The following is a 144,179-nucleotide window of genomic DNA, read 5'->3' on the forward strand; positions in this document are numbered from 1 at the left end:
CTGAATAGGTTTAGTTTCATTATTACCTTCAACTTTTACTTTTACTCTCTAGTTGAAAGTAAGTGGCACTAATGAGGTTTTCAGCATTTTAATAGATCCAGTTTTAAACCTTTAACTTTTACCTCATATCCCTGCTTTAACCCTCTTTCAAGTTGAAGTCCAGTGCATAATGAATATCATCAAAATGTTGTTTCCCTGTTTATTCTTCTAGATATTATATTCATACATATTCTAAGCTAACTGTATTCTAATTCAATATTTTCTAAAATAACACATTGCCTTTTGATTTATTCTAAAGACTATGGTAAGTTCTGATGTTAAAGCCACAATCTTCACAATCTGATATCTTAATCTTATGTAGGCCTACATATAAAACAATATCATTAGCCCTAATTATAAGAAACGCGACATTATTCAACACCAACGACCTACATTGCACAACCATGTGTTCCAATCATGCCTGAGCACTCCCTTTTAAAGGGGCTGTTATTATACGGTGTGCAAAAGTACATACTTTTAATACAAAATAGGCATATTCCTTTCCGATAGCCAAAACCCATGATTAGCGTTAGGGTTAGTAGGCCTACATTTTCCTTCATTGGGGCATGCTTAACTCTATAAAATCTTACAAAGAAAACCACTGCACATGTATGCATTGTCATACCCAGGGAATCGATGGCTGATGGGCCAGTGACACCACCGTAGCTACAAGTGGGTGTCTAAGGTTCAATCCCAGGTTGCCAAGTGAAAAATTTGTTCATCTTCTCCTTTTTCATTCCTCTTCTCCTTTAATTTCTGATAGCCAAAAACCATATTTAGCATTAGGGTTTATATTCATAAATATGCCAATAGTATATGATGCAAAACTATACAGCACATCGGGCCACCATGCATGTATACTATCGCAATATACCAAGAATGAAGTTGATTGGTTGTTGCGATGTTGTGTTAAATCTGCAGAGTGGATTATTAATGAAAATGTGGGTAAAATATGCAATAAAAGCTGCTGAGTAGATTTATGAAAATGTAGGCAAAATATGCAAATTAGCTTATTAATATTCATAAATATGCAAATAAAACATGACATAGAACTATAATACAGCAGATTAGACCACTATGTCCTATCACCATACCAAGTTTGAAGTTTAAGCTGCAGAGTAGATTAATGGTTTTGCTTCCGCCGGACAAGCCAAAACAAACAACCATTTGGATGATAACACAAGCTCCACATATGTGTGGAGGCCAAAAATTCTAATATGGAGTCAACAGGTTTACAGAGAGAAACTCCTATCCTATAGCTAGGCAAATCAAACAGTCCGCTGCTGCTCAGAGATAAAATCAAACATGTATGAATATAGTTAAAGGCAAAAAAAAAATGAATGGAAGACTACAAACTGTGGATGGTAACATAAATATATGAGAAGTTCTTCTTCAACCTATTTTTTTTTTTTTTTTTTTTTTTTTTTTGCTAAATATGTGAAAGTAGATTACAACAAGAGTGCTGTAACAGTTGCAAAAATACTTTTCTGTTCTCTCTGCCGAACCCCACAAGAGCTGCAATCAGACAATGTTGTACATTTTACAGGTGTTTGGCTCAGGTAAGGTGTTCATCTAAACACCTCAAATAAAGAAAGTCCGCAGTCATGTAACCCGTCCTACACCAAACCCTAATCTTGTTATGACAATTTGATTGATAAGGTCGTGTGCAGAATCTTGTTAGCTGCAATTTGGTACCAAATTTGCTACCGAAATCTCTAAATTCATAGAGATTGATAGCAGTATATGAAATTTGGTGCATTTTCAAAAGTTGCAAATTAAAAACAGACCACGCGAACCTGTAGAGGTGAATGGCAGAGCACGACCATTGACATATTGACATAGCCAGAAACAACCGCTAGGTCATATCGATCGCATCGTGCTCTAGTATTCATCAGTAAATCACTGTAGCAATCCATGCGTTTTTAAATTGACAATTGAATAAAGCGCGCATTTGGGATAGTCGACAGGGGCCCATCGTGGGCAAGCAAGGTTGACCATATTGCCACGCTAAGCCATTTCGACCGCGTGCTTCGTTTTGATTTGCAACTTTTGAAAATGCACCAAATGCCATAAACTGGTATCAACCTTTGTCACTTTTGAGTGTTTGGTAGCAAATTGGGTATCAAATTGGAGCTAACAAGATTCTGCATACGACCGTATCAATCAAATTGTCATAACAAGATCAGGTTTTTGGTGTAGGATGGGTTGTATGACTCATGGACTTTCTTTATTTGAGCAGTTTAGCTCTATGAGCAGGGCTGCAAGCGGTCCTATATTTCCTATATTTTTAAGATTTTCCTATATTTCCCTAGAAAGTTTCAAAAAGCCCTATAATGACCATATTTGGTTATTCCTTCATGTAATTACATGAAGGATCGACCGGGATGTGGCACACACAAACTCTATGGGATTGATATTTTTAGTGCATAATCTGCTTCTGTAAAGACTGTAAATTGGATTTTTACTCTATTTAGTATCTAAAAGACTCATGAACTTACAGCTAAACAATTCTACTTATTGGTTTAGTCTAGAAAATGCAAACTTTTCCATACAAAACTACCCGTTTTCATATCAAACACTGTAGGGTGTCTTCAAAATCTAAAAGTTACTGTAAAATATTAATTACACGTAATGACGCGAGTATAGTCCCACCCCGTTTTTGGGGTGAACATTTTTCAAAATTGGGGGTGGGACTATACTCAATTTCAAAAAAATTTTAAGTTTTTATTTTTTCGGTTTTGTAGTGTCCCTGGACCTAGACCTAAATGGTAGGATCATTCATGGTTGACCTAAAAAAAAAAAAAAATGTTTTGTATTTTTAATATGAAAATTGATAATTTGTATTCATGTCATAGTCTATTAATGATTTCAAAATGCATTGAATTTGAATGCATTTTGAAATTAGAATTCAAATTAGAATATCTCCATAACTATCAACCCTAAACTAGCAAAAGTATACATTTTTGGAAAGCTGGAGGCAAAAGCAATTTAAATATACACATTTCAACTCATTGTACAGGGTGACCTTGAAGTTATACAGGGTGGAATAAAAAAAAAAATCCAAATAAAAAATGGGTCACTTAATAAGGGGGTACTACACCCATGCATTTTTTTTTTTGCATTTTTTTGCATTTTGTGAAGAAATGAGAAAAGAAATTGGACAAAGTGGTATGCAAAATGAAGGGGCAAATCTTCTCGTTCAATTGGTGGCATCAGTATCAATGAAGCGTACATGCTTCTAATGATATAAGCCAAAAGGTGGAACATCACTGATGTTTTAAATTCACTTCATTTTGGAAAGCTTACTATCAACGGATTTCGTTAAAATTTTGGATATGTGTTGCTAACACATTAGGGAAATAATGTTGATATGTAAAATGGGAATAAGCGGTCCCTGATCTCTTTTATGACTTCATGAACTTGGTGCTCCACAACTATCAAAAAACGAACCAGTTAAAATGCTTCTATTTTCAATGTTGAGCTATATTTTGTATTTTGAACTTCATGCGACACTATTTCACTGAAACTTAATTAAGCCATAGGTAACAGGTTATCACATCCACACTACAGCAATGTTGAAAAAGATTGTATTTTTTGTCACCCATACCACCATATTAGGTAGTTTTCCGTAAGCTTCATTTTTGTGATTTTGGTAACTATTTTATATTTATTTGCCCAATTCATCTCAACTAGGCAATCTAAATTGTACTCACCATTTACATCCCAAGGTATTTTAGTATATCCACCTCACATATTTCCATTATATATCCAATAACAAACAAAATATCAAAATTGATGCCTCATTATGACATGTATAATATCACAGACTACCACATGTTGATGCCTGAATTTGACCTGAACCAATTGACCTATAACCTGACCTTTGATGACCTTATAGCCTTTTTTAATCTCTTTCTTCCTAACACCACATTATAGAAGATAAATACATGGTGTACTATTAAATTGTCTATGTGGAAGAGATTAGGCCTATTTAATTTATTCAGTGTTATAATCAGTGAGTACATTTCTATAGATGGTATAACAAAGGATTTAATGTATTCTATTCATGCCCCCTACTTGAACATGTTGAAAAGAATAAATTATGGACAATTTATGGTTTGTTATGAAACACGCATCTGAGTTACCAGGATACATGTAAACAAAAAATATATAGGGCTAAAATGACTTACTATACAATGGTTTAAAAGCACCTTTTTTTATTATTATTTTATTTTTTTTCTTATTTTCACATGATCCGTGCATATATTGCCTAGCTATAAATGAAAAAATATTTTTTTAGACCAATCAAACCAATACATGGGTGTAGTACGCCCTTAATGTATTGCTTATTACTAACTTGCAGTTATAAACTGAAAGTAAACAACATTGATTTGGTTAGAGGTTAGGGGAGCCTACTGACTTTGGAAGAAAAAAATCACAGCTGTTTGGTAATCTTGGAATACAGGGTGTCCCAAAATATGTTCAAATTTTTTTACAATTCAACATATTTTGAACTGAAACATTTTACCCCTAACCCATACAAAAAAGTAAGTCCATAATTAGATTCCTCATCAAATTTCCTCTCAGAAAATGTAAACTATGACTATGATAGGATAAGTAATTAAAAATGCATACTGTGCAAAGTATTCAAAACTGCCTTATATCTGCATATTTTAGATTTTGAAGACATCCGCATTGCTTACTACAGTGTTTAGTATGAAAACAGGTAGTTTTGCACATAAAAGTTTGCATTTCATAGACTAAACCAATCATAAAGAGTTCAAAATGATTAAAACAATTAGCAGAATAAATAATTTTTCACAAGAGCTCTTAACCATGTCTGTAGCCCATATGGATGCAAAGATATGATCAGTTGATTCAACGCACACACAAAAAATCTTTATTTCCCATAGACTTTGCAAATACCGCCACCGCCTCATCCGCCACCGCCTCATCCCCCACCTCGGTCATTCTGAACTCAAACAACTCTAACTCCACTCTCTTAGCTGATAAACAATTCTCCTTTGGAGGTCTGTTAGGGCACACATTTAGCTACAACATGACACCAAACACACTTCAATACCTGTTTAAGCAGAGATATAACAATTTGAAGGAGTCTCAATTTGGAAAAGCGTAACAAAACCACCATTTTTGGGTGGCGAGTTCAAAAGCAGCGTATATATAAATACTATCATCTGCCAAATATGACAACTGTAACATGATTTGCACGATTGTAGTGCATGTAAACTGAAATCTCATTGCACTATTTCATGTCCTAAACCATAATCCCCCGAAGATGTAAATAAAGTTTTAGCTCATTTTGGACTTAGTGTACATTATTCTCTTCCAATTTATTTAATATGGATTCCCCGGAAGTAAATGACTGCCCAATTTACCCTTTACTAAACGTTTGTTTTATAGTTATTGTTATATGCAGTATTTTTAACTTTTTATGGCCCCACTGAGCCCACCATATGCATATGGGTGACCCTGCCCCGCTTCACAAATTTGTTTGTCTCCTTTACTATTGTAAGGCTTGCAGTCCTGAGATTAGGTTTGTATGTAGCCAAGACACATGGCTTTCATATGGCTCAGTCAGGTCCCTTCTAACCTTAAAATTGACATCCCTAGACTAGTCAGAAAAAGGGCAAACACTGCTCGGTCACCCCTATTGCACTATTTGAAGTTGCTTTGTCCAATAAAGCCTTGAAATTATTGTATTATTCTTATTCCAGTTATATTAGCAATTCTGTAAACAATATTATCCAGATACGCAACACAAATATTCTTATGCATGTCATTTTAAGTGTCCATGTGCCATTTTCGAAAAACTAGGTGAATGTAATACAAAAGCAACCCGGTTCCAAATGCTTTTGAACTATGTTTATTCAAACAAAAGAAAGGAATTCCACTATTGCTGGAGTGTGGCTAACATGCAGTACAAGCAGATCAGGAAATAAAGTTACATTAATTATAACTGTTCCAAAATGCTAATAACACATTCATGAGTATCCACAGTCAATTGTACAAATGTATGTATTTCTTACTATCTTCTCTTTCTGTGACTCTTTTTATCCATAGAATCATTTGATGCCCTCGTTGATGCTACAAGGGAACAAGTGACAACATCCGCAGCGACACAGTCAGTCATGTTAGCATAGGGGAAACTTTCTCAATCGTCAACATCCACAGATATGCGTATAAAAATGAATGATACAAGCTGCATAAATATGATGAACAAATACATTCACTTTATCTATTTAGAAATGAAAGGCTTTTAAGACCAGCACATTTACATGGATTTGTTTCAGTGAGTGGTCATTTCATATTACCAGTGTTAGCAGAACTCATTGTAAAGCTGACAATGTGGCTATAAATTCAAGTCAAATCCCTACCTTATTAGAATGAGAAGCATGTTCTTAAAACATATGGAAACTATATTTGGCAAATAATGTGAACTATAATATAACCTTTCTTAAGATTTTGTGAATGATTAGCAGTGTTCGAAATATGCCTCAAAAAGTTACAGGCCAGCCGGGCTTGACCTTAAAAAGTTACCGGCCAGCCGGGCCGGCAACTAGATGCCAGTCAGAAAAGTTACCGGCCAGGCCAAAAAGTTACAGGCCAATGGCCTGCTGACTGGCCCTATTTCGAATGCTGATGATTAGCCAAGTCAAGTCCAGACAAGTCAAGTAATACTTTATTATACTATTCAGCAAATTACTTCAGCGGTGTCGATGTCCTTCTGCTTTGTCTGATTATCACATAAAAAAACTACAATCTTAGAAATAATTATTCGAACACTTTTAAGGGCTTATTGGAAATGGTCGCCCTCTCTACCCCTGTATAATGTTTGCATGCCCAATATGCTCATCTTCACCATATCTTCTCCCAACATTGTTTGGTGGGGAAAGGGGAAGGGTACGTATGCTGAAGATGAACATTGAGATAACACTACTATAATCCTTAGTTTCCAGTGACTCGTATAGCGTGCGCACTGTACTAAGAAGAACAGGGCATTGGCTGTTCGAACACATTTTGTCCGGGATTGTAGGTCACACGTTGCTACGCAGTTTGACTAGCGAATGAGGTGCCAATGTGATTCTAGAGTTCAGTCTTTGATCAAGTAATCTCAGGGGCGTAGCAAGAGCATCAGGGGCCTATGGAAAAGGAGCAGTACGGGCCCTTTTAACCAGGGCGGATTTAGCCTACCTTATTGGGGCCCTGGACCAGGCCAAAATTTGGAGGCCCCGAACTCACATGCCGAGGAAGGTATATGCACTAAAGTCAGTGGCCAAGTTTTGGTTTAACTAAGGGGACTAACATATTTTGTTGAATTCAATTTCAGACTATCTTGGCCCCAGATCAACATAAATTTCTGAATTTGAATGAGCACGAAGTGCGGAAAATTTTACACTTTTGCCTTATTTTGACCAAAAAAGATGCTGTTATTGGGGTTACAAGAAAGATGCATAGGGCAATTTTGGGGCCCCCCATTTTTTTTTTTGGGGGGGCAAATTGCCCTGGACCCGGGCCCATCTGGCCCAATGCTATAAAAATCCGGCCCTGCTCTCCATTATCAGCCCTTATTTAATTTTCGCTTTTGTGCTCGGGTCCCCTGAACCCTCGGGGTCCTGTCCCCCCACTTGCTACACGCCTGAGTAATCTTCATGTGTATGCCAATTGAGTTTGTCATCAAAATAAATAAATAAATTTCAGAATTTATATAGCGCTTTTTCCAGAGGATTCAAAGCGCTGTAATTTCGCTGCGTGGTGAATCATCACAATCAGATCGCATCAACTAGGCTAGTTGCAGCCGAACCTGGCGCAAACCTATCCGCACTCAGATTGTAACATCCACCCATTTTCTGCAGCTTCCCAAATTCCATTGGGTGAAGGAAGTTTTTTTTGATAACGAAACAACTAATCACCGATTTTGAAAGCAGGAGGAAACCGGAGAAAACCTGCGAGAGCAAACATGGATCGGGATAAACCAAGTGCACATGAGTCCTTGGGCGCGCCGGGCTTGAACCCGGGACCTCAGTGGTGCAAAGCGAGGGAACTACCGCTGCGCTAACTCGCCCTCCCTTAATCATAGTGCCAAGATATTTATATGAGGACACATGCTCCACATTACTACCCTTCACCACTAGGGTTTGGAGTTGTACTTGATGTCCTAAAATCAATTATCATTTCCTTAGTTTTGGAAACGTCTCAAGCTATGCAATGTTATTTTGCATATGTATACAACATGTCACATTATCCAATTCATTCCAAGGCATAGGTTTTAAACCTTTAGACACATCTGCTTCTGCTTGAGAACATATTACTGTAGCACTGAGTAATTCAATTTGATCATTTATCTTACAATTTAAAGCTACTTCATGAAAGTTGGGAATTCCCTTTACCGTGTAATCACAGTAAACAAAGTCAGGACTATTTATGTACTCGGAATCCCCTAGAATGTAAAGTGGATATTACATCATTTTGGAAATTCGCCAGGAAGTGGTGTAATATGAAAGGTTAATGTTTAAAATTAGTCTTGGGAATTTCCAGATTACATCTTAATTTAAAAGAGTGCTATAGAACGGGACATTTATTTATGTTTATGTATCAGAAGATTATCATGTTTTACTTTTATTTATTCAGATACTGTTAACTTTTCAAACAGTGTGTTTTCTTGTGCACTCTGAAGTGAATTTGAAGTGAATTTGGGTGAAAGGTGTGTTTGGCCTTGACGACTCGGTAACAATATTTGACTCACGTTGCTGTTGAATCGCACCTGCTGTCCCAAATCTACAGAGTGTATACACATTATACACACATACAGATAATACAACTTCTTTTGAATAAATTAATGTAGTTTTAGCCGACAGAAAAAGCATAATATAAAAAACATGTTGTGCATCTTCAGTGTTTTAAGGAAATCCATTCAAGCTATTTTAAGTTAAGAGCAGTCCTTCTGATTTCATGCCATTGCAACTTTTCAAATTTTTGTTAACTGCTCTGAAACATGGGAAGCATCATTACATAAAGGGTTCACAAAAAATAACTCCCCCCCCCCCTTAAAATTACAAAACATTTCTTTGCTTAACTTGACATACATTTCGTTGATTTGAAAAATTTAAAACATGTGAATAAAGGAATTATTTTCCTACCCTCCCAAAGTTCTTTTTAATAAAAATCTGTTTGTTTTGGCCAAAAATAATCACATTTTCCAAAAATGATGCTTTCAGAAAAAGTTGCACTTTTCCACATCCTATACATGTAATGTACAAAAACATTCTCGATATCAATGTTTTGATTGATTTAATGGTGTTTTTGTGTTCTTTCATTATTATGTATACGATAACCCAGTCACCCATACAATCATCTTGCAATTTAAAACAATGATTTATTGACATGTATGGGGTATTTCTAGAAGCTTTTGAGCCGGTGTGTCAAAAATTGTAAAATCAATTACAAAACATTTCTTAGCATAACTTGACATTCATTTTGTTGATTTGAAAAATGTATAAATCTGTGAATAAAGCAATCTTTTTGCTACCCTACTAAAGTTATCCCTTCTCAAATTCCTTTTTTTTTTGGTAAAAATAATCACATTTTTCAAAAATAATGCTTTAAAAAATTGCACTTTTCAACATCCCATACATGTAATGTACAAAACTTTCTCGATTTCAATGTTTAATTGTTTTGATTTCCTTTACCTTTCTGTCTCTGATCCCTTAATCACCCATGTACCCATTGTTTAGTGCAAAGTAATGATTCGTTGAAGCTAATTTTGACATAAATGAGGATGTTGAAAAGTGCAACTTTTTCTAAAAGCATCATTTTTGGAAAATGTGATTATTTTTGGCCAAAACAAAAATAAAAAAAAAAAAAAAAACATTGGGAGGGTAGAAAAACGATTCCTTTATTCACAGGTTTTTAAATTTTTCAAATCAACGAAATACATGCCAAGTTATGCAAATAAGTGTTTTTTAATTTTAGGGGAGTTATTTTTTGTGAACCCTTTATTTAACACTGAATAGGCCCCACATGCCACAATTACCATGATTACATAATCGGTTGAAAAAACATTTATGAGGGAAACTGTTAAAAGTTGTGTTACCTGTATGTACAAGGGCACTTCGTGAATACACATAATCTTGGGCCATGTAAAATCACGGACGTCACTTCATTACCAAATACAAGGGGAAACAAAGTATTATTGTGATTTTTGTCACATTGTGTCGATCAACAGTGATTTGAGAAATAAAAGTTATTAAAACATAATGTTATTTGTGAAGTGTTTACTTGTGTGATTCAATGAGTAACATTACAGCAGAGCATACAAGCTACCAGTTCCTGGTTATTTGAATACTGTTCTACTTGTCAGTGCTTTGAAAGAAATGAATAATATAGCTGGCTTAAATCTTTCAAGTGGAAAAATGCACAAGGAACATAATTTGTGAGAAGTGCAACTATGGATTAGCTCACAGATTTATTTGGTGTTTGTTTAGGCTAAAAACGGCAAATTCATTTTTTAAACTTTTGCTTACACAAACGAATATATAAGACCCCATTTTTGCCAAAACCATGCAAAATTACATACTTTTCCAAAAGTGTGTGCTTTTGCTTATACAACTTAGTATATACTATATTAATAAACATATATAAGACCTAATGTCTTACAGTACATTATGCTTTCGGTGGTGGTTTATGCACCGCTTTTTACCCCCATTTTTGCCAAAACCACATACTTTTGCAGAATATGTCATTTTGCATGATTATGCAAAATTACATACTTTTCCAAAATTGTGTGCTTTTGCTTATGCAACTAAGTATATACTATATTAATAAACGTACAAGACCTAATGTCTTAGTACATTGTATTTCTGGCGGTTGTTTATGCCACCTCCCCCCAAAAAAAACAACAACTACATACTTTTTCAAAATATGTCATTTTGCAGGGTCATAATGGTTATACAAAATTACATACTTTTCCAAAAAGTGTGTGCATTTGCTTATGCAACTTAGTATATTCTATATTATTGAATGTATATAAGACCTAATGTCATATAGAACATTATACTTCTGGTGGTGGTTTATGCCCCCCCCGTTTTTGCCAAAACCACATACCTTTGCAAAATATGTCATTTTGCGTGGTTATACAAAATTACATACTTTTCCAAAAGTGAAAAGTGTGTGCTTTTGCTTATGCAACTTAATATATACCCCCATTTTTGCCAAAAACACATGGGCTACTTTTGCAAAATATGTCATTTTGCATGGTTATACAAAATTACATACTTTTCCAACAGTGTGTGCTTTTGCTAATGCAACTTAGTATATACTATATTAATAATAATAATAATAAACGTATTATAAGACCTTTCTTACACATTATATTTCTGTTGGGGTTTATACACCGATTTTACCCCCCGTTTTTTGCCCAAACCATGTACTTTTTGTAAAATATGTCATTTTGCATGAATATGCAAAATTACATACTTTTAAAGTGTGCTATCTGCATATATTATATGCAACTTAGAATATAATATATTAATAAATGTATAATAAGACCTATATGTCTTATAGTACATTACATTTCCGGTGGCTGTTTATGCAGCACTTTTACCCCTAATTATGCCAAAACTTAATATACCGTACTAAATTGCAAGATATGTCATTTTGCATGATTAGGTTTATGTAAATTTAACATATTTTTCCAAAAGTGTGCTTTGCATATGCAACTTGGTATAAAGGCCTACTTTATTAATAAACGTATCTTTGGCCTATAATAGTACATCATCGTGGTTTATGCACCCCCAACGTTTTTTTTTTTTTATTTTTTTACCCGTAGTCTTTCACACAGCGTGCCAAATCTAATTAGTAAAATTGGAATGAGAAAAGTATTACATGTGTAGCCAAATCTCAGTTCGGGAAGGGATATAAGCGAGAGATGAGACTGTTTTGAATCGTTTCAAACACCAAATTGCCTGGAATACCTCCAGCTACCTGCAAAAAGCTCCGTGAAATGAATGGTAACGGCGCATTATTAAGTGGTGTGCTCCCGCTTTGGTAGTATGCGCCCTGATTCCCTATAGCCAGCCCGTGTGCTTTCTATACAAAACATCTATTTTGTATACGTACTGTAAAGTACGGTAAAGTATGATGTTTTGCATATGCAAAACTACATGTTTTTCGTAAGTATGTGTTTTTGCATATGCAAAAGTACATACTTTTATAAAGTATGTAGTTTTGCATATGCAAAACATCATATTTTGCGTAAGTATCTGCTTTTGCACGCAGCACCGGTTAGATCTAGATAGCCTGTGAGTGGTTTAGTCGAGGCTTATTCAGTGATCCCAACGAAAGTGTAAAAAAAAATTGTGTATAGGCCTAGTGTATTTTTTGAAATGAATAATTGGCAAAAAACCGAGGAAAACAGCTGCAGTATTGACAAAGTTGAAGCCGCATTCGATAATACATGTTGCTAGTGGTGCCACAAAAAATGTTTTTCTATCCCCCCAGTTTGCCCTTTTTGCGGCAATTTGGGGCAAAATTTGTTGAGTTTGCACCCCTGAAATTCACTTTGCCCCCCCCGAAAATGTTCCTGGTGCCGCCACTGGCTAAGGGGCATTTCGTGATCCACAGCCTCATCCCCTACTTCTCTCAAAATATGTTAAGATTTTTATGCCACTGGAAAACTCTGGCTACATAATGTTCATGCAGTACAAAACATTTCGTACAGATTGATTTGTGTAGCAAAAATATCGTCAAATTTGAATTACGTTCTGGTATACCAACTACCGGCCAATGGTGACATCCCGCTATCTCTAAGGTCCGCTATCTCTAAGGTTCGCTATCTCTAAGGTTCGCTATCACTAACGTGTAAAGTCTATGGAGATCAGAATCCCGCTATCTCTAATAGAGAAAAAGGTTCGCTATACCTAAAAAAGGTCCGCTACTTCTAAGGTTCGATATCACTAATTTAGAATAAGGTTCGCTAGTTCTAAGGTTCGATATCACTAATTTAAAATAAGGTTCGCTATCACTAATTTAAAATAAGGTTCGCTATCACTAATTTTGAATAAGGTCCGTTATCACTAATTTATTGAAGGTTCGCTATCTCTAAGGTTCGTTATCACTAATTCCAATAAAGGTCCGCTATACCTAAGGTTCGCTATCACTAATTTTGTTTAATGTTCGCTATCCCTAATTAATTAAGGTTCGCTATCTCTAAGGTTCGTTATCACTAATTTCGATTAAGGTTCGCTATACCTAAGGTTCGTTATCACTAATCTTAAATAAGGTCCACTATCTCTAATTTTAAATAAGGTCCGCTATCTCTAATTTCAAATAAGGTCCGCTATCTCTAATTTTAGATAAGGACCGCTATAGCGAACCTTATTTGAAATTAGAGATAGCGAACCTTATTTAAAATTAGAGATAGCGAACCTTATTTAAAATTAGAGATAGCGAACCTTATTTGAAATTAGTGATAGCGAACCTTAGAGATAGCGAACCTTAGAGATAGCGGACCTTATTTTAAATTAGTGATAGCGAACCTTAGAGATAGCGAACCTTCAATAAATTAGTGATAGCGGACCTTATTTAAAATTAGAGATAGCGAACCTTATTTAAAATTAGTGATATCGAACCTTAGAAATACCGAACCTTTTTCAAAATTAGTGATATCGAACCTTAGGTAGGCCTATAGCGGACCTTTTTCGTAATTAGTGATAACGAACCTTAGAGATAGCGAACCTTAGAGATAGCGAACCGTAACCCCGGCCAATTAGCCTTCTCTCGCACACATAAACTCTTTACCAAAGTGATCACAAACAGATTGACCACTCAACTGGACGAAAATCAACCTGCAGAACAAGCTGGATTCAGGAGCAATTTCTCCACAATTGACCACTTACAGGCAGTGAATCAACTTGTTGAAAAGTCTAGGGAATACCAGCTGCCCTTATGCCTTGCTTTTGTGGATTATGAAAAAGCTTTTGATTCGGTGGAAACAAATGCAGTCATCCAAGCACTCAAAAACCAAGGCATAAACACAATCTACATAAAGACCATACAGGAAATATATACCAATGCCACAGCTACATTAACACTTCATATAAGGACAGTGAACAAATTTTCATCAGAAGGGGAGTTCGTCAGGGAGATACCATGTCACCCAAGCTGTTTGTGGCAACCCTAGAAGAAATCTTCAAAAGATTGAACTGGGCTGATAAAGGCATCAATGTAAATGGAAAATATTAAACCATCTAAGGTTTGCAGATGACATTGTAATCATATCTGGAGATGCAGCCGAGTTGGAAGAAATGTTAATTGATTTGAGCAATGAGAGTAGGAAAGTGGGGCTAAAAATGAACATGTCAAAAACAAAGGTCATGTTCAACATGTATGCAGATAATAAGGAAATCGAAATTTGGATTTATCTGAATGAGCATGGCAAAACGGGACATGTTATCTGAAAATTCATTTTCTCTACAAAGTAGAGAAATTATCCATAACATGAAAACGGGAAATGTCAAGCTAAGCAGCAAAAAAAAAAAAAAAGAAGAAGCTAAAAGGGAAATGTAAGAAAGGACAGATTTAGAAAGTAACGGGAAAGGGATTGAATAAAAAAACACCATTGCAATCTTAGCAGCAAATTTCTTTTTTTAAATGGAACAAAATTGGCCCATGTAGAAGAAACTAAAAAGAAAGAAAGAATTGCTAAAATAGAAACGTAGGCCTAAGGAGGGTCAGACTCGTACTCAGATAAATAAAATTCGCCTTTTCAATGATTCTACCTGTTCAGTAATTCCTCCTGTTTTAGTGAACGTTCCCATTCACTCATCTAGCGCATCTGTTTTTAAATTTCTCGTGAGCTTGAGACAAACCTTTTTTTTTTGGCCTTATGGTGTTATCAAAATTGCTTGAAATGGCAAACCCTTTGTATGTAGATGTTCATTTTTGGACCCTCATCCTGCAGGCTGCATATAGGCCTACACTTCAAAGTTGAGGAACTGCATTTATCATTTATATTTAAAGCAATTTCATTTGAGACCAAGGAAAAGTCATATAATAATTTATTTTATTAAAGTAAATGATTTCATTTTACTCATGATATGATGTGTTTTACCCTTTAATGATCCATTTCTGATGCAATGAAAAGCTGCTCTGTTAATTTATACAAACTTGAACTCCAACAGCGAATAATAAAGCATTTTATTTTATTTATATCACTAAACATTTTAGGCATATGCATCGTTTTGTGATCAACACTATTAAAGGAGGATTTCGTGATCCTAGCATCCTCTTTTTATGACATTTTTCAGTACATATCCACGAAAAAAACCTATTCCCAAAATTTCAGTTGATTCCGATTTTGCGTTCGCGAGTTATGCATGATTATGTGTATTACACTGCTCCATAGACAATGCGTTGTAATTTTGTTCTGGTGCACCAGAACGAAATTCAAATTTCACGATATCTTTGCAAAACGAATTAATCTGCAAGAAATATTTTGTACATAAACATTATGTAGCCAGAGGTTTCCAGTGATATAAAAATCTCAACTTTTTTGATAAAAGTGGGGGATGAGGCTGTAGATCACGAAATGCCCCTTTAATACACAATCTACATTAAAACAATGTCTATTATTGTAAGGGAGAGGAAGCCAATATTTTTGAGGAAATTAGTCAAACATTACACGTGATTTGATATATGCTTTAACAATATATTTTCAATAGTAGCTAAAGCTAGCGTATTTGCATAATAATGTGCAGGATATGCTCTGGTGAGCAAGGAGTGTATTGGGCGAATACATCCATGGGATGATTCGATCACTGACTAAGTTTGATAGCCAAAGACACGGGCGTGCAACTTTACAACCTATTTGAAAATAATCAGACGATTATTTGTAGAGATCCGATAAATGAGGCAAGTAATACTTCTTGTTGAGTAGAACCAATTGAACCTTCTGAACCTTCTGAAGTTGTAGTCAGCAGGGCGAAAACCGCAAATCGCTAACTATTTGGTGACCTGCAAGCTAGAGGTTTTTCTTGAATATGTCTAAAGATGGGGCTGATATAGTGGTTTGAGTGAGGGAATTCCATGCCCTTCCAGTTCTTGGGAAAAATGAGTTTTTATAGACGTCCTTCTTGATGAATGGAATTTCAACATGTAGGTGGTGGTTTCTTCTCAAACCCGCAGCAGAAGAAGTTTGAATATAGGCTTCTTTGTTGATTCCTACCAACTCATTTTGGATTTTGTAAAACATAGCTAAACGATTTCTCTCCTTCTGACAGCTAGAGTGTCCCATCCGAGATCTTCCAGCATTTGAGTGACACTACTTTCTCTTTGGTAATCCCTGTGCAAAATCTTGCAGCTTTTCTCTGCACACTTTCAATCTTCTTTATGAGTCCCGCCCTGTATGGGTCCCATGCACCCGCAGCATACTCTAAGACTGGACGCACTAACGTTAGATATGCAGTAGACTTCACTTCCCCTGGACAAAACCACAAGTTTCTCCTCAGGAAACCCAGAGTCCGGTTTGCTTTGTTAACTGTGTTTGTAACATGTTCTCCCCAATTCAGCTTGTTATCCAGCTGCACCCCTAAGTAAGGATTTGAGTTTGGCTGCTGTAAAACTTGCCCGCAGAAAATATAGTCTCTGTGTGGAGGGTTTCTCTTCAAGGAAATTTCCATGACCGTGCATTTGGAAGGGTTAAAGCTCATCTTCCAGGTCTCCTGCCATGTTTCAAGAGATTTTAGATCAGCTTGTAGAGAGTCCATGTCCCCTTCATTTGACACTGTAGAGTACACCAGGCAGTCGTCTGCGAAGAGTCTTACTTGGTTGCTCAACATGTCCGGGAGGTCGTTTATATAGGTTAAAAACAACAACGGCCCCAACACCGTCCCCTGTGGTACTCCAGAAAGGACCTCTTTGGGTGATGAAAAATTGCCCTCACATGCAACTCTCTGGGTCCTATTTGATAGGAAACTTCTGATCCATTGATGAAGGTTGTTTCTAATCCCGTAATGATGAAGCTTATTCAGAAGGCGTTCATGAGGAACCTTATCAAAGGCTTTGGAGAAGTCTAGAACTGCCATGTGCACTGAATCCCCTTGTTCCAAAGCTCTTGCAATATCATCAACAGTTAAAATGAGTTGAGTTTCAGTGGAGCGCTTAGATCTGAAGCCATGTTGTGAATCAACCAAAATATTATGCTGCTCCAAGTGATCCATAACATGTGAATGTATAATGTGCTCCAGAATCTTGCAGCTGACGCTTGTTAACGAAACGGGTCTATAATTTTCAGGCACGGCTTTGTCCCCCTTTTAAAGATGCCACAAATGTTTGCCTCCCTCCATTGATGGGGAGAGTCCCTTGATCAACAGAAGCTTGGAACAAGTCTGTAAATATCGGCGCAAGTTTCTCAGCAAACATTTTGAGAAACCATGGCGGTATCTCATCAGGTCCTGCTGCTTTATTCGGAGACAGTTCTTGGAGTTGCTTTAAAACCCCCTTTTCATGAATAATTAAATCTGGAATGTCTTGAATACTGCTACTGCCAAGTGTAGGAATCGCTTCCTTGTCTTCCCTTGTAAAGACACTAGCAAATTGTGCGTTCAATGCCTCTGCTTTTTCCTTCCCATCGCTAATGATATTATTGTTAACTTTGAGATCTGCGACACCGCTTTCACTTTTACCCAGTCTTTTCATGTATGACCAAAACTGCTTGGTGTTCTCTTTCATTGCAGTGGTAAGATTATTTGCAACAAACTCACGCTCGGATTCATTGAGAGATTTCTTAAGTTCTTTCTGGCAAGACAAAAATTTTTTCCAGTCATCACTACTTTGCGACTTTTTCGCCTTGTTAAAAGCCCTCTGCTTCCTGCGTCTGAGTCTGTGGTGTGATCTCTTAAACCATGGCAAACTGTTTGGTTTAGCAGCTGTCTTTTGAGGAATATGCTTATTCATGACTGTCTTTATTTCACTTTCAAGATTGTCCCACTTTTCTTGCACAGAGACATTTCCCATGCTAAAATACTTGTCCTTGAAGGTACTCAACTCCTCATTAATCAAATCTTCATTTGCCTTCCGCCTGACGAAGTACTTCCGTCTTGGTTGTCTCTTCCATTTTGCTCTCAAATCTATGTCGGTGATTACCATGTAATGATCACTGAGTCCTGGATCAACTTTGACATCTCTCACAAGACTTGAATTATTAGTGAATACAAGATCCAAGATACTGTCTTTTCTTGTAGGTTCCAACACATGCTGGTTTAAACCAAAACCTGTTGTAGTCTCAAGAAGCAGCTCTGCTGTGGATTTAGATGCGGGGTGATCGCGGATGACTGTGCTATTTTTCCAGTCAATATTTGCTTGATTGAAGTCGCCTGCCAGGATAATGTTATAGCCCTTGCCTTTCTTTTCAATTTTGTCAAGAGAAACCTCAAGATCGGTGACAAATTTTACATTGTCATGTTTATGTTTATAACCGGTGCCAATCAGTAGCGAGTGGCGCCCCTGGAGTTCAAGTTGGTTCCACATGAGTTCATTTTCTGTTTCAAATTCTTCCCGCCTTGTCATGATGAGATCCTTCTTGCACGCAAGTAGAACTCCACCATGGATCCCCTCTTGCCTATCCTTCCTAAACACATCATACGAGTCCGGGAGGATTTCAGAATTTTAATGTTCGGCGAAAGCCAAGTTTCGGTGCCTTGAATGATATCAGGTTTATATTGTTCAATAAGCACTTTGATATCGGCCGATTTGTTACCAATACTCTGGAAGTTCAGTAACATAATACGTATTGATTCCCTGCTACTCTTCTTTGTTTTTGCTTTATTAGAAGAAACTTTTTTAGCTGCTTTTTTACCGGGGGTACTGCGATCAGGAATCTGACAGTGGTCGTCAGATACGTCAGAGAAGGTTGAATTTCCATCGTCATTGTCACTCAAACTGGAAAATTGGTTGCTGGTACTGCAATCCAAAAATGAATTGAATAGGGAGTCTGAAAAATTCATTATGTCACACATTGGGCATATCCAGGTGCAATTTTTCCTTCGAATTGTAAATAAGTTTCATTATCAACTCCACCACATTGCGCATGGATCCACTTTTCACAGTTGTCACACTCCAGTCCCTGTTGGTATTTTGTCACCAGATTATCACACATACCACAAGGCTCAGGTTTACAAAGTGGGCAAAACCATTCCTGGTTCTGTTTGAATGTTTTGTATTCTTTCGAGGAAATATTGGTACAATTTGCATGGTATAAATCGTCACACTCAACACATTGCACTTTTCTGCGATTTTTCATTATTGGAACTTTACAGCTCTCACACTTGACTGGACCAGGGTTTAGATTGATATCACCTGATAACAATAAGATCATGCAGATGCCAATATGTCTGTTTGGACGAAGCTGGATATTGATATATCTTGGTCTAGACAACAATTTATATGTAGTAATATACAAAGTTGAACCTGCTGTACAATCCACTCTAGCTATTGTCTGAGAAAAACCTCCATCCCACGAATTTAACTTGTCTAATGAATGATTTACTTCTGTTTCAGATGTACGCCCGTTCACACATGTCACACAATGTTTCACAAATAAGTAGACTAATACTATGTTCACAACACCACTGATATTCATGATGAGTTTTGCTGGAAAATACACACACTTAAACTGGAAAAATATGATTTATCTCCTGCTACTTCTGCTAACGTTTTATGCTGCTGCTGCTGCCAAAAAATTCACAATTGCACAATGTAAACGAAAGATGTATAGTTGACACAAAATGAAATGTTTTGCTGCAAAGATTTGTTCTCCTCTTCAAGTTCAACATACAATGATATGAAAAAATATGAAATGTCTACTTCCCTTTATCTCGAGGTCTGTGAAGTTCATTTGCTTGATTTCTGCTCCAAGTTCTGCTCCTGCGCCACACCCTATTTGGTCGGATTCAAAATGGCCGCCGCTTTCCCGCCAAAACCAAAGATGACACAAATCACAAATATTGCACCAATATCACAATGACCCATACACCAGATGATGAAGAAACTACGCTATATTTCAGATGATACACGATTACAAGATGGATGATGATAAATAACATGTATTGCACAAAGATGATCAACCGATGCGATGTCCTCTGCTCTGCTTCTGTACTGTATATGTACTGCCACGCCTACCAATTGCACTCCAAATCCTATTCTGCTGGGCTAAAATTTTACTGAAGAAACCACTGCTGCTTGTAGCCATAAAATACATCCAAAAAGTTCACAAATTTCACATATAACACTGCCACTAGTTGATAAAAATAACTTAAAGATGGTTGAAGACACGATGAAAAGATTGCACGTTCCGTTGCTGTGTTGCACTTGAAGATCCTTGCTTGTTGGTTGATAATGTAAACTCCGCCGAATTCCTCTCTCTGCTTCCCGGTGACTCGTTGGTCTTCACACTCGAAGTTAAAAATACATCAAAGTTCTCAACATAAATTCACAGTTACTCCACAAAGTTCACTATATTAAACATCCAATGATAAAAGCCAGTTAGGCAATGAAGACATCCAAAAATTTTGAAAAATATATGCAAAAAGTTGATTAAAAAAGAGAGAGCTCCGGAGCTCCAAAAAAACACGTCTAGCTTGCACGAAGTCACCGATAAATCGAGGGAAGGTTGTATGAATAGGTTGTATGAGGGAAGGTTGTATGAATAGGAGGCCCCATGACACAAGGGAAAAAGCGGTAAAACGGGCAAAATCGCTCAAAAACGCTAAGTTCGCCAAAATTTCCCACAATTTCTGTTAAGTAAGCTTATAATGTGAAAAAAGAGGAGAGATTCTGCAAATAATGCGCAAATAATGTGAAATAATGTGCGATTTACCGCTTTTTCCCTTGTGACATGGGGGCTTCTTACTTGCAGATGATTTTACTGCAGAACTCAAACAGGTGATTAAACCATTGGGCTATTCCAGTTAAAATCCATACACCCCTATGGAAGACATGCCCTTAATCTTCCACACAGGGAGTGTGAATTTCAAATGAAGTTACCTGGATAGGCGATTCCATTTGATATCTACACCCCTGTGTGCGCGATTGAGGTCATGACCTCCATCTAGGGGGTGTATGCATGTCAAATGGAATAGCCCATTGGCTGCAAGAGTGTGGCAGTCAAATTTCACTCTATCAGCTACACATTGAGTTTGTACAGTACACAGCCTGTGGAGCAAAATATCGATTTCAATTTTTTGGCTTTTTTTTTTTTTTTTTTTTTTATCTCGAAAGCCCTAAGTAATATGCGTTCTCGTTAAAACTTTGATCCGGAACCAATTCTAATTTTTTGACGCCAGAGGAAAAAAACAAAAAGAAAAACAAAAAAATGCATTTGAAGTTTTAATTTTACATGGAACCCTATGCAAAATATACAAGTTGGAGTCCAAATTGAGCTATATGCTACACATTGGCTGCCTTGAGATTCCAGTGGTTAAAAATATGAGTGATTTTGAACGTTTCAAATTTTCAGCCCACCCCCCCCACCTACCCCCCTGCAGATTTTTTTTTTTTTTTTTAAAGGCGAGTGATTTCAAATGTAAAATCATGATCTGGAACGGACTTAAATATTGAAATCCTTCAAATCCTACAAAAGAAGAAATGTTGGGCTATTCCATTTGAATTCCATACTCCCCACCCGGCAAGGCATCTTCCACACAGGAGTGTGAATATCAAATGGAGTTGCCTGAATGGGTGACCATATTTGATATCTACACTCCTCTGTGCAAGATTGACGTCATGACCTCCATCTAGAGGGTGTAAGGATTTTAACTGGAACAGCCCATTAAGCATTTGCTGCATTTCACACATCGGACATACAAGGTAGGCTGGTAAATCACTGAGTGTAAGCACATTGTGTACTTTGGAACCTGTGGAGCAAATTTGATTTAAATTTCCCGCCTCTTTCGAAAGCCCTAAGTAATATGCGCGTTCTCGTTGCGAAACTTTGATCCGAATCAATTCTAATTTTTTTTGACGCCGAGGCCCCATGACACAAGGGAAAAAGCGGTAAAACGGGCAAAATCGCTCAAAAACGCTAAGTTCGCCAAAATTTCCCACAATTTCTGTTAAGTAAGCTTATAATGTGAAAAAAGAGGAGAGATTCTGCAAATAATGCGCAAATAATGTGAAATAATGTGCGATTTACCGCTTTTTCCCTTGTGACATGGGGGCTAATAGGTAACGAGTAGACAATGTATCGGTATTTTTATTATGTTCGTAATTACAATGCGCGCTTTTCTGATATTAAGCCATGATCGCTGGTTTTTTAACGCGGATCGGAGGAAGCGGTTTCAGTCCGTTCCAGTAGCGCGAATCGCTTTTGGAGATCGATAAACGTAGATTCTACTTGCATAGCTGTGACTTCATCTTAGATTGCGGATGATCGGGCAGCGTTAAATGAAGAGAAGAGGAGAATAAAGTTGTGGAAAAGGATAAGCATAAATCATGATATGGTATGGTAAGGCAGTCGGCCATGCGGTAAGTGCAGAACTTTCCTGTATCCATACCCTGATCCGTTCAACGCCGGCTCGTGTCTGGCACTCAAAGCTTGGTGCTCCCCAAAATATGTGTATTTATGTTGTTTGTATTTCAGGTAGGCCTATGCAAAAAGGTAGATGATGGCGGGATTGAAAATGCTTTATTCGCGGTTGAGCTTGCGAATTAGCTAATAATTGACAAGGAAACTGGTCAAGTAAGCAATTGTTCAAGTTTCCTCTTTGCACGAATCCATCCATATCATGCACAAGATAATTTGTAGAGGAGATACATATCTAAATATCAAAATTTAAAATGGTAAAGTTTCTGGGGCACCCTGTGCTTATAAATATTCATAATAAACACTAACTTTAACCCTAACCCAATGGGCTTCTGAATTTTAAAAATGTCAAATTTCAAAATTAGCCAATGGACGAGAATTTGTAGCCAACTGATCTGCGGTGCGGGGCTGCGGAGTGCGGTGCGGTACCTAAAACAATTTCTCATCTGATTAACCCCATACGCGCGAAGCGCGGGTGTCCCGCTAGTTTTTATATTCTTTTTTCGTGGATATCTACTGAAAAATGTCATAAAAATAGGATGCTACACGAAATCCTCCTTTAAGTTACAAAATCCTTATGAAAATTGCCGAAAAACGGCTTCCGTTTCCCCCGGCATCCGGCTCGTACGCTTGTTCATTCTCTGCATGGCTATTTCTGTTATGAACTTACGCCCCTCTGAAATCAAGCGCATGAAAAACCAAGCAACGGTAACCTTAAAAGTTAAAGCCCCATTCAGTGATCCCAGCGAAAGTGTAAAAAATTAAAATTGTTTATAAATTGCTCAAAAGTGAAGGATATCATTCCAATTGTCATTTGGTATTTTTGAAATTTTGGGGATCTGAAAAGGGGGGGGGGGGGCGAAAATTTTTTGCGATGAAAGTTTTGTGAACGGTCCCTAAATTACAGATTCATGTAAAATTACTTGTTGGTCTGAACCCTGGAATTATGGAAACTTTTGGGCCTCGTTCTGCTAAATTGTTGGTGTAGGCCTAAAGTATATAAAAGTATAGGCTTACATAATCTAGAATGGCAAGGACTTGATAAGTTCATCTGTGAGGTCAAATTTGGGCCAAATGCTCATTTTTGGCCCAAAATCCAAAAAAACGGTTTTTTGGCCCACTTTTTTTTTCGTGCAACGAAAAAAAATTCTTGGGCCAAAATGTTTTTTTTTTTATTAATTTTTAAAAACTAGATAAAAATATCTAGGAGCCGTTTTTTTACATGAATCTGTGTTTTTTTACATGAATCTGTGATTTAGGGACCGTTCACAAAACTACAAAACTTTCAAGTAAAAAAAAAATATTTGAAAACCTCCAAAAATTGGTGAGGGCGGAGACGTTATACATGTTATTTGTTTTACTTGGCCTGTGTAGTGCATAGTGTGTGTGTATTTAAATCGGCCGTATTTTAGTGCGACGTTCATTTAGTGCTGTGCACCCTGACGAGCGGCGCACGGACTACAAGCTTCGTTTAGCATTTAAATTGACTGCAACGGCGCAACCAACGCTTTGCCTTGAGAAATTAAGATATTTATCATGACGATTGTGTTATTAAAACATAGAATTTAAACGGTAAGTATGAATTTCTGTGTTAATTAAACTGTCTTTATTTATTTGGATAGCGTTTTAGTAAGAGTTATGTGTTTTTTGTGCCTGTACAATTAAGCCAAACTTGGCATGCAATGCACATATTCTGTAGTTGAGTCGAGAACTCAACAACAACAACAGTGAACAACAACCAGACGTGGTCTAATTCTGCATAAAACCGGGCAGCCTTATTTCTATAGATCTGCTGCGCATTCAAATTGCATTGTTTTGCATCGTAATTTCATTTTTGTGCATGCTAATTATGTTTACACAACATGAACTCACGTGTTTTCAAGCAAATTCGCCGATAATAGGTGATCAAAAGCGATCGGAATGTTACACAAGTACAGATCGCATTCAGCTTACTTCATATGAGATGATCTTTGGAAAAATACGGCATAATTTGCGGGATAATTTGTCATGGTGCTTGCGAAATGCCATGCAGTAAAATACTAAAACGTTGCGGCAATTCATGATTGACAACTAAAAATCAGCGTGTCATTCGTATCTTGCGCTGTCAATTTCTTATCCACTCACTAGACTCCTCACAAATGCTTTGTGTTGATTACGTAATGTGTGGAGGCAAATTGCAATAAGTACAATGAAATAATGAGTACGTAGGGCGGGCTCCGGAGCGGGTTTCTTCTTCGTCTTACATGTACGTAACAGTTAACAACAACGCTCTCTGCACTGCCACTGGTTTTTTTTAGTATGTATGCTGGGGGGTGTGTGTGTGTGACAATGTAGTACATGAGTACTAGACTCGCTTGCCAGTCAAATGTACGCCGTTCCTACAATGTATGTACAAATGTACATGTACACAGAGACTGGCTTATGCCATTTTGTGTGTCAATGGGATTTAACGTTTTGCGCAGTTCAAACATTTCAACAAATTTCTTTGCAATTATATAGTGATATGAAATTGGTACTGCACACAGTCACATACATGATCTGATCTTCAAATCTAGTGACAATGTGGAGCTTGGTGCACACGATAGTTACACACATGTGTACATGTATGCATACTACAAATGTACATACATTGTATAGTGGGTGTTCAACTTGACAACCTGTTTGATAAGTAAATGACAATTTTGCCATCCTTGTATGTTTGCAAACAGAGAGGTAGACTAAAGACCTGTTAAAATAGCTGAATAATCTAGCCTTCTCCTATGCCTGGTCAAGCACCCTCACATACATGTACCCGAACATTACACCACATTTCGCCATAATATATTCTAGAAACGCTTGCTGTTAGAATAAGAAAAATTTTAATTTTAATTATTGCACAGGTCACGGCGACCCTGTGACCTTTCCGAAAAAGCCGAGTGGCAGGTTTTTCAAATAAATATTTTCTGTGTAAAAACTGTACCATCAGATAGGTAATGGATAATATGAATATTAACTGTACATCTATCACAACAATTTTTGATGTAATTTTCACATTAGACCCGACAAAAGATTACCGTTTTGTTGTTATGATAATCTAATCTTTTGATTTTGTAAATAAAATTAGGGGTCTAATGTGGATTTAGGATGCAAACTGGAACAATCCAATGCCTTGTCAAAATCATTTGCTTCAAAATGGAGTTTGGATGCACTTCGTAATACAACTTCCGCCACTGCGGGAAACCACATGCACAGCAGAGCACATGGCCGATATCAAAATCGATTTTATGTATTGTGTATATGTAGGCCTATTCATAGGACCCTCGACAATTGTCTCTATGCGCTTGAGAATTCAACAATATAAATAATGGTAGCTTTATTATAATACACATTAATGTTTTAAGCAGATAAAATTCCAAAATATGATGCAGTAATGAAGTTGCGATTTATTAATATTATAGGTATAAATTTTCACGGTGACACTATTCAAGTTCTTCGTGGTCGAGCGGTCTAAGGCGCTGGACGTATGGTATACTTGATACTAGCCAAAGCGGTGAGCCGTGAGTTCGAACCCCGCCTCTGCCAAACTTTAAAAGAATTAAAATTAAAATTTTACTTTTTAAAAATTTCATATTGGGGAAATGTGACTGGGAGAATTTATGTATGGCGTGGAGTGGTGTGCCCGAACATCAAGGCTGCTTGGCATATCCACCATCTTAAAATTACAAGAGATTTGTTAGCATCTGTGATCCCAGCCTGTCAATTTAAGCTTCATGAGAAGCCTAGCGAATGAATCGTTTCTAGATGATTTCAAGAACACCACAGCGCATGCGTAAGACCTTTTTAGCCTATGTCTCGTATCCTACTATCGGATCATTGAAACAGTTAGAAAACCTCATCACGATTTCACTCACCTTCATAAACCACCTGTTGAAATAAAACTCAAAACTTCCTGTGTTATTCCTCAAAACAACATGCCATTTCATTTTAAAATAAAAAATTGAAATCCTAGTATGACCCGTTATCGAAAATTTTGTTTCATAAACGTCAACAAAGGGTAATTTTTCTCACGAGCAGAACGCACATGTCAAAATGGCGGCTCTGATGCTGGTTTCATACTTTCATGTCGCTTGCCGCTGATCAGCATGACGCATGAGCAGTGCAGCTAAACGGAAATAAACAATTAAGGCTTAATATGATTGGCTGATATATGTACGTCATTGCATGTGTATAAAATTAGTCTCAGGCCAGCCGCCAGACTGTATGTGGCTAACACAGGTTTGTTAGGATCGATGAGCGTCAGGCCGACACAATCTGGTTGTGTAGGAGACTATCATTGTGACGCCCACGTTAATGATGATGAAGTTAATGAGGAAAATTGGCAAAATGTGCTCATGAATATTCATGTTTGCCAATATTATACCAATATCTTATGAATAAACCTTTATACTACTTTTATTTTATATGATTTTGACATGAAACTTTGCCAATGTGTTTCTATGGCCTAAAACATTACCATGTGATTTTCCTGCAAATTTAATTTGCATATTTGCATAATTAATTAGCATTATACTTAAGGTTAATTAATTATGCAAATATGCAAATTAGATGGGCGGGAAAATCACATGTTAAAGGTTTATGTCATAGAGACACATTGGCAAAGTGTCAGGTCAAAATTTTAAAGGTAAAAGTAGTATGAAGGTTTATTCATAAAATATTGGGAAAATATTGGCAAAATTAATATTAATGAGCACATTTTGTCAATTTTCCTCATTAACTTCATCAATATATCATGGCAAAAACAATAGAATACAAAGAATCTTTCAACAGCAATATCTCAAAAACCGTTTGTCCGATTTGGCTCAAATTTTAGAATTAAGATTATTTTGCATATCTCTCTTCAACAAGTCTATTTTAATCTCAATCAGAGCAACTTGATTTTGCCTTTCGTACCACCTTAAATGTTAGCAAGAAACAAAAATCAGCCCAAAGGAAAGATTCATTTCTAAAATCTTGAAATCGATCGCCACATCTTAATGGATTCACATCCTTCGGCGGAAATGTCAAACTGTTTATTACAACATCTACTATAGCGGACTGGTTTTAAAAATCCACTATCATCAAACTAATCAAAACTGTAAACTACATCCAAGAAATTAAAATCTGAAGAAATACTAAATATTGCCTAGTTTCAATGATGCTTACCGATCGAGTCGCCTTGATAGTGTACACATTGTACATGTATTTCTGTCCGATCATTTTGCAACGTGGCTGAAAAATATTTCCATGATGCGAGATTGCCATTAGGCATGGCCCTGTAACCTGCATACAAATTTAACTCAATCGATCGTCCAACCCAGTGAGTGACGACATGGTGCGTCGAATGAATGGAATATCGTCATCAGGTTTCATCAATAGATAAAGGTTGAAATTACTTGTCTGGCTAAAATTAGAATGATTAAAACGTTAAGACAGAAAATATCCGATTTAGAAATCCTTAGCAACAAAAATAAATTTGAAGGAATAGCAAACACAAAAATCCTGAGTTCTAACGACAAGAGTAGACAAAATGGAAATCAAGTAAAGAATTGTACAGATATTTTCAATCCAATTTATTTGCAAATTGCCCAAGATGATTACATGTAGCTACACATGGTGGTGGAGGTGGTGGCAGTGGTATGTGTTAAAAGTATGTGGGAGTGACAAAGAAATGCACCAATTTCATATTTGGCTCAAAATATGCTAAGGTGTCATATTATAGCCATATATTTTGACATCTTTAAAAAAAAATAATAATCATAGAAATGGAATATTTGCTAGTTTAGTGGCAAGTTTAGGTAGTAAAGACATAGCATGTACAAAATCCTTTCACTCTAAATAATAAAAATAATAAAAAATAGCTGTAAAATGCCTATTTTTACACTTTTATTTGTAACATGCCAAGAGACGCCTTTTTTCAACAGCTTTTAATTTTTTTTATGGATCCTTATATAAATTCATGTGACCTGTTTCCCAAAATGGTGCAGTAAACCAATCAAAAAAACAGAAAGAGGCATTATGAATTATAAGTTAACAGATCAAAAAAGGATTTAAAAGTTTGCCTTGCGTATGTTACTATTGTCTGTCAAACTTTTGATTGATTTTGAAGTCCCTCAGTTTTTTATAAACAAAGACTTGAAGCATAAACTAAAGGGTAAATCAATTGTAAATAACTTCATTTCTCCATATTATAATCAATTTGTAAGTGGCTGCCATCTTTTTTGAACATATAACAATTTTAAAATTTTTCTTGAAATGTCTGTCAAATAGTAACATACGCAAGACGGTGCTGTAATTCCTGCTAAACTAGGGTGATACAGCTAATTATGCTACATGACATAGCATTTAGCTCCTAGCTTTGTGGCACTATCACTTTGTGAGGAGAAGCTTTTTTGATGACACAATCCATTGTTCAGTGTTGTCTGTCAAACATTTGTACGCAAGTAACATACGCAAGATTTGTATGTGTCTGTCAAAAGTAACATACGCAATACGTTTAAAAAAATAAAAAATCACTTGATGTTCACATTATGATGATAGTTTAGAGTTTATAAAAGTGTTTTAAAACATGTGATTTATAAACTGCATGTGATCTTTATTCAATTTCCCATCTTGAACTACTGTTTTTGCCAAATTATTATTCTGTATGTGTTACATTTGACAGACATCTTATGTATGTTATGGCTTGACAGACACACATATTTTATTTATAACAATTTATCCTCCTTATTGTAATATTTGGACACATTTTTTTCCACAATCAGTTGCTGTAGGTCCTACACCTAAATAACCACAAAATACCTTATGTAATACTTTATAAATTTTTATTTGATTGCAGAAAATCATCAAAATTGTGTCTGTCAAATATAACGTACGCAAGGGCTAGAAAATTAAATTTGTAAAGTAAATGGTCTATAACTTATCTTTCTTTTAGTGTATTATGAACGATATATGTGCATACTATAATTTAAACCTGGTTGGAGACCAAAAGAAAAGAGCTGGAAAAATAATTGTGTGTTACACTTTTATGACACCTTAGCTTATTTTGAGCCATTTATAAGTTGACAATATAACTTTTATGCTTTAAAATTATAACCTATTTTAACCTCTTGTACTTGTCTGCAAGCGGTGCGGCAGACCGCTGAGCGGCAGCGGCATGACTATGAAAGCCAATGTTGCTGCTCAGCACTGCTCCAAAATCGTATTTTGTTCTCATACAATGTACGTCATAGCGGCACCGCTCCGAGTTGATTTGATTCAACTCCCAGCGGTTTTGCCATCGCGGCAAAGTGGTGAAGTGATCGATATATCAGCTTGCCGCTGGTCACCGCTGTGCGACTGCGTAATAAAGCAAAATCATCTTCAAAGCGCCAAGCGGCAGGAAAGTATGAAACCAGCATAACACTGCCCCTCACATTTTATTAAATGTCATATTTGGAATCAGTGTGCAATTTCCTTTCAGAAAATGTATACTTTTCATATGGTGGGGTGAATATTTATAAATTTTTGTTGACTTAAAGCTTGGAAGGCATAATTTAGTTTTAAAAAAAGGCCTCGAGATGCAAATAGGGGCGGGTTTAAGAGGCATGACCTTATGGAATTGCCCTAACTGCATCAATTCAAACATCGATGTGTAGTGTGTTGAAAATTCTGATCCCAACCCAGGCTAATGGTACATTTTGATATTGTCCCAATTTGTTTCCAGCTTTTCCCAGTTATAGAGAATACAAAACTTGAGAAAATGCCTGGCTATCCACCTGAGGTTCTTGTAGACCAGACAGCATTAAGCACCACACTGCTCTGCTGTATTTGCAGCAAGCTTCTGAAATCTGCTGTTCAGTCAACATGCGGTCATCGGTATTGCGAAACATGTGTGAAAGAGAAGGTTGCTGGGTAAGTACAGTAAAATTAAGTATTTCTTGGCCAAACTGGAACATGCACGTTGCGTCCATGTAGCGTACTAAGCGTGTACGCGATAAGGCGCATGTATGCTTTCTTCTGTGCCGCGCTATATTCGTGTGTTTATCGCGGAGCCACTAGCGTTTATAGTGATATTCCAGTTTGGCCAATAAATACTTAATTTTACTTTAGTATCTTAAATTCTGTTCTTTTTCATATTTGGCTTCTTTAGGGCATTTTTTCAAACATACCTGACTGACATTTTACTTTCTGACTGGGACATACTTCCTTCCGCTTGTACCGTGAAGTGTCACTGGGAGAACTAACTTCCTTTCATATATGTGACCCATCATATCGAAACACGGCAGTTGTCGTCAAAAATGAAATGTAAGCTAAAGGACTGCTTTTCAGCTTTAAAATGATACTTCTTTCATCAATGTCGCATGTAGAATGGTGATTTTATGTGACAAATAGAGTTCAAATTCCTTATTATTTTCTTTATTTATCGAGGCCCTTTTTCTTTATTATCTTTAAATGTGGTTTTCCGACAACTGCCGTGTTTCGATGTGATGGGTCACATATGGGCTAACACTGGGAAAACCTGTTTCGATTTCAAGTGCAGGAAACAATGGGGAATTATGTCAGTCCCTCCCTTGTTCATATTACATGTCATTAAAACATTATGCCAGGACTGCATTAAGTGTGTATAATGCGCGGGCACGCACTTCACACGCTACATGCAGTGCTCTCCGACACCTTTATTTTCCTTAGGTTGATGCATTTATATTTGCTCGCATTTACCAACATTTTTCATGCCAATTTTGTTGTAGAAGTAGCAAAAATTTAGGATACAAATAGGATTTATTTCTTGTGTAAAATAAATGTGTATCACTTGTTGCTCAAAAAATGATATTGTCATGTACAGGACTTAAGGTGGCTGTGTACTCTCAGACATGCATGTAGTAAAAGTGCAATAACTTTGTAATTATTCACATAAAACATATAAAAGTATACATTTTTATGAAGGCAAGACATCAATAAATCTTAATATAAATACAGATTTGGGGTAAAAACAACAATTTTGAAGAAAATCACAAAGAAGTGAGTTTTTGGCAATATTTGTTAGGTACGTCATAACAAAAAAACACTCTTTCCAAAATATTTTATTTTGTTTTTAGCTCAATCTTGAGGCTCCATTCTTATTTTTTTGATATTGGCCTTATTTTTTGAGATATTGACCATATAAGGCATCAAAATGAACTTTTTAAAATTCAAAAACGCCTATTTGCACAAAATGATGCCCAAAATCGGAAATAGACCAAAATATAAAAAAATGAGAAACCGTTTCTTGAGTCGATCATGCTTTTTACGATGATCATATTTGCTTACCTATAGATGCTGTATTTATTGAGTTATCGTGTACCTAAATCGTCATTTTACCGAGAAAATGAACATTGAAATAATGGCCATTGAAGTTTAAAGTGGTCACATTTTGCACTTTCATCGAATCTCACAGGAGAATGCGACAGTTTTCGCTTTTGAAACTTATATTACGTGAACATCGGGTAAATCCACAGCCCCTTGAGAAGTTTGAGCGAAATCCATTCATAACTTGATATCTAAATCGGGGGAAAGAACTTGAAAAAACCCACATTTTATCAGCTAAAACGGAGCCATTTGACCACTAGGTTTTTGTGAAATCAGTGCTTCTGTGGTGTTTCCATAAGATGCGCCACGCATGCAGATAAGCGTCAGCGTATCGTCAGCGTATTTGTGCGTTAACAAATTGCGCGATCGCAACGCGATGAGTTGTTATGCTGCGTGTACCTTGCTGGTACAACAAAGATTTTCTTTCCTTTTCAATTTCAAACACGAAATGGAATAGTGAAATAAAATCCTTAAAATATTGCAGTTGGAGTTTACAAATCTGGATTTTCATTTTTTTTTTTTATAAAAAACATAACAAGGTACAAACATATCAAAAAGACTCAATTTTGAGAAAGAAACAATGGCTAGAGTACACAGCCGCGTTAACCTAGATATTCTTGTTGTTTAATTAAATAGCAGCAGAATCCAGCTCCGGTGCCCTGCATGCCTTGTGGAAGATTCAGAAGATGGGATACTTCAGGTACGATAATTTAATGTTTCTTGACTTTTATCTCTGAAATCATTAGCTATACAATAACTATATGAGCCCTGTGGGGAGGGTAGAATTGAGGGGTGGGACGAATATTTTGGCAAGCCAAAAGGGGGGGGGTGCAATTTTTGGCAGGTCGAAGGAGGAAGCACTTTGGCACACATTTATGGGGCATCTTTAAAAAGCCACTCTAAAATGGCTTACAGACAGTACAGAAATTTTCAAATATGAATATTATTTATCTAGACCATTTCAGGTTTACAAATTTGGAACCCGAAATTTTGGTATATGCGGGGGCAAAAATGATTTGGCAGGCTGAGAGGGAATTAATTTCTGGCAGGCTGGGAGTGGATTGAGTGGGGCAAGCACTTTTTGTTATGCCATTTGGAAATGTTACCCCTCATTATACGCAGCCCCATTATATTGTTTTCAATTTGTGAAGTAAAAATTAAAGGTAGCAGTCAGCACTGAAATATATTGTCAAATTCACATCCTCTGTTTTCTTCAAAATGTAGACAGTAGTTTACAGTGTTGTGCAGGAACAGTGTTGATTTTAATGTAAAGCAAGGGTGGCACTAACCAGGACTGTGAATCACTTGGACCCCCCCCCAAAAAAAAAAAGAGTTAGATGTAAACTTTTGTTCATCTTAAGTTCGGTAGTGATGTACGTAGCTGCATATTTTGCTGGTCACTGTATCAAATCATGCTGTGCATACATGCATGCATACAAGGGTGGTTTGGGTGCAGAATTGAAGTGCAACCAAGTGAAAAACGCATTGACATCGCTACTTACATTTTGTAAGTCGAGGTGAACCATAAAGTCTTTTATTCAATTTCACGAACCCATCATGCTAGTCTAGTTCCTACAAATCCAATGACATAATCAACCTAATAAAACACCCCTTTATGCTCCAAGGGGCTATATATAATGCCTACATTTATTTATATTTATTTATTATACCCCTCTATAGGGGATATACCAGAGGAGAAAATAAGGTAAAAATGGTGTAGTAAAGTTACTATTAAGGAAAAAAAGGTTTGTTGCCCTTTCCCAACTGATCAAAAAAGAAATTTTAAAAATGGGTGTTGTTTTGTTGGTAAAAACATTGTTAAAACCTGAAATTGCCATACATGTTAATGACAAAACTACTCATAGATTTTCATTTTAAAATGATACATCAACCCTTGGATGGTAATCAATTACGTAGGTGCACATTTATGCAATTTTTGAATAAACCATGACCAGCATGTGTGGTTGAAAAAAATCATCATTGGGAATAAGATTTGAATATTTATAAAATATAGGATATAGCGATATGTAGACTTGATCTTATGTTTTATTTGTGTGCTGTCATAAATCCTTATAAGATATCAGTATTGAGGCATTTTATGTTCTGCAGTGCTGCTGATGAGAAAAAGGCTCAATATATTACTTCTTTTTGAAACTTTGGAAAAAAATCAATCATGAAAGGGCACACAAACCTCTTTTTTTGACCTACACTCGGTTTCAGAGAAGAATGGCAGTCCCTTGTTGCTCAGAATGACGCGAACGCCCTGTATATATGAGCGACATACGTGGAATATTGCATGCGCTGACCAACGTTTTGACACATAATTTGACAATAAGATTGTTGGCTGTTGTCAGACGATTGAGTCAGCCAATCAGAACCCCACTTCCGTCTTATGCTGTGCACACTCTCAAAATGTAATCAACTGCCATTCTTCTCTGCCAGAGACTGTAATGTGGTGTTCCTAATAGTTTGACAACTATACCACTATGCAGTAAGATACCCACCACCATACAAAACACACATGTATACACATGCCACAGTAACTTTTCACTTTACCATTTGTAGCTGTATGTAACTGTAAATGTACAATGTTTAGTCTCACAAGGCTTCAGTTTTAACACCCATTTAAAAAAATTTATAATCATGATGTACAATTTCAGTCAAATTTTAATTCTCTTATTCTGTACCTAAAATGCTGAAGTTAATATAATAACTCTCAGGAAGTTTTTCTGTCCATTTTAAACCAAAATAACAAGACAAAGTGAAAAAACAAATAAACAAGCAAAAAACTCCACTGGCTATTAGGCTGTTAAACATGGAGTTCAATGAGGGGACTTAAAGGATGTCTCCGGCAATCACAACATTATGCCTTATGTTAGAAAATTAATTATCAAGCACGAATCACATGGTTTTATTTTAAACAAACTCATATTGACCATAAAAACGAATTAAAAGAGCCGTCTCTCAACACGCGATATTCAAAATTCCCGGGCACCGAGATTGTGGAGTACAATGACGTCCCAGTAATACAATGAAGGCTGACAACAAATTGAGCATAACCATTACATGATTGCACTGGATAATTTTGGCGCGGGAATTTTGAATATCGCGTTTTGGGAGCAGGCTATTTTTCAATATAAGTTTGTTTTAAATAAAACCATGTGATTTGTGCTTGATAATTACCATACTTTTCTAACATATTTAAGGCATAATGTTGTGATTGCTGGAGTCATCCTTTAATGCGCGAAGTATGATATATTAATGTTGAAACTGCTCATGTACAAACTCAATGAATTTTAATTCGTCAGCGAAGTGTTACGAGTAATCCGATTATCACTTCAACTGGATCACGCTTTTGAGTTCTGCACCACGATCAAAATGATCGCAACACAAAGTCTATGACATGTACTACCAATTCCAAAAGGGGCATGATCCAGTTACTAAGAAGTGATGTAACCACTTCGCCAGCGAATAGCGAATTCCATTTGGGTGTAAGTTGGGACATGTGTAAATATATAACAAATATGTCCAACAATCAGGTTTGAAAAAAATGAACTACCGGTAATTTCATAATATTGAAATCATACAGGTGGCTTTAATGTGATAATGATTTTGAGTGCATATGAAATACTGTATTGTTTGTATTAAACGCGGGATTAAATGCCCCCCCCCCCTCTAAATAAATGTCCCCTCCCCATTTTGTCAATGAAAAATGGGCAAAAATGCAAAGTCATGTCAGTGACGATCGCTAAATTGCATGGACAAATGACTCAATCTTCCATTCAGTTTATTGCATAATTATGGTAGAATTTCACTTACTAATACTAAATCACATTCTTGCTTAATGCACTTACAGATGTAATTTTGTTGCATTTACCGCGATAATATCGTATTTGATATGAGACGCCATTTTGGATTTCAACTCGGAAACGAACGGAAGTATTAGTATAGGTGTAGTGTAAATACCTCCTATCTACAGGAGCACCATCGGGAATTTAAACCTGATTTTGAAGATTTTCTCACCGACAATTCACTTAATAAAATTTTGGAAAAATGCAATGCCCCCGGGGCGTTTATTACAAACAATACGGTAGTTGATTTTACTAACATCTATAGCTAGGATTGGTTTTGCATTGAAATGGCCTAGACAACCAACCATTGTGCCTTTGGAAGCAAGGAATATCATGAGGGGCGAGGGGTATTCCGAGGTCCAAAGCTAAATGTTTAGATTTTTCACAGTGCACGACATATTACTGATGCAAAATTATTAACCTCATTCATAACCATCACTTTTAACTCTTCACTTTACAAAATTTTCCTCACTTTACAAAATTTTCCTCAGAGGGCAAGCACACAAGCAGTTTGTTCCATGCACAACACTATGCACGGAATAATATTTACGCTAAAACAATTACACATTTTGCCGTCAAATGTGAGATATATTAATGACCTTGATTTTTACAAATAATAAAATCTGATTGGATTACACATATCGCCTATATTCACGAGGTTATGAATGTAGTACAGGCATCTGGCATACAATACAATAAATTGCATATTTTGGTACTAAGGCTGGGGCATCAAGTAACAATATTCTTAGACTACAGGAAAGGGTCAAAAACCAGTTTGTTTAAATTTAAATTTTTTTCATGACAAACTGGTTTTTGACCCTTTGTAAGAAACACTTACTCTATATGTGTTAAAGTGTACATATCTATATCAGAGCGCTTCACTCATTATCAAGTACACACACATGTTTCATACACATTGGCCAAAGAAAAAGAGGGTTGTCTCTCTTGCACATCACTATTGCACATGCACATCTATATTTGAAATCAGTTTTGCCATGTAGCCCAACACAGTGAGCCCATTTTGGGCTTTTAGCTGGGCTTTTATGTAGTTGAAAAGGCAAAACTGCAGCAAAGCGGCAAACAAAAATGTGGGCTAAAAAAACAATATTAAAAAAGCATAGCACATATGTGTGCATCCATATCAAAACGATGCACTTGTCAGCTACTACATGTGTCTCATTTTACATAATAGCTAGGAATTAATACGGGACTCATATCGCAGGCGAAGGTCAACTCAAATTATCCCCAAGTCACTTGGTTTAGGAATACAGAGAACATTCCATGTGAATTGAGGATGATTTGAAGTGACCTCCACATAAGATGAGTCTGGTATTTAGTCATAGCTATTATGTAAAATGAGACACATGTAGCAGCCAACAAGCTCAGTGCATCGTTTTGATATGGATGTACACATATAGCTTTTTGCCAAATGTTTGAGAGACTATGTGACAAAACTTTTTTTCTTGGACACTTTGAGTTGGATTTAGCAAGTGAGACCAAAAGTAACATAACCGCAGAGGTATATCTGTAACAGTTACTGACACATTTTATCTTCCATTTTGTTTTACTTTGAATTTGACACAATTATATGCTAAATGTTCCTCACTCTCACATACCATATATGTTACTGTCATTTGTACCGTAAAACATTGTAGGCGTTCCTTCATTTTGGCCCTTCAATTTTTGGAAAAGTTATTATTTGGCATAGTTAGAATTCTCAATTGACTGCTATAATGGAATGTTTCTCTGGGACTCTGCCCTCACAACTTTTTTAGATATGGAGAACATAACAAAAAGTATTAATTTGTAATCATGGTTGAAACCAACAATTGTGTATCATCTCACATGTATTTCATGTTTTCTTTAAAGGACTACATAAACCCCTTTTGTGAGCTTCTTTTCAAGACCCTGTCATTAAAATAGCTAGGTTTTAACTGGGTTTCATAGGATAGTGGGCCAAAGTACATGTAGTATAGCCCCATATGTACATGTACAGGTAATTTTGTCCACTCCAGCATATTTTTGAAATTATTTTATTTTTATGTGAAACACAAAGTTGTACATGTATGTTCTATCAATTAGTATAGTTAACCCATACAAAAAACACCTTCCATATCATGGTCAAAATGGAATTAAAAAACTGACCCGAAGTAACCTCTAAAATGTAGTTACGGTATCCAGACTGAATGAGTTAACTTTCACTTTGTATTTTAATAATCATTAAATGCAGTGTATTTTGTTGATTGGTTAGAAAATAATAAGGTTCATTTTGCTTGTTTTAAGCATAGACTTCCCCCCCCCCCCGGTGTTTACCCAAGGGGTACTCAGTACAAATGACCTGTTTATATCAATGAGCCATTTTTCTACATGTAGGTCAATTTTGGTATATGGATAAAGGTTATTTTTTAAACATTTTAGCAATTTAAAAAAAATATAGCCCTATTTTGCATAATTGCAGGAATTTGCCAGAAATGTTGGCAATTTGTATTAAATTTAGCCAACAATTTTGACTTTTAGTATAGTGATGGGTCCAAATTTCTTGAAAAATTGGTATATATGGATCAGTCTACATATACACCGGCAGGGTTCGCAGGTTTTTGCCGCAGGTGGAAAAAACCGTGGTTTTAACTGCTTGGCAAAAACAATTGTTGCCAGTTTTAGCTGGCAAAAACTAAAAAAGTGATTTATATTGAAGGCATGCGTTTTCATTGCTCATGTGCATTTAACCGAAATGTGGCATATATCAGATTCAAAACTTTTTCATTTTAAGGACTGTATGAGACAAAATTATGTTGAATGATTCGTTAAAAGTTGTGTGCTGATGTTTATGAGCTTTCTGTGTTATTTTTTAATATTTGAGTGACTATATGGAAGTTTCTGCCATTTTTGCCGGTTTAAACCAGGCAAAAACTGGCAAAAGCAGATTTATGCAGGGGGCTTGCCCAAAAAAGGCTGATTTTACATGATTTTTAACAAAGTGTGGGGGTGGGGGGGGGGGGCTTCAGCACCCAAAGCCTTCCTGGACACGACACTGATACAGATACATGTATTATATAATATGTTCTGTTAATTATAGCACATACAGTGGCCTATATAAATGCGATGTAAAAATATACATAATCTTGCATAACTCGCAATTGCAAAATCAGAATCACCTGAAACTTTGTGAATAACATTTTTTCAATGTCACATACTGAGGTCAAAATTCATCTGAGGTCAACTTATAAATAGGCTGAAAATACAAAGTCTGTTCTCACATGAATAGTTTACATCAGATTGCAACCAAACTTGAGTAAAAGCTGCATTATATGAGCTGCCATGTAATGGCGGTGTTTGAGGTCAAAGGTCATTTGAGGTCGAATTGCCTGAAAATGAAACAAAAGGGTTGCACAAAAATGCAAAAATAATGTTCCACATGAATATTTACTATCACTACCCATATCTTTGGATGACTATCTGGGACTCTGGTCCTTATTTTTTTCTTCTTTTAGTTTGGGATAATCCAACCCACGCTATATATTTTCAACATGCAAATATACCATACTGCCATTGCATGTTCACTGCATGAAATCAGAATCACAAAATGCTTGAGCAGTCTCTAGAGTGCAGTTTTCAAATGTCTTGATTCTCATTCCAATCATTTTCTTTTCTTTGAAAACATTGCTATACGCGTATGTCAGACTCTGAGGTGATATACACATGTTGAAATTCACTATTTCTGAGTTTTGAGCCTATCTACATCTCAATTTTTGGTGGGTATGTTTTGGGTCTGTTGGATGGTGTACCAAAAAAGAGGGTCTTTCGGAGCTGCAGACTCTCAAAATCAAGGGTCTTTGTTAGCTTTCTGGTTGAAAATCACCTGAAAAAAACCCAGATATGTGAGGAATGAGCAACTTAGGGGTCGTTTAGAGCTAAAACTATCAAAATTAAAGGCCAGGTCTATTGCAAAAACAAGTTTATCTCTATTCGAAGAGAATAATTATTACATTACAAGTTGACACTCGTTGCAATTTTTGTATGCGAATTTATCCTGAAAAAGGAGAAATTGTGTGGGTAAAGTTCAGCCTTGTACGTGTTCTTCCCCGTTTGAAGCGTACATGTTCCGATCATCAGAATTTAATTAATCCAACTGATTGTGTGCAATTTGTATTTTTATATTTCTATTAGTCTTATAACCCAGATTTCTATGTGCGGAAGCAGTTGCAGAATCTACAGGCGAAGTGTCTCCTTGAAGGTTGTGAATGGTCTGGAATCTACCAGGAGTTGGATGTGAGTAACAACTTTATTAAATACATGTTTGTTTGATTATATAGAGAAGTTCCAGAGAAGATATATAACGTATGTGTTTGAGAATTTTCAAAATATGCATACATATACCTCCTTTCTTTCTATCTTAAAATATTGTGAATACGATTAATAGTTCTGATGCTATATAGACATATTTGAAGACCTGAGCGCAAGAAGACCATAAGTCCACTTGGCCCCGCAACATGTATACACTCAAGTTGCGTATAGTTTGGCAATGTTTTATACATGTTCAGGGGCCAAAACAAATCTTTCACAACCTTTCATGATGTTTTCACCCTGGAACATGTATTAAACACTATAAAACCCTAAACTATACGCAACTTTAGTGTACATACATGTTGAGGGGCCAAGTGGACTTACGGTCTTCTTGCGCTCAGGTCTTCAATTTTGTAACAGCTGTGTTACTTTTTGTGAAGTCTTTTTATGCATAAAAATTAAAAGTCCATGAGTATGGAATCCAGAATAAAATCAAATGTCATCAGCCAGTCAAAAAATATCATCAAAGATGATCAAAAGCTCACTTTTACAATAAGAGCAAAACCAAAAATGCAGCCAACTGGTTGGAGAGAGGTACGGGTATACAGTAAGCTATATATGTATTTTTGGTAGGTATATAGTTATTAGATGAGGGGGGAAGGAGACATATAAGACTTGATCAATATCATCGGATGCTGAGATATATTTATATGTAATCTAATGCAACAGATTCGTGTAGATAAATATCCACAATTTTGCTGCTATTTTATGTTTGTAGGTAGTCGCACGTATGCAGTGGATTAATACGAATATATGGGCAGTAATAAATAGGTATTACCATATTTGACCTAATGCCTGACCTAATTAATGCCCCTTCCCGTTCAGTGCAATTGTAGCATGAAAACTTGGCCTAAAACAAATGTTGTCTTGCCCTCCTGTGAAAGTTACTGAGGTGATGCATGGGTTGGTTCTGCAATTTTTATTTTTAATATTTACTTCAAAATGCCTCTTTTGGGATGACTGCACATCTGACGAGTTTGTACTTGAATAGGAAATGAACTATGAATTTTAATGTACTTTTTCTGCAAACATTTTGGCCAACAGCACTACAAACAGACTTGTTTCGTACATGATGCAAAGTTTGTAGGAAGGACTCCTTAATATAGTTGCAGAACTAATTGTTATAATTGAAGACCAAATTAAAAAGGCTAGTTTGCGTCTGATGTCAGGGCACCGGCCCGATGTGATTGGTTGCTGACCTGCGCAGTACGGCATTTTTGGGCTGGTTGACTGGACGTCAGACGCAAACTAGTCATCTTCATTCGGTCTTCAATTATATTATGGGCTTTATGCCATGCTCATAGCAAGTTCTATAACTAAGCCAAATTATTTAGATTTGGCATTTAAATATTCACCAAAACAATTTAAAAGGACAAACAAAAGTCATTTCTTGGACATTTCACATTTCGACCAAATAAAAATTTAAAACCCTAACCCTGATTTTGCTGAATTGGGATCGACCTGTTGGAGGGTTGTGGGTGGAGGGCAAGGGCAACACATTTTGTCTGGCTTAATTACAGGTTAATGGCTGGAACATTTTCTACAGACAATAACAAAAAGATTTGCATGGAGAATGACCAGCTCTTTCCAGTTTGACTTTTAAAAGAAACACCCATGTCAGATGACACAAGTGTCAGGGATGCTAATTAGGTTGAATACAGTAATGTACAAATGCATATGAGAAACTGCAAATTGAGCAACATAAGCATGCATTTTATTGCAATAATTGTAAATGCAATATATTTAATGATCTGAAATACTTTTCTTTTGCCATTTGTGATAACATTTTATTTCAAATTTGAAAGAAAGCCTTTTAAAATTCAGATTTTAATTTGTGATGGCATGTGTGTGCATGCTAACACCTGTGTGGTAGCTCCTACATCTTGTAGAGTATCAGGTTCTCAACCCATAAGTCTTGTGCCACTTTATTGTATACATTTCGTACATCATCTGGGCTCATGCAACTTTGGCATACATGTATTGCTTGCTGACAATTGACAGAATCAACTTGCTTTGCAAGTTGTATTACATGGCTGTTCCTTCAACTTGCCCATATGTCCAATACACTGGTGAAGTGGCGTCATAATCGGATTTACTACCATAGCAATTAGATGAATACAATTTTTGAATAGATCGCTCTGCACTATGTACAGCAGGTTGCACTCATCACCTGGCTTCAATCATATACATGTAATAGATTGAACACAATACCGCTCTTTTCAAAGGATCTAATCTTACAGGTGCAAGTGATTAGCATTTCTTTGACATCTATGGTTCAATGCATCGGTACTGCATGAACATTGTAGTGCGGGGCAATACAGTCAAAATTGTATTCATCTATTGCTATGGTAGCAATCCGATTAACTACGTCACTTTGCCAGAGTATTGTAAATTTATTCACCTATTATGGATAATGTAGGCACACATCAACAGCGGTCATACATACTTATTTTTAAAATATTGAACAAATATCTGGGCAAGTTAAAGTACTGTTTGTTGCCTATAGTTTTTGGATGTATTTGATGAAGCTCATTCCTGGTGTACATTTGTATTTAGCAGCTAATCCCCATTCCAGATAAATACAGCACTAATTTTTTGGGATTAAAAAAATATGATCAAGTTCTGCAAAATAAAACATAGCTAAATTCTAATCCTTTAGTTAGTCCTAACTGGCAATAAAAAGTAAAATTTTAATATTTGGCCAATTTCTTGAAAAAAAGTGGCAAAAACAGGCATTTTTGTCATGTTTTCTGACAATCGAGTCACAAAAATCAAAGACTTGGAGCAAGTCTAAGCATTCAAAATCTTGAGTAGATGCCGCAATTTTGATCTAATTCCCACTTTTTTGTGTTACTATAACTAAATAATGGGTTATAAAATTGAAACATGTCTTTTCTAAAAACTAGAATGCATAAACAGAAATTAGTCTTAGTACAAGTCTTTGAGCTTGATTGTCACAGCATAGGAAAAACACCCTAAAAGCGCATGTTTTTGGCCCTTATTTCCAAAAATTGGCCAAATATTAAAATTTTACTTTTATTGCCAGTTAGGACTAACTAAAGGATTAGGATTTAGCTATGTTTCATTTGGCTAAACAGGATAATATTTTTTTTATCCCAAAAAATTAGTGCTGTATTTTTCTGGAATAGGAGTAGATATTGTATTTGTATCTCTCTCATAGAATCTGTAGTGTTCTATTGCATCTTGGTCATCCAATTAATGGTGCTCATATACATTGTATGTTGTTCACCTAGCCATTTTTTATAACATTTTGATTGATTGTGGCTCTTGATGGTCTTGAATCCACCCCATTTTTAAGATGGTTGAAATCATACATAATATATTCAGGTATAGGTACCTAAAGCTCAGGTATATAGCATATAAAAAAGCTGCTTTGAGTAATCACATCAACATGATCAATGCATGATGGCAATTGATTTTGGTTAGGGAAAACAATTTCATATACTTGTGTCCGCTGTTTCTCGATTTTGTGTGGCCATTTTCATATAAAAGTCTGGTGATAGGCCTATATGTTTAAATTGTTATAATAATGTATGTTGCACCCATTCTCTTTGATATAGATCTTGTTAATTGGCCAGCGAATTGCTTCCATCAAATTTTGTCCAGGGTAATTAAAAATCACCTGATGGTCCCTGCCTCATATAGTCTCACATTTTTGTAATTTTTTGTTAGGTGAGGACTTATGTTGGCCCTACGGATCTCAAATGAAAAATTATAATATCGTACATAGCGGCTCAAAAAAAATGACAAAATTACTGCTAAACATATTCTGTTGATTTTTATTGTTTTCTAAAGATAAACATCTCATGTGGGCAAACTTCCTCATTTTTTTTTTATAGTTTCTGATAAAAATGTGTCAAGCCATTTTTGTTGAAGTTGGTCTCAACTTGGTAAAAATAAAGAATTGTCAGATATGAATATCATTAAAATTTCTGAGGGCAAAAATACCCATCAATTTCTTGTGTATTATTTAATTTTAATTGTCTTGCATATCCTTTACGCTGTGTACTTTATTTTTAATTACCCCATATTGTTCATGCCACGTACCACCAAGTTCAAGCTGGTATCATAATAAAGGGATTGTGTAGAGCAGGGCTCGCCGTATCATTAAAAAAAACACATATGGCGCGCAGTGGCTTCCCGAGTGGAGCGCGGCGCCGTTTAGATTTAAAAAAAAATAATAATAAACAATGTGATTCCCATGTTATCCTTGTAAAGACAGGCTAAAATAGTACAAAATGTTGCACCAAATGGCGTCATTTGCACCTCAAATTAAAAAAAATCGATAGCTTCAGAGGGGGGTAACCCCCCTCTTACTACCCCTGCGAATTCGCAGCCATTGAGTGGCGCTTTGCAGTTTTTATTTTATTTAATGTGGCGCTTCAACAAATCTATTTGAGGAAGCCTGGTGTAGAGCCTATTTTGAGGTTTCAAGGTAAAATTAAATAGTATTTGCACCTCCTGACAGAGAGAGAGATAATGATATATGATAATTCTTATGTATCTGTTTATATTTTTAGATTGTCGTATTTTATGTAACGCTCCAAGATGCCAATAAGTCTTGCTACCCACTCTTGGGCCTTGGCCTGCTAAATATTGCTTCCACTCTCTCAGCCTGCCAAAAATCCTTTCTGCCTCCCTTTGCACTGTAAACCAAACTTTGGGGGACCCAATTTGCAAATCTAGATTAGGACATTTTGCATAAGAAAATGTTTCCGTACTGTTTTAAACCTGTGTTAGAGCATTTTATTCAAAAGGCACCCCATGAATAAGTACCAAAATCTCTCACGCTTTTTTTGACTTGCCAAAAATCTCTTGCCCCCCCCCCCTTTCAACCTGCCACAAATTGCTGGGCCCACCTTTTGCCATATGCCACAAATTACTTGCCCGCCCCCTCTTTACCTGGGCGAGGGCAGATAAATGAGATAATTATTGCACAGCCTATCAAAGCCATGTTCAATCTTTTAAAATGGCTTGTATGTTACAAAATGACCAACAGCAGTTCACAGGCAAATATTGCATCGCAAGTTCTAAATTCAAAAGTTCCCAAATTGTGTAAATAGTTGATTTGACACCGGGATTTGACATGGCTGTAATACATCAGTAATCACTAGTAGATGTGTAATTTTATTTTGTCACCATATAGCTGGTATTACTGGCAATGTGAAATATCAATGTGAAGCTGTTATTCCATATAACATACATGCATTTGTTTGTGGTTTTTTTTTTGCATCCTGTGAAGTGAGAAGTTCATGATTTTTTAAATAGCATCCAATGTGAGATTAAAAATGGTTTAATCCATACTCTGCTATATACGTATGCTTGAACATTGTCTTTATATGCATGGAGATGAAAATAAGTTTCCAGATTGTTTTGCCATGCACATCCTTGTCTGACATGTTTGCATCTGTTTAGGCCAAAAAAAAAAAGGTTTGTTTGTCCATAGAGGCTTATGAAACAGTTGGGTCGGTAGGTCGGATTTTTTATATTTTTTTACAGATATTGCACTTGAAACTGACAATTTGAAGACTGGTAAATAAGTCAAAACACACAGCACTTTACTGGTTTAACTCTTGAGATGGTTCTGCATGTTATACTGTTCATTTTCTTTACATTTTCTTTCTTTAAATTTATACTAACCACTGTTTTACTAGCACATTCAACGAAAATAAAAAAAAAAGAAGAAAAAGACACGGTCGGGACCAGAGTACACGGTCGGTCGGACGTGGACAAACAAACAATTTTTTTTTGGCCTTATGGACTGTTCACTTAAAGAAAATTGTATGTTTAATATGTGATCTGCTCCATGAGGGATCATGTGGCTAGTATAATACTGTACATTGCTTTTGTCTTCACATATTGAGAAACTTTGTTTCATGTTTTCCCACTGTAATTACAGAGTCACAAGAAGTCCCATGATGGCAAAAGTGAGATGCAAGTAAGTAGAACTCATTTTCTACTTAATATTTCAGATTTTATTTAAAAATTTACAGATTTAACTTGTTTCCATTGTCTAAAAACACCCATTCTATCTGCCCCTGAGTGAAACTTGAAATTATATTTCATCTACATGTATGTATGTTCCATTTTTGCTACTTTTAAGGGAGCCAAATGGAATACTTTTTATTCTCACATCTTGCCGCCTAATTATGATCACTCTCTCTCTCAATTACGTGAGACACATGAAACCATGCTTTTAGATATTACACGAGAACTCCTGTAGAAGGTGCCACATGTTTTAGTAAGTTAATTAAAGGTGCCAACAGTGATTTGATGGGAATAAATGGTTTACAAGGTAATTCAAGGTTATCAAGAGCTATCTGAGGTCAAATAAGTGAAGATTTGTGGATTTTCATGAGACTTGGTTGAAATAATTCAGTATTCGTTTCAAAGTCAACATTTTTGCCAGATCATTTTAAAGATACCATGAGTTATTTGTGGTAAATATATAAAGATTGTTGGATTTACATGAACCTGGATGGAAATACTAGAATTTCAACAAAAAAGCCTGAATTAACAAGGTGATCAGGAGTCGAATAAGAACTTTATAAACATTGATGGATTCTCATGAAACTTGAAATGATCAGTAACACGCGCCACTAATTATAAGGTCATTACAGGGTCATCAGATGTCATTGTTCATTGGAGGTGTAATTTACCATTTCATGATTCTCCCTCCTTGCTCATCCAGTTGGATGTAAGCATTGTTGTATTTTATTGAACCTGTAGAGACCACTTACAGAACGTGAGACTGATCCCAGAGGCGATGTGGCTGCTGCTGTTGCATCTGGAGGGAGGACTTCAAAGAGGCGGTACTGTGAAGAAGAAACTTTAGTTGTGCAAACTAATAAGGTATCTTTTTTAGAATGAAAGTTCATCTGTGTTGGTAGTAAACATAGTTTAGTTGGTTTAAACCTTTGATCACAACACAAAAATTTGCGTACCTGGAATTTTCAGTTGACACTTCGACTTTCATCAGCAGACTGGCAACCCAAATTAGAGGTCAGCGACCTTCGTCTGAGGTCTCCCAACACATCCACATTGAGTCTCCCGGCCATCATGTAGACTTGGACAAAGTTCAAATTCTGGACAAGGAACCCATATATTTTGAGCGTGGTGTGATGGAGGCCATCTATATCGGATTGAACCAGCCATCACTGAACAGAGGCGGGGCCGATACAAGTTACCTAGAGTGTACGATCCAATTTTGGGGTCAAGTGTCCGAAAGGTCGCTGACCTCTAATTTGGGTTGCCAGTCTGCTGATGAAAGTCGAAGTGTCGACTGAAAATTCCAGGTACGCAAATTTTTGTGTTGTGATCAAAGGTTTAAACCTCTAAACTAAGGTATCTTTTATCTGTCAGCAGAAAAATATATGTAATAGTTAATTTGCTAGTCTGATGACTTTCCCTAAGGGGCTGTACAATAATTATGGGCCCCCGGGGGTAAAATTTCCATTTTCATGAGACTTGGTTGAAATAATTCAATACATTCATTTCAAAGTGGACATTTTTGCCAGGTCATTTTAAAGATATACCATGGGTCATTTGTGGTAAATACTAAAGATTGTTGGATTTTCATGAACCTGGATGGAAATAATTTGAACAAAAAAGCCTGAATTTACAAGATATCTGGAGTTGAATTAGAACTAAATAAAGATTGATGGATTCTCATGAAACTTGAAACGATCAGCAACGAGCGCCACTAATTATAAGGTCATTGCAGGCATCATTGTTCATTGTAAGTGTAATTTACCATTTCATGATTCTCCCTCCTTGCTCATCCAGTTGGATGTAAGCATTGTTGTATTTTATTGAACCTGTAGAGACCACTTACAGAACGTGAGACTGATCCCAGAGGCGATGTGGCTGCTGCTGTTGCATCTGGAGGGAGGACTTCAAAGAGGCGGTACTGTGAAGAAGAAACTTTAGTTGTGCAAACTAATAAGGTATCTTTTATCTGTCAGCAGAAAAATATATGTAATATAGTTAAGTTTGCTGGTTTGATGACTTTCCTATAACCAAATTAAAGGCATGTTGTGACAGTTTTACTAATTGATTGAAAGTTGGTGATGCTTTGCAATCTTGCAGTGTCATAATTTTTGATCTTGTACATTTTATTTAAACTTTCTCTTTATGCTGGCATCAATTTGAAGCTTGAACCTACCCACCTCAAGCCTCTGCATATTATCGACGTCAATTCAATGCAGATGATTAAGGTCAGCAAAAGTATGACCTCAATCATCAGCATCGAATCGACGTTGATAATACGTCGAGGCTTGAGGTGGGTAGGTTCAAGCTTCAAACTGACGCTTGCATTATTTTTAACATAAAGACAGTTTTTAATACATTATGTGTATAGTTACAAGTTCAGGTCATATGTGAACAGTTCAACTCCATGAGTGGTACAAGGGAGGGAGAAAGATAAGTTGATCACTATTGGCAGAGAAAAAAAAAGATAGAGAAGCGACACTCTGTACAAACTGCCTATACCATGCTATACAGCAGTTGAAGACATGCAATTACAAGCGTAAATGCATGCCAAGTCTTACTACGATCGTGTAATGAGAAGATACCATAGAGTCCTACATATAGAGATCTGAGGAAGAGACTGTCCGAATTGACCTAGTGACCTATAATTTATTAGAGAATCACATTTTTAGAGTATAAGTCCGCCCACCGCTGTCAATCATTCTAATGAACAAATAAACAAGCTCTGACAATGACGTAATCCTAATTATAAATGAGAGAATCACATTGTACATGTACTGTCTGCTGTACTAGATGTCTTCCAACAAGTGCCGGAGTGTCGCGGTCCTGCTATTGGTATAGAACTATAAATAAATGGAAGGTGTAAAAATATGTCTCCCTCCTACAACAAGACCATGCTATTGTGCAACTCCAAAATCGGAACACTTATATATGACAGCTACATACATGTACACTTGCTCTGAACCGTTTAAGCTTAGGTCACTTCTCACGCTATGCATTGTATAGTGGAGTTAAAATAGGTCACTATATAAAGTGTTACTGGTGTCCCCCTTCTGCTTATATGGAATGTGAATTTCCTTTTATGAAATCTTAGTACAAGGAACACCAATCACAGTCCATGTGATCAATATTGATGGTTTTATTAAAATGAGTTCTATTGCACAACCTTACAACATCCTAGCAGGAAAGCTCAGGAATAAGAAGTTGAGAGTGTATAGGCCTATACTATTACGAGTTGAAAGTAGAGCTACTGTGGCTCAATAGCCGCGAATGTAAGTTGGTGGCCAGGGCAGCGAAAAATAATTTCCTTTCTGGGAACGTGAACTGTTGTTTGAAATATTTTCTCGTGAGCGTGGAGCCGGAGCGAGTATGAACACAATTATTAAACAGGTGGGGTCCAGGGGCAAAGCCCCAGTGCAGTCTTAGAATTAATTTGCGCGAGGCGCACAAAAATTGGCCCTTTTTATTTTAAAATGACCAAATATGGGGTTAATTTTGGTTAGAAACCCATATACAGGCGTCAATTTTGTGGGGATGATTGTATGGACCATCCCCTAACAATATATTGGGGGGATTTATGCCCCCTCCCCCCCCGGATCTACCCCTATGTCATTAGCTAAAAATGACTGTTTGGAGTTATTACTCATTGGAGTCATAGTGTTACACCCAAATTGTAAAGTGCGCACATTTTGTTGATTTGTAGCTTGAGATTACAAAATTGAATACTTAAGAGGACTTGTCCAGGAAATTCGACTTTTGGGTGGCAACGGCCAAAAATAGATTTTCCTTATAAGTTGAGTGGTAAGAGGCCTTTGTCTCATATAAACACAGGTGGTTTTATTTTGACAATTTATATCTTGTTGCCATAGTAACGGACATTTTTTCCATTATTAGCCAATTTAACCAATTGTCATACTTTCGAGCAGTAAAATACCCTTTTATTAGAATAACTGTACCTCATACATAAAATTTCTCAATATTTTCTTATAATTTTCCCGATATAGATGGAAGGCTTAGTAGCAAATACATTGCATAACAAATTAGAATGGGGTCAGAATTGGGCTATACCATTTATTTTAAATAGGGGTGTTTTTGATAATTTTGAATATTCCCATTTAGACCTAACTTCTGGGCTTCATAACCCGTATGGTAACGCTTCATTTGATTTGTCATTTTAAGATTGACTTGATGGGACATTGTTACATTGAAAATGGAAGAAATTAGTTTGGGGAAAATCATGTGGTAAACGGGGTGTTGCCAGAAAATGTTGCATACTTTCAATTTTGTAAATGGATTTAGGTGCATAATAAAGCTGATTCTCGCATAGAATACTTGTATAAAATTGTACTATTATCGTGTACAATAGTTTAGTGTAGTTTGTATAATGTATTTATATACAAAAAAAATAGCAGAGTTGCCATTCCGCATGTAAGTGTTGCCATTTTTTGGCAAAAAATGTACTACATCTGTAAAAAGCTAAACGCATGTGTGCAACACTGATGGTGTTCATGATGAAATAATAATAAACCGTACTTTGATATTGACTTGTCATGAATAGCTGCATACAACTAAAATTGACATTATTATAATAATATTTGGATTGTATTTACAATATCTACAGTTGAAAGTTCTATATTAGTTTCTCATAGGCTTAATCCCCCCTTGAAATATGTGTAAAAATTCCGGTCTTTTTGCTCGTTTTGAGGCCTTTTGGGCACCTTTTGAGATATTTTATGACAACCAGTCGATTGCAAATCGATGAAAGTTTAACATATGATTCAATTTATGGGTAGCCTGAAGTTGCACATCGTTTTCCAGGTACGAGGCACTAAACAGCGCCCTCACTGTTTTTGATATGCTCTCAAGACTATTTCGCGGACTTATTTTCTCGATAATGATAAAAATGCGACTTTTTTGGCGACTCAAATTCGCGCATAGGCTTTACACTTTATTTGAGATATAATTCGCTACTCTCTCTGATTCATTTGTCTAAAGGGCAGCCCAAATACCTCAAAAAGTTTTTGTATTTTACCGGAACTCAGTCGGGTTACACAAATGGCGCATTGATTTAGTGGTGTGCTCCCTTCAAGGGTAGGCTACCGAATGTTCATAACACTTTTGTTATAATCTTGAAATATAAAATGTTTTGAGTAAAACACTCAAAGTTTGAGTGCTCTGTGACATTAATGCCCTATTAAATTTATATGGTGAATTCTGAAAATGTGCACATTTTCAATATTTTGACCATTTATTTAGATTTGCATTAAATACCAATTATCTACCTTTAGTTTTTGACCGTTTATCTACTAAAAACCGCTTTAACCCTATAGCTAGAACTACGAAAAACAACCCCCTCTCCTAACATTTTTTATCCGTCATAAAAAACACATGTGCCTGCGCCCAAACGACCTAAGCTAGTCGTAGATCCATCCTCACTGCAAAAACGGCAGAGCAACACTTAATAAACACTTTAACACTTCATAAACACTTGCTTGTACAGTAAAGGTATAGGGATATTAATTTATAAACACTAAAACACGTTTAGAAATATGAAGATGTTTATGTTTTTTAACACAAGATAGTGTGTTTTTAAACACTATCATATTTCTTCATATTTCTAAACGTGTTTTAGTGTTTATAAATTAACATCCCTATACCTTCACTGTACAAGTTAAAGTGTTTATTAAGTGTTGCTCTGCCGTTTTTGCAGTGCTTTGCGCTCATTTTAGTGATAAAATGTTTACCCCAACATCTTACCCGGGTAGAACTGACCGTCAAAGATGACTATAGGGGTTGGTGAGGCACCCATTGGTTTGTACAGTAAAATCAATGATTTTCATTTCGCTCTTAAATTATTCCAAGAGCTACTGACTTTTTACTTGTTAGTTATAGGTTGAAAGTGTGTCTTTTCCTTTTATATTGAGGAGAATATTCACTGAAAATTGCATTTTTGTAGAATTCAATTTTGCCTACCGTACATGGGCAGAATTTCCCAATTTTTCATGGGCACCCTCACATTATGACATCATAGCAACATTGTGTGGGGAATATTTGTACTTATTTTGGTATTACTGGGTAGAGGAGAGACCCATAGCTATAAATTGGTACCAAATATAATGGTATCAAAAATTAGGGGGTTACATTATTTCTTTTGGTAAATTAAAATGATTTTTTGCTCCCGAATTCAATTAATGTAATAATAATAATAACACTAACAACAACAACAACAACAACACAACAACAACAACAACAACAACAACAACAACAACAACAACAACAACAATAATAATAATAATAATAATAATAATAATAATAATAATAATAATAATAATAATAATAATAATAATAATAATAATAATATAATAATAATAATAAAATAATAATAATAAAAATAATAATGATAATATAAAACACTTAAAATGCAATTTTCCAATTTTTTTAAATAGAAACACTGCTTTTTTGGAGAAATTTTTATTCATTAATATTTTATAAATTGTCAAATGCTACCAAAATACTGTGTTATGCAAAATTGTTCTCTACTAGTAAGATTATACCTGAACCAATTTTTCTTGAACTAAAAATGAATGATTAAAACCAAAATACTATTAGAAACACTCTATTTTCAGCATTTTGATATTTCTGTAATCTCATATTTATATTTGCAATACATTAGGCTTACAATCTCCAATAATTGTAATTTTCCCAATGCTAATATTACAAATGAAGGCAATATAGACAAATAAGAGATTGTAAAAATAGGGAAATTTCTAGAAACACTGTGAGCATACAGATGATTTCCCCAAACCATTTTTTCTATACATTCTTAAAGCATACTTTAATCTTCCAGGAAACAAAAGCTTGTTGAATTGGAAGCGTTGGCATGATACTTACAACCGTTTCAACCATACAGGTTTTATGTACTTTTCAAAATAATAAAAACACCCCTCTTAGAAAAAGTGGTATCTCCCAAATCAAAAGGCCCTCAGTTCCCATTTTGGTCCTGAAACACAGACAAGACCTTGACCTAAATTCTACTCTCACCAACTTTAATGAACCTGCTCTAACTTTCTTCCAGAATGATATCGAATTGACAGAAAATTTTACACATAATTTTGCCAAAATCACTCAATTTAAGGGGAAAAGAACAATTAGCCGTTTCCATGGCAACAAGAAGCTGGTGTCACTATAAATGTTATTTTTGATACATCACCCTAAAGTATCATTGATTGACACAATATGAAGAAAATTGGTGATTTTTGCGTTTTGCCACAAATTTGAAAAATAAGTCTATTTTCCTGGACAAGTCCTCTTAACATTCATGCGCGCGGAGCGTGCAAAATTTTTGGAATGTACATGCCTTCTTGTACATTTTACTCCGGAATTTTACCCTCGAATTTTTTTGATCCTCCTCTATTAAGGACTGAATTTTTTTTGTTCTTTCTTTTTTGGACCCAAAATCCTAGTTATTGAACATTAATTTAGTTCCAAAGATGTGAACAGTTGAAGTTTTTCCAAAACAATATGCAACAAAAAATTATTTCCTTGGCAAATCAATGAAAAACCTGCTTTTCTTGGGAACGAATCCTACTTATGCTATATTCATTCCTGTCACTGGCGTTTAGTTTATTTATCAGTTATCGTCCAAATTAGCAGAAATTATTACGAAAGTGGTAGTGTTTACAGAATATTTTCAGAGCTTCATAAAAATGATATTAAAGATTATTTTTCCCGTCTTGATTTTTTTCTGCGACTCTGAATTTTTTTCTGGGAACGCCGGTACCACGATACCGGTGATTTCGTAGCCCTGTTGGTGGCTTCTGATTTTGATGACCTCTGCATGATATTTGACCTCAACCACAATTTATTACGTACAATGTAGTAGATAAAGGGTGAGAAACAGACCATTACCATAGATTAATTTGGTGTCTTTTGTTGAGGTATGGTGAGCATGTTAGTTGCTCGAAAGGCGAAACCCCGTAGGGGTCGAGCCTTCCGAGCGACTAACATGTGAACCATACCTCAACAAGACAATCGATTATCTATGGTAATGGTCTGTTTTGAACCGTTTATCTTGCTTATATACGGCAAGCCAAAATAAATGCATTTGTTGTTATGGTTTATTCATTTTCCAAAAGACAAAATGGAAAAGCTACTTTATTATCTGGTAAAAGTTGAGAGTTTTTCCCAAAATAAAACACCTCCAGACAGTGTAATACTCTTCCCATGTGGCCTGTGTTTGAGTCTAGTGACAAATACAAGTGATTTAATCAAATCAATACAGAATTGATATCAATTGAAATCTGTATTTAAAGTGGTTTGGTTGTTAATTCACTTGCATAATTAATCTCGCTAGAGTGTATTCACCCGGTGGCTATTGTTATTAAAATGATTCATGAATAATACAAATTGCACAAATTTGTTGACGTTTGGACTACGATCTGTTTTAACACAATGACATTTGTATCTTAGACAAATGTATATAAGCAGACATTTGAAGAACCCAGTAATGCAGTGTCCATTGGTACTCCCCATTATGGGTAGGTCACAGTAAGCCTTTGCACTCCCAGCCTCATGACGTAATGAGTACCGCGAGTTAGCTGCGAATCTCCCCTGGTCGGGTAGTATCCCGGGGGTTCTTGCCTAGTAGCTAATTTGCATGGATCGTTGAGTGTTTTTGGATTGGGGTGGCCAAAGGTAGATCGACTCCCTCGTCCTGTCTTTAATTCAAGTGTAGGCATTCTTTTAAGGGACACAAAACAAACTAATTTGCATTTATTTATTCAAATAAATTTAATTATAATGTGCATAGACTTGTGTAATATATTCAGTTTAGCGCTGATGGTTTAAAATATATAAATTCTAAATTACAGCCCTCTATAGTTTGATCTCTGTCCGTATTACTTGATATAATCGACAGTTGATCAGACTTTGAATAAAGAGATACAATGGGTAATGGAACAAAAGAAGAGGGCTACACATATATTATCAATTAGATGTTTTCACGATAAGCCCAATTGGACAAATTTTAAAATTTTACCTCTAGTATATATTATTCTTAATTAATTTTTTTGTGCAGAAGGTGTTTGTGGAACAAGAAACTGATTCCAGAGGTGCTGCTCCTACTGGAGGAACCACCAAGAGACGTCACAGAGGGGAAGATGATTCATCGCTGCAGCCAAAGGTACTTTGAAACAGAAAAGAGCAAAATAATAGTAATATTCACATAACTGGCCTACCCTAAGTTTTTAAAGGAGAAAAAAAATATATAGGGTTGGGGAATTGCCACATAGCCCTATGCGATGGGATAAAAATATTGGATCAAAAATGCAATTGAAAAAATCCGACATAGCACATGGCTATTTTCCCCCAAATAAAAAAAAAGAAGCTGCATAGCACATAGCTTTTTGACCAAATGTTTCTGAGACAAACCTTTTTTATGGCCTTACTTGAGTAAAGATAAATTATTAGTCTGGTGCCAAGTGAAGTTGTAGTCTCCAAGTGGTGGTGGTAGTGTTGGTGGCGGAGGTTGAAAGAAGGCGCCCTTAATTTTACAGAACCGAACAAGAGTTGAAATAGATGTTTTGAATGACCCTTTGAAATGATGTAAAACTTGTGATTTGACCAAAGGGTATGCAGTTGAAGGCAAATAGTGCATCAGGTGGGATAACCAAAACAAAAACACACCTTCAGTGGCTTTGGAGCCAATGAGAAATCAAGTGGATCATTGAAGTTGCCCTGTAATACTTTATGCCAGAGAGATGGTTTGGGTAATTCAGGTGGCCTATCCACTCAATGGGAGGCACTCGGGTTGAAGCATTTTGTGGTGTTCAGGAGAATCATTAATTGTTAATTTATTGTTACTTTGTTTGCAGCAAATGTTTGTAGAATCATGTGAAACTGATGCCAGAGATGGTGGTGTTTCTTCTGTGAATTACAACAAGGAAGAAGACACTTCAGCTACACAGCCAGAGGTGAGTGTACTGGTTGAATTTGAAAGATAAACAAGGAAAAGAAACTTAAAACTTAAATATTTTGGCAATCCAAGGCTGGTTGGGTGGGTGTAAAATTTCTCATTGTTATTTTCTAATTTGAACTACAGGGTGTCCTGCCTGCATTGAACTTTTTCCAAATAACTTCATCCTGAATGGTTAGTAATTTTACAAGACTTTCAATAGGTTGTAAATAGGTTGACCAATAGCAATGCAGTTCATAGTAACAAAATTCAACTCTCCCGGTATAGATCATTCTGGTACACCCTGTAGAATCCAATCAAAATGAACTACTAATATCAACGTAACCATAATGGTGCCATTTTTGTGTCGCCTGAAGGAATGATCATGAAGACACTAACCACTCCACTCGGTGTGGTTGATGACTGAGAAACTTATGTGTTAAAATCCAGTATACAAAATGTATCCTACTCTGCTACTCATAAATAGTAATTTTCCATACATGGAGCCAACCACCATAGTTTGACCAAAACTTATCAGCTATTGACAACTTCACCTATCCACATTGATGACAAAATCAACAGCAGAATTGCCAAAAGATAATGCCACCTTTGGTCATCTTTGTGATAAGGTGTGGATGAAATTTGACACCAACCAATGTAAAAAATACATTACACTTAAACAGTCCGGTCCGACCTGGCCTGATCAGGAAATACTGCCGAGTCAGGCAGCATGTTGCCTGCGCAGGCAACATGGTATCCCACAATGCAATGCTCTATTTCAAATAGAGCATCTTTTAATATACCGTTATTTCTTGATTTAGAGTAATTATAAAGAAGTAGGTAAAATATATAAGATTATCAATGGATGCACAATCAGCAGTATTTTTGCATCAATTTAAGTTAAAATAAATGTAATTTGCATATTTAAATCACGTTTTTAAAAACCATTAGAAATTGTTTTGTTATAAATTATTTTCCTCCTGGTGGAATTTTTTTTCGCCTGTTGAAAAATTGTCAACTTACATGTAGCTCATGTGTGTCAAAGTAAAATTTCCACCGATCTTTTATAAAATCAACATGAACAATTTAGTCCTTAGTCTGTCAAATTCAGAAGGGTTACCATGAGCCTGTGTTGCCTTCGCAGGCAACATGCTGCCTGACTCGGCAGTATTTCCTGATCAGGCAGTCGGACCGGACTGTTAAAGCTAGCTTTGACCACAATCTGTATACAGCTGTTATAGAGCTTGCCTTGGTTCAGTGGTTCTTTGGACCGAGCATGTAATTTAGAGCAGAAATAGCATTTTCAAGATTTTCACCAAATGACCCCTAATAACCTCCACATAACATTTTACTTCAATTCTATAATAAGCTTGGGTCAGTAGTTCTAAGCAGGTTTGGTGGTCATAGTATGTACTTAGAGTTGTAGCATTCAGAAGGTTTTCATAAAATAGCCCCTAATACCCCCACATGACCTTTGACCCCTATCTGTTTACATCGCATATACATCGCACATTCCTTACTACATGTAGCTTCAGCAAGCTCCCTGAGCATGGTTTCAATTTCTTCCAGGCTTTCTGTTATGATGATTATATCATCCGCAAATCTGAGTTGGCTGAACTTCTCTCCATTGATAGTAATACCCTTTTCGTCCCACTGAAGTGATTGGAATATGCTTTCCAGACATGCTGTAAACAACTTTGGCAAGATTGTATCTCCCTGTCTTACTCCTTTTTTGATGTTGATCTTTGCACTTTCTTTGTGAAGAGTTACTGTAGTTGTGCAGTTTGTGTATATATCTCTCAGTAGGTTTATGTATTTACTTTCTACTCCTTGTTGATGTAATGCATCCAACACAGACTGGGTTTCAATGGAATCAAATGCCTTTTCATAGTCTATAAAGGCCATGCAGAGAGGTTGATTATACTCATGACATTTTTCCTTCTGTTGATTGGTGATGTGTATATGGTCCATGGTGGAATAGCCACTTCTGAACCCTGCTTGCTCTTTGGGTTGGTTACTACCCAGAGTGTTTTTGCAATCTGTTGGTTAGGATTCTTGTGAAAAGCTTGTACACATTTAAGAGCAGACTGATGGGTCTGTAGGTTTTGAGGTCTCGTTTGTCTCCTTTCTTGAAGAGATTGACCATATTTAGCTCTTTCCATCAGGGGGCCATTTTTTTAATTTTATATTTTTCCTAAAATTGGGCCCCCTGACTGCTCTAGATCCGCCACTGTGTTCCACACCTGATATAAATAAATTAGTACATGTATGAAAATCTCAATACTGTACAAAGGAAATAAAACTGTTTTTACATGATTTAGCATGATACGTCATGGGATAGCTAATAATTTGACATGTTTGAAAGTTTAAGTGGAGTAAAATTAATTTATGAGGGTCATGGTGTCAAACTACTACTTAGCATATAACATATTTGAATTAAGTGTACCAGGCCTCAAAATACTTTTTTGATTACGAGGGCTATTTGTGACAGATTCCATGAAAATAGCCCTCATGTGTGTATTTTGCCATTGACAACTATTTTCCATGGGGGCTATTTTTGGAAAATTGGGGGCGAATCGCCCTTTGCCCCCGTGTTTTTTGATCCCTGAAGTGTACTAGATTTAGCAAAACAAGCTGCTTGGCTTCTTTTACGCACACCCGCTGAATGCATCACAGATTTTCTAAAATGGTCCCAGTCTATAATATAAAATAATAGCATAGTTATAGAACCGCATTGTCAAAAGCAATAACACTGATTGCTTTTTCAAACTGTTATACTTCCATCACATCTTTACTGAACCAAGACAAATCAGTCAAATTCTATTGACTAGGTGGCACCAATTATAGGTTAATGAATGCGTCTTACTTGTTGAGAGTGAAATTGTACAAAATAATGCACACGTACTGAGATGTTGTTGCGACTAATGCGCGAGTCCTGACGGGGGGAGTGCATTAGACGCAGCAGCATCTCAGTACAAGTGCATTATTTTTTTACAATTTCTCGAGCAACAAGTAATGCACGTTTATTTCATACACGAGAAAAAAGTCCAGTGATATTTGCTATTTTTTAAAACCAGAATTGTCAAATTAGTCCACTTCTATGGACTAGGTGGCACCAAACCCCTGTTTACCGTTTGTAGGTTAATAAATGCGTATCACTTGAAATTGTACAAGTTAATGCACACGTACTGAGATGTTGATGCGTTTAATGCTCAAGCCCCATAGGGGGAGTGCATTAGGGGCATCAACATCTCAGTACAAGAGTGCATTAGTATGTACAATTTCTCAAGCAACAAGTGGCATATGCAATTATGCATGCCACCTATTTCATACACGAGACAAAAATCCAGTGATTTTTGCTATTTTTTAAACCAAAATTGTCACTAAAATATCGGAAAATACAATTAATGTAAATGCATTAACCAGCAAAAAAAACCGGAGTGCGGGCCTGTGCATTATTTACAATCAATGCATGGTTAATATTTTTCTAAAGTTTGCTCTGATTGGTTCTCGTCATTTAAGAGTGTATGAAATTTGGATAATTCGTCGGCTGTATTCCATTTTGTGTTTTCCATAGTGGCGTATCGACCATACGCCACTTTTTATACACATTTTATAATAATGAAATATCGGCATAAATGAAAAACATTGTGGCGTACACGTATCGGACCTATACGCCACAATGGAATACAAACGACGAAAAGTAACGCCATAGGGATTACATGGCGACCGAGGTGGCGTAAGGTTAACGTTAGGTTAGGGTATTGCGTTTTGTTTGTTTTCCATAGTGACGTATAGTTTTGTGCTTTTTTATTTTCAGTTTGCCAGCAAAAGTATGTATTTATTTCTTTTGAAAAATATATAACAATAAAATCTATTTAGTTTACTACAGAAATTTCACATCATTTACAAAATATAATGAATGTCTGATTTACACAACTCGATTTTAAATTGGCATTTCTTCAAACCCGATTTTCTCGAAAAGTTGTTTATTCACGGCGCCCCACTATGGAATACAGACGACGAATTGCTTAAAAAAGCTGGTTAATTAGCATAAGCACCCGTTCATTTAGTGGTAAAGTCTTTGATCGATATCTTATATGACTTGTACATTCTTGATAACTTTGAATCTTTGTCGATGTATAATTTTTTTTATTTTTTTTATTTTTGTTATAATGTTTTTTGTTTTTTATTTGTTAATTTAGATTTCTGGTGACAGGGATTTCAGTGAGCACCAACAAAGTCCTGTGGGTAAAATGGAAAGCCTGATGAAACAACTCAAAGTATCGCACATTCAAGGTGTACCATCAAATTATCTGGAAGCAGGTGAGGAAAAAATTAAAGAACTGGAAAAAAAAATTGCGAAATATGGAGACGAATTGAACAAACTGAGTTCAAGGTATGGAATGTTGGACAAGCGCGATCAAACTGACCAGAAAGTTGTTAAAGGTTTGAATTACAAGGTAGAAGCGATTACAGAAAGGGCAAGTGCATTGGAAGAGGATAACATGCAGCTTCAGGCCAGCGTAAATCAAAATCAACAGAAACTTCATGCACAGGATCAGATAGAGATGGCAATGAATGCCACTTTTGCAGAACAAGACATGAAGATCCAGACTCTGGAATCAACATCTTACAGTGGGATCCTTGTTTGGAAGATAACAGAAGTTGCAAGACGACGTCAGGAAGCAGTGAGCGGCAAAACAACATCGTTTTACTCGTCACCATTCTATACCAGTTACCATGGCTACAAGATGTGCGCTCGTGTATATCTCAATGGAGATGGCACCACCAAAGGCACTCACTTGTCACTGTTCTTTGTTGTCATGAAAGGGCGATATGATAATATCCTCCACTGGCCATTCAGGCAGAAGGTGACCTTCATGATGGTAGATCAAGGAAACAGGGAGCATGTCGTGGACACGTTCCGTCCAGACCCCACATCTTCCTCTTTCAAAAAGCCTACCAGTGAGATGAACATAGCAAGTGGGTGCCCTTTGTTTGTGGCGCTCACTCTTCTTGAGAATGGCAACTTTGCCTATGTCAAAGATGACTGCCTCTTTGTGAAAGTCATTGTTGATGTGTCAGATCTTGAAAAAAGTTAACAATTCAAACCAAGGATGGCAAAGATAAAAAATCTTTCTGCTTGTCACTATTTTGTGCTTGAAGCGTGTGCTTGCATTTATCTCAATGGAGATGGCATGGGCAAAGCATTTTAGAAGTACATGCAGTAACCTCCATTTTTTTATCCCAACAAATATACCAGTTACTGGGCTAGTCTATAAGATATCTGGAATCCTAAAATAACTTTGGTAGCAAGAATGAGACTTTGGTAATTTGAAACCTTTTGAAAAGAGTAAACACAATATACTCCAGTCCTGCCACTCTCCGAACTACTATTGGATACACATGCACCTGCAAAATTACACAAATAACTGGTGTTTTCACCAATGATTCAGCAATGTGAACACAGCTATGGTAGTCAAAGATTGTGAAATTAGGGATTCAATCATGTTTCACCGTTGTTCATCACCGATTAACAACGATGCGTTCAGCGTCGTTTACTTCCAGCGAGGGCAGCTTTAGCTGCCCGAGCGAAATAAACTCACGCAAACAGCGCCGACGCTTGAAGTTGTTAATCGGTGATGAACAACGGTGAAACATGATTGAATCCCTTTCAACAACGAAAAGAAATTAAAGATCGTATATAATTCACGATTATTTTATGAGGAATGTCAGTTAATCATTGCCACTCAGCCTTACAAAAACTTCGATGATTCTCTGTTGATATCAGCAATAAAATTACAGAATAAAACGTCAATGTTTAGCCGCTACCTGAAAAATACTGAATTCAACTTGTAAGCTTGCATACGCACAAAGGTTCCAGGCATGCCGAATTTTACGCACTCTCGTGTAACGCGTAGTCTCGCTCGCGTTCGTGTATACGCTACATTAAAAGTGTTGATTCATCACGGATTAACAACGGTTGGCTCCTGTACAAAGGTATAGGAAGAGTTGTTGAAGTAACAATGAAAAATGGTGTTGTCAATGAACCCTTTGATATCATGACTACAAAGAACCCACTGTTTTGGCTTTGGGTTAACTCTTTTCAAAAGGTTTCAAATTACCAAAGTCTTATTTTAGGATTCCAGATATCTCATTAGACTAGCCCAGTAACTGGTTTATGCGTTGGGATTATAAAAAAAAAGAAGTTACTGTATGTACTTCTTAATTGCTTGACACAGTAGGTTAAATATCACTTGTAATTTGTATGACCATTTACATGAACTGTTTCAAGAAGAAAAAAAGTTATAGGTGTATAATTGAATACCTGAGTGGAAGAAGGGCCCAACTCCAATTTTTTACAAAAATGAGTTAGACCCAGCATATTATTGCCAACAGATTGTTCTTCCTTGTGTGTGAAAGATGAGCCAAAATCAACTCTCCAAATAGTCTTTCAAGTACACTTAATCATGGTTTTCATGGAAGAAAGGCCCAACTCCATGGAGTTGGGCCCTTTTTCCACAAATATTGGGTTAAAGAGGAATTTTGTTCATCCATGAAATCTGCTTTTCACTACAATAAACTTTCTTGACATGCTTCTACTTGTGCAATTAATGGATAATTGCCAAATTTCTGTAGCTATTTATAACACATCTGCTTACGGAACTGGCACTTGCAGTATATTAGTGGAAGAAGGGCCCAACTCCAGTTCGTATTAAGACCTGTACCGTTGCCATGGAAACATCATATTTAATTTTGAATGTATGAAATATTGTATATTCATGTATTAAAGGTTCCCTGAAGAGGAAAACATTCTGCCTATAAAACTTTTCAAAATATTTAGTTTTTTTCTAATATCTCAAATACAGTTTTGATGGAGTTGGGCCCTTCTTCCACTCAGGTATTCAATTGTATTTTATTTTACAATTGCTGCCTTAGGTGATGGTTGGATCAGATTGTATCACCACAGACTATCCATCAACAGTCAAAGTCCCTGTGCTTTGTATGCTGTGAATTCTTGCATATTCATGTGGGCCGATCGTGCGTGTCTCACACCAGCGCTACGTGCCTTCGCGTATATATACGATATAGCGTTGCTTGTCTTTGTGTTTACGTGACAGACCTTAAAAATATGCGGTATGTGTCGTAGCAGTTTCATCTCTCGCACTTCTTGGAATGATCAGCCCTCATTATCAGATGATGCTGAGACTTTGACTGTTTGTGGTTAGTCTGTAGTAGTCTCCGCATGCCGCATTCTTATTGTATCAATTTGTTAAGCAGTTAGGTAAACTTTTTTGTACATAATATACATTGTATATATCTGAAAGTTACAACATTTGTGTTTTAACTAAAATTATGAAAGGGTAATTAATGCAGTATTTACCGTAAACGTTCTCCTAATGGCGCTATGGGGTCCCTTGACATAACTGGAATTTTAGACACAAACTAAAAGTGCCCTCATAAAAATCCCACCAGTAAATAAGGGCACATACCCTTAATTCTTATTGGGATTTTTAGAGGAGGGAGCTCTCTATTTTTACATGAAATTTACCCCAAGACAAAGGAGCCCAGGTGCACCATTAGGCGAACGTTTACGGTATGGTACTCGGATGCAACTATCAGAAGAGGGCATTTTTAATGGATTTTTTTTAGAAGTTTTTGTTTATTTATATTTTGGTAAAAATATATTGATGCCTTAACTAAGGCAGGTCAGTGGGGAGCATGACCAAGATTATAGGAGGAGGCGGATTACGGGACGTGGATTCATATTGTAAATTTGATCTAAAACCCCCATTAAAAATTTGAATCTAGTAAAGAAATGTCTAAATGAACTCTAAGACCTCTAAACCAAGTAAATAAATACAGAAGGTTATTTAAAAGACTAATACTTGCTTGATGATTGTACATGTGAAAAAAGAGGGGTGGTGGTAAATACCCCCTTGTTTGTGATTGTTTTTGCCCACACTCATTTTGTAACCGATTTTCATCAAAAAAAGGTGTCAAAAAGCTCGGCAGGATGAACTACTTCAAACGAGACTTGTAGGTAGAATGTTTGAAACATTTTAATTTTTTACTATGTAACACAAAGTACCCCAGTTTATGACACAGGACCTATTACATTGTTTTTAAAGTATTTTCAATAGAATTCAATGCGATTTGCTCACCCAAGTGGTAGTTGAAATCCTGGTACATGTATAACACTTTTGCAACGCTTGATGGGAAGCTTTCAAATCATATCCTCACACATGCTCATTGGGAATTGAGAGGTTGTAAAATGTTTTGGGCAATTCGTACACCTGTTACTTGCCCGGATGTCTAATTGTGAATGTGAGGCTTTGAAGTTAAGGAAACTGAAATGATCATACACGAATGGTTTACTGCCAAGTTTTGTAGTAATGTCAGTGTTTTTTTGCATTTGCGCCGTAGGCGTGCTGAAAAACCATCCTTTTACATATGTGTGTACAGCTGGTGATCTGAGCGATTAACTTATCGCAAGCGATTAGATACTGGGTACAGCGAAATACACACCTATGTCACTATACACTTAAGGTTCACCAAAGCATAAGTAGAACTATTATAGAAATACTGTTTTGGGCAAGCTGTTAGCCAAGTGGTTCAATCATGGTCAGTGGGTAAATTGATAACAGAGTTATAAGTGTGAACTCTGTTATTAATTAATTGTTGGGATGTGTGCGATAGTTTATAGCTTTATCAAGACCAGAATATAGTCTGATATTTTTTCAGTTGTGACAGTCACAGCTTGTTTCAATTCTCCACAGTGATATCCAGTTCATGTTCATTGCTACTTAGATTTTCAGTTCTTGGTGGCAATTTTCCACTCAAATGTGTATCTTAGCAGTGGAAGAAATTGCTGCTGTGTTTGTAACAACGGCATAATGCGCATAAAACATCAATTAATAAAATGGTCTTAATAAAATGGTCTTAATAAAATGTAATTAAAGGTGCAATTTGATTGTGAGGGTTCTAATTCTACAAATGGACAAAGATACATAATATATATATACTAGGCGGTTACCCATATTTGGCGGTTCTCGGCTGGGCGCGATTACCTGGCTGTACCCACCAAGTTTTATGCCCATATGACAATTTTTACTAATTTGACCTCGGATGACCTCTGGTGACCCCATAATGACCTTCCAAAAATTTGGCTCTATATGTTGACTGTACCCACCAAGTTTCATGCCCATATGACAGTTTTTTCTAATTTGACCTCAGATGACCCGTGGGTGACCTTGGATGACCCCAAAATGACCTTCCAAAATTTTGGCTCTAAATGTTGTCTGTACCTACCAAGTTTCATGCCCATACGACAGTTTTCACTAATTTGACCTCAGATGACCCGTAAGTGACCTTGGATGACCCCCAAATGACCTTCCAAAGTTTTGGCTCTAAATGTTGTCTATACCCACCAAGTTTCATGCCCATATGACAGTTTTTAGTAATTTGACCTCAGATGACCCCTGGGTGACCTTGGATGACCCCAAAATGACCTTCCAAAATTTTGGCTCAAAATGTTGTCTGTACCTACCAAGTTTCATGCCCATACGACAGCTTTTAGTAATTTGACCTCAGATGACCCCTGGGAGGGGGCCCCGGGGTCAGATGACTTAACGAACATAAACTTCTTCTTGTCTGTACCTACCAAGTTTCATGCCCATACGACAGTTTTCACTAATTTGACCTCAGATGACCCGTAAGTGACCTTGGATGACCCCCCAAATGACCTTCCAAAGTTTTGGCTCTAAATGTTGTCTATACCCACCAAGTTTCATGCCCATATGACAGTTTTTAGTAATTTGACCTCAGATGACCCCTGGGTGACCTTGGATGACCCCAAAATGACCTTCCAAAATGTTGGCTCAAAATGTTGTCTGTACCTACCAAGTTTCATGCCCATACGACAGCTTTTAGTAATTTGACCTCAGATGACCCCTGGGAGGGGCCCCGGGTCAGATGACTTAACTAACATAAACTTCTTCTTGCCAGGACAGAAATACACCCACCCACCGAGTTTGGGCCCCATACGACCTACAACGGCCTCACATTAGCAGTCACAGACAGACAGACAAACAGATCTACAGAGAATAGCGTATTATAATATAGATATATATATTTATAAATAAATGCAATTAAATTTTGTATACATGTAATATACTTATACTATATACTTTACTAATTCCTACAAATTCAATGTCAATTTTGTAAGGATAGATGAAACTCTTACAAATTCAAAAACAAGTTTTGAAAGTAAATTGAATTCATACAAATGAAATCAAGTTTTTTATTGCATATTTTTGTTTTTGCCATCTGGGCTGATCGCTTGATCACAAGTGATTGATTAGAGGTTAATAACTGCGCATCGGTTATTTGGAGGGCATTGTGAAAAATCTAAACATTTTGCCTTTGGAACCGAGGAATATCCTGCGCCCGAGGGATATTCCGAGGTCCAAAGGCAAAATGTTTAGATTTTTCACAATGCCCGACATATTACCGATGCAAATTTATTAACCTCATTCATAACCGTCACTTTCATCTCTTCACTTTACAAAATATCACACAATTTGCCTCAAAAATAAACAAATTTTACGTTTTCCCTTTTCAAAAATCGATCAGGCTAAAACAGAACGACCAATAACAGAATTGCGTATCACAATCTGTGCAAATATGGTAACGCGCAATCCAAATAGGGTGGCCAGCGCGAGCGCAGTTTTTTCGACGCACAACACGGCGCGCGCGGAGGTTGCTAATATTTATGCTGATGGCGCGGAGGTCCACTGTTGTTTATTAGTGACCGCGTTCAGCGTTTGCGTTTTTCAAATAAATATAAATGATTGGATCACATGTATCGTGTGTATTAATGAGGTTATGAATGTGATCTGGTCTACTGCGTTTCACACGTCGGTTAGATGCATCTTACTCCTTGGAATCAAAGTAATTCAGCAGTGGGTCATATACATGATTAAGAAAAAATGCACTGTTATCGTGGTTGATGGTTAGGGCCCCCTATCTGCATATATTGTATTGCCTCTATAGAGCCAAAACTATCAATCATGACAACAGCGCATTTTCTTTTTATCACATACCTTAGAAGTTCACCTACAAGCATATATGCTTTTTTGACAAAAGAGACGAAAGGCAGACACCCTCCACAAACACATTATTTGTTGTTTGAGCAACTATATTACTGATACAGGCGGCTGTACAAACTTGGAATCTATATTGTAATTTGCCATTCGTCTTTAATATAAAAAAAACCTGTTTAGAGGCATATATGCTTGCAGATGGAATTCTATGGTATGACCAACTGCTGAAAACATTTACGTTGATCCTGATGAGTGAGAGTGCACATTACCCCCACGGGAAATGCAGTAGACCAGATCACATCAAGCCAAGGTGGCGAAAGCTCAAGTTGAGAGTAAAATTTCTGGATTTGTTGAACAAAAATATGCAATATTAATTGTTATGATCTACAATCCCACTGCTGCATTTGTTAAGGAAATCAATTTTTGTAAGGTAACATAATTATATATATCATATATAAAAAAACTGATATTTTTACAAATTCAAGGCTTGACAACAGAAAGACAAGCTCTATGGTTGGGACCGCTCCTAAATATTATGGTACGTGGTCATACAATTCAATTTCAATTTCTTTTAGTTACCGGTATCATAATCTTGTCTTGTTTTGTTGTGGTGACTGAGCAGTTCAGATTAATGCATTGGGTTTATATAGGGTCCACAACTTATAAGTTCCCCCCTAACTTAAGCAGTCAAGTTAGCTCAATCGATAAGGCGTTCGACTATGGTGCGAGAGGTTGCGAGTTCGAACCCTGGCGGTGCCTAGTACGCTCTCGTGGAAAAATTGAGTTAGCTTGAAATTCCCCTGGACAAGGAACTTACTGCTAATTTGTCTCGTTGTAACCCGTGCTGAAACTCGGGAGCTGATCCTGGTTGCGAAGGTTATTTGTGGAATGTCTAGGGTGTGCGCTCTTGAAGCAGCAAAGTCCCTGATTTGTTGTTTAATGGTTTGTGGAATGATGTGGGGCCGTAGTGGTCAGCGACACCCTGTAAAGTGTACTGAGGCTTGTGGATCAACGTCTAGGCGTTGTGCCTGTGCGTAGCGCACTATAAATCACTGCGCTTTTTTTTTCTTTTTTTTTTAATACTTTTTAAAATAAGTTCAAACATATTTTACGAAATGTAAAAATGTAAACGGGTATGTATAGCCCTATTTGTTTTACACATGTGGACCAATTTATAGCATCACACGTCATTGCTTTCAGTCACAATGGTTAATTGTGTAAGAAAAGAGGCAGTTTTAAAAGTTGCACCTGTGTCCATAGCAGTCAGGTTTTCTTTAACAAACACGTGAATAGACTTGCCTACTGTGTTATTTGAGAGCTGATTCCTATGGACTCAGATGCAACTTTTAACACTATTTGAAACGGTCTCTTTTTTAACATAATGAACCATTGTGACTGAACGCAATGATGTGTGATGCTATAATTTGGTCCATATGTAAAACAAATAAGGCTACCAATACCTTTTTTACATGTTTGCATTTAAATCAAATATTTTTTCGATTTATTTAAAAAGTATTTACATTTTGTAGGGGGAACTTATAAGTTGTGGACCCTATATAATCTGTATAATGGTACTAAGGTACTAATCAATTTAAGACAGTCTTTGTTTAGATAACATGTACTACAATGTATATAATTATGTATATATATATAGATATTATGGGAGGACTGGTTGGTGCAGTGGTTAATACACTCGCCTCTCACCGCTGCAGCTTGGATTGATTTTCTTGCAGTGCTGTGAGCATGGTTACTGATCCATGACCGTCCGTGGAGGTTTTTCCCCCGGGTACTCCGGTTTTCCTCCTGCATTCTAAAATCAGACCTTTTTCCACTACTTCCTTCACTTCTATTATATCCATTTTGTTTCTTCTTCAAGGTGGATGGGGCCAAAGTTTTGTATTTATTCTTTTATACACATATTTCTAATAAAAATATTATTATTATTGTTATTACGGTAGTATTATTATTATTATTACTAGTACTATTATAATATATATAACTATTTCTATTAATTATTGTAATTACTATTGTATTATTATAAGTAATCATAAATTGTAAGGAACTATTATCATTATTTTCCAATATTGCTTATTGGTATGTTGGTATGTATATAGAACCTTTTAATACCCAGCATGGTAGATATTTGAAACAAAAACTTATTGTGTATGGAGTGGGGGTGTGTGTGTGACTAAACTGGTGATTGCATAATAATCTTTAAGGGTATTAATCTTTAGGGTATTGAGAAAATGCACAAAAACATGGTTAAACTGGCCACAAGTTTTATTTATTCACCATTCTATAGACCTTTTCCGTAATTGCCCACCTCTGCTGTAGATGGGGTAAACATGGAATTTGCCCTTGCTTTCGATATTTTTTGTCACAATTACCTTATCTACGGCGAGATTTGCTCTTGCTTTCGACACTTTTTGTCACGTAAACATCGATGTTTACCCCATTGACGGCGAAAGGTGGGCAATTACGGAAAAGGTCTATATGAATTAATGACTTGACAATTATGATTGTCAGTGACTTGTGATTCATGGAATGTTGCATCTGATATCACTGTCAATCAAACTCTACAGCATGTGATTGGTCTATAATTAAAGACAAAGATAAAAGACTAGTTTGCATCTGGCGTCACTGTCAATCAAATTCTCTCGATCCTTGATTGGCTAATAGCGCATTATAAGGAAGGTCGATTCATCTGGCTGGTGCCGATCGGAGAAAAGGAATAGCATTGAATGGCTAAAATTATACGTACTCTTACAAGGCAAAAAGCAACTTTTCTAGGCATTGTGAACATGGTGCCTTCGGTTATTAAGTTTCCTACTATTAAGACCTAACTTTTGAGATGGTTTGTATGTTTGATGGTGCAAAATTAACAATAAGGCGCCCGGTTTTACCGCCGTGTTCAGCAACTCATATCATCCCGACACTTGTAAACAAACCGTGCTCGGAGTTTGATTGACAGATGACGTCAGACGCAAACTAGTCTTTTTATCTTTGTCTTTCATTATAGTAGTGTGTAACACGGGAAGTATTCATCTGGTGCCTTCATTGAAGAAAAGGAATTGCAGAAAATGGTGGATGATGTTGGTACTTTTACTAAACAGCACTTGTTCTAGGCATTGTTGACATGGGCCTTCAGCAAAGGAAGTTTCCTATTACTAAACATGCTAAAACCTATTATTGAGACAGTTTGTATGTACAAGCTGCAAAACTATTCATAGTGCATGCTATTTCCACTGTGTTCCGAAATTTCAATCATCACGGTATGTTTTGATTTGCAAATCAAACATATCACATCTCTTGAAGTTTGATTGACAGGTGACATCAGACACAACATTCAGAGTTTATCTCTGCAGATGACTATATTTAATTGATTATGACATCTGTAATAATTAGTATGATGAAATTTGTTCAGCAAACATACTGTTTCAGCCGAAATGTCACCTATATAGAATGTGTATTGATTTTAGTTTTATTTGTTTCATTGCATCATCTCCACAAACTTTCACTGCCATTGAATGGAATTATATATCTAGCATAGATATGATATCAGAGGTTACAATTTGGTTGAACTTGAAACCTAGTCCTAGTACAGACTGAGTGTGAAAGGAGTTTTCAGTTTAATGTTTTGAATATGTAAAATGGATGTCTATAGTAGGAATTCCAATTGAATGAACGTAGCTTTCAACAGCTGTACTTAATCCAACCGCGATTGTATATTGCATGTTTCAAACTACAACAGGAACGCACAACCTTGGATACAATGCTAACCAATCACGAGTGTGTTGGCACGGTTATATTCACTAACGCGTTACTCGCACAAAGTCACACATGCTGGAATACATCGCGCAGTGTACATGTACGCAAAAAATGTTATGCTATTGAAACTTGCGTTCATTCAATTGGAATCCTACTATAGAAAGATTCAGGTTCAGGCTCTCTGAATAGTATTTAATTTGCTATAAAAAAAAGCATGACAAATAATTAATAAGTTATTTGGGCCAGCTTTAAAAACAACTACCTGTAGTCATGTTCTAGAGATGTGTCCATGAATGATTCTATGTTCTTTGAAAGTGGTCATATGTCATAACCTTAAGGTCACAGAGAGACAGGTAGCCCCCTTGACTAGCTAGTTCTCAACAGAAGAACTAACAATACACCTATTACTTTGATGTCAGACAGAACAGAATTTACATGAATAAATTCTAACCTTGATTAATTCCCCAAGGAACTTGAACCAAAAGTGGGGCTTTCACTTCACTTTAATTAGCAAAATGTACTTATTTTTTGTTTAACAGTTTTAAAATACATGTTGCTAATTTAAATTAGCAACATACTTTTTATTTGAAACCCATTTTACATTGTACCCCATAGACATTCTGTTTGACCTATGACCTCTAAGTGATGTGATTTCAGTTCACCTTTTTAGTACATCTTGTATCCTTGATGTTTTTTGATGGTGACATCTTGCACACATTGAATCTGGTTGAATTGCGCAATAAAGATGTGCCATCGGAGATGTGTCAGGTTACTTTCTGGAAGGTTTTCAGGTCTTTATCCAGAATATTTTATGTTACTTAAATAATTTAATCATCCAGTAAGAGATGTACTGCATGCAGGCCGGTGTCCCTGAAAGACATCATCAGAAACTTGGTATTTCATTGCCCAAATTAACCAGAACTAAATAATTGATATGGTTGAGGAATAATACATACTTTTGAGTTTTAACTCTGTTTTTGATATAGAAGAATTTATGAAACTACCTCATTTTCAATCTATTCCACAGGGTCAAATATCAATGACACTATGGACCACAATAGCCTCATCCCAATGGCATAGTTCAATAACCTAAATTAAACAATCATAGTGCAAAAGTTGACCTCAAGTTGCAGGGTATGAGTTTTTGTACCCAAATTTTCAGAGGTCATTCAATGAATGTATTGGGGTTAAAGAACTGTGCTCTGATAGATGAACATGTTGTGGATCCTAGTGTAAGTGACAAAAGACTCCTCATGTGCAGCGTTTGTACTCATAATACAGTTAGATCATTGATTGGTATTTGAATCAGTGGAAGGGTTTGAAAAATGAGAGTTTCGTAAAATTATACAGTTTCCAGAACTGTGTGGTCAATTGTCAAAATGAAAAAGTATGTGATTGCCGATTTATTCCATAACCATGTCATATATTTAGTGTTGTTTGGTTTGGGGCATTAAAATACAAAAAAAAAAATAATGACCCGAATTTTACTTGTTATTTCAGCTTATAATGGACAGAAACGTACCTTCCGGCCGTATTCATTATTTCAGCATTTTTGGTAAAGAATAGCAAAATTAAAATTTGATGGAAATTGTACATTATGGCTTTAATACTTCAGCACCGCCTTGCTGAATCTAGGGATTATGTGTAAGTAACATCATAGTTGTCTCCCAGAAATGTACTAGACTATAAAATTGTCGGTATGTACATGTATGGGGGGGTGCGTAGTACTAGTAATATATACTTTGATCAGCTCGTAATCGGCGGGAATTTTAACATCGTGGATTAATATCAATTTATTTTATTTTGAGAATTGTCTTGTGACACCTCGCCAGAAAAATCACAAATTATTAATTCAAGTCCTAAACTTGTCTACTTTCATTAACATGCACATTTTAGATCTTCCAGATGAACAAATATAACTCTTAACGTGGATCTACTTTTTCGGCGTACTGGCAAAAGCCTAACAATTCCCGCCGATTACGAGTTGATCAAAGTATAGTATGTGGCATTTTGAAGTTGAAAGTTTGACAAATGCGCTCAAGTAAACAGTTCAAATTGGTGTAACCAGGGAAGCATTTACAGGCATGCATTAATTGTTTTTTGAAAGTTAGTGACAGACAGATAAGTGGAGAGGGAGGACATAGAGCGAGCAAGAGGGAAAGAGAGAGTCCAAGATAATAACACCTCCAAAAAAAGAAAGTCCCTACTTGTAAGGCCTAAAAAAGTTGTTATTGGCCATTTTGACTGACCCAAAAATCAGAAGAAAAAAAAACACTGAATGTAAAAAATGGAATGATCATGAAATTAATAGGGTTAATCAGATGGGCTTAGTGGCAAGTAAGCTTAAGTGTTTGCACATTTGTCGTTTGTTAACTAACATCATCCTTATTAACCCTAAGCATTTGTGTGCATCCATATCAAAACGATGCACTTGTCAGCTACTACATGTGTCTCATTTCACATAATAGCTAGGAATTAATACGGACTCATCGCAGGCGAAGGTCAACTCAAATTATCCCCAAGTCACTTGGTTTAGGAATACAGAGAACATTCCATATGAATTGAGGATGATTTGAAGTAACCTCCACATAAGATGAGTCTGGTATTTAGTCATAACTATTATGTAAAATGAGACACATGTAACAACCACAAGTGCATCGTTTTGATATGGATGTACACATTTACCAAAGCGAAATCTTTTTGGGAATAAGCTAATACTAAGGGATAACTCTAAGCAATGCTGTTTAAGGCCTCGTATCCATAGGCTGTTCCCTTGTGGCGTGTGCCCTTATTCCGTGTTTACTTTTTCCTATGTGATCTGCCACACAGACAACGAACCTAGCGGCTACTAAGCAAAACAAAGGTTCGTTGTCTGTGTGGCAGGTCACATGGGAAAAAGTAAACAAGGAACAAGGGCACACGCCACAAGGGAACAGCCTATGGATACGAGGGCCTAACATGGAATAGTTTGTTTTATGGTCAGAAGGAAGGGACTGTGTGAACAAGCTCTTGAACAAGTGTCAGTGTTAAACGGATGACCTTGTACTACCTCCATGTTAAACTAACATAATGAGCACCTGTGTTATCATGGCTATAAATGATTATACACCAAATGTGGTGCAATTTGAACAGTTGTAAATGCGAAAACAGATTACTGGCGAAGCAGTATGAAATTGCATAGCCTGATGAAGTGAGTAGCAGTTGGTATGTTTGGTAACAACCCACATTGACCATGGTCTTTTCAATTTGGAGCACTAATTTTATGGTTGACACCCATTCAAACATCCTTTTACACAGTAAATGACTGGAAGTAAATGCAACTTTTTGAATCACACCCCAATTTCATTTTTTTTTTATCATTTCGATTTTATTTGACACAAGTGCGGTATCATATTCATGTAGCCAACAGATTTTTTTCCAATTTTAATATAAATTTTATTAAATGACCACTCAAACAAGTGTGGACTTTCTTTTTTTTATATGTGTTTAAATTAGACAGGTACAGTTTGTCCACTCTGAAGTACAAAGTGACAACGCTCGCGTATACAGCGCGTAAACAGTGCGCATTGCTGCGTCTCTGCTGAGGTAAGCGTGCCTTCAAAGTCGGCACAATGTGTACGTCCACGTCGGTACTTTGTACTTCAGAGTAGACTGACTGTAGAGAGGGAGAGAAGTGGAGGACATAATTTATTACATCATACATGTATGAACTGTATGAACAATGTTCAGATTTTACTTTTAAATAAAACATTCTTGTTTTGAAAACTAGTATAATTATTTGTTGGTGTATTTTTCTTATGTTTGTGTTATTGGGGTGAAAGTTATTAAAAAGTATTAACTTTGGTAAAAAGGGTTGTTTGAAAGGGAAAATAGAGTTGACATTAAAACTGATATATGAAAAAGAAAGCATGTTTGTACAAAAGGTTGTGGAATGTTGAAAATATTCGTAAATGTGATAAAAATTATAATTTTAGAATTGAATTTAAATAATAATGCATTTTTATTTAGTACCAATAATTAATAAATTAAATGAATGATAAACCTTAATTTTTAAAACCAATGACTTAAAATATAACTACAAATAAAATTAATATTTACGGAGCCCCCCAAGTGAAGAAAAAAAACTATTTCGGGTCCAACTTAGTAACTTGTTGCCCCAAGATAGTAACTTGGGGCCCGACCTAGTAACTTGGGGCTCCGAGATAGTAACTTAGGGCCCCGACTTAGGAACTCGAGGTCCGAGATAGTAAATCGGGGCCTGACTTACTAAGTCGGGAGTCCGAGATACTGTTCTCTGATTGTGTCCTGTACACTATTCTCAGTGTGTCAAGCTGGCATTCACGACAGAGGGGTTAGATAACTAAAGCAAGCATATTGTAAACTTAGTAAGTCAGGGGCCTGAGTTACTATCTTGGACCCGAGTTACTCAGTTGGGGCCCCAAGATACTATCTAGGACCCTGAGTTACTATTTTGGGGCCCTGAGTTACTATCTCGGACTCCCAACTTAGTCGGGGCCCTGAGTTACTGTCTCGGACCCCGAGTTACTATGAAGTTACTAACTTGGGAGTCCGATATAGTAACTCTGGGCCCCGACTTAGTAACTCTGGGTCCAAAATAGTAACTTCGGGCCCTGAGAAAGTAACTTGGGCCCGACTTAGTAACTCGGGGTCCGATATAGTAACTTGGGGCCCTGAGATAGTAACTTGGGGTCTGAAATAGGAACTCTGGCCCGTGAGATAGTAACTTACTAAGTACTAAGTCCGAGATAGTATCTGGGGCCCTCGGACTTGGTAACTCTGGGTCCAAGATAGTACTCTGTGCCCTGACTTGGTAACTCGGGGTCCGAGATATTAACTTGGGACCCTGAGATAGTAACTAGGGGCCTCCAGAAAGTAACTTGGGCCCCGAGATAGTAACTTGGGACCCCAAAATAGTAACTTGGGGCCCCGAGATAGTAATTTGGGGTCTGAAATAGTAACTCCGGCCCCGAGATAGTAACTTACTAAGTACTAGTACTAAGTCCGAGATAGTAACTGGGGCCCTGACTTGGTAACTCTGGGTCCAAGATAGTAACTCTGGGCCCTGACTTAGTAACTCGGGGTCCGAGATAGTAACTTGGGACCCTGAGATAGTAACTAGGGCCTCCAGAAAGTAACTTGGTCCCGAGATAGTAACTTGGGGCCCTGAGATAGTAATTTGGGGTCTGAAATAGTAACTCCGGCCCAAGATAGTGACTTACTAAGTCAGGAGTCCGAGATAGTAAATTGGGGCCGAGATAGTAACTTAGGATGATCAAATGTGATTGCACTAGAGGTCATGAAAATGTCAAAAGTGAAACTATAAAACGGGACGGAAGCGTGTACGCTTCTCGCCCAAAAAGTCCAAAGGATCAGCAGGGGCCAAACAGTATTGCTATCATGCTGCTGCTGGTGCTATATCACACACAGCCCCCCAGGGGGCACTCATATACAGGCCCTCACCTTTCACACCCTAAATACTGATCTAGCTTAAATAAAAAATTGAGACCTAGGCCCTATACATGAACTTGGATTGCCCAAAAAGCAAAATGACCAGAAACAGCTAGGTTTTCGGGGTAGAGAACGAGTCGAGAAAATGTTGTGCAATGAGCCCCCTGGGGAGGGGTAAAATTTCCAAACGGCTCAGTCGCCAAAAATTCTTTGCCACCGCCCCCCCCCCCCCCTTGCACATGCCAAATTTTTGGTATCCCAATTTACCAATATTTTGGAGTTGATAGGCCTACATGTTGCAAGCGCAGCGAGCAGGAAAATTTGCATATTTCTGTACCGTTTTCCTAAACCTTTTTAGCGCATTTTATTTAAAAGGCACCCCATAATGAATGTGTGCCAAAAATTGCCCCCCCCCTTTCTAAAAGGTCTAAAATCGCGCAAAGAAAATGTGCGTTTTCACATGTGTTTCAATGGTTCGTTGAATTGGTGGCGTGCGCCAGTGCCCTTATGGCACACCACTAAATCCTTCCTTGATAATTCCGGAAAACATAGGTCGGTACATGTAGTGTAAACAAGTAGGTGTCCCTTGGGAGCAAGATGATTGGTTATCATTGTTTTAGGCCTAAAGTAATTAATATGAAATTGATCAATGTTCAGAATATCACAAAATGTGTGTATCTCGATCCGGGTCAAAAAGTTTGGCTCCCGAAATTAATCCACGTGGGGACATGGTAAGGAGGCGCCAGCTGAAAATACCGGGTATCGCTGTCAGGCCCGAGTGTTCAGGTCCCCCATAGCCCAAAAGTTAGTCTCAACTTGTTTCAAAAAAGCAATTTTGAATTAAATTTTAATCTTTAGGCCTACTTTAAAAGACATTGGTGCCACCGAAATATAAAAAATGGTTAAAATACATGTTTCATATATTTTTATTTTTATACGTGTATTTCAATAGGACTTTATTTAGTGGTGTGCGCCCTTATGTGGGTTATGCCATGCCTGATTTATATGCCTAGCTGCTTGTGAGGATTTTCTTTTAAGAGTGCCTCCCCCGGACAAACGTATTATGTCAGGCGGATTTATCCGCCTGATATACTGTGAAGCTCTCAAATCTTCTTCTTTCTTTCTTCTTTAGTAGAACCAAAAATTGCTACTAGTGCCAGGCGCTTGCACTAATTTTGACCAAACTTGGCCACAAGAAGCACTGACCCAAGCTTAATATAACTTCTACACGGATAGGGGTCAAAGGTCACATAAGGGTTATTAGGGGTCATTTTGTGGAAATCTTAAAAATGCTACTGCTCCTTTAAATGACATGCTATGACCACCAAACATGGTCAGCAAGAACCGCTGGCCCAAGCTTCAAATAAGTTGTACCACAGATTGGGGTCAAAGTTCATGTAAGGCTTGATAGGGGTCATTTTGTGAAAATATTTGTGTGAAATGTAATGAAGCAGCTATCATTAGAGGCAGCAATTTGGCTGATAGGCAGTTAGGGCAGTAACAACATGGAGACATCTAGTCTAGTGTTTTGATAAACAAGAGATAACCACAGACAATGGTTCTGCTGTCTGTGCTTCAAAACGTGTAAAGTTTCGTCAGCATTGGTCTATTGCCAGGTGGTGAATGCCGTGCATTCTCTAAATTCAGTAAATTTCCATCGTCAACCGTGTGGAAAATGTCATACGGCCGGGCGGTTTCACAAGTTGCCGGCTCTATCATGCCACTCGCCGCCTGGCTATTGCAACTGCAATCGTAATCCATACATCAAAACGTGTAAATTTTCGTCTAGTAGGCTATTCCAACTGCAATCCATACACCCTTCATGCAAGACATGACTTGAATCGTCCACACAGGGATTGAATATTACAAACGGAGTCACCCATTCAGGTAGGCCCATTCGAAATTCACACTCCCTGTGTGGGAGATTAAGATAATGTCTTCCGGAGAGGTTGTATGAATTTCAACTGGAACAGCCCAGTTGGGGTGTATGAAACCGCAAGTGGGCGATTCACACGAAACAAACTGAGGTATGTTCAGATGCCAATTTTGTTACATATCTTGAGTGTAACTTGTGATGTGATGCCTGTATGTTAGATATAAACAGCTATATAATTTTCACTAATGGCTATGTGTATGTGTGTGTGTGTGTGTGTGGGGGGGGGGTGATATCTTGGCTAAAACTGCATCATGCCTTCCCATGATGCATTTATGAAAATCAATAATTCCCACTATATAGTTTCTACAGATGACGCAATAATGGTGAATAATGGGGGGGGGGGGTAAGTCGAATGTTGAAATATGACCGCATAAAACTGCAAAGGTCATGTGAGGTCAAAGGTCAGGTCAAATTTGAAGTTGCTCCGATCAGGCTGTAACTTGGGGAAAATGATCCCTGACACTTGGGGAGTATAAAACCACAAAGGTCATGTGAGGTCAAAGGTCAGGTCAAATTTAAAGTTGCTCCAATTGGGCTGTAAGTCGGGGAAATGATCCCTGACACTTGGGGAGTATGAAACCGCAAAGGGCATGTGAGGTCAAAGGTCAGGTCGAATTTGAAGTTGCTCCGATCAGGCTGTAACTTGGGGACAATGATCCCTGACACCTGGGAAGTATTAAACCGCAAAGGTCATGTGCGGTCAAAGGTCAGGTCAAATTTGAAGTTGCTCCGATTGGGCTGTAACTCGGGGAAAAGGATCCTTGACACTTGGGAAGTATAAAACCACAAAGGTCACGTGAGGTCAAAGGTCATGTCAAATTTGAAGTTGCTCCAATTAGGCTGTAAGTCGGGGAAAATGATCCCTAACACTTGGGGAGTATGAAACCGGAAAGGTCATGTGAGGTCAAAGGTCAGGTCAAATTTGAAGTTGCTCCGATCAGGCTGTAACTTGGGGACAATGATCCCTGACACCTGGGAAGTATTAAACCGCAAAGGTCATCCGAGGTCAAAGGTCAGGTCAAATTTAAAGTTGCTCTGATTGGGCTGCAACTCGGGGAAAATGATCCCTAACACTTGGAGAGTGTAAAACCGAAAAGGTCATCTGAGGTCAAAGGTCAGGTCAAATTTAACATTGCTCCCAATATGAAACCGAAAAGGTCAACCAAAGACAAAGGTCGGGTCAAATTTAACGTTGCACAGTATTGCTGCGTGATGTCATCACAGTCATACGCCTAACTTACCTCGTGCCCTTGCACAGTCCCTTATACCTCAGGAGTATAAAACCACAAAGGTCATCCGAGGTCAAAGGTCAGGTCAATTTTAAAGTTGCTCCAATCGAGCTGTAACTTGCAGAAAATGATCCTTGACACTTGGAGAGTATAGCATGAGTTTACCCGAGGTCTAAGGTCAAACGATACTAATCAGAATCAATCACCGCCTGACATTCGTGGCTCGTGAGCCACAGTAGCTCTAGTTGATTTTGGCACTGTGCAAACATAGACCATGGAATTTTGGTGCAAACGGCATATCAATTATCATTGTGATCAGATCAGAGTTGGCGTGCCAGAAACATGTATGTGAAGTTCAGTGTCATGTGGGAAGCTGTGACGATCGGACCCAGCTGTCGGGCTACTACGTGGTAAGTCGAGAGACAAGTTTGAGGAAAATGTTCATGTGTTTTAATATTTGTTGGAAATCATCGTTTGGGTTTTTTTTTAATAAGCTTACTCAAGTTACTGGCTATTTAGAAAAAGGCTTTGTTCATTCAAACATGTTCTATAATTAATTAATAAATTAATGTGTAGCCTACTGTCAGTTGTAATATTAAACTAAATATCGAACGTTTGAGGACTTGTTCGGAGCCAATTATTGGAACTGGTTAGTCATGTTAGTCTTGCCAGCACAATGAGCAAGACTTCAGTCTCTGAATATCATAAACAACATAACATACTACAGACCTGTGTCCATAGAGTCTATGGTTACAGTCAGGCTAGCGACACTCCGGCACTTGTTGGAAGACATGAAGTACAGCAGACAGTTACATGTACAATGTGATTTTCTCATTTATAATTAGGATTACGTCATTGCCAGAATGCCAGAGCTTGTTTCATTTGTTCATTAGAATGATTGACAGCGGTGGGCGGAGCAAATACTCTAAAATGTGATTCTCTAATAAATTATAGGTCACTAGGTCAATTCGGACCGTCTCTTCCTCAGATCTCTATGTAGGACTCTATGGTATCTTCTCATTACACGTTCGTAGTAAGACTTGGCCGGCGATGACGCCTGTCTTCAACCGCTGTATAGCACGGTATAGGCAGTTTGCAGAGAGTGTCGCTTCTCTACCTTTATTTTCTCTGTTACAGTTACTGGAACTAGGAACTGGTAGCCTACATTTAAAAATATTTTTTAATTCAAAGAATGGTCAACTGCTACTACCGCCTACAAACTACACGTAGTATTGAAGTCAAAGTTTTTACTCAAAAGAGACCAATGGAATCTTACAGTATATTTTCAAAAAATCAAGCGTGAATGAATATGTTTATAAAATAGCCTACGACGTGTAAAAAAATTTGTTTTCATGGGGTGGGGAAAAACCTGTTGAATTCTGCACCTTGAAAATGTCATCTGCATGCACCAGCCTCTTATATTTTTACAATAAAGGGTGCATCCTTAACATGAAAATAATGTGTCCGAGGCAGTAAAAATGTAAATAATGGGTGGGCAGCCGAACCCATTATTTAAACGTTTTACTGCCGAGGACACATTATTTATGCGTGTAAAGGATATAAATCACGCACAATTTCTATTCTATTACCACAAAATAGTTTTAACAAATCACAGTGTGCGATTTTGAATAATGGGTCTTGGGGGTAATAGAATTTCCCATTAAGGTAACAAAGAAATATAAAAGACATATAAAGTTGTTCTCCAAAACCGAGTTTTCTCAGCAATTTAAAAGGGGTGGTGCAATAATTATGTGTACCCGGGGTGAATTATAGGGGGCAAAGATTTTTGGCAGGCCAGAAGGGGGGGGCAAGCATTTTTGGCAGGTCAAAAGGGGGTCAAGCGATTTTTGGCAGGTCGAAAGGGGGCAAGCAATTTTTGGCACAGATATTTTGGGTACCGTTTCTACATTACGCCCTAAAAAGGCATAGGAAAACGTTAGGAACACATTCAAATATGCAAAGTTTCCTGCTCGCTGTGCTAGCATTATATATTCTCAGACAATTTAAGGTTTTAAATTTGGGTTTCCCAAAATCTTGCATGTGTAAGGGGGGGCAAAGATTTTTTAGCACGTTTTTTAGCACGTCGAAAGGGGGGGCAAAATTTTTGGCATGGCCAAAGGGTGGGGGGCAAGCATTTTTTGGCAGACCATTTTGAGAATTCACCCCCCAGGGGTATACATAATTATTGCACCACCCCTAAATATCATGTCATACTCTATGAAGGGGGTAGGCCTACTACACCCCTGCCCAATTTTGTGCCTATTTTTGCATTTTTCTCAAAAATTCTAGCGCATTGGTGACAAGTAAGATATGTATATTATAGGGGCAAGGACTACAACTACTGGACTGGAAATTTTATTTCTGCACAGACAAGAGTTGTGGAGTTACAGTCAAAAATGAGGGAAAACCAATATTTGATCAATAAATCAATAACTACTTGCCTAGAGTTGCTGAATTTTCAGTGCAGTAGTTGTAGTCTTTGCCCCTAAAAAATATACATATCTTACCTGTCACCAATGCGCTATAATTTGTGAGAAAAATGCAAAAATAGGCACAAAATTGGCCAGGGGTGTAGTACCCCCTTAATGATTTCAAAATGCATTGAATTTGTATGCATTTTGAAATCATTAATTATGGTCGCATGTCATAAGTTGGGTACAATTTCCATTACATGGTCAAAAATGACAAAAAATGTATTTTTTGATATGTTGTAAATATTGACAACCTCTAATAATTAACACCATTTTTAACCTTATCACATGTTTAATTTTTGAGATATTGCTTAATTACTAATTAATTAATACACAGGCGTCTATGTAAATCTCAATTTTCAAATGCATTTTTCTCAAATCGGACCTCAATTACAAAAATGACTGTAAAATTTTTATTTTACGCAAGAATGTCACCAGATTTGGAGGATATTTTCTCAATGCTTCAAATGAACTATTTCAAATAATTGTACGTATGTTAATTACATTGTGAAGGTCAATGACCTTTTTATGAGTACATTGTAATTAGCATGACGGTTATTCTATTATTGAGGAAATGAATATCAAGAAATTGCTAAAAATACTGAAATTCAACTAGGATTTCATTAAAAATGAAAAAATGGAACATATAACCCTTTAAGGTGGTACTACACCCCTTGATAAATTTGTGACTATTTTTGCATTTTTCTCAAAAAATACACATCTAACAAAAGTTATGCATATTATACATGTAGGAGCAAGGAATCCAGTTACTACACTCGAATTTCAGTGACTCAAGACAAGCGTTACTTTATTTATGATAAGAAAAGAGGTACTGCTAGAGTGTAACTCATTTCTTAATATATAATGAACCCCTTGTCTTGAATCACTGATATTTCGGTGAAGTATATTGGATTCCTTGCCCCAATAATAATACATAACTTTTCTTACCAGTGTGTACACAAAATGTAGTTACTTTTTGAGAAAAATGCAAAATTAGTTGCAAAATTTATCAGGGGGTGTAGTACCACCTTAAGTAGTCAGTAATTGTTTTAGTTGTACAAATTCAACATTCAAAGCTGTCAATACATCATACCCTCGCAAGATTTGAAAAAGTAACCAAAAGTTTTGACTTGCTGACATGTGAATTTTCACATAGGCCCTATTGCACACTCCCGCATCCGCCTGCTCCACATCCGCCTGCTCCTCCACCCCTGGCATTTTTCATTTCAACTGATGTGATTTTTTTACTGAATAATGTATAATTATATGCTTCAGTAGATTGAAAGAGTATAAAAGTAGGCTTAAAATGAGGTATGAACCACTGCTCAGTGTAGGATATGGGGTTACGGAAAGCCAATCAAATTTGTATCACAATTTTCAGAAAAATGTAATCCCTCCACCCTTTTTGCATACCCAACTTATGACATACTCTATTAATAGAGTATGACATGAGTACAAATTTATTCAAAACACATAGACCTACAATATTTTTTTATTTTTTTTAAATCAACCATGAATGATCCTAGCATTTAGGTCTAGGTCCAGGGACACTCCAAAGCCGAAAAAATAAATAACATAAAAAAAAATAAAATAAAAAAATTTAAAAACAAAAATTTAAATTCGAGTATAGTCCCACCCCAATTTTGAAAAATGTTCACCCAAAAGCGGGGTGGGACTATACTCACATCAATATGTAATTATAATTTGGGAGTTTTCATCTTACAAAACCAAAATTTTGACAACGCCTAAGTACCGTCGTCCACGACGTCATACAAAACTGTCCGGCCAGTGTGACATTTTTCATTTTGTAAAGATGAAAACTCACAATATTTTTTGATCAAATGTTTTGCTCCATGAGCATTCAGTCTACATTCGTCATGCATGCATATTACTTTTGTACCGGCATCTATTTGTACATAAATTAGTCTTCAGTACTAATGTGCCCAGCTGTTAAAATCTATATTTGCAAAGGCCACCCGGGGATGGGGGGACCTGAATATGAAAGTGACATACCTGTGCCGCACCAGCACCAAATGGATACAAATATCATACAACAGTACACAAATCATTAAAAAAATATATTATAGCACCCAGACAAAAAATAAAACAGATACAATCACTCTTCACTTTTACAGTACAATATAGACAAAACTCATTCATTTTGCTGAAAATGCGCACGTGTACATGTAGCGTGTTGAAATTTCCAATTTTGAGGACTAATTGTTCAAAAGGTGGTCATTCATCAGTGTGGGCTGCTGAAAAAATGGGGTCATTGGGTGTAGGGTTTGCCAAAATTACTGGGGTCTTTTCATGGGCATAATGATGTCAATAAATGGGAGTGCCCCGCCCCTCCCGGGAAAGCCCATCATTAACGAAAAATTAAATAAATATGGTACCGGTACTTAAAAAAATTAATATTTACATGTATGTCTGTTTTACATTACAGGAATTAATCATCTGTATTTCATATGAAGTCTTGGATTGCTTATAATTTATGGATATTTGACAAAAATGAGATACTAGACTTGGTAGGCCTACATCGGGAACAAAACTTCAACATAACAGGCGTCTAAGACGGCTCTATTCTATAATTTGTTGAATCAGTCCATAAAAAACATTTGGAATTAGTACCAGTGACTAGCTTGCACTTTATAAAGGTGCACTTTTTAAGTTTTAATTGGTACTACAAGTGAAGATCATCAATATGCCTGGATATTCAAAAGATATCTTTGTCGATGGTGAGAAACTTCATGAACGCCTCCTTTGTGTGATGTGCAAGCTGGTGTTGCGCAATGCGGTCCAATCAACTTGCGGGCACAGATGTTGTGATGAATGTGTGAAACAACAACTGCAAGAAAAGAGGTTTGTACACAAAAAGTATTTATAATAACAAAATAACAATGTTTTATAAAAGCCCTGCATCCATAGGTGTAGATCCCAGGGGGATGGGGGATAAATCCCCCCAATATTTTACCAGGGGGGATGGTGCATACAATCATCCCCCCAATGTTGACGGCTGTACATGTATGTAGGTTTCTGACCAAATTTACTTCAATTTGGCCAGTTTAGCCCCAAAAGTGCAATTTTTTGTGCGTTTCGCACCCACAAATATATTCCACTTTTGCACCATATTTCAACAGTTTAGCTTCAAAATGGCACAATTTTGTGTGTGCTTTGCACACATTTGTACCATATAAAGCTTATTCTGTCACTATAAAAGGTGCTGGATTTACTATACTTTACAAGAAATTTTTCCTAACCCCATCCCCCAATGTCAAAAAGAAATCTATGCCACTGCCTGCATCAATAATAGATCCTTTCTTAAAATAAATACATATAGTCAAGAAGGCAAGGAAAGCAAGGAAAATCCTGTTCAAGCTTTTTGTGATTAAGGTCCAGAAACAGCACATAAACTAGGTTATACATGGGTCAAATTTTAAAATGACACGGATCTTGTATAAACCACACAGGGATAGGCCTACATGTCACATCCCTGACCACCACATCAAAGTATTGCTCTGAACATATATAATGATCAAAATTATTGCATTCTAATTGACCAAAAATACATGTTTTTAAACAAAACTTATCACTTTTAAAACATGCTTTAACATGTAAGCACCCCAATAGCATTTGCAATTTACACATTATTTTGGCAACTACCAGGGTTCGATTTAAAGCCATATTATAACATTTGCTGAGGGGAACGCCCTCAAAAAAGATTTTAATTCAGGTTTTTACACAATTATAATGTACTTTAGTCAATAAATATACTCTGCAAAAATCAAGACTTTAGGTGCTGTAGTTTTGTCAAAATCCGAGATTTTGAATAAAACGATGGAACCGGCGTTTTATTATTACAATGGAAATATTAGTCGAACACGTATGCACAGTGCGTATGTACACGGCGTATGGGATACACATACACACACCCCGAGGATCGTGGGCCTACCGTATTACAACCGTGGGAGTAATGCATGGGCGCTAGTAGTAAATTCCAATTTTCTATGCTTTACCTCACTTGTTCGGCTCAAAATTAAAAGGGGACATATCTGACAGTAAAAGCTAACATTTTATGGAAAATAAATGCTAATCTATTTTTACAGAAATTTTATAATATAGCTTTAACTTGTGTCGCGGAGCAAAATGCTCCCCATTTTGGATGTAAACATAATATTATAAGAACATCACCTAAATAATGTTTTCGCTAAAAATTGCTATGCAATTTTTTCAAAGTAAATCAAACCCTGGCAACTACTGGTATATTTTTAACCAGTTAGAGGTTTTACTTTATAATGTAAAAAAAAAAAAAAAAAAGAAAAGGTAATCAACCGACCAACCTTTTTTTTCCCAAACCAAGTAAGGTCAAACATGCACCTTTTTTTTTTTTTTTTTAAAAAGCCTTTGGTTTTTGAATGCAGTATTGAGTTGAAGCCCCATTCAAATACATGTAGCTAATATCTCTATACACAGATTTCGGCTTAACCACTAGCAGGGTATATGTTAGCACATCTACATAATATAAGACACTAACAAAAGTGCCAAAATCTGAATTTTGATGGTTTTTATGATCCTCCAGATATGAGCAAATTGCTGCATAGGCCTTGTGTGCTAAAAGCATACACTTTTAAAGCCTTAATGTACGATCTTATATATACCGGTAATATGAAATTGGTTAATTTTTTCAAACCTGATTTTTTGCATATGACAGGGTTCGAGGTTTGAGTACGGTTTTACTGCCAAAATGGGGGAAAAATGAAGTTCATGTTATCATAACATTATACATGTTTTCTGGACTAGAATTTTGTGCTGAGTCCATTTCTGAAGTTTTTAATACACAGGCTATCACCATTTTAAAGATATGTAACAAATTCTAAGCGCATGTTGTTTTTACGAAGAATGACATGAAAATGTTAACCAATCCTGGGAGTCTACTTGGAACACAACTGTATTTTTAAAAAGTTACAGAGCATTATTACTTCAGTTAAAGTTGTTTTGAATCTATAAATATGTTAAACAAACTATAAAGACTGCTTAAACACTGTTCTCATGTATGAAAATGAAATGATGTTGGTACTGAGGCCCCTGTATTCCTATATATTTAGTAAACATATAGCGGTCCGGTTTGGTGTCAAGACAATAAATCTATTGATGTCTAAACTCATAAAGAAATTATGTTCTTAAAGTGTTAATGTATAACTGATTACCTTTACACAATCTTAAAATGTTTATACTGAAGCATAGCACTTTATTCACCCCTGACATCAGAAATGGCTTGTTGATAAGCGCAACTGAATATTGTGTGATCTAGCGGCACGGGCTGCATCAACTTTATTTTCTGATAAGTGGTTGATGTGATGAGCTGGTACAGAACTAAAGTTCTCTTCACCATACCACTTGACTAATACTTGTTTCAGTTTTCTCAGGATACAACTTCTCAGATGTTCAGGTACATCAGTTGGGGAAATGACTTTAGCTGGATACCAGAAGCAACCATGTTTGCCCATACTACATCTCCCGGTGTGAAAGATTCTTCATCATCGGTGGTCATTTTATCATCAGATCATCCCTTTATAATTACATATTTGAGGGCACAACATGAAAGGCATTGACTGTTCTTCCTGGAATAACTTTTATGGGTGTGACCTTTGGGTTTAAGGGGTTGATACATCAGAAAAATGGTGTGAACCTCAAAATCTGAGTCGTAAAAAAAATTATTTTGAAAAAAGTATACATGGCATCATTCCACAAATCTAATCGATTGTGGGGATTGGTAGAGTGCACAATCGATCAACTTTTCAGAGCTGTTTCATACCTCCATAAGTTTTTCCGAAATAATTTTTTTTACAATTTGCCATATTTTTTTCACGCTTAGGGGTAGGGGTAACATTTTTGCAATTTTCTTCAATTTTTCTTTTTTGAAGGAAGTTAAAATTGTTATCAGTGTGTGGCAAATTGAAATATCATTAACATGAGGGGTTAATGAGGTCTCTAGCCTCTTTAGATCAAATTTTATGGCTAAACTAAGATACAAATCTCTAAAATGACCTTTTTTGGGCTTCGTTTTTTCACTTTCAAGTTCAACTTTATCCGGGTATGGTATACAAAGTAAGCAATGAAATCAATTAAAAACAGTTTTATTTGAACAAATAAACCATCAGGTTTAACAAAATAACAGAGAAAGACAACATTTATCTATATAGTAGAAAATATGAGGGATTAAAAATTAATGGTGAATTTTTTTTCACCTAAAACTGGTCATTTTAGTAAAAATGGCCATAAATCCATGTTTAACCCAAAAACGACGTAAGATACAGTATTCTAAGTTAGAAAATTGAAAATTCAGACATTTTACCTTAGAAATAATGCTCATTTTTAGAAGTATTCTTCACACCTAAATATTTTTTTCACACATTTGGCAGTGAAACCGTACTCAAACCTCGAACCCTGTCATATTTGTAATGTTTACACATGTGCCAACTTGCACCTAAATGAAATCGGCCAAATTTGTTGTCTTTGTAGGTCAACAGAGCAAAGTTTGACATATTATCATAATTTTAAAAATTATGATAATATTATGTCCTCCCATAGAACTGCATGTTAAATGGCCAAAATAACCAGTGGGATTTCTTTCACTTTACCTTGTTATTTCAACTTAAAATCGACAACAACCCTTCCCGACAGTTATTACTAATATTATTTCAACATTTTGAATAAAGAATAACAAAATTAAACTTTGACGGAAATCGTACATTAAGGATTTTTTAATACCAGTGGGCTATATCGAAGCCAAAATGACTTTTTTGGTTATTTTTGTTTGTAAACGGTTTTTTTTGTTCTATATAATCTATCTCAACATGAAATGACAAAAATTTTGGCCTGGTGTCCGAGAAAAAAGTGTGCAGCGCCCTCTTGTGTCACCATACCTTATCATTGTGGAGGGAGTGGATTCGAGCAAAAAATCTTCAAAGTAGTCCTTTTCTAGCATGTTGCTATGATTTTGGTGTCTAAATATATATGTAAATGAGCTCAAAATACTTAATTTTGAAAGTTGCATGAAAATTGGACTTTGCGTTTTCTTAAAATGGACATTTTGGGTCAACATTGAGCATGAGGGCGCTTTTCGTGATTTTTCGCAAGTTTACGTCCATTCGCTGTTTTTAAGTTAATAGCTATGAATATGATCACTAATTCAAACTGCTCAAGAAATTTGAGCATTTTATCACAATTACATGTAGTTTGTCCGTAGCACTTGTTTGAATGTTCCTTCGATACTGCTATACAAATATATGGGGGTTAACAACCTTTTATCATGTACAATCCAATGGTGATATCCAAATGAACGTTCTGATGAGCGTTGCGGACAAACTACTTCTGGATAGTATACTAAAATAGCAACAGAGCCCGAAAGTAGGGCTCTGTTGCTATTTAGTATACTTTTATCTAGAGAGGTTGTGTCTGCGCGCTCGCTAAATCCGAGAGGGCCACAAACTGCGGCTACTTATTTAGTGATTTTGTTCTTTTTCAGATCTGCTGATGAGGACCCTCCAAGATGTCCAGCATGTCCAAAGGAATCAGAAGAATCTGTGCTAAAGGAAAAACAGGTGAATCAAAATTTATGTCCTGTATCACAACTTTTTTGAATTGGATAAGTAAAGGTTTAAAATATGTTTCTGACCTGCTGGATGTGACACGATCTGGTCCATGGGGGCCAAAGGCAGTAAATTTGAAATTGAGATAAAGGTGAAAATATGGAGTAAAAAACAATAAAATACATAAGAAAATAGACATTACAAATCTTCATATTTAAAAGCCCTAGTTTGAAGAGAGTGTTTGCTATTGCGTTTATTAAAGGGGGTAACCCTATTGGTTTTGGATATGGATGTCTTTAAAATTACATAATAATATCAAATATCGCCCCTTTATGCTGCTTTGTGAGAAAACGAGAGCATTTTCAGCGTACATGTGAATAAATAGCCAAATTTGCAATTCAATACCTTGGTATACGTGAATTGCATTCTGGGCAGGCAAGCAACAACAACAACAATTCCCGTTCGTATGATGACAATGCTGTACAATGCCCGGCCCGTATTGAACGGAAAATATTTGGGTTTTTTCGTACCGTTTCAGAAAAAAAGGAAACAAAATATATATTTCCCCTTGCAATATGTACATTTCAAATGAATACAAAAAGTTTGGGTTAAAAATGGAGAGGAAAAAAAAAATTTCCGATACCGGGTTTTGAACCGGGTATCTCTCGGGTAAAACATAATGCGCTAACCGATTGAGCTAATTAGCCCACTGCGTCCATCTTGGATTATTGTATAACTATATATGGTGGACTGTCTCCTCAGCAGTTAGTGTGGTTCGCTTTTTTCACCGAATGTGTATGACGCTTGAACCAAAGTAGCTGTTGAGGAGACTGATGATTCGCAATTAATTCCCTGCCCAGAAATCCGAAGTAATTTTAGAGTTACAAAATGGTAGCCTGTAAAACCGCTGTGTTTCATGATTTCTCCGGAAATACATCAACTTGGAGCGTCAGATTTCAGGATAGTAATGAGAAAAATAGTATCTATTATGTGACACCAAAACCTCATCAACAATGAAAAAAATCGGGGGGATGATGCTGTCGATCGGGTTACGGACCTTTAATGATAACCATTAACCAATAACTTCTTTTAAGACATGTCTTTTCATTACAACAATTTTAGAAACAAAGTAAAGGAGCAAAGAAGAAAAATAACAACAATTTCAGGGGTGCCCCCTCCCCCCCAAATAACAACAATTTCAGGGGTGCCCCCCCCCCCCTCCCCTCCCCTCACCCTCCCCCCCCCCCTCCGCTCATGATGGCCGTTGGTTCATGTGTGGCCGTCGTAGACGGAAGGTGTTAGTGAAAAAAAATTGGGTGATCAATGAACTAATTTTTTACTTTGCTTACGGTGGTGAAAGAAAAAAGGGAAATATTGTAAAAAAATGTTTAAAAATTGTGAAATCAATTGAATTATACATAAAATTAGGGTTTTGTTGTTTTTCGGTTGCTAGCACATGTTATCCTTCTTCTTTTTTTTTTTTTGCTCTTCACTTTTTCAAACCATCGAAAAAAATTGGGGCAACAATTCACAACTTCCGTCTGCAAAAATTATTTCCGTCGGTACATTTACAAGTTGTGCCCCCTCGGTTCCGAAATCCTGGCAACGCCACTGCAAACAACACAGGTGATTTAATAAAACCAGTAGAAAATATCACTCTAACAAGTTGACAACTTTCGTTTTAGTCAACATAGAAACAAAGCTTATTTTTGACTCAAAGTTTCCAAAGTTGTCAATTTGAATATTTGTGTTTTCCAAATTCAATAATACATTTTTTTTTTTTAATTCTGTCAAAAGTATTGTATCGGAGAATGGCTGATACCAAACGGTATAGACTACCGATACCTCTGGTATCGAGGTATCAAGTATTGCCCAACAACTATCCTACACATTTAAAATATTTCACATTTTCATGAATATCATTGATTAATCCTTGAACAACTTCCAAGTGTATTTGATTTATGCCTATCTTTCCGGTCCAAGTTCAATGGTCTACTTAAAAAAGGGACATTGAACTTGATTACTCAATTATTGGCATGGGTTGCAGAACCTGTCTGGAATATTGGTGATTGTGCAAGCACTTACTTGTAATTCCTCACCTTCCACCACAAAAATGTTTTCAACATCATGTAATGTATGCAATATTATCAGAATTGTGAAATATTAAAAATCAATTGTTACTTTGTCCAGGCTTTATCTAAATCATAGTCTGTCAGTGACTTAACACTTCTATGTTATGTATTAAGTGTGGTTCATGTATTGTCCTGTTGGGACTGAAGTGCCACTCAAGTGACAAATTTGACAGGGTCAAGATCCTTTTTGTGTCCTCTGAATTTCTTGTTAAAAAATAACAAGAATTTGTCTTTAATAAAATTCCCTTTAAAAGGGAAAGCCAGCCTCAATGTAGAAGAGGTCTTGTAATTAGTTTTGGTCAATGTGAAAGGCATTTTTAGGATCACGCTTACATCTACATGACAGTCCACCAAACCATCAACGATGAGAACATGCACACTGAAACAGCAGAAAACATTAATTCCTAATCTCATGTCAACTCTTTTAATTCATTACATGTACTCCAAATTGTTCTGGTCTGTTTGTTTTGTTGTTGTTGTTGTTGTTGTTGTCGTTGGTTTTTTTTGTCTTTTCAGCTTTTTACCCACGATATCTCAATTTCCAATTTTGTAATACCAGAACTTACGAACTCAATATCTTCGCTTAGGAATGTCCGATTTCACTGCTTTCGATATATACACTGCCGGTTTGAGTTAACTTACATGTACATTTTATTTTAAAATAACTTAATTAATTCGCAATGTATAGTTTAAGCCTACTATATTATAATAGATAGTGGCCAGCACATTTATAAAGGACTGGTTACTCACTACAATCTTCACTCTTAAACTGTGTTTTTCTGAATGTGCTGATCATGTTGATTGCTAGTCGGAAACTCCTGCGAAGCTATGGACATGGCATCTTACATACTCCATTCTATAACAGTCTGCCTAGTGCCTTGTGTGTTTTCTCTTCAATCATTTTGTTGAATGTAATTTTATGAATCAAATAGTTATGTGTCATTTTATTTATAATAAAGAAGTTATTAAATTAATAAAGTAAGACAATTTATTTATCTATAAGTGCATGTCAAATGGGGTACATTGTTCAATACTATATGCATAAATTATGCCCATATTATAGCTAGGCCCTAAAAACTTTATTTTGCATCGGATTTTTCCCGTTGAAAAGACAAAACTGATGTTTATGATAGCAACCATTTCATCAATAACATTTTGAGTCATTTTATCCATAAAACGACACAGGATATGATAGATAACTACTTTCACATCAATATGGTCCATATGATCACAGATTGTTGAGAATCTGTGATATGATCCGGGGGATATGATGAAGATTTTGATTCTATAGATCTGTTATCAACATGATATCACGCTGTTCAGTGGTCAAGGAGTAAGGACCCCGGTCAAGGACACTGATATGACATCATAGGTGATGTCAGATTTTCTTCTGCTGACCATATGATGCTATATATATTAACTATTATTGTTACATTTAGGCCTTTAAACTTTTAAAGTCATAATTAATTAGTTCAAACATAACTTTGGTAATACTCACTCGTTTTCGTTCGTTGAAGCGGCAAAACATACTAACTTTTCCTAACAAATCGAATTAAAATATTTAAAAAAAAATTTAACCACAAAAGTAAAAAAAAAAATCATTCCAATACCACTAAAATATAATCTCTTGAGTAAACTGACCCCAAACCTGAAACAGGTACCAGCCCGAATGGGCTGGCGAAAAAGACAAAGTTCACGGATCAGGTGTATAGTACTCTACTATGGTCTAACTTTCAGTATTATTATACTAACCCACAGATAATAAGGCCAAGTAAAAATAAAAACATGTTTCTCGTCCGGGTTTTTAAAAATTAGGAGGATGAGGGGCTTTTTATTTTCTATTTTTTATTGGAAAACGACGCTAAATACCTGTATTTGGCACCATATTTTGTGTATTCGACATACAGATTGATATCTGAGAAAAAGGAGGAGGCCCTTTTTATTTTATTGTTTTGAGAGGTAGACCCCTCTAGTGATCACAAAACTCTTCTTAGGCCAATGAAAGTCAATTCATTGTTTCCCGTTACACAATTTTTCATTACTGTGTAGGTGACCATTTCATTTTTCATTATTCATTATGTTATACTATTTCATTATTGCATCTGTTACAGGTGTAAACCAATAACTACCCATGTATGTATAGATGTGATAAATCATAGTTTGTAGTTTACAAATGTAGTTTACAAGCACATGAAGGTGATTGTGCAACTATTTTCAGAAGTTTCACAATATTTTTTTACGGGATGAGATCAGAGCAGATCAAAAAGTGTGGGCCAGAGAATTGAGTAGGTACATTCATTATTAATTCATTATTAACCATATACCATGCTCATACTGCAAAGAAAATCCCTGAAAATCAACAGAAAGAGATTTATGATATAATTAAAACCACAATTATTTATTGATATGTTAAAGTTTCTTAGAAATCAACATTTTATTCAAAATAATGAAATATTTGGCCAGCATTTGGTTTTGAGCGGAGTAGGGTAACGGGAAACAAGGAATCGACTTTCATTAGCCTTAAATGATGTATTATGCATTTACAAAGCCATAAAATAAGTTTCAACTTCTGAAACATCTTTTTCAACAAGTTATAACTGAAAGTTTACAAAATAAAAAGAAATTTGAAAAATCTTCAAAAAATGAGGAGGGCGCGGACGAGAAACATGTATTTTTTTTACTCGGCCTAGCCTATACTCTGCACTGATTTAACAATAAATAAGTGATTTGAGGCATACATGATACTTGCATCTTGACTCTGGAAAATAATTTTCAAAAAACCTCATTTTGCATAAATTAGGTTTTTAAGCCACCTACAGGAAACAAACTTACATGTACATCAAAATGTCCACTGCACAGACTGTATCAAAATAATTGGTACCCGTCTGCTTTGATGTTCATTGAAACCCCCAGTCTACTTCTTCCAATTGCAACATTGGATCTACTAAAAATAACCAGAATGTATGGTTTGATGACCTCTTGTGACATTAATCAGTAGATTAGGTGGATCTTATGTTACATTTTGGGATTGCAGTATTGTCCATAATCACTGAAAACTGATGGGTACCAATTATTTTGATACACCCTCTATCAGCCCATCAGATGCTAGTTCCCATTCGACACCACATTCCTTTTTAAAAGAAGTATTATTTGGAAGCAAATCGCCTAATGTGTTTTAGGAACACTGCATGTTGGTAACATCTCAAATTATTTTGTTGAATAGTTTCCTATACAGATGCTTATGCCTTAATCACTAAAGTAAACACATTACACTACATGGTCTTGCTAGTTTTTGTCAGGGATATCTCATATCCCAGCTTTTATGAACACAAATTTTGTAACAGATATAACCAGAGTCTTAGCCAGAAATTGAGGGTTGCCCATCATTTGAATAAAATTGCCTGTCCTAATTTGACCTTTAAAACATTTACCAGACATCTATAGCCCATTGGGAGTTCAATATGTGCTGATATGTCCTTGTTCTACAAATTGGGTCTACCAAAAAGGTCAATTAGCTTCTCAAAACATACAATTTATAATATAGCATCTGTCAAAGGCATTAATTTTGCCCGTCCCAGGAGCAAACTGGCCGTCTAAAATGACTTACACAGCCAGACGGGTGGCTAGCTAAGACCCTGGATATAACATTGGATATGTTTATACACACATTACTTGGTTATCACAAGAGTCAATAAACAATCAATTAACTAACAGTGTTCAATTAACTATAGAGAATGGACTTACGTTTGTGCGCTGTAGTTATATTCTGAAGTAAATCGCTTATTGCAGCTTGCTGAATACAGATGGTGTCTTATCACTAAATAAATAAAATTATAGCTAATTATACTGACCATGGTAACCTGCTTTTTAAAACCAATCAGTTATGTGTATTGTCAGCATGTGATTACTATAAGCCAATTGCAAACATGTTTAATAAAAAAGGCTAAAAATTTCCTACTCTGAGCAGTCTCACTGAAGATTAATTGTGCTAAATTGTCCTTGTCATGGGGAGCAGGATATTTAGATAAAGGCATACAAACGTGGGTATGAGATTATTGGGAATAAGTTCCTAGTCTCTTAACCACAGGGATGGTGGGTTACAATAGTTATTCAAGACACATGGTATGTAAGGTATAAACTGTGCATATGAACAAGAACAAAGATTATGCAGTCAATATTTCTGTCTGAATATGTGTGTGCTAATTTGATTTAAGTTACATAAAAATTCCTTTAAAAAAGGAATGGAGCGCTCATAATGGGAGATTTGATGTGATGTGCTGAAATCCGGGTGGGGGACACTCCCATACTCTGTCACCCAAAGATCCCATATTTTTCATTTAGATCTGTCACCCGAAGACCTTTAAACCCATATATTTCCATCTGAACAGCAAGAAGCTTCATCTATAACTGATTTTGTTAATTTCTTTTGAAATAACAAAGCCATTTAGAACTAGAAATTCAATTTTCAAGGCTTCTTTAGGCTCTCACACAAAGACCCCATTTAAAAAGTCATATTCTCACCCAATGCCCTCCCCCATTTAGATCCAAACGGTCCCTCTCTCACCCAATGACCCCATATTTTGTACATTTTTCTCTCACCGAATGCCAAAAATCATGCTCTCACCCTTGCAATGACCTCATTATTTGTTAATATTTTGCTCTCACTGGATGCCCCTTACTGCACACCCCTACACCTCTATCCATTTCATATTGAAGTGCCACCCCAGGAATGAAATGTAACCGTTTGGATACAATTTTTTTCTTTAAAACAATCAGGGTTGTGGCCAGGACATTTTTAGTGCTGGGTGGCATTTGATGAAAATCAATTTGGCTTTGGCACTTTTGACTGTCAAAAATTCTTGACTAATTCAACAAAATTGGGTATTTTTTGCCCCAAAGTGGAAATGTCATATATACCAGCGGTTGGGGGTCATAGGGCCACTGACCAAGTGCTGTTAACACACTGGTACATGTAGGATATAAAGCATGCAAAGAATGTTTAAAATCAAATTAAAAATGGTTATAATTAGGAGTGAGCTATATGGGGGTCAAATTTAGTTTTGCTCCGTTAACAGTTTTTTTGTATTCCATTTGGCCCATCTCAATATGAAATAACAGAATTTTTGGATATATAGACCCAACAAAAAAGAAGTGTGTAGCGCCCTCAAGTGTCACCATATTTTATGCTGTGAAATGAGTGCATTTGGGTGCAAAATCCTGCTAAGTATTTATTTTTTAGTATTTTGATGAGATTTTGGTGTCTAAATATATGTAAATGAGGGCGCTGCACACTTTTTTGTTCGGTCTATATCCAAATATTTTGTCATTTCATGTTGAGATAAGTTGAATAGAAAAAAACTGTTAACAGAGAAAAACAACCAAAAAAGCTCACTCCTATAATATATTACAACAATCACATACTTAACTTGTTTGTTTGTTTGTTTATTTATTGATCTATTTTTATTTATTTTATGTATAAATATTTATTAGATATATCCTGACTTTCATGCAAGAAAAGAACTGAAACCCCTTCGCGTAAAGTGCTGCAATGAAGGCTGCTCTTGGAAAGGCACTTTTCAGAAATATAGCACAGTGAGTACTACATATTTTCATTGGAAGGTTCAAACCTAAGGGGTGCACCATTTGATTTCCAGAGGACGGGGGGTAGAACTTTTTTTTTATTTTGCCGATTAGTGAGACACAAAACAAAATCGCCCCATGGCATTGATGAGTAAAAAAAAAATTCCCCCATCCAACTCTGTATATTAAAAGGTATACCGGTACATTAAAATTGAATTTAAAAAAATCTGCCCACCCAAATTCCCATACCCCTTGAAAATCAAATGGTGCTTCCCTATAAGTTTGCAGCAATTTTTTTTTTTTTTTTGGTTTTGATGTTAAGGGCAATCTTACAACTTTTTTTTTTGCCTTATGAGAGGCTACATAGATAAATGAATTAAACCTCCAGGCTCCGCTGGAGAATCACCACAACGGCAGAGATGTAGACTTGAGTCGTGTGACTTGGACTTGAGTCTGACTCGAGTCACTATTTTGAGGACTTGTGACTTGACTTGCAACTTTTGCAAAATGACTTGACTTACTTGTGACTTAGACAAAATGACTTGGACTTGGACTTGGACTTGACAAAAATGACTTGTCACCAACGCAAGTCTGAGGTTGGGAAAGGAAAACATATTCATATTAAATAATTCATATTTTTTCTACAAATATGAAACATAAAACTTGGCAAAAACAAATTGTTCTTGAACTACCAATGTGACCATTGTATACAATTATAATAAGCTTCACTATTATAGTGATTAGTGCATCAGACTTTGTTAGTAGGCCTACTGTACTCCGAAACTCAATTTGATTTCCGCCATATTGAATACCCATCAACAAATCACACCATGACCAACTGGTGAATAGACAGGTAGTGACTTGTGACAAATTGTGACTTACTTGTGACTTGACTTGTGATTTGATGACTTGTGACTTGACTTGACTTGCAACTTTTTCAAAATGACTTGACTTACTTGGGACTTGGACAAAAGGACTTGTGACTTGGACTTGACTTGCAAAAAATGACGGTTCTTACATTATGCAGACTGGCAGACTGTGGCAGACTGGCAGACTGGGTTAGAATATGAGACTAGAATCAAAATATACCATTTGGTATACTAGTGGTAGTAGTGTCAGGTTAGAACTACCCCTAATCATACTAATGGTGGACAAAAATTATCAAGGTCATATCAGGGTCATACAGGCTCAAATTGCCACAGATTGTTGCAGGTTAAAAAAAAATTGGTGTGAAGGAAAGCGAGATAACAAGCTACAACAAATGTCTGACGTAAAATCGATATGTGTTACGTATAATATCTGGTAGAAATATATCATCGATTTTACGTCATCAAACATTGGTTAGAACTTAAGGGCTGTGCAATAATTATGAGCCCTGGGGAGGGTAAAATTGGGGGAAGAAATTTTTGGCGAGCGAAGGGGGAGGGCAAGCAATTTTTGGCAAGCCGAGAGGGAGGGCAAGCGATTTTTGGCACGCATTCATGGGGCGCCTTTTAAATAAAACGCGCTAAAAAGGCTTAGGAAAACGGTACCGAAACGCTTTAATATGCAAATTTTCCTGCTTGCTGCGCTCGCAACATTTATCAAGACCATTTGGCATGTGCAAGAGGGGGGTAAAGAATATTTGGCGGGCCGAGAGGGGGGGCAAGCAATTTTTGGTGAGTCGTTTGAAATTTACCCCCCCCCACTGGGGGGCTCATAATTATTGCACAGCCCCTAAACATTTAAATACTGGAAATAGAATGGGAATAGATTAAATACCGAAGATATGTTACATCAAATATTTTACATCGAATAAAAAAGTCTGTAGGGTCACTAACACTAAGATTTGACAACCACTTTCCATCCTATTCATCATAAATCTAGGCCACCACACACTATGGACCACATCCCAATGGTATAGTCCAATAACCTGAATTAAACAATCATAGTATGAGTTTTTATCCCCATATTTTGAAAGGTCATTCAATGAATGTACAAATGTATTGGGCTTAAAGAACTGTGTCCCTGATAGCTATATTGGCATGTTGTGGATCCTAGTGACACTATATTATCCATTATAATACTAGGATCACAAGATGATGAATTCCTAGCATGAGGGTCAACCCATTATATTGCTCAATACAATGGGTATTTTGTTAAATAATTGAATTGAATTGAATACATACAATTATTAAGTATGACATTGGGATGTACCTGTTTTAATACACAGCAACTGTTGTAAAAAATAACAGTTTTAAAATGATGGAAAGTATTTCATGAACATGCAACAATCCAGTCTGCCAGTCTGCCACAGTCTGCCAGTCTGCATAATGTAAGAACCGAAAAAATGACTTGTTGACATCTCTGCACAACGGAAGACACTAGCTGACATGACATCATGATCTGATGAGGAATAAAAAAATCAAAGTATGACCACACATAGGTGAAATAGGGTTTAATGTGGTATTTAAGTTTTTCTATTTACTATCTATAAATTTATGATTTGTTAGAAAATGACTGTGTGGTAAACCCCCTGGTGCCACTGTAGCCATTTATCTGCCACAGGAAATGGACATTATGATCAATATCATATTTTAAACATTTAAACAAAAACTGACTTCCCCTTGGCTGGTTTTATGTTTGTTTTAAATGGCATAGTACCAATTCCAAAGTCTATAGGTATTGAGTACATTTAACTCTATACTGGCCAGGGGGGCACCCAGGTGTTGTCACTGCCTATATGCAAAGGCGTAATGCATGATCGTTCCCAAAGTCAATAATCCCCCTATTTTGTGCGGTTTCAAGAACATTTTTAGCATAATTTGTTACCCCTATTTTACACGAAAACAGGTACAAATTAGCCTTGAAAGTTATCCCTATTTTTGCATTTCAAGTAGGCCTACACTTTTACAAAAGCACACCCTTTTTAACATTTCATGAACACATACCTAGATATCCCTAGTGATGTAATTGGTGTAAACATACCCCAGAAACAAACTGAGTGAGTTGCTGAATATTAGGAAGGCACAAAAGTTTCACAAAACTTGAAATCTGGGAGTAAATTAAGCAAGAAATGTCAAGATTTCTTGGGATTTCAACATTCTCAGATTCACAAAAATATACCCTATTTTTTAATTTCGAGTACACCGTCGTCAAAAACAACCCTATTTTTTTAAATTGCGTATTTTATGTTTGCGAACACAGTTTAAAAATAACCCCTTTTTTCTTGAAATTGGAAACGATCATGTGTACACATAGTTGAATGTTTAGTGATAACACCGGGGGGGGGGGCACTCATGGTTCATAGTACACATGTACTCGTGTGACAAAAAAATGTGAAAATGGGTCCTTTTCAGAGAATGAACACAGTCAAAACACATTTCATAGAAAAAGGTTTTGTTTTTGTCAAATTTTCTAGTTGGTGCATTTAGGGGTCATTTTAGTAATCCCACTTAATGTATACATATGTCACATGTTTCTTCCAATCCTTTTCAGGGCTTCCCTGGATATTTCTTGCTGAAAGATAAAAACATGTATAGGGGTGAATTTTATCAAAAACCTGTGGTACCTTTCAGATCTATGTTTTTGAACCATGCAAAATTCTTGTATAGTGATCACTATAACTTATGTGTTTTGCTCAAAAGGGCAAATCCTGATTCATACTTCGAAAATCTCTATTTTACTTTTAAACCATGCATTTTCCTCATTGGTCTTTTGGTAAAAGCAAAAAAAAAAAAAAAAACACTACAAAACTGTGAAGTCTGTACCTGTAAGTGTAACACCAAAAAACATGGTTCAATTTAATTCACTGTGACACTTGATAGGGGAAGGTAAAAGGGTTATGTAAAGTAATTTGTAAGCTTGTTCTCTAATAAACTTAAATTTATCTGTATCATAAAGTTTTCCTAAAAGGATTCCAAAGTCTTAAATGTTTCAAATTGGAAGAAATCCCAGAAATTAGGCAAGAGGGGATTAGAACCAAAAATAAAATCATTTTCCTACAGCTGAGAGCAACTTTGAGTGTGGTTATGTTGAGACATTTTATTATCGCACCGGACATCGGCAGATGTTCAGTGTATTTTTTCACCATTGTCATATTTATTATTTATAAATTTGTCTGTATTCAGCTACAATGGTATCAGTGACACACACAATGGTATCAGTGACACGTGTCATTACATACAATCATTGTTATCTTCATAATCCCACAATTCAATTGACTTCCTTTCATGCTTATCTTATGGTGTCACATGTCTAGTTTTGGTGGGAAAATTGAATGTATAAAACATGTAAAGTTCCTTTGTGCTTTGTTTCGATGATGAAATGATGCCACATGTTCTTCACAAATGCAACTTGTGGGAAATAAATCACTAATAATGAATGTGTTTGTTGCTAGTAGGGGGCCAATGCTAGTCTGTGTCCAAATCTTTGTATAAACAAAGGTTGAAAGTGTGTTCATATTTTCATACACTCTATCTCACACCCCTACACACTACCATCATACTATGTGGCCTTATACATAACCGTTTCAGTCATTGAGTAAATGCAACAATTGCTTAAAAGCTATAATGTGTGATTTGCTTCACAGCGACGCTCTCAATTTACTCGGATTTTTACTTTTTGCATAATTATAATGCCCAGTGGTGTACTAAAATATACCACGTAAAAGACTAAGCCTGAAGTGCTTTAATAACAGTAAAATTTAACCTTATATTAAAACCGGGGAGACCCGGTTTTATTCAGAGTTCACCGATCGAATGCTTGCTAACATGTGCAGTGGATGTCAGCTTATATGTACACACTTCGAGCGCGATGCTCTGTGCAGTATTACATGTAATACGATCGGCGAGCGTAGTACATGCATTGTAGGCGCTGGAATATGAAATCGCAATGTTCTTCGTTATACCTCATTTGTTTGCCTCGAAATTAAAAGGGGATAATGTGATCAGTGCAAACAAGCATTTAAATAGGAATCTAATCTTTATGCAAATCACACATTATTGCTTTAAATTAAGTTTATATTTAACCTCATGTGCAAATAAATGCATCAATTCACATTGAAATGTTCAGACATCTGGTCTCAATGGCAAAATGTTATCTGTGGGAATGAAAGGTGTGCATAACTATATCATACGTGTCACAAAAAAGATAGTATTTTAGGCGCCACATACCATTAAAAACATTTCACATTATCCCCATGTTTTTAGAAAAGTGAGGAGGGAGCCTGAGAGTGTCTGTTTGTGTTGTTTTTTGGCAAAATTTACATTGATATTTCAATTTTCACGTAACTTGATGCTAGCAGTTTTCTGCATCTTCTAGGAAAACAATGAGGTCCTTATTATTTTGGTTTTATTTTAACATTATGAGGGTTGGACTTGGAAGTGTTAAATTGAAGATAATAATAGCCAATTTGTTCATGAAATTAAGTAACTAATAGTATACTAAAAAATGATTTGGCAGTGCAAGTACACATCTTATATTTATATGAGCAAAATGTAGAAAAGCTGCTATTCTGCAAAAAGCTGAGCAAATTCCTCACCCAGCTTAGCCCTGTGAGCTCCCCGCCAATCAATACATACCTCATGATACCTTGGGTCCATTTCACTAAGCTTTACGAAGCTTCCCAAGTCTCGAAATCGTTCGAAACTTATGACAAGTCGTGTAAGTTCCATTTCACTTAACTTACTTAGGAACGGTACCCTTCATAAGTATTATTAGGGATTTACCACAGGGACCCTTCGTAAAGTTATGTCTAGTATTGGGTATTCGTAACTTTACGAACGGTTACTTGAGTTATGAAGGGTTAAAAGTTTAGTACTACATTTTTTTATTCATATATTCTCAGTGGAAGGTTGAACCCAAGGGGTGCACCATTTGATTTCCAGAGGGGGGTGGGACTTCTTTAATTTGCTGATTATTGAGATTAAAAAAGTGGACCCCTGGTCTTTCAAACATTTATGTTTTTCTTATTGCAGGAGCATGAGGCAGATTGTGAATTTGAGAACATCAAATGCCTTAAGGCAGGATGTGGAAAAAGTTTAAGAAGAGCAGATCTTGCTTACCATCTTGAGAAAGACTGTCCTATGAGACCTGTCAGATGTGGAAATTGTGGGACAGAGCTAGTCCACAAAAATTTAAAGGTATTTTTTATCGATATTGTGGTTACTATATAAATATATCATTTTGTGGCTACTGTAACAATATTTACCATTCATAACTTTGTAATAATTTTTACCAGTCAACACAAAGGGTGACATAGATATAATACAAATCTTTTTTATTTTGTGTCCATGTTTAAGTACAAGTGTCACATAAACATTATCCTTTTTTTCTTTTTTTTTCTGGTTTCTGCAGAAATTGTTAATTTTAGCACTTTGGGCAGGTGTTGCTATAATTTCCTGACAGGCTGACACCATCTCATTTTCAGAGAAATTATTATTGCTATACATGTTAAGCACAACAGGATGTGTGCGACAGGTGTTTTTAGCTAGATTTGTTGAATTATTTTTTCCTAGACTTTTTTCAGAGAAGCTCAACTCTAACATTTTACTTCATAATTCAAACATTGAAATAATAAACCAACAATATTAATCACGCTTTCTTATCTTATTTGGACAATTAGTTGTAGATTTTAGTATACAAGGAAATAACACTAAATACACTGTGTGTCCCACTTGGTTAAAAGGTCTATAGTCATTATTGATGGAGGGAAAAGTCTCTCAAAGTTCCCTTTTTATGTGGAATTGCGAACTGGCCCCGGAACTGACTATGGAATAATTGTGTGCCTCATTGATTGATATTGTGTCCATATCAATGCACATGCAGGCATACAAGTTTTAAGGGGTGGTGCAATAATTATGTGTACCCCGGGTGGTGAATTCTCAAATGGTCTGCCAAAATCGCTGTGCCCCTTTGGCCGTGCCAAAAATCTTTGCCCCCTTTTGATGTGCCAAAAATCTTTGCCCCCCTTACACATGCAAGATTTTGGGGAACCCGAATTTAAAACCTTAAATTGTCTTATTATATAATGCGGCGCAGCGAAACAGGAAATTTTGCATATTTGAACGTGTTCCTAACATTTTCCTCGCCTTTTTAGGGCGTAATATAAAATGGTACCCAAAATATCTGTGCCAAAAATTGCTTGCCCCCCTTTCGACCTGCCAAAATAGCTTGACCCCCCTTTTGACCTTCCAAAAATGCTTGCCCCCCTTTTGGCCTGCCAACAAATTTTTGCCCCCCCCCCTATAATTCACCACCCTGGGGGTACACATAATTATTGCACCACCCCTAAAGGGGGTGAATGGTAAGCAAAATAATATTCAAGCCATTTAAGAACATACTTGATCCAACTAAATCTATATCCAAATGCATAACAATAAATGAAAAAGTTTCCGCCATGAGAATTTTTGTGCTTAAGCAGGAATTCCTGCTTTTTTGTTTCCCAAATTGTTTTTATTTCTTAGTATTTTTAGCCAGTTTTTGAGCAATATTCCTGCTTTTTTAGAATTGTCCTGCTTTTTCATGGAAATGATGAAGCTTAAATTTCCCATAAATGTTCACTTAAAATCAAGAATTGTCATTTTGTTAATGATTAAACTAATTACTTGTACTTTAACAAATCAATGATGATGTCATATTGGTCGGAAAAGTTGGAATGAAATGATGTCACTGATCCATAACACAACCTATACTGAAGACAACCTAGCTATTCATGCAGATTATGAATAGTGTCTGTGTAACCAAGCGAAACTGATTATACAGAAGATTCAAGTGTAATTAATATACTCTGCTTCCCACCCATCCATTCTGTTGATTTGAGAGAAGGGCAAGTTGGAGGTGAAAATATTGTTGCATCAAAATGTTAGCTAACATTGGCAGAAATTTCAAATTTGGATACAAATTTTAGGAAATCTAGATACTTCTGGTTCATTGTTAGGACATTTTGGACAGAACTTGATTAAGTACATGTATGTTCTTGAAATGGACTGAATATTTTTTTTTACTGACATACTTTAACACTTATATTTTAGTATCTATAGGCAGAAATTGTTATTTATGCATATTTAGTCATAGGTGAGAGATTTTTGGCCACAAATGAAGGATTTTGGGGTTTGGAGGAATTGTGCCAGTCATAAACACCCATGAAAGTGGTTGCAATGATCACTACCGCTTCAATGAGGTTTTAAAAAAAAAATTCATTCAAAAATTAAAGGGAAGTCCATGTGGTTTACTTACGTCAGGAAATTGAATGATGAAGGACTTACAGTACAACCATATATGGGAATGCCCAATATCTTTACCCTTGGTTCAATTTAGTCAAGTGTATCTATACATTAATCATGTCATTGTAATTTGTAGATCAGTTTAAATTTGTTTTTGTGATTCATTTAATCATATAGTTATAAAGCAGATCTATTCAAATAGCAGGATCTATAGATGAGTTGACCTCAATGTTTATCAACAAAGGCAAGGGACTGGAATATCGATATGCTTGAGCGAACTGCATACAACCACTCTACTGTTCAATAACCTTATTGTGATGTGGCGGGAGTTTTAAAACCATAGGCCCTAAACAAAATATGATGCATGTGCATACTGCCAGCCAAAAAACAATGGAAATTGTGATGATGCGCATGCATACTGCCAGGCAATGACGTCAGAAGTCAACTCATCTATACATCATATTATCAACCATGTTTTAACATCATTGTCAACCATGACAAACATTTGATGTTTTGCAGTGTTCATACATCACCAAAGTATATATGTTCCTCTCATCTCAAGGATTCCAAATTTATCATTTGACCTACCTGCGACATAGTGTCGCGGGAGGTACGCTCCCAATTTATATAATTATTTATAGAAATTATTTATTTATTTTTATTTTGTATATTTATACAGAAACATAATTCTGAGTGTCCAAAAGCACCAGTACCTTGTAAAGATTGTGGCAAGAAAATTACAAGAGAATCGGTGAGTATCGATGCATTAACTGTTAACATACACTCCACTCAGAACTTTTAAGAAAATCAGTACTTATTTAAATACTTGAGCCCTACACCAAAATTAAGAGGGAGGGGGGCTTCTGGGAACTTGGCTCTCTTGTTCATGTGTACAAGGAGGGTATAACTGTTTATGGGACCAATATCAATATTCTACATCAACATCAAGTTGTGAGTTTGGTGATATTTCTAAATTCTAATGCAATTTAAGATTCCAAATAGGCCTAGCTATATTCTGATACAGGCTGCAGCTACAAATGCACTTGGCATCTTTGAAATATGTTGAAATATGTATTGTTACCAATGGCGGCACATACATTTCTAGCACTTATGAAGTCCTATTACACAACACGCCAAATGTTGTTTGGACAAACTTGATCGTAACGGGAAAACAAACTTGGCAGTCACATGGCGAACACAATTACACAACTTGCCCTTCATTGTCAAATTTCTATTGTCCAGATAGATTAATTGCATTTACACCACATAAAAATTGATTCCTCAGTTGAATAAAGGGGAATGCTTGGATATAGCCCCACTGTATCAGGTGAAATTGTTGATAAAGAACATATGACTAAGTCACAAGGCAGTGTCAGGTGTACAACCAGCTGATTCATGTTGATAAGCACCTAGAATATGGTGTGACTTGTCAATAATATTTTATTGTCCTTGGTTATATGACTATTTACTTGTTTACTTGATACGTCCACCAGGGATATTAGGTTTCATCCTATAGACATTATGTGAGTTGATGCCTCAACACTTGATTCAGAGGGATGTTAGGTTTCATGCTATAGACATTGTGTGTATTGATGCGTCAACACCCCTCGGTGTATAAAGTAAAAGATAATAATCATGTGATATTTTTTAATAAAACATGACTGTTCGCATGACTAAATAATGAATGATCAAATTCTGTGTCCAATATTGCTCCGCCTTTTTTACTTTGTTACAAGCTATGACACAGCATGACATAATTTCAATAAAACATGTTAGACCCTGGAAAAAGGGGTACAAACTACTTTCTAAATGTGAAGAGCAGTTTTACTCTAAAAATATTCAACATGTTGATGGCTTATATAAGTTATATGGTGTGTCATAAGTCTGTTCCCCCCTCCCCATAGGAAAACCATTTTAACATGCTTTAATTTAAACTTAAACAATTAATTTGATATTAATTTGTTACTGGTTATTGTTTTGGATTAATATAAATGTCACTTAGCAAATTATTTGAAGTTGTTGTCTTTTTATGGTCGATAACCTCCGAAAATCTGCAAACCTCTGTTATTGTTGTTTTTCCATTGAAAATCAAGGTTTGCAGACCTTTAAATCTGCCATAACATACAAAATTAGCTTTTAAATTCTAGAACAACGGCCAACATATTTTTTTCGCTTTAATGAGCCTTAAGGTTCATTGCAGCTAGTAGCCCAAAGACAAATAAACAGAGGGGGTACTTCCATATTGAGGTTATGCTCCAGGGGAAGTCGGAATATAGGCGGAACGGACTTTTGACACACGGTATAGAACTAAAGAGCAGATATTTGTATCTCCAATTTGTACAGTGGCGCCCCCAGGATTTTTTTTTTTCGGGTGGCATTGAGGGGCAAAGTGAATTTCGGGGACAAAATCAACAAATTATGCGCAAAATTGTCGGAAAAAGTGGACATTTTTGTAATTTTTGGTTTTTACGGGGGGGGGGGGGCAGGGGGTGACAAGAGTTCTAACTGGGGGGGCACTGCCATTTGATTTGTATCTTGACATTTTGCTGCAAATTAATGGATTGCTTACGTTGTAAGCACTAGTTAACCCAATAACAACTTGCCAAGATTAGCCCTGTTGAATCCAGCAAAATTCAAGATTGTCTTACAAAATGGCATTCATGAAAGGTGTAGAAAGTTGGTAGAAATTGAACCTGCTTGATATAGACCAGGATGGGGGTAGTGCGAGCCTTAGCCCTCTCCTATTGGGTGTCAAGTTCCTACGGGAAGATCAAATCTGGCATAATGGTCTCCCTTGAGTTGGGAAGGGCCAGGCAGTCAACATGCTTGAGGGGTTTTATCTGAAGGCCTAGGACCAAATTTCACATCAATCCCACAATATTATTTTAGAGTGGTCAGCGGGACACAATTTGAAATTCCCAGGTAAACCTTGTTGGTTATGTTTCAGTCCATTGAAATCATGAAACTGGTCATGGTCCAATGTTTTGTTACTTCATCTGAAGACATCAGATACAAAAGCCTATATAAATGCCATTTTCAGAACATTAAACTATGATCAAAATTAGCACATATTTTCTTAATATTTTCTTTATATATGACTACTTATATTTGCCTGTATCTAAACTCATCATAACGACCAGTGATTCATATCTATTTATTACATTTTGTAACAGAATGTTGTGATTAGCAAGCTGTTGGAAACCATAAATTTCGTTTCCCAATATTGTCATTGTCACACCCTAACATTGTACTTTTCTTTTGTTTATCCATTCCAGTTAAAATCACACCAGGATATTAAAAAGGGAGACTGTAAAAGCAAAAAACAGCACTGCTCGTTTGCTGGCTTGGGATGCTCATATACGGTAAGGCTGGGATTTTCGGGTAATTTTGTGCCCTGGTACCTTATGTAATTTACAGACAAGTACCCGGGTACCCGACAGTACACCAGGGGTCAAGGTGAAGTGGAGGGCGAAATTTAGACTTGAAAATTTTATAAGGAAAGAAAGAAAAAGAAAAAAAAAATACTCTACCAGAACCCTTCCGCCACGGACGAAGACTTCTCCCGAGAGTAGGCTCTGATTTGCTTGATAAGTCCACAAATGGTAGTCCTCATGAACTATCTGTGGAATTTAACTGCTTTGTGTATCACTCTGACACTCTTCCCAGTATTTTAAAAGTCCTACCCAGAACTATTTAAAATGAATGTTTGTAAAGTGGCCCTACTTTGGTCTTAATGCATTATTAAGTGGGTATAAGACTATTTTATCAACTCAAGAAAAAGTAAGAGATACAAGCCTTTAGATCTGATACCCAAGAAGACCAGGGCCATGCGTAGAGTAGACTGTCCCACAGTCTCGGTTCGGTCCGGCCTGGATAATGGAACGATACATAATTACATAATAGCCTACCAAAATATGCCATAGTCCTTCACCCCCGATTCTAAATACACAGCCCAAAACCAATTCCTCTCTCTACACAAATTAGCTCAAATTGATGCCACTACACTGATCACACCTATATTGAACGCTAAAATTCAGTGACCGCTCCCCACGCCGAGACTGTTCCGAAGTGTTAGAGATTTCACTTCCAAATATTCGTTCAACGAAGCCCAGTGATTCTGATGTCAATTACGAAAGCCCCGCCCCAGTTTCAATTCAAATATGGTAGCACAAAGCTATGCCGCAGGATGTGACGCAAGATCGAATGGGACACTTGTCATTGCTTGTCAACAACTGAGAGGTATTGAGCTCACGCGGGCACGCGCTGATAGACCCATGGTACGCCAATAATAAAAAAGGCAACCACTGACTCGGACCTAGGCCTATTGTCCATATTATGTATATTATCGCGTGCGGTTTGCAAATGTTTGCACATTATTTAGCTAGGAAGCCTTTTCAAATATCCCCGCTGCCAAGCTGCGTTGATTGGTCGGATACAATATCGTTGTTTAGCTTTGTTTTAGTCGCTACACAAGCGTTAATGTAGTGAAAACATGGACGTGGTATATAGAAAGATTGCGTGACTCCAAATCCGTAAAAGTGAACTCCCAGCATTTTGTGGGAACTGGAAGTCAAATTGCTTACAGACTGGGAGGGTCCATGTATTAGGTTGATTTTTAATGCTATGTAATCTACATTACCAGTCGTTCTCCATGGACCCGAGGGAGGGTCTATGCGTAGAGCACTGTCATGCCACATCAAAAGAAATTAAAAACCATGAACTTTGTTATTGTGATGTAACCTTTTTTTTATTTCTCCATTCTTTTTAGGTAACAGGTGGAATAGGATTGAATGAACATTTACAAAAGGAGACTCTATATCACACACAACTTCAAATTGACAAGATTGAAGAACTGACACGGCAATGTGAAGAATTTTTTCAAAGTCAAATGCTAATGTCAAATTTGCAGTCTGTCGAAACTGAAGACAGTGAAAAAAGTGGTGCATGTGCAAATCCAAAGGTTCCTGCTCTGTCTAGCAAACAAGTTGACCAGTTAGTGGCAGTATTTAAACAAAGGTTTGTTCTTCGCTGTGAAGAGACCAGTGGAAATGGGCAATCTCCCAAAGCCAGGAGGACTTCGTCAAATAATGACGATCGAGAAGGAATAAGAGTAGCTATCAAAGAACTGGAAGATAAAGTAAAAAAGAGTGAAGAAGAATTAGATAAGATGAAAACGTTGTATGCTGTGTTGGATAAAAGGAATGAGACTTTTCAAGAAGTTGTGGCAGTTTTGAACAACCAATTAGAGGCAGTTGCAGAAAAGGCAAGTGCTTTAGAAAGGGAGAACAGACATCTGCAAGAAGTAATTAATCAACAGGAAAGACAAATACATGCTCATGATCAGATGCTGACTGTAAAAATGTCGCTCTTGCAGAACAAGAGCTGAGAATCCAAACGTTAGAGTCATCTGCGTTCAATGGTATTTTGATTTGGAAAATCACTGAGTATGCTCGTAGGAGACGGGAAGCTGTCAGCGGAAAGACAACTTCATTTTACTCTCATCCTTTTTACACTAGTTACCATGGTTACAAAATGAGGGCTCGCATCTACCTTAATGGTGATGGCATGGGCAAAGGCACTCACTTGTCACTGTTCTTTGTTATCATGAAAGGGCGATATGATAATATCCTTCACTGGCCATTTAGACAGAAGGTGACCTTCATGATGGTGGATCAGGGAAACAGGGAGCATGTGGTGGACGCGTTCCGTCCAGACCCCACATCTTCCTCTTTCAAAAAGCCTACCAGTGAGATGAACATAGCAAGTGGATGTCCTTTGTTTGTCAACTTGAACCAGTTACAAAGTGACCAATACACATATATCAAAGATGACTGTATTTTTGTTAAAGTCATTGTAGATGTTTCAGATCTTGAAAGGATATAATGTGTTTAACCCTGACGGCCTGTGGGTTGTTTGGTCGGAGGTGTCGTAAGAGTTGCTGCCCGCCAACACCCACCTAAAATGAAGGCATCTAGGCAGTAGTATGTTGTAGTTCCCAGTGACATTAGGGTTAGGGAGCATGCTGAAGAAGGTTGTTGGTAAGTATGCGTTGTGGGTGTTGAAAGGGGCAAAAAAGAGAGAGGGAGCAGCGTGGCACACTGGTTAAGGTCTTTGCCTTTGGTGCAAGAGGTCCCGGGTTCAATTCTCCGCAGGACAAAAAAAATTAATTTCGCTCTCCCCATGGCTTATCTGGTATTAGCGGGGCAGATGACCCATGACAAAAGACCTTGTTACAGTCGGTTCCGATCTGGGTAATAAGCCCGCTTGTTGGCTACACTTGACTGTCCAGCAAAAATTCCCCGACCAGCTATCTACGGCGACCCCCTTCATTCACCAGGTCACTTGTGCCTGGCCGAAGTTTCATCAGCGTTATCTCCTAGATTTCAGCTGTTAATGCCTAGATATGCTCGACATTTAAAAAAAAGCAGGCATTTTGAGGGGGTCTGGGAGGCGCTTTAATTGCCCAGGGCCAGGTTGCTGGTTGTCAGTTTTGGCATGGGTGGGCGACCAGCGGCCCCATATGCATATCACCTCAAACTGTGTATATACTTCTGGGATGTATTGGACTAGCGCTATACATATAGCCCTAAAACCTTGTACACACATTCCATGGTGGTTTGAGCTAAATATCTGGTGTAACCTTTTGGCCATATGGGCCATTTACCTCGAGCCTGAGGGTGGTTTGGTTGGGGGTGTCCTATGTGTTGGTCACCCCACCCCCACTGAAGGGTAGGCACCTAGGCAGTAGTATTTTGTAGCACCCAGTGATGGTACGGTTAGTGCATGGACAGCCCATTTGCTACAGTACCCTGTCCATGATTGCATTTCAGTTTAAGTTTTATTGTACATATATACATATAGCATAGGCGTAGATCCCGGATAAGGAGGGGGGGGGGGGATTTATCCCCCACAATATTTTGTCAGGGGGGGGTGGTCCATACAATCATCACCCCAATGTTGACACCTGTATGTGGGTTTCTGACTAAATTAACCTCATACATGTATTTGTCCATTTTAGCCCCAAAGTGCAAATGTTTTCGCGCTTCGCACAAATTTAGTCCCTTTTTGCACCATATTTCATCATTTTTGCTTCAAAATGGCAAAAAAATTTCGCGCATTTGTACCATAAACTTATTTTGTTGCCAACAGGTGCTGATCACTATACTTCAAGAAATTTTTTTTTCCAACCCCATCCCCCCCAATGTCAAAAAGAAATCTACGCCACTGACATACAACAATATATGAGGAAGACATAATGCAATGGCAGCAGAATGACAGTGAGATATAATTACGGTACATAAAATCAATAATTTCACGATATGAAAGACAAATATAAGAGAGACCAGTAATATCAGACTGTGTATCTCATCTGTACTAAGAGTATTGAGCTAAATAATACAAAACATGGTTGTAGTAATGGTCATTATTTAAACATTTATTCAACATTGTTTAGATATATGTGCAGGGTAATGCAGGGATGGGGAATTGACTGGGCAAAAACCTAATTTGACTGACAAAATATATAATTATCAAATTAGGATAACAATATATAACCTCTTTAAATTCCATGCCTTGAGAGTGAATAATGTAATATCAGCCTTATGAAACATGCCACTTTTTCAATATATACTTAACTGCCCAAGTAACCAAAACCCCAGGCGAAGCTAGTCTTGTTCAGGACGGTCTCAATATACATGTACTATATGGCCAGCTAAATTTCCTCAAGCCCCGGCCACTTAATACGGCCAATAACATACAGTATATATGGCCCGGGTGGATACAGGCTTGAATCAAGACTAAGGTGAACCCAAATTGCAGACATTATTATGTATCATTTTGATGTATACTCACAAAGTATTTTGATGTACATACATGTATAAGTATGTTGTAGTCATTACAATATGATAAACCAAAGAATTTTGAACATGTCGAATATCGCTTTGATTATTAATTAGTAGATATTTTATGGTAATCCTGGCATGGCATATCTGAATAACACAAATAGTTCAACCATGATTCTTAGATCTCTATGATTTATAACTGTCATGTTGTATCCCACAGCCAATATTATACCCACATACTTTCACACACATTTATTTTAAAATATGAAAGTGCAATGCAAATCAAAATAGACTAGACTACATTTTATTTGGTTCAGGTTAGGAATTTTCTGGGTCAAAACACTAATTTTGAAAGTAATGCATCTTACTATAAATTGTATATTAGTACTACTAGTATGTGGGGTGTATGTATTTGAAAGGCTCTTGTCAGTTTCGATCCAAATGTGGTCAAATTAATACGGGAGATCGTGGAATATACAGAGAGGGCAAGGAACTATATTTGGTTGAAAACGGTCAAGAATTGGCCTCCAAATAATTCTAAAAACCTTGATTCAATGTAATCAAAAAGAATTAAATGTTTATTAGTCATCATCCAGAGGATTGTAAAAATGATCAACATAATATAGATATAAGCACGTCTTTGTTAGGCATAGATGTGCTAACATATAGCCTGTTAGTGATTAAGCCGAAAGCTGTGTTTTTAAGACGAACGAAGACATTTGACATTGCTCATATGTTGGGCCATATTTATTTGAATGGGGCTTCAACTTTTACCCACCCATTAGGCAAAAAACACGAACCATATACCAAAATTAGTGTAAAAATATTTAGAAAACATGTACAGGCAATTCTTTTCCAACTTTGCCTTTTTTGGGGTGACACATGCATGGTGATGTGACAAATCTTTTATCCAGCTGACATAATTAATACATGAACATGAAATGATATTATTGCAAAAATTCATTTGCTATAAGTCATCCATATATCATAATTCATGCAAGTAGTATTATTGTGAATTATACTACCACTGTAAAAGTCTTGACACCCGCACATGCCTACCCACCCACTCATACAATGCACCAATTGTTGCATGAAGGTGACAGTATTTAATCAGTCATAAACAGCTCATCATGATATATATACTTTTATGTGAAGTAAGAATTTGATTTAAAATTCATGTTCAAGTCCCTTCTAGATTTTCTGATGTGAAAAGCCCCGTGAAAAGCATAATGCATCTGGCATGGGGAGGTACCAACTGTAAAGAACCCACTAAAAGTGGTGACAGTGTTGCGGGACCCCAATATTTCAACTCCCTCTTGCCCAATGACTCAATTTCTTAAGCTGGGATTTTTGCCAGCCTAGTGGGGCAAGCCTGTATGGGGCGGGCCCAAATCCACCAAAAAGGGGAGCGGTGTAGTTGTACGGGTGATTACCAAAATTGCAAATTTATTTAAATTGTAGTCCGCACTCAATCGTTTTTCTCACTCAAATCGTTTTTTATCTGTTGCCAAAGCAGGGGGCAGCAAAAAGGAAGGGGCAGCAACAAGAATTGTTAAAGAAAAAGGTGCCCCCAATATTTTGATGCCTGATGGTGGGTTTTTGACTAAATTAACCTCATTTGGTCATTTTAGCCTAAAAAGTGCCAACTTTTGTGTTATTCTAGACTATGCCATAGTTGAATTTTGATAAATAAAAATATGTTATTATTAATCATGATGAACGTATTCCGTCATTGAACTCAAAATTATACTGATTATTAAAATCAAAGTGTTCGATAGTTTATATAATTAGTGACAATAAAAGTTATTGAATGCAACATATCTTGAAAAATGGCTCACTTCAATACTGAACAATTCTGATTTTTGAATCTACAAGTTTATTGATCGCGAAAGCCTGAGTAAAAAATCCGACTATGCATGTACTTTGAATTTTAGGACTTTGTTCTCTAAAACACACTGTCAATCATACTTGTTTATCAATCCAATATTAACCGCAAGCACAACAGTCGAAGTACATGATGCGCTAAACGTACGTCCATGCACTAAGTGATAGTTTAACTTTCGCGCCTACACAAACGTGCCGCAAATTCCAGAGATTGTTGTGTACGATGCAGTTAATGGTAATGGCACGTGCCCGGAGTTATTTAAACCATAGCGAGATCTGGGCGACCAATCACAAGCCAGATCCATTTAAAGATGCATTACATCATGGCCAATTTGGCCTAACTTAATTTACATAGAGACCCGTGTTAAGAATTTTAATCGCAATCCAAAATATGTAGTCCACTTGGGAAGCTAACAAACAGAGGGAGTACGGTGACTGAAAATATCAGATGTGAAAATCTATCAATTGCACACAATTAATACAAATCAGCATTTTATGCTTAAATGTAATAGCCAGAGTATGCAAAATGGGCAAGTGGACTACGGAGAAGTCTAGTGTGATTCGCACACATTTCCACTTTTTCACCAGTTTCACTTCAGTATTTTTTCTGTTGTCAAAAGGTGCTGGCTTCACTATACTTCAAGAAATTTTTTCCAACCCCATCCCCCCCCCCATGTCAAAAAGAAATCTATGCCACTGGCTGTGTGAGAATCAATCTTGATTCTTGCAGAATAAATTGGCAGGAATCATTTGATTCTTGTGAATCAACTTCTGTGTTAACTACCAGTTTGCGAGAATCAACTTGGGTTCATGCAAATCTGAATACGAAAATCTTTGGGAGAATCGATTCTCAGATTTGGCGCCGAAATTCTGACCCTGTCTCCACCCCCCCCCCCCCCCACCCCATCACCACCACTACCCCACCACCATGAAAGCTGGCTACGACACTATACACAATCACACAACACTTAATTCAGTTAATTTATATTTTCACATGTTTTGGCACATTTATATTTGCTTACACATCTTGCACTTTTGAATCGGCAACATTGCTTGTATTTGTTGGACAACCCCAATTTTGTTAAATATACAGGGTGTATCAAAATAAAGTATACAGTTTGAAAATACCCCTAGATTAAAAGTATGAGGTGGTTGGTCAAAATTCTCTAGTTGATAACTTAATCAACATCTTGTCCTTCTACAGCTGCAAAATCACTGGCGTGCGACCATTAATAAGGAGTTGATGGCTACTTTTGTGAACTGAGTACAACATGCAGTTGCGCGAAGTCAATTAAATTCAAAACAACATAAAAATCACAAAAGAGTCTCACCACTTTCTTTACTGTTTACAGTTTATTGACAGTTTTAGTCTTATAGTCTTACACATGGCCACCATTCCTCTGCAGATTTCGGCTCTTCTCAACATGGCGTTCACACCACGTCTAATGAGAGGTCTGTCCTGCCTGAGAATGTCAACTTGTGCAATTATGCGTCTCTGAAGTTCATCAAGGTCTGCAGGTAAAAACATTTAATGCAAACCCTGCTTCATCGCCAATGATGAAATCTTCCAGGAAACGTAGAGAACGGGCAAGAAGCCACTGACAGAACACAGTGCGACGTTGGTTTTCTGATTGCTGATTGATGTCTCTTTATCATCTGATAAGGATGAAACCGCAAGTGTAAACGAGTTATTCTGTTAAAGGTTGCAGATGGTATTCTAAGTCCATTTCGACTGGCAGCTAATTTGACCTCCTGTTTGCCCCCCCTGCAGAGTGTTACGGACTGCTTGGATATTAGCAGAACATCTTCCAGTTCGGGGGCGACCACAAGGTTCTCTGTACAGATTACGACTCGTTCCAGTTATCTGATACTTCGCAACATTTTTGTAAATAGCGCCACATGAAGGGGGATGTGCATTTGGGTACTGCTGACGGAATCTCCAAAGCACTTCTGCTGGACTTTGGATGCGATGGTACTCTGCAACAAGGAAGGCCATTTGGTCTGGCGTGTTCTGTGGAGCATCCGTTTTAATGTTGCTAATCTCCTTGTCAAGTAAAACCTAGCAGATTGCCCAGATTTACCAAAAAGTTGCGTGTTATGTAACTCACACATGCACAGGATTGGAACCCTATCAATGAGGACAAATGATCTGTACACCTGCGTGTTTCTCTTGGTTGCACAACAATAACAAGTATCAGGCATTGAAACCCAATTGACTTCGCGCAACTGCTTGTTGTACTCGGTTCACAAAAGTAGCCACCAAAACCTTATCAATGGTCACACGCCAGTGATTTTTCAGCTTTTGGAGGACAAGATGTTGATTAAGTTATCAACTAGAGATTTTTGTCCAAAGACCTCGTACTTTTTAATGTAGCTGCATTTTTCAAACTGTATACTTTATTTTGATACACCCTGTGCTTAGGCCTATGCGGGGGTGGGTTTGACAAAATTAGTCCGACGAGTAGAACCCTTTTTTCCTAAGTTACCATTATTTCACACTATGATCACTATCTCATGGCACAAGAAAGACGAATCGCGAAAGTCCACCACGCCGCCCTACGGGAGGGGCGGTTAGTGCAGTGGATTTTTGTGGTTTATCTTTCTTGAGCGATCAGAGTCAATAGTTGGTAACTAAGAAAAACAGGTCCTACTCGTCGGACTAGACAAAATTAACATAACTAGGCCTATTTGAGTTCCCTTCCGTGCCTCGTTAAAAATTCTCAGATTCCCCCTTGTTTTCTCCATGTTAAAACAAGCCCTTTTTTGGCATGGTTCTTGAAATTCAGCCCACAAATTCAGAATCTCCCCGGGGAATCCCCTCTCAAGATTCCCAAAATAATTCGGATTTCTCCTGAAGACCCCAAAAATAGTTTGGATTCTCCCCTTAAAACTACAAACTATACAGGGTCTGAAACTATAGGCCTACACGGCTCATCATACTGACTGATCTCTCGGAGTTGCATATGAAATTCAAATTGTTACCCGGCTTATTTCTCCAAAATTCTCAAAATTTCATTATTTGGAGAGAACTTTTATATTTAATGCTGTGACGCAAAATAATTTCCATCGAACCCGGCAATTATACGGAAAGACCCCCCTCCCCCTTACCTGCCGTCTGACACGTACTCAGCATAATAGCCCGGCATAATAGCCTAAGTAAGCACACCTCGCGGTAACGTGTATGTAATTAAATACGAGGCAATATTATGTGCGTGGATGTTACCAAATGATAAGATTTACTTTGCAGAGGGGAATTCCCCATTTTGATGTTTGTTTTCTACTGCGTCATTGTATGTCAATGGTGGTATTTGATTGGAAAGGGTCGCGTTGTTTGAAAAAAAACTTCTTGGAACATAACAAAGGAAATGAAGCTCCAATATTACTTTGTGATAACACAAATGACTTTTAGCACCTATGTTGCTTGCAATGGTAATTTTGTCATCAGTGATCCGCCGGGATGAACTGAGTGTGAGTGAAATAAACCATATTTCATTATACAGTAGCTTTATTTATACAGTGTACTTACTAAGTAATACTAATATAACACGTTCCCCATAAAGTTCTAGTAAGTTCGAATTGCAATGCTAGCATGACTTGCAACTCGCTCTGTCAGTATAAAATCTGATGCAACGTTATCCTCTGGAGATTCCTCTTGGTATGAGATTCTGGAACCATAGTGATTGATTCTTGGATCGAAATATGTCCACAGCTGTGGTCAGTGATGTATAGTACTACACGTCTACTACGTCGTCTGCCTGTGTATGGTGTGATGTGATTGCACAATCATGCTGCGGTTAGTCACATCACACAAATGACATTGCATAATTATTGCCAATGTATAAATAAAATGGGGTTTGACAAGGACCTAGTAGTAGGCATGTCCACTAAAAATTGAAGTACTTTTAAATTGATTCAGACCTAACTTATTGGATGGGAATTGATGAAAGAAACATTTTGGCGTTTAAATAATCTTAATCGGACGTTTCATTCCAGAGATATGGCCTTTCGAGTGTCACGGTTTTATATAGGGCTGCTAGAACATGTTAAAAAGTTAAAGTCCAAAAAAGGAATACTAACAGAAAGTGCAACTTTAAGGTACTTTTTCTTAATGTATTTATTAACTATCTTATCTGGAACATTATATTTGCTTATAACAACATGAAAATAAGATCATCCTGAAAATTTAATCGATTTTGTTGACATACAACAAAAAATATAAGACCTCAAAACCCATGGTTTGTTTGGTGAAACCTCAAGCATGATCATAGATGGCCGCCATGGAAAATATCTCCATAGAGGAGATGAACAATAAGTGTATTATTTCAAATGAAAAGCGGTAGTCTTAAACATTGTTCAATCTTTTAAGGTCAGCACATTTTATCTTCAAAAATTATTATATTTCATCATGGCATAAGTTTGGTAACATTAATTACTACCAATTTTGAGAAATGTGCTCCAACTCAAAGGTTATCTTTACTACATTGAGCAATACACTGTGTGTGCATGGAAGCCATGATGGTCCCCGGTTTTTATACTCCCTATGAAATGGACATGGTAGTGAGAAGTGCACGGGGAAGTGCATGATTTGAGATGGGCCGCGGTAGGCTTAAACATTCTTAAATTTCTTAACATCCTACACATTTTGTCTTCATAAATAGTTACATTTTATGAGTATGTAAGTTTGCTTGTCTGATTCACTCCAAATTCGGAGATAATTGCGTTTGAACACCTGATGCACGGAATGGTGTCACTTCAACCTGTTGTAAGTCTCATCTCATTAAATTTTTCATTAAAAAAAGTTGATCTCTTCATGCAGGAAGGTCCTCTCTATTTACTGACCAAACAGGAAAAAGTTTGGTTAATGTTTTCTGGTGGAATCAGGAATTTCTTGAAACACCCTGATATAGGCCTACATTTGGATCAAAACAAGTATGTACGCCATTTAACAGGCCTGGGATTTCTTGGATCGATCAGGTTCTCCATAGACAATACGTGTGTGAGTGCACGCACACAGTAAATGAAAAATCGTTCTAGTGGAAACTGTATTGAGAGTGGGCACCCTACTAGTAGTTTTAACCACAAGTTCACATGTGGAAGACATGTTTGGAGTTCTACGTACCAAAGTAAGTCTGTTATTTCGTTTTTAGCCAGGGGGGGCCGGCCAAGATTGGCTGAATTTTGACGTTGTCATTGGTTTTACACGTAAACACAAAAATGTCTCAAATTATTCCAAAACTGTACGTATGTTATTAAGCACTATTTTATCAGTCTAAATCCGTTGAGGTTCGCCAGTGAACCTCATTGTAAGTACTGTTTTTGAATGTTTTGTATGAATAACGACGGTATGTTTATGATATATACCTAAAATTTCCCCATTATGTATCAAGGTTCGCTTGGTCTAACGGTAACGGGTCTCGCCTGCGGTGCATAGGGTCCCGAGATCGAGTCCCGCCACTCCCGGCTGTAACTTTTTTTTTTCTTCACATTTATTTTGAATCCAAAAATATTTATTTTTATGTGAAATTTTATATATTCACAGAGAAATATATTTTGTGCATTTTTTTCTGTAACGGGCCAATAGAGCTAAAAACACAACTCAGCACGGGCGTCCAATGTCCAGGCAGTGTTGCCGTCATATTGTCTGTTTTGTTTACGATATTGGCTGTTGCCACAGTGAATAATGTAGTCCACCATCGTCTGTTTTTAGCCTCAAAATTGTTCGTCTCAATTAAAGCCATTCCCAAGTTAAAAAAACCTAATGCGTTTTTTTAAAGGTTTTTTTTTTAACTTTAATTTTTTTTAATCTGTGGGACAAGCTTTTTGACAAAAATAGATCACCTTTTCATCTATCGAGGAGGTTACACTGCAGTCAAAATGAAGAATTTTAATGAAATTTACGGTTTAGGCTATTTTTGGGCCTATATGGTGGATTTGGAAAAAGAAAAAGCATTGAGATGAACTATTAAATTAAGATGGCCTTATTTCCTAATCATTGGGGGTGAGAAGGGCAAGCAGTGGCATAGCCAAGGGGGGGCTTTAAGGAGGGGGCATAGCCAAAGCCCCCCCGGCCCCCATGAGATGCTAGCCGTCAAGACCAAGATTTGAGGATTGTTTGGCCCCCCACACATGGGGCTTCTGTTATCATCCAAGGTTGTCTGTCTGTGTGGCTGGCTGGCTGTCCGGATGGACGGAAGCAAATTCATTAATCCACTGTGCAGCTCAAATGCAATAACAGATCAACTTGGTATGGCAATAAGATATGGTGGCCTGATGTGCTGTATAGTTCTGTGCCATGTTATTTGCATTTTTAATTTTATAGAAACCTGGTCCCCAACTAGTCCCGGGGTTAGGGGTGGTGCAATAATTATCTGTACCCCCGGGGTGGTGAATTCTCAAAATGGTCTGCCAAAAATTGCTTGCCCGCCCCTTTGGCCGTGCCAAAAATCTTTTGCCCCCCTTTGATGTGCCAAAAACCTTTGCCCTCCCCCTTTTGATGTGCCAAAAATCTTTGCCCCCCCTTACACATGCAAGATTTTGGCTAATCTAAATTAAAACCTTAAATTGTCTTATCAGTGTTCCTAACGTTTTCCTACACCTTAGGGCGTACGCGTAATATAGAAACGGTGCCCAAAATATATGTGCCAAAAATTGCTTGCCCCCCCCTTCGACCTGCCAAAAATCCCCCTCCTTTCAACCTGCAAAAAATGCTTGCCCCCCCCCCTTTGGCCTGCCAAAAAATCTTTGCCCCTCCCCCTATAATTCACCACCCTGGAGGTACACATAATTATTGCACCACCCCTTAGGGTCACATGACATATAAATTTGCATTATTGATTGACGGTCAATCAAAGGTTGATTTTTGTCATACGAGTTGTTTGTATTTTTTTTTAAAGTTATGTGTAAAATAACTTAATTCATTTGTGTTCTGTTGTTTTCTAACATGTATAATTCACCATATCTCCTTATTTTTTTCCTGGCAACTTTCCGATTCGCTCATTTTGTTAGAACAGGTCTATAATGATATACACCTCTGCAAGCTGTCCCTTCATGGGGTGAAGAGAGTACCGTATTCATTCCATTAACCACCCAGGGTGCTTAGCAAAGTCTTTTTTTTTTTATTACATAATATGTAACAAGGACCGTTGGTAACCGTAGCGGTCGCTGCGGGACAAGGAATTCAATTTTGCAGTTATGGTGTCTATGAAGCAGGTTTGACCCCTATTTTGACCTGTAACCCCTCTGTGAGCTTAACCTTTGAGGGCGCTCATCTTAAAATAATGCCAGAAAGGGTATTTCCATCCACACCAAAAAAAAATCAAAATTTGAAAAATTGTGTTCGAAACCAATTTCGGACACTTTTGATGTCCAAACGATTTTTGGGAAAAAAGGTCTTGACATCAAAAGTGTTCGAAACCGATTTCGACACTTTTGATTTCCAAACAATTTTCGGGGAAAAAGCGTTTTGACATCGATAGTGTTCGGACACCAATTCCGGACACTTTTGATGTCCAAACAATATTCGGGGAAAAAGCGCCTTGACATCAAAAGTGTTCGAAGCCGATTTCGACACATTTGATGTCCAAACGATTTTCAGGGAAAAAGCGCCTTGACATCAAAAGTGTTCGGACAACGATTTCGGACACTTTTGATGTCCAAACAATTTTCGGGGAAAAAGCGTCTTGACATCAAAAGTGTTCGAAACCGATTTCGGACACTTGATGTCCAAACAATATTCGGGGAAAAGCATCTTGACATCAAAAGTGTTCGAAGCCGATTTCGGACACATTTGATGTCCAAACGATTTTCGGGAAAAAGCGTCTTGACATCAAAAGTGTTCGGACACCGATTTCGGACACTTTTGATGCCAAACGATTTTCGGGAAAAAAGCGTCTTGACATCAAAAGTGTCCGAAATCGGTTTCCGAACACTTTTGATGTCCAAACGATTTTCGGGGAAAAAGCGTCTTGACATCAAAAGAGTCCGAAACCGATTTCGGACACTTGATGTCCAAACGATTTTCGGGAAAAAAGCGTCTTGACATCAAAAGTGTTCGGAAACCAATTTCGAACACTTTTGATGTCCAAACGATTTTCGGAAAGAAAGCGTCTTGACATCAAAAGTGTTCGGAAACCGATTTCGGACACTTTTGATGTCCAAACGATTTTCGGGAAAAAGCGTCTTGACATCGAAAGTGTTCGGAAAACGATTTCGAACACTTTTGATGTCCAAACGATTTTCGGGAAAAAAGCGTCTTGACATCGAAAGTGTTCGGAAACCGATTTCGGACACTTTTGATGTCCAAACGATTTTCGGAAAAAGCGTCTTGACATCGAAAGTGTTCGGAAACCGATTTCGGACACTTTTGATGTCCAAACGATTTTCGGGAAAAAAGCATCTTGACATCAAAAGTGTTCGAAACCGATTTCGGACACTTTTGATGTCCAAACGATTTTCGTGAAAAAGCACCTTGACATCGAAAGTGTTCGAAACCGATTTCGGACACTTTTGATGTCCAAACGATTTTCGGAAAGAAAGCGTCTTGACATCGCAAGTGTTCGGTTAACTTCCCTCTATTTTCCCAAATTTCCCTTCAATTCTTGTCAATTTCCCTTAATTCACCTGAATTTCCCTTAATTCTCTTCAATTTCCTTAACTTCCCTCAATTTCCCCTCATTTTCCAAGTTTCCTTAACTTCCCTCTATTTTCCCAAATTTCCTTAATTCCCCTCAACTCTCCTCAATTTCCTTAAGGGATCCAAAATGAGCGTTTATTGCATTTCGACAGTATTTTTTGTGGGACATGAGAGCACCTCAGACCTATCGAATTGCATTCTGAATACGAAGCATGTCTTTCTGATATTTCCCAAATTTCCCTTAATTACCCTATAGGCCCTCTCCCTCACCAAGTACCATAGCCATGCGACAAACGATGTTGATGCAAATAATGCCAGAAGAGTATTTGCATCCAAAAAATCTAAATTTCAAAAATGCAGAAAATTGTTGAAAACCGTGTAATGCCCCTTTAATGACCTAATTAGCGGGACGAAACTCTTTTCCAGTATGGGGCCGGTATAGGCCCTCACCGTGTAATGCCCCTTTAATGACCTAATTAGCATATTTCGGGATCTAAACTCTTTTCCAGTATGGGGCGGTACGCCTTCCCCTCACCAAGTACCATAGCCATGCGACAAACGATGTTGACGTAACAGCATTTTTTAGAAATTGTTGGAAAATCGTGTAATGCCCCTTAATGTCCTAATTAACATATTTCGGGACGAAACTCTTTTCCAGTATGGGGCCGGTATAGGCCCTCCCCCTCACCAAGTACCATAGCCATGCGACAAACGATGTTGACGTAACAGCATTTTTTAGCGTTTGTTACTAACGGACTAACGGACGGACTAACGGAGAGACATGGCGACTTAAAGAGCTGCTACCCGCAGCTAAAAAAAAATGGTCCAGAATATGGATTTTGTGTGTAGACGCCGGTGTAGACGGCTCTGTGTTATACACGAGTACGGTAGTGCATTGCATCCCAGGATCTGTGTTGCATGCATGGATCCTGCACATATTATGATAGAGGATCATGTGTAGTAAAGTCCCTGGGGTGGGTGCTTATAGGGGCATGAGCGGTAGAATGAATACGGTACCCGTACATAGAAAACCTGTTCAGATGCAGTGAAAATGGGCGATTTGACTCCCCTATTTGCACAATTTCCTCCGATTTCGAAGGCAGAATCGGTGGGGGGGGGGGCCGGCCCCCAACTCAACACAAAAGTTGACAACCATGAGAGTTACCAAATTACGCGGAAAAGGGGTTATTTTTTTACCAGTAGCAAGGACCTTGAAATTGGCAAAATAGGGGGTATTTAATTTGCACTGTCCGTAAAATTTGACAGTGAAATTAGCATAATAGGGGTATTTAATTTGCACTGTCCACGAAATTTTGATAAAAGGGGTAATTGAGAAAATCCAGAAATTTTATGTCAATATTTAGTGTCATTGGTAAGGGGTGTTTGAAATTCTAATCATTGAAAGCGGGTGTTAGAAATTCTAGTCATTGAAAACCGCAAAAAAAGGGTTGTTTTGGGCCATATTTTATCCTCGATTTTGCATGAAAAAGGGGGTAAATTTGATGAAAAATCATTGCAAAAGGGGGCTTTTGAAAGATTTGGTAACTCTTATGGTTGTCAACTTTTGTGTTGAGTTGGGGGGGGCACTTGTATTTTGAAGTGCCGGATATCATGCTCCAAATAATACGTCATTTTTTCATGAGCAAGCGATATAAATGCAAAATAAATTACAGTTTACTGCTGTTTTAGGGTAAACACAACCAAAATATGTATTCAGCATTAAGGAAGTCCCAGAAAAACACTTGCCCCCACTTTACATACAAGTGATGACATGTAAGCCAGCTAGAAGACGTAAGACAGTTGAGCTATGCCAAAACAATTTCTGATCTAATCCAGTGTGATCTTTGTAAAAATCCTTTTTGGGGGATCCAAATATTTTAGTATGTTCAGTGGCATATCAGGGTCAGTTGTCGAAGGAGGCAAAGATAAAAAGTTTCCAGCACATGGGTATCAATTTGGTCCTGTATTTAATATAAAGTTAGGCGACTATCACTTTTTTCCTACTCAACTAGTTGGCAGCAAATAGTCACGACTATGGTCAAAATTGGATCGAAAAATCGGGTGAAAGATAGGTGCAAATTTAATGATGATTTATGGACATACACTTATGTGTTGGTTAGTGTTACTGCTTACTATTGGTAAGACAAAATGATTTACTTTTTTATCACATTATCAAAGTTTATATTTTAGTACTACCGTATTTGGTTGGTTTTGGTACGGATATCTGGCGCTTTTATCATGATTTTTTAACATAAAAATATATATAGTTGTGTTAGTCGACTTTCACGTTTTCAATAGACGTAGTCGCGACTAACGACTATTGGCGATAGTCGCCCAAGCCTAGTTTAATAGTGTGACAAAATTTCAATCCTACACTGGGTCCTACAAATGTACACTAGCCTAAAATTATTTTAAAAAATTTTGTTTACCAGGCCAATGTTCAATTTTACACTGTCAGGGCCTGGGTGGAGGTTATGAATTTTCTTGGGGGGTGTAAACCAAGTCATTTTGGGGGGTTAATACCCCACAAAGACAAAACTGGTTCAATCTAAAAATGAATATGCATTCTCATTTTTTGCAGACAATTTTGGAGACAATTGAGAAAACACCAGACTACACAATTATCTTCGCCAGCTATTCACCAAAATTGTTCTATATAAATGTTCCAAAAACTCACAAGGAATGGCAACATCGGGATACAGAAAGGAGATCCTACAAAATGCAAAAGATCTTCATAAACGTCTTTTATGTTGTATTTGCAACCTCATCCTACGAGGAGCAGTTCAATCAGTGTGTGGTCATAGGTACTGTGAATGCTGCGTACAAGACAAGTTGACTAAAAGGTATGTTCCTCCCCCCATCTTGGGCTTTGCCCCCACTCAAAATAAGAAATCAGGACAGTGTCCACATTTTAGGCCAACAAATTTAGGCAAACGTTTGGATTCCCGCACCACCACCCAAAGACAAACAATGTGGGAATGAGACTATAGTATAAAACTGCAGTTTCCACAGGAAGTGCAGTAGACCTGGACATCTGTGATCAAGATGTCATTTATAACCTGTCATCAAAAGTTCAGAAAATTAGTGAAAAACATTGTTGTCTTATTGTCTATAAAAAAATCACTAATTATCTGAAACAATCCTGCAAATGAACCTCTTTAGTTTAATTTTATTGTTTTAATAAGCGAGCTTTGAAAGTGGCTGACTTCAAGGGACCGGGACACTAATAAGTAGGGTGAATACAGTATCGTAAATATATTTGCTGAATACAGTAGATATCTTGTAACTTTTCAATAGTAAATTTATGCCTCTGCTGTCTACAGTATATATACTGTAGACAGCCAATAGTAAAACATTTGCTGTCTTCAGTAGATAACTTGTAACTGCTGATAGTATATGCATTTGCTGTCTACAGTAGATATCACATTACTGCAGAAAGTATATGCATTTGCTGTCTATAGTAGATAGCTTGTAACTGCAGAAAGTATATGCATTTGCTGTCTACAGTAGATAGCTTATAACTGCCAATAGTAAAACATTTGCTGTCTTCAGTAGATAATTTGTAACTACTGATAGTATATACATTTGCTGTCTACAGTAAATAGCTTGTAACTGCTGATAGTATATGCATTTGCTGTCTACAGTAGATAGCTTGTAACTACTGATAGTATATACATTTGCTGTCTACAGTAGATAGCTTGTAACTGCTGATAGTATATGCATTTGCTGTCTACAGTAGATAGCTTGTAACTACTGATAGTATATGCATTTGCTGTCTACAGTAAATAGCTTGTAACTGCTGATAGTATATACATTTGCTGTCTACAGTAGATAGCTTGTAACTGCTGATAGTATATACATTTGCTGTCTACAGTAGATAGCTTGTAACTGCTGATAGTATATACATTTGCTGTCTACAGTACATAGCTTGTAACTGCTGATAGTATATACATTTGCTGTCTACAGTAGATAGCTTGTAACTGCTGATAGTATATACATTTGCTGTCTACAGTAGATAGCTTGTAACTGCTGATAGTATATACATTTGCTGTCTACAGTAGATAGCTTGTAACTGCTGATAGTATATACATTTGCTGTCTACAGTAAATAGCTTGTAACTGCTGATAGTATATACATTTGCTGTCTACAGTAGATAGCTTGTAACTGCTGATAGTATATACATTTGCTGTCTACAGTAGATAGCTTGTAACTGCTGATAGTATATACATTTGCTGTCTACAGTAGATAGCTTGTAACTGCTGATAGTATATACATTTGCTGTCTACAGTACATAGCTTGTAACTGCTGATAGTATATACATTTGCTGTCTACAGTAGATAGCTTGTAACTGCTGATAGTATATACATTTGCTGTCTACAGTAAATAGCTTGTAACTGCTGATAGTATATACATTTGCTGTCTACAGTAGATAGCTTGTAACTGCTGATAGTATATACATTTGCTGTCTACAGTAGATAGCTTGTAACTGCTGATAGTATATACATTTGCTGTCTACAGTAGATAGCTTGTATACTGCTGATAGTATATGCATTTGCTGTCTACAGTAGATAGCTTGTAACTGCTGATAGTATATACATTTGCTGTCTACAGTAAATAGCTTGTAACTGCTGATAGTATATACATTTGCTGTCTACAGTAGATAGCTTGTAACTGCTGATAGTATATACATTTGCTGTCTACAGTACATAGCTTGTAACTGCTGATAGTATATACATTTGCTGTCTACAGTACATAGCTTGTAACTGCTGATAGTATATACATTTGCTGTCTACAGTAGATAGCTTGTAACTGCTGATAGTATATACATTTGCTGTCTACAGTAGATAGCTTGTAACTGCTGATAGTATATACATTTGCTGTCTACAGTAGATAGCTTGTAACTGCTGATAGTATATACATTTGCTGTCTACAGTAGATAGCTTGTAACTGCTGATAGTATATACATTTGCTGTCTACAGTAAATAGCTTGTAACTGCTGATAGTATATACATTTGCTGTCTACAGTAGATAGCTTGTAACTGCTGATAGTATATACATTTGCTGTCTACAGTAGATAGCTTGTAACTGCTGATAGTATATACATTTGCTGTCTACAGTAGATAGCTTGTAACTGCTGATAGTATATACATTTGCTGTCTACAGTAAATAGCTTGTAACTGCTGATAGTATATACATTTGCTGTCTACAGTAGATAGCTTGTAACTGCTGATAGTATATACATTTGCTGTCTACAGTAGATAGCTTGTAACTGCTGATAGTATATACATTTGCTGTCTACAGTAGATAGCTTGTAACTGCTGATAGTATATACATTTGCTGTCTACAGTACATAGCTTGTAACTGCTGATAGTATATACATTTGCTGTCTACAGTAGATAGCTTGTAACTGCTGATAGTATACACATTTGCTGTCTACAGTAGATAGCTTGTAACTGCTGATAGTATATACATTTGCTGTCTACAGTAGATAGCTTGTAACTGCTGATAGTATATACATTTGCTGTCTACAGTACATAGCTTGTAACTGCTGATAGTATATACATTTGCTGTCTACAGTAAATAGCTTGTAACTGCTGATAGTATATACATTTGCTGTCTACAGTAGATAGCTTGTAACTGCTGATAGTATATACATTTGCTGTCTACAGTAGATAGCTTGTAACTGCTGATAGTATATACATTTGCTGTCTACAGTAGATAGCTTGTAACTGCTGATAGTATATATACATTTGCTGTCTACAGTAAATAGCTTGTAACTGCTGATAGTATATACATTTGCTGTCTACAGTAGATAGCTTGTTGCTGTCTACAGTAGATAGCTTGTAACTACTGATAGTATATGCATTTGCTGTCTACAGTAGATAGCTTGTAACTGCTGATAGTATATACATTTGCTGTCTACAGTAGATAGCTTGTAACTGCTGATAGTATATACATTTGCTGTCTACAGTAAATAGCTTGTAACTGCTGATAGTATATACATTTGCTGTCTACAGTAGATAGCTTGTAACTACTGATAGTATATGCATTTGCTGTCTACAGTAGATAGCTTGTAACTACTGATAGTATATGCATTTGCTGTCTACAGTAGATAGCTTGTAACTGCTGATAGTATATGCATTTGCTGTCTACAGTAGATAGCTTGTAACTACTGATAGTATATGCATTTGCTGTCTACAGTAGATAGATTGTAACTGCTGATAGTATATACATTTGCTGTCTACAGTAGATAGCTTATAACTGCCAATAGTAAAACATTTGCTGTCTTCAGTAGATAGCTTGTAACTGCTGATAGTATATACATTTGCTGTCTACAGTAAATAGCTTGTAACTGCTGATAGTATATACATTTGCTGTCTACAGTAGATAGCTTGTAACTGCTGATAGTATATACATTTGCTGTCTACAGTAGATAGCTTGTAACTGCTGATAGTATATGCATTTGCTGTCTACAGTAGATAGCTTGTAACTGCTGATAGTATATACATTTGCTGTCTACAGTAGATAGCTTGTAACTGCTGATAGTATATACATTTGCTGTCTACAGTAGATAGCTTGTAACTGCTGATAGTATATACATTTGCTGTCTACAGTAGATAGCTTGTAACTGCTGATATTATATGCATTTGCTGTCTACAGTAGATAGCTTGTAACTGCTGATAGTATATACATTTGCTGTCTACAGTAGATAGCTTGTAACTGCTGATAGTATATACATTTGCTGTCTACAGTAGATAGCTTGTAACTGCTGATAGTATATACATTTGCTGTCTACAGTACATAGCTTGTAACTGCTGATAGTATATACATTTGCTGTCTACAGTAGATATCTCATTACTGCCAACAGTAATACATTTGCTGTATACAGATACCTCATTACTGCTGAGTGTATGCTGTCTACAGTAGATATCTCATAACCGCTGAAATTATATGCATTTGTTGTCTACAGTAGATAGCTCATAACTGCCAATTTAGTAAAATATTTGCTGTCTATGGTAGTAGATATTTTGCAACAGCTGATAGTAGGCCTAAATGCATTTACTGTCTACAGTAGATAACATTACATTCCCTGAGTACACTAATGTGATATTTACTCGGCACCAAAAAGTTGTGCGATAGACTCTTTTTATGCTCGTTCACCTGTGTAGAAACCGCCTTGAGCACATGGAAATAACAAAGAGCACGGCCCCAAGTCTTGGTGTAAAAGCTACGGAGTGTTAACTGTCTCATTTTTGTCTGGTAGTGTAGTAGTTAAATACACTTTGTTGTCTGCAGTAGATAGCTGGTAATGCCTGATATAATGCAAGTTATCATTAGCTGCAATTTTGATGACATCAGATAGCTCAACTGCTGAAAGTAAATGTACTTTGTTGTCTGACAGTAGATAGCCCATGGTAACCTTCTGCAGTAGCGTACCCAGGTCGCTCATACCGGGGTGGCTGGAGAAAAGGTGAATTTTGCCGCCCCCTTCAACAGCCCGAAAAGGTTGGCCCAATTGTTTTTGTGATGGTTGGAAAAAGTGTTTTTCCGCCCTTTTTTCTTTCTGCTCTTACCCGAGGGGAGGGTGCATCCCCAAAGCCCCCAGCCCCCCTCAATATACGTGCATGTTCTGATAGTTAATGCATTTGCCATATAGCTTATAACTAGCTGCATTTGCTGACATTAGACCGCTCAACTGCTGATAATAAATGGATAGGATTGCTGTCTATATAGTAGCATAGCAGACTAGCAGTAAAATATTTGTCCCCAATAAAGAGTCATTCAGGAGCTCATTTATCAAATAGAAAAAGCATCCTTCAATGTTGATAAGTGCTTATTTGAGTAATTTTGTTTTATTTTTATAGCACGGATGAAGGTACTCCAGCAAGATGTCCAAGGTGTGAAGAAGACAGCTCTGATGGAATCCTGATAAAGAAACAGGTACATCAATTATCTCAATAAATATCAGCTCAAGTGCTGAAATTAAATGCATTTGTTGTCTACAGTAGATAGCTTATAACTGCTGACATTAAATGCATTTGCTGTCCACAGTAGATAGCTTAACTAGCTGCATTCACGGACATCAGATACATTCGCTGATAGTTCAACTGCTGAAATTGGAATAAATCTGGTAAACACGCTAACCCTACTCACCCTAATTATATATAACCCTAACCCTACAATGTAATCCTAACCCTAATTATAACCATAAGCTAACCCTAACCATAAAACACAGGGTGTGCAGGGTAAACCAGAATTATACCCTGAAATTAAATGCATTTGCTGCCAACAGCCATATTGGTATATGTTACATGTTCCTGCTACTGGTACGATGTTTTTAAAAGTACTAACCCTACTATCTGCTGTGCAGGGGGAGTGGAGGTATATTTACGTGCTAGTCAACCCCCTCCCCCCCAGCATGGTTAGTTGCACTTACCTCAGAGGTCATTGCAGTCTAAGCATCCATGTAGCGATCTCTGGCAGATGTTTTTATCTGTACAATTCTACAACCCAGTACAACTGTACTTTGGTGTATGTTGTACATACGCAAGAAGAAGAAGAAGCAGTTAGCCCGGGCAGTTAAGCTGAGCTTATAACCCGTGATGCATTTGCCATCTACAGTGAATAGCTTATAACTACCTGCACAGTGCACAGGCTGACATCAGCTGCTGAAATTAAATGCATTTGCTGTCTACAGCAGATAACTCATAACTGCTGATCTAGTACTGGTTAATGTATTTGCCATCTCCAGTATAGATAGCTTATAACTAGTTTTGCTTGAGGAATGACAGTAAAATAATAAATAAATAATAAATAAGTGTGAATATTAATTAAATTTTGTTTATTTTTAGATCTGTCCTGATTTCCATGCAAGGAGGGAACTTCGAAATCTATCTGTACGGTGCTGCAATGAAAATTGCAAATGGGAAGGAAAATTTCAGCAATATACTGTAAGTTTAAATTTTTAAGGTCTTTTCGGCAATTTGCTGTACAAAATATATTTTGTCTTAAAAGCGATCAAATGCAACCATCATATAGGCCAATTTCATATATTCCCTCAATATTTTCTTACCCCCCCCACTTTTGAGGCAAAAACTCCCAAATCACAAATGTCCACTTTTTGCAGCAATTTTGTGCAAAATTGGTTGATTTTGCCCCCCTGAAATTCACTTTGCTCCCCGAAAAAATTCCTGGTGCCGCCACTGCATATCATACTGAATTTGACAGTCTTAATCAATAAGTAATGAAAGTATGGACATATTATTCTATCTTCATTTTTGATGTGTAATTTTGTCTATCAGATTGCTTTCACATTGTCCACTTTTAAATAGTAGCACATTTTTTGGGGGGGGCTGATTTTGGAAAAGTGAACCTTTCCCAAAAATTTTGAACTTTTTTTTAACCAAGAAAGCATAAAGAACCTAATTTTTTTGCTTTCAAATTGGTAAATTTGTGCCTTTTTTGACAGAAAAAGAATAAAAAACTGGTGGGGTTTTTTTTTTTTTTTGGGGCAACCACCACCACCGATCACCCCTGCTGTTTTTGGGTGATCTGGTTCGGGAAATTGCTGAATGGGCCTGTAGCCCACATCATGTTGAACAGCCTTCATGATTTGATGTAGCGTCAACTGAATAAACATTAGACAACTTCAAATTTCCCTGACGATACCCACTGACTCAATTAATTAAAGGTGATCCTTTGTATTAAGGTTATACTAAACTTTGTAATGATCGATCCAGAATGAGACTGCATGTAGCCCCCTTTAAAATTATCTATTTCTGGAAATAAATATCGTAGAGAGAAAACGCAAACTACGTCTAAAAGCTGAAAGTGTACTGGTTATTATTATGCTTGAATTTTCCACTTGGCTCAAAAAGAAATGTACTTTTCAAACATTTCAAATTTTTTCAATATCCGGAGCATCAAGATTTTTGGGAACACGGCCATAATTTCTCAGTGGAAGTGGCGATTTTGTTGGGAACTACGACGCACATTACAAACAAGTCAATAAAAGAATGTGCATATTCATTCTTGATATTGCTTGTCTCGATTTGTTTTAGTAAGCTTACATGTTTGCCGAATTTGAAATAAAATGGCCTCCACTTGTATGTCGTTTTGTAACCAGTAATAACAATTCCGTGCACGATTTCATAGACAAAATTCTGACCTACATTATTTCTATAAACCCTCTTCTATATGCAGGTGCTATTTAAATTTTTATTTCGATAGCAGAAAATTGAGATATTTGCTATTTTTCCGACTCGCTGCTGTCAAATTGTCTAGTTTCGCGATAAAAAGATACAGCGAAATCAATTTTTTTAGAACCATTTCACCTCGTTTCGGCTCGTGCTTTGAAGTACAAACTTCAAAATTGATATAGTGATTCTATATTTCAAGCTGCGTCATACTGTGTTTTTCTTACCTCTGATTGTCGCTGCTCAAGGCCAAAATTCGAAATTTTTTGGACAAAAGTGACACTCTCATTTTTTTTTAAACACGCTGTTTACGTATACGACGGGCTCTATTTGCCCGATAAAGTGGTGTTGCCGAGTTTGGATTTTAAAATATTTAGGTATTTTCTAGCTTAAAATCTAGCGCCAATGAACCTGGTGCATGGGAGGGGAAAATGTGGGGGGGTAGTTAGGCGCGAAAAAAATGTGCACATTTTCATGCTTGCTGCTTTGCAACAGGTTTAAGGTATGGGTATGGAAATTGGGGATCCAAAAATTGGCATATAGGCCTAGGCCTATGCAAAGGGATGGGGCACAGTTTTGGCAGGCCAAGGGGAGGGGCCACAAAATTTGGCAGTCCAGGGGTGCGGACAAGCGATTTTTGGCTGGCCGAGACGGGAGGCAAGCGATTTTTAGCGAGTCGCTTGGAAATGTTGGCTTATAATTAGTAGGCTAATACCGGTAGGCCTACTGATTGCACAGCCTTTCGATTTCGAGAACGCAAGTTTTTGGCAAGCCGGGGCCGGGGAGGGAATAAATTTTGGCATGTCGAAAGGGAGGAAGAATGACTTTACCTAGCACACATTAAAGGGGCATTTCGTGATCCACAACCTCATACAACCCCATAGGCCTACGTCCTTTCTCACAAGTTAAGATTTTTATACCACTCATCCCGCTCTGGCCACATGTTTAGGCATTTTCACGCAGATCAATTCGTTAAGCAATGGAAAATATTGCCAAATTTGAATTTCGTTTTAAAAGCCTACTCCCCATTAAAAAAAAAACCACTAATTTTGGGGGATTAAAAAAAAGTTCTGTAAAATGAAACAAAAGGCTGCCTCAATCCTAATTAGGGCCTATTCATTTAAGGCCAGGCCTTCATTTCTGAAAATAGCGGGAGCTCAGTTAGTCACTGTACTCAGGAGCTTGACAAGGAGCTCAATTATATAATATCAATATTAAACCATAGGAGCAGCTCAATAAATGCCATTGGTAAAATTATTAGGCCTACGATATTTTATTTGACTGTGATCCTATATACACTGTATATACCTTTAAAATTTCTAAAATTGGTGGAATTGAACAAGCTCTAAATTTCTCATACGTCCAGCATAACCAAGGGCAACTGGGGTGGGTGGGAAAGCCCCTAGCTATGGCCATACCCGTAGTGGCGGAACCAGAATTTTTTCGCGGGGCATGGGGGAAGTGAATTTGAGACAGGGCACTTGAAATCATCATTTTGCACTAAATTGCCGCAAAAAGTGGAAAATTACATAATTGTGGGGATTTTGCCTAAAAACTGGGTGGGAAAGAAAAAATATTGGTGGAAATACTGCCCCCCACCCCTAGCGGCGCCACTGCATATCCATCCATGATGCTAGAATGACGGAAGTTCTGGCGCTGCGGAAATTCAATTTCAATATCACGAGTTTTTATCAGGGATTTTACCAAGGGAAGGCGATAGGTGTAGGATTTTGCTGATATACCAGGCAACCCGAGAAAGGAACTGAGGTGTGGCTAAATAAGGGAGTGTTCATTATAAATATTTTCCATTATCATACTTTCGACGCCGAGAGCATAATTATTTGAAGCGTAGGCCTACATTGAAAGAGAAACGCACATGTCTCTGATTAGCTCGGGGATTAGCTACTGCGCGCTGCGTGCTGGCCTGTTGTTGTCCCGGGTTGTTGTCGAGTGGAAATGGGAAATTTATGAATGAACTTCCGCAACTTTGCAACATCATCACGCAGCGGCGTAGCTGGGATTTTTTGAGGGGCGAATCCACCAAATTTCCCACTGGGGGCGGGGGCCCAAATAGACAATTTTTGCCAGGCTTATTGATAATAATCGTATATGGTAGGCCTATTGAGCTGTAGGCCTATTGCATATCGTTTGGATTCCCCATCTCTCTGCCCCTCCTCTCACCCTCTCTTTTTTTCCCTCTCCCCCCCCTCTTTCCCTCTTTTTTTTCCTTGCACTAGGGGCGGGGGCCCAAATAGGCAATTTTGCAATTGCCCCCCAACAGCTACGCTACTGTCATCACGGTAGACATACGCGGTAGCCTACAACTACAAGAAAGGTTTACAGACAAATATAGGCCTAGGTCTAGTAGGCCTATCAAAATGTTATATTTTTATATTTTCTGGTGGACTCGCGGAGAATATCATGTCATGGAGGTCCCGGCGCTGGGTTGGGGGGGTCTCAAGGCATTTTGGTATGCCTACCCATGCTTGATTCCGGGAGGATTTTTAGCAGGCCCGACCATTTTTTTTATAACACCTCAGGCGGGTCTCTTCAAAACATTTGTACCGCGGGGGGGATCAAAGTCACCCACATTTGGCCTAATTTGACGCTTTTTTAGGGCACTTTTGCCAAAATGCGCCCAAAAGTTGGTCTTCGCTGTAAACCCACCCATCATAGTCGTTGAAAAGGTAGGCTAAAACTGTGGCACATCCACGAACCCGAGGGAGAGACCTCCGCGGGTAAAAACACACCTCTAGCGGGACCAGATTTATAATTTAAAATAGGCCTACATTTTGGAAGCCAGTCATCACGACAAAACGGGCCATGATAGTGTTAATGGTAGGCCCCTATTAACACTTTGATTTTAGGCTTAAATGATGAGTGTAGGCCTATAAATTGCAAATTTGCACACACCCCGGGGGAACCTTCTCAAGTTGGTTTGGGTAAGGATGTGAGGCTGTGACTCCGAAAAACTACGGTACGATTTTAAACCAAATTTGAATAAAACAGACCCAAAATTGTATCAACTTTTGGACTGAAAGTTTTCGCAAATTTTTACTTTTTCGAGAAAATCATTGAAAAATACCATTCTTAAACCTAATTTTCAAGACACTGAGGGTCAATAAAATCATGGCTAAAAATGCAACAAGAGTCTAAACTAAATGGCTGAAAATGCACCCCAAATCTGCCGCACATCCCACGACACCGTATTTCACCTTATAGATTTGGAAAATTGTCGCAATAAAATAGGCCCGAACTTATCCCAAATTATCCCCGAAAAAAAATTTTTTGCAGGTGAGGTTGGAGTCTTATTATTTTTATTCTCAGAGAGGATAGGGGTTGATATTTTTAGCAGGGTACAGTTTGTCTTGTTTTTGTTTTGTTTTTTGACGTTGAAGTTCCAGATTCTTTTTTTCATATATTAGGCCTATTATTCATTTATTATTTATACCCTGTACGTGGGGAAAAAGACACACGACAGCTACAGAGAAGCCACGAAAAAACTCCTGTGAAGTGCATGAAAATGCCCCGAAAATGTGCCAACCGAAACACCCGAACAGGAAGATAAAATAAAAACCAAAACCAAAAACCCAGGAAATTTCCCGAAATAAGTTTCAAATTCTTTGTCCCCACTAAAATATATTATGAACACTCCCTTATGAAGTCTGCCCTCTTCCGGCTATTCTGGTAGTAGGCGTTGACAATTACTTTCATATTTTTGAAGCATGTTTGAACCCGATTTGTTCTCTATTCACATTTTTAACGTTGCAAGTAACATTTCAAGACCTATATTTGTGACAGGTATTTAATTATCTTGCTAGAGATGTGCCTAAAGTTGAAATTCAATATTTCGGATCGCAAAGATCGAGAGATATAAAGTTGCTGAATATCAGTTTAACACCATGGATCATATGGGCATCTTATATGAACGATTATGATAGCTAAGCAAAATGGCTGGGATACAGGTTGTATAAATACTACATGAATATTCATGAACTATACAGATTCCATTCTTCTCTAATAATAAAGATGTCAATCACTCTCCTAGACGACAGTTGCTTGGCGCTTGTAAACAAATCGAATAATAGTGCTTGACAAGAGCTAAAAAAATAGGCTAAAAACACATTTTCACACATTTTTTCCGGATTTTTTATTTCACATGATAAGTAGACATATTTTCTTACGTATAAGCAGAGAGTAGTTATTCTTGAGAGGGCACTCACCTCATTTGCATGGCAAAATTACCCGTCTCCTTTGCAGCCAATTTGGTTTCGCTCCATCGAAATCAAGCTGGTCACGGAGGAGACTACTTTCCTTTGTGTTTGTTCATTTGTGTATGGAGAGCCCTTCTTGGAGTCCGTTTGGACTCAGGCTACGCTCTCAGCTAGAGTCCGACGCTGCATTGTACTAGAAACACCTTCTCTGTGAACTCGCTAGAGCAAGGAAAATAAAAACTGGTTTCATTACTATCTGTTTTTGAGCTTTTTTGCAAGTCTGCGACCATGGTGTTACCACAACTGCCTTTGCGTCATTAACATGTGCTGGAGTCTAGCACAGGTCAACCAAAGTCCCGGATTCTAATAAGACAATAATGATTGACACACACACCAGGAAGTTTCTCATCCAAAATAATGAGAAAATTTAAATTCTCACCATTTTGGCCGTTTCTCATCAAAATGTCCGTTTTCTCATCCAAAACTTCCTTTAGTGTATTAAGTTAGCTTAGGCCTATTGATCCTAAATTTGTTGGTAGGGTAAAACTCGTTTTAGGGGGGTGTTTAAAAAAGTTGGCCACACATGCGTATAGGCCTACATTATCATACTTGAGTGCCCCTCTCCCCTCCCCGGTGAAATTTGAGACTCATTTGGTCCGGTCCTAAGCGTCCTTGCCCACACGAGTCGCCCAGGAGTAGGCCCTACCCGGCATTATTAATTATTAGTGGTTAGCCTCCCTAAATACAGTCGCGTATCGTGTTGTCAATTATCGTTACTTGTGTCCATGGATATGACCCCATGTATAAGTAGTCTTCATAGAATTCACACAGTCTATGCCATGTCATTTACGGATACAAAGAGGATAATAATGTTGAGGGCGCCCACAAAATCTTACACCGTCTTACACAATGTTCCAAGGCAAAGTTCAGTTTAATATTTACTCATCGTACAAATACAGACGTTTTATTATGTGATGATGTTGTCTGGATGGGTGGACAGTTGTCACACTGTGGAAAAACAACAACCGGGAATCCGCATTCATTTACAAATAGCATTAAATTAGTATCACATAGTGGCCTCCGTGCAGTGGAAAACCTTAATTCTTTCATCAAAAAGAAATGAAAATGACAAAAAAACCGGATCCACCTGTACGCCTATAAAATGGGCACAGAAATTTGTCTCAAATATGAATGAATTTTAAGAAACATACGGGATATGATGAACCAATGACCTGACGCCATGATAGTAGGATCTATTAGTCGTTTTATATACAATGTATATACCGTGTTGTCATAATACCAATATTTGACATAATGTATAACGAGTAATATTTAGTATTGTAAATATGCAGTTCATATGCACAAACGAACACTGATCTTTATGATATTCAGGTTGTTGTACATCTCATATAACATGTCATATAGGAGGTCATATGTGTTGACCTTCTCCTATTGTATTTGTTCATCTGTGTATGGAGAGGATTAGCGCCATTAAAACTCCATCAGTATTTGGGCGTAGTTCAGTGAACTCACCAGATTGCTATTCCAAGTACTTTGATAAATACAGATAATATGTATTAATGGGTCGAGGCGATTGCATTGAAAAACTAATAAATTATTCATAACAGTTACGTAATCAATCGATAGTGCGGACACTTTTCATTTACAAACCACCAAAATTCGTAATCTTTTAGCGTTGGAAAAGAAACCACGTGAATAGAGTGTCATAGCCCTGGTATAAGGTAATAATATATTTTTTCTGGAGGTAAAGCCCTTCAACACTTTGTTTAACCTTAACAAGACAATTCTAGATTGAAATCTGATTGCAACATTTTCTTAGTGTAAAGAACTGGGTCGGCTTTAGGTTGCTTTTAGAGCTGCATGGCCCTACCATCTTCATAATTCCTTTTATTATTGTTATTCATTATGCTGAATGGTAAAAGAAAACCTCAGAAAACTTCAAAACAAATTGACCACTCTAGTTGAGACCCCGGGAGGGGCACTCACATGTTAAGGTGGTACGGGTATGTGCGGCGCTCCAGGGTCCCTTTTTCAGGCTCTCCGGCAGTTCCTTAAGCCCCACATTTGGATCTGCTCCAGTTCTTTGAGCCTCAAAAACTCGTGACAATTGTAGCTCTTTAAGCTCAAATTTGGAAATAATTTAGAAATTTTTAGCTCAACAGCCTATAATTTGGCCCTAATTTCAGTTCTTCAAGCCCCTATTTCTTAGTTCCCAAAGTTCGGCGCGCCGCACACCCCTACCAACATTTAAGTTGAGTGCCCCCCCCCCGGGTTGAGACATCAGATAACAGAGCATCAGTGCAGTAAAACGAAGGTCCTGGGTTAAAATCATCCAAACTTAACTTTAGCAGTGTTGAAATGTGTAAGGGAACAAACCAAAAGATCGATGACGTCCTATAAACGAAACTAGTTTCGTTTAGGGGGGAGGGGGTAAAAATACTCGATTACGATTGTACAAAAACATCGGTCAGAAGAATGTGTCTTTATTATTATTATGTCAAAATTTTCAATATTTCATTATTACGTTTCTGGTAGGGAGGGAGGTTTGTTCCCTAAGTTGCAAGTATAACATACAATTAGTTGGCTTTCATTCAGTTTATATATTCTTAGGTCTTTGTACAGACTTTACCTTTGAATAACCCCAATTATAATCATGTTGTGGTTTATATCTATTGGTTATCATTGCTATCAAAGTTCAAAAAGTATATACATGGCTTTGATACTGAAGTTTGGAACTTAAAAATCACAATGGCTGATATTTGACCATAGAGTTTCTATTCAACATTGCCAAAAAGCTTCACAGGGACAAAATTGCACAAGTTACCTGCTGACCTGCTCCCAAATATTGCACACAAATTTGAAGTTTGATGACCAATGGGTTTAGTTTTGGTCAGTGGCTGCAATAAGGGGGTATTTTCCCAAAAATATTGGGCTTGCCCACATAGTAAAAAAATCTGTGAAGATACCACTATTTGGGGCAAAAAATGCAAACTTTTAGGTATTTTCCCCAAAAAATTTACTTTTGTAACAAATGCATCAAGTTTATGTGTATTATAGTCCTGAACTTCTCTTTACTGAAACAAAAATTCATACAACATTATAAATTGATGCCATTCCTCTTGTGTGTCAGCTTTGTTTGTTAGTAGCGTAGCTAGAATTTGAGTGTGAGGGGGCAAAGCCAAATTTTCATCCTCATTTGTCAATTTTTTGTCCCATTTTTAGTCATTTTAAGGACACTTTACTCTTTGCCATCCCCATTTTATCCTTGAACATTTTCAGGGGGTTGGAATTTGTCCCCAGCTATGGCCCTGTTGTTTGTCTCCCTATTTGAGTGCAAACATCTGTAGGTCATGCTCCCCTCCAACCCACCTTAACTCTTCTCTTGTGTGTCAGCTTTATTTGTCTCAATATTTGAGTGCAAACACCAGTAGGTCATGCTCCCCTCTGACCCGCTTTATGACAGACTGTCTTACGACAACTTTCCAGATGTACAACGGTAAAGACCTCTCAATTTATTTTTTGTGGGTCTCTTGTATTTGCAGGAGCATGAAGCTGAATGTGAGTTTGAATTGATCAAATGTCTGAAGGCAGGATGTGGAAAATCACTCAGAAGAGCAGATCTTGCATACCACCTGGAGAAAGACTGTCCTATGAGGTCTGTCAGATGTAGAAATTGTGGAGAGGAAGAAGTCTATAAAAATATAAAGGTCTGTATTAAATTCTTGCCATAGAGAGACACTGGCACTGCCAAGGGACCAAACAAAATGAGCTTTTGTCCCCCCCCCCAACCCCGTCAGAACCATAAATAGTCCAAAATCACCCCCTTTGGGGACTATAAATAAATGACAAATTTGCTCCCCAGGTTCCTCCCCCCCCCCCCCATTGACCCCTGAAAAGAAAGTTCAATGGTGCAGTGGTTTCATACTTTACTATGATTTTATTACTTATTTGTATTTATATATGTGACGTGTCATGTCAAAAGCAGACACTTTTGGGCAGGATTGTAGATGGAGAAATAGCCAAAAATCTGCCCGGGTGATTTTTTCACAATTTGGGTTTGTTGCAAATTTGTGATGTTATTAATGTTAAAAATATTGTCTGATAGTTTCAGACCGGAATATAACTGGCATCCTGTATTTTTTAGACATTTTTCAAGGTAATTCCTACTCTCAACATTGTCAATAATATTTTTAAAGGCTGATATCTCAATTTCCAATTTTTTAATACCATAACTTACAAACTCAATATCTTCGCTTGAGAATGTCCGATTTCATTGGGGAAAACGATGTTGTGGAGCAAAATATCTCTATATTTAAGATATGTAAAAACCTCAAAATTGATAACCTGCCCAAAAGTGTCTGCTTTTGACATGACACGTCACATATAGTGCTGTTTCTGGATGAAGGGTTTATCAAAAGCAGTGTGTGGGTGTAGGTGTCTATGGTGTAAGAAATTTCACAGATTTTTGCAAAAAGAAGTAAATTTTATTAGGTGACAGCATGCACAGAAATAGAAAGTAAATGGGACTCTTTTAGGTAAAAAGTCAAAATATTCTGCAGTGTATAAAAAGATAACATGATTGTTTTAATGGAATGTTTTCTTCCCTGTTTTCTTTCAGAAACATAATACGGAATGTACAAAAGTACCTGTGGCATGTGATTATTGCAACAAAAAACTACCCAGAGATCAGGTATGTTATGGGCTTAAAAGCCTCCCCCTACCCCAACTTTAATATGCCATTAGAAGAGCCGGAGTTGTGGGGGTACCCCCACAAATTAAAAACTCATAACATTCTATTTTGATCTGATTCTGCTCCCAAAACGTAGGTCCCGCAAGAGACATATCATATCAAACGTAGCAGTTCTTGGAAGCCCATAATTATATTATGAAAATGATAGTGAAAATGTGCATGAAAAATAGACAAATAAAATTTCATTTTAAAGCTTAAAAGCAGTTATTTTATCAATTACAAGCTGCTAAAATCAAGTCCATGGTTACCAAGACACCTGACAAACTTAAAACAAGAACAAGGGACCCTACATATATACTAAGGGATGACCATTGGTCGAGTTTTAATTTTATCCCTAACCTAATATGGTAGAATCCCTTCTACAAGCATATGCCTCAGGTGTGGTTTTTTTTTATGAAAGAAACAAAGGGCAGACACCCTCCTCAAAAATTTACAATAGATCGGTCTTACAATAAAGACAGTCATGTTTATACAGTCACCTCTATCAGTATAGTATAGTTGGTCAAACTCCAAATAATGCTTTTGTGGAGGGTGTTCCTCAAAAACCCTCATCCTTCATTTAGAATTCAATTTGTTGACAACTGACATGTTTTGATGTGATGAGTCACAAATTACCTGTTGAAATCCATACACCCCCTATGGAAGACAATGCATGTCCTTAATTATACAGGGATGTAGATTTCAAATGGAGTCACCCATACAGGTAACCCCATTTGTAACTCACAGGTGTATGGATATTAATTGGAATAGCCCAATTAATTTCAGGAAGATACATTACCTGATAAACTTTTCCATATAATTATTATGTTGATATTGAGATAAGTATATTATTTTCCCTTTTCTGTTATGGTTGCATTTTTAGAGACAATATTGTTTCACAATTAAGCTGTTATCTTTCTAAATACGCTTATCTTGTTCCTGGTTTAAGACCTCAACATCTTACTTACTAAAGAGGAACTAAATCCTGTGATCTATCTTTGTCCAAAACCTGTAATAACAGTGTCATAATTGATAAATAACA

General features: G+C 37.0%; 4 protein-coding genes and 1 long non-coding RNA gene across 5 annotated transcripts in view; 4 read left to right on the top strand and 1 right to left on the bottom strand.

The window, feature by feature from the left end:
- The first annotated feature begins 1,481 nt into the window (after positions 1-1,481).
- On the top strand, positions 1,482-6,762 carry LOC140138687 (uncharacterized). Its single transcript, XR_011857044.1, has 2 exons — positions 1,482-1,598; positions 6,121-6,762. It is a non-coding gene; the product is annotated as an uncharacterized lncRNA (long non-coding RNA).
- A 10,581-nt stretch (positions 6,763-17,343) lies between these two features.
- LOC140139169 (uncharacterized) lies at positions 17,344-18,621 on the bottom strand. The gene has a single exon (XM_072160949.1). The coding sequence runs from the start codon at positions 18,619-18,621 to the stop codon at positions 17,344-17,346; it is 1,278 nt and encodes a 425-aa protein (XP_072017050.1).
- Positions 18,622-24,153: 5,532 nt separating this feature from the next.
- On the top strand, positions 24,154-61,676 carry LOC140139479 (TNF receptor-associated factor 2-like). The gene is made up of 10 exons (XM_072161216.1): positions 24,154-24,205; positions 30,354-30,541; positions 32,612-32,675; positions 39,994-40,095; positions 46,091-46,129; positions 46,921-47,043; positions 48,015-48,137; positions 55,256-55,360; positions 56,052-56,150; positions 60,337-61,676. The coding sequence occupies exons 2-10, from the start codon at positions 30,390-30,392 to the stop codon at positions 61,234-61,236; spliced, it is 1,707 nt and encodes a 568-aa protein (XP_072017317.1). The 5' UTR covers positions 24,154-24,205; positions 30,354-30,389; the 3' UTR covers positions 61,237-61,676.
- An 18,268-nt stretch (positions 61,677-79,944) lies between these two features.
- On the top strand, positions 79,945-112,400 carry LOC140138688 (TNF receptor-associated factor 2-like). The gene is given in 9 exon segments (XM_072160436.1): positions 79,945-80,051; positions 84,559-84,974; positions 89,641-89,716; positions 97,327-97,428; positions 103,374-103,538; positions 106,300-106,371; positions 108,896-108,982; positions 110,389-110,971; positions 110,974-112,400. Coding segments are annotated over 8 exon segments (1,773 nt in total). The 5' UTR covers positions 79,945-80,051; positions 84,559-84,816; the 3' UTR covers positions 111,504-112,400.
- A 14,162-nt stretch (positions 112,401-126,562) lies between these two features.
- LOC140138689 (TNF receptor-associated factor 3-like) overlaps positions 126,563-144,179 on the top strand; it is a 23,084-nt gene continuing 5,467 nt past the window's right edge. Inside the window, exons 1-5 of the mRNA XM_072160438.1 lie at positions 126,563-126,820; positions 131,843-131,918; positions 132,830-132,928; positions 141,951-142,115; positions 143,027-143,098. Coding sequence (XP_072016539.1) covers positions 126,660-126,820; positions 131,843-131,918; positions 132,830-132,928; positions 141,951-142,115; positions 143,027-143,098 — 573 coding nt within the window. The 5' untranslated portion in view covers positions 126,563-126,659. The remainder of the gene's footprint in view (positions 126,821-131,842; positions 131,919-132,829; positions 132,929-141,950; positions 142,116-143,026; positions 143,099-144,179) is intronic.

Source organism: Amphiura filiformis, chromosome 18 (genome assembly GCF_039555335.1).
Source record: "Amphiura filiformis chromosome 18, Afil_fr2py, whole genome shotgun sequence".
Classification (NCBI taxonomy): domain Eukaryota; kingdom Metazoa; phylum Echinodermata; class Ophiuroidea; order Amphilepidida; family Amphiuridae; genus Amphiura; species Amphiura filiformis.

Bases quoted from the DNA above. Each gene is read 5' to 3' on its own strand.
- LOC140139169 (XM_072160949.1), bottom strand. From the start codon at position 18,621: ATGACAAGGCGGGAAGAATTTGAAACAGAAAATGAACTCATGTGGAAC.
- LOC140139479 (XM_072161216.1), top strand. From the start codon at position 30,390: ATGCCTGGCTATCCACCTGAGGTTCTTGTAGACCAGACAGCATTAAGC. The intron at 47,044-48,014 runs GTATCTTTTTTA...TTGAACCTGTAG, and splicing joins TAGTTGTGCAAACTAATAAG to AGACCACTTACAGAACGTGA. The intron at 55,361-56,051 runs GTACTTTGAAAC...CTTTGTTTGCAG, and splicing joins ATTCATCGCTGCAGCCAAAG to CAAATGTTTGTAGAATCATG.